The following is a 144179-nucleotide window of genomic DNA, read 5'->3' on the forward strand; positions in this document are numbered from 1 at the left end:
TGCCCCTCTCCAAGTCCACTGACAGGGGAGGTCCTCCTCCCTTTTCATCTGACCCTAGCTTATCAGGTCTCATCAGGACTGGCTGCATTGTCTTCATCTGTGGCCTGGTATGGCTGCTCCCCACTCAGGGGGAGGTGATCAAAGAGCCTGCCACTGAGTTCATGTCAGAGACAGCCCCTGTTTCCCTTACTAGGGTACCCACTTGGATACTGAGTTGCCATGGGCTACATCTGTGCAGGGGTTCTAGGTTATCTCCATGCATGGTCCTTGGTTGGAGTATCAGTCTCAGAAATGACCCCTGTGCCCAGATTTTTTGGTTCTGTTGTTCTCTTTATGGAGCTCCTGTCCCCTCCAGGTCTTACTATCTCCCCTTTCTTTCATAAGATTCCCTGCACTCTGCTCAAAGTGGTAGCTCAGTAACCAATTGGTTTTCCCTAGTAAGGGGAACAGGGACTATTTCTGACAGGAACTCAATGGCAGGCTCTTTGACCTCCCCGCCCCCCAAGGAAGGAGCAGTCCTGCTAGGCCACAGAGGAGGACTTTGCAGCCAGTCCTGAAGATACCTGATAAAACAGGGTCAGATGAAAGGGGAGAAGGTCCTCCCCAATCAGTGGACTTGGAAAGGGGCATTGAGGAGATGAGGGAGGGAGGGAGGATTTGGGAGGGAATGAGGGAGCAGGATACAGCTGGGATACAGAGTTAATAAAATGTAACTAATAAAAAATAAATATATATTAAAAAAGAAATACTTCATTCTAACTTCCTAAAAATTAAAAGTAATATAATAGACCAAGAAAACAACAAAGCAATCAAACGAATGAGGAGCATTTTTTACAAATCATCTAAATTCATTTTAATTTAGAGTAAGTATCTATTTACTATTTAGCATAGTCTCTATTTACTGTCCGCCAATAAATAGATGAGAGATGAAGAGACAAAGCCTTTATTCATCTTTTATTCTCCGCTATGCAGGTAAGTCTTGAGGGCACTTCTTTGCCCACTGACATAGTATTATGCTTTATTATTGTTTGGTAATGGTGAGAAACTTTGAAGAGGATTAGTTTTAATCCTTTAAACGTTTGATAGAGCTGACCTGAACCTAGTTTTTAATTGTTTTATTGTTTGTGTACTAGAGTCTTGTATGAGTGTGTTTTGCACTACCTGTGTTTTTTGTGCCCATGGGGGCCAGAAGAGGGCATCAGAGTTCCTAGAATTGAAGTTGGGGCTGACTATGAGCCACTATGTGGGTGCTACTGATCAAACCCAGGTCCTCTGGAAGAGCAGCCATTTTTAACTACTGAGCCATCACCCAGGGCTTCCTTTTGGAAGGTTTCTGATGTGAAATTTCATCAATTTAGTTGTGGTGAGTCTATTTTGCTTCTTAAGTCAGTTTTGATTCCTTAAGTGTTTCTAAAAAGCTGTCTACTTCATTCACTAAATTGCTGGCAGCATTCTTTTATGACTCTTACTTCTTGTAAGGTCAGTATTAACATAATTCTTTCTTCATCTCAGCTATGTTCACTTTCTTTTGTTTAATGAGTCTAGATAAAACTTTGTCAAATTTCTTACCCATTTCTTTTTTTAATTTTATTTTTTAAATATTAGTTACAGTTTATTAACTTTGTATCCCAGCTGTAGCCTGCTCCCTCATTCCCTTCCAATCCCACCCACCCTCCCTCATCTCCTCTCTGTCCCTTTCCAAGTTCCCTGATAGGGGAGGACCTCCTCCCCTTCCATCTGACCCTAGCTTATCAGGTTTCTTTGGGACTGGCTGCAATGTCCTCCTCTGTGGCCTAGCAAGGCTGCTCCTCCCTCGGGGATGGGAGGGTCTTACCAATTTCTAAAAACTGATTTTTTTTTCTTTATTGATTTTACTGTTTTTCTAGTTTCTTTTTATCAGCATTTTAATAGTTCTTCTGTTAAATTCTGGCTTACTAATGTCATCTGATTCCTATAGCATCAAGATGAGTTATTTTGCATGTTAGTTTTAACTACTGAGACAATATAGACTCAGCTGGAAGAAGATCTTAATGGAGAATTATCTACATCAGGTTTGCCTATAGAAATATCGATTTCTCTCTTCCTGGCCATTACATTGATTTTCTTATAGTGTGATTTTTTTTTCTATCAATAAAATTCGTCCTTAAGCACTTTCATACATGTACATAACAATGCATGCTGACCATTTTTTCCCTACCCTCTCTTGTCTACTTTCCAACCCTTGCCAGCATGTCATTTAAACTAATAAATGTTCTACCATGGATAATGTTATGTACAAGCCAGAAAAGGGGTATTATTCTGCTGCTGTTGTTATGCACAATTTTCTCTATGTATATTAGGTTTTATCATCTTATAGTGTCATTCAAGTCTTCAGCATCCTCATTGATTGTGTGGTCTTGTGTTCCATTTTTATTAAAAGTAGGCTAAGTGTAAATGTTGGATTCTGATATGTTATAGCTCTGCTGTTTAACTAGTATTTTCTCTAAATTTTATTTTCATGTTTTCATATTAATTAACTCCTTTGTCAATATACAACATCTTTCCTTGTCTTCTATGCTAATTTCAAACTTAAAAAAATATATTTCTGATTTAAGTATAATTAACTTTGGTTTTATTTTGCATCTTTATCTATTCTTTGACCTATTTGTATATTTAAAGCTTAGTGTTTTTGGACTGCAGTGACAAAAATGTTTAGCCTTGGAAATTAATAAATTATATAAAGTTATAATACATAATAATAATATAAAGTTAGAGTTCTAGAAGCTTGGAAGTTCAAAATCAAGATGTCAGAGTATTCAGTGTTTGGTAAAGGCAGTGACCAGCCTTTGCTTCCAAAACAACAGTGCCTTCAATAGGAGAAGAGACAGACATGTCTACAAATGACAGAAGAGACAGAAAGAATGAACCATCTTCCTCAAGCCATACCAAAAGTAGTAATACCATTCATTCACCTCCTAGAAGCCTAACTTATTAATGCCATCAGAGTGATGATCATGCTTATGTATTTACTTATTTATTTATTTTCTCACAGGCTATATATGCTGATTCAGTGCCCCCCCCAACATCTCCCAGCTCCTCCTCACATCTCCTCCTACCCAGATCCACCCCCTTCTGTCTCTCATTAGAAAGCAAACAGGCTCCTAAGGAATAATAAGAAATAACATAAAATAATATAAAATATAATAAAGGAAAACAAAAACTAACACATTGAAATAGGGCAATACAAACAAACAGGAGAAAAATAGCCTAAAAAGATGCAGAGACCGACTCATTCATATACTCAGGAAGCACAAAAAAAAAATAATAATGCTAAACTAGAAGCCATCATATATATGCAATAACCTGTGGGGTTATTTTAACCTGTGGGGTTAAAAAAATACTTATTTCCTGTTTTCATGGCTGTAGTCCTTTTTAGGTTGGAGTTTTCTGTGTAGTAACTTCTGTTGGGCTGTATTTGTAAATAAATACTGTTTAAATTTGGCTTTATCATGGAATATCCTTTCTTTTCATCTATGGTGAGTGAAAGTTTTGCTACGTATAGTAGTTTGGACTGGCATCTGTGGCCTCTTAGAGTCTGTAGAACATCTGTCCAGGCCCTTCTAGCTTTTAGAGTGTCCAACGAAAAGCTGGGTGCTATTCTAATAAGTCTGCATTTATATGGTACATGCTCTTTTTTCTTGAAACTTCTAATATTCTTTCTTTGTTCCATACTTTTAGTGTTTTGATTATTATGTGCTAAGAGGACTTTCTTTCCTGGCACAGTCTGTTTGTGTTCAGATTCTTAAACAGTTTGATTCATTTCCTTCTACTGTTTGTTTGTGTTTCATAGACTTTTTTTTAAGGGGTTCATTCATGTCCTATTTAAAGATCTCTATTATAATGAAAAGAGTCATTTTAAGGTCCGTGTCTTCTGCTTCAGCTATGTTTTAATACTCAAGACCTACTGTGGAAGGATTGCTAGCCCCTACTGGTGACAAAGTGTCCTGGCTGTTATTGTGTTTTTACACTGGCATCCAGAAAATAAATATTGATGTTTTTAAAGAGAGGCACGGCTCGGTTTATTTGCATATTTTGCTGACATAACTGGACTGTAAATGTCTATTAACATGCGAGGCCCTCCCGTCATCAGGCAGCATGGGCACCACTATGATCGGCAAGTTTGTGGTGGAGAGATGGGATAGTAAGAAAATGGAAATGGTTTGTATACTATGAAAAGAAGCAGAACTGAATACTCCAGGGTAGTTAGGAATAGCCTGATGTGAGTAGCCACCTGAGGCCATGGTGATGTCCAGGCCCATGTTGCTACATGGACCATGTCCTGCCCCATGGTCCTACAGCAGCTGGGGTGAGGGGGTTGTCAGTTGTCCATGTTACCCAAAGGCCATACGGATGTCCCATGTCTAGGCCCCCCGGGAAGTTGGGGGTGGGGCACGTTAATGTTCAGAGGCTGAGCAGAGCTGACCTCACCCCTTGCGTGGGCAGTACTGGCTAGCTGGCCCTGGTAGCATGGGCAGACTCAGCTATGACACAGGCCCAGATCCCGGGCCTTGAGTTGGTCCACCCTAACATCTACCCCATTTATGGACTGATAGAGCATGTGAAGGGGCCAGTTCTGTAGAACCAAAAGCTCAGGATCTCCATAACAGAGGACAACAACAGGATATCCAATAGGAGTCCTGGTGAGAATCCAGTATTGATGGTGCAGCAGAAGCCAGAGGCTTCGAACCAGATCAATGACTCATTGCAATGAACATTTGCAAGTACAGATGTGTGGACAAAGGGTATATTGTGTGACACACCACAGCTTCCATAACAACATTTTTCTTCGTTTCTTTGTTGTTTGTTTCTTTGTTTGTTTTCTTTTAGGGAAGGTTGCAAGGGCAGAGGGCAGATATCGGGGAATGGGAAGGTGAGTGAGATTGGGGTGCATGATGTAAAATTCACAAAAAAATCAACAAAAAAATTTTTAATGTATTTATATGTTCTTAAATGGAGAACCAACAATCAGGACACCCCTCACAGACCCACTAACATAAAGGACAACACTTAAAAACAAGGAACAGAGAGACTTTCTTAGAGGAAAAAGACAAAAAGCCGAAAGATGGTGTGGGGAGCTAAACATACATTATTAAAGTCTCTAGAAATATAGCCTGGTGGTACAGTGCTTGATTAACATGTGTGAGTCTCTGGCTTGAGCCTCTCTAACACCTCAGGAGAACAAGAAACATAATTGATATACAAGATGACTCTGTGTAGGTAATAAGAGAAAGTGTCCATGGAGAAAACTGCAAGCTCCTCAGATACGTTGCTGTGAAAGCAGAGGACGGGGTTAGGAGAAAGATTAAAGACTTAAAATAGCAGAGTCTAAAGCACTGAGGAAGATGAATGGGAGGGCTCGTAGCTAGGGATAAGATAATCAAACTAAACACACAAGAAGAAGGACAAGGCTCTAGGCCAGTGAAGGCAGGCTGGCTGCCATCAGCCCCTGGAGCACTTCCATAAGGCACAATTGTCCTTTCATCCTTGTTCCAATACAGTTAGGTACAACAAACAAATTTCGAGCAGATATGATTTTTAGCAAGAAGCTTTCATCTGTTTCAGTAAAGAACCCCCAACCAACCTGCAGACAAGAAGTTAACCAGGAGAGACTGCAGCTATAGAATGATAGCTTTGAGAACAGCAACTACAAAAGAAGCTTTGTTTCCCAAGACCATTGACTAAGTGCTAATAGACAATCTAGTTCAACAACCAACAAAGGACAAGTCAGAGATGGATACAGATTGTGCTCAACAAGTCCTAGATGGTGAGCGGGGCATGAACAGCACATGATCCTCTTGTTGTCTGGACCAAGCAAACACATACAGGGCATCTGCAGCATTTTTAAACTAACGATGTTGAGTATGGCACTTGTCCTTGCAAAGAGTGCAATGTCTGTCAGTCTAAACAAGTGGCTACTTCAGGATTTCCTTCACTGCATATGTGGATCAGGACATGAAGGCACATCTGTACCACTTAGTTCACTTTTTAAGTTAAAATAATTGCCAAATAATAACAATAATGACTACAAGTTTAAACTCTTGTCATCCTAGCCTTTAACACTGGGCGGAAAAAAAGCAACCTTGAATGTAGTGCTTTCACCAAACTCTTACAGAGCTGTTTTCAAACAGCGGAAATATTGTTTTGATTCATTTGTTAGTAAGTGAAATGCGGAAAGGACAAAACAACCAAGAGAAAAGACGGAACCTTATGGCATTCGTTTTAGATGAAAAAGAAGAAGAAGAACTACAAACAAATGGATGTTCGTCTGAAGAAGAGGTTCCCAACCTGCGGGTTCCCACCCTTTGGGAGGATCGAACAACCCTTTCCCAGGGGTGGCCCAAGACCATCGGAAAACACAGATGTTCACGTTACAATTCATAATAGTAGCGAAGTTACAGTTATGAAGTAGCAACAAAACTAGTTTTGTGGTGGGGGAACTGTCCTAAAGGGTTGCAGCATTAGGAAGGCTGAGAACCACTGAAAGGGGTACCTAGATGACAAAAACACCAATGAGAATAGCAGTGGGCCAGGACACCGTAAACAAAGGCCAGGAAAGTTACTCTCGGAATGTGCCTACTTAATGCTAAAGCAGCAAGCAAACATAAGAGGATTATTAGAGGGATCTGCATGGCTCTGCTTACGAAAGTGGAGTCTGTAAGTGGTATAAAAGATAAATTACTCAGTTGTTCTTCCACACAGCATTTTGCTCACCCAGTGCTTTCAAAAGCACAGGCTGCACTGCACACTGTCCTGCCCAGACTGTAGAGAGATGGAAGGCAAGAGCAAGTGGAAAGGGCTCTATTAAAATACGTTACTTAACTTCCAGCATAAAGAAGATAGTCAATATTTTTAAACTAACAGTTAAAATTATTTTTTATTCTGATCTAAAAATCATCACTCATTATGCCATAAAGGAAAAAAAAATCAAAGGAAGCCTGCAGATTTCAATGTTTCCTAATCCATGGTAAAAATAGTCTCAGACCACCCGATTTTCCTATGAATCAGGTAAAAATGATTCAACTAATGAATGCTTACTCACAGAGCTGCTGCTCCTAATACTTAAAGTAAGCTTTACAAGATTGTCCATCCAACAGACATGAACCATAGACTGACTAGAAATTTAAAACATATTTTACCAGAACGGGCAAACAAACATGTTCAGAATGTTCCTTTTCAGAAATTATGTCTCTCCTGCCTAATAATAGATAGTCAAATCCTCAGGTTATGATATGGGAACAAACCACTTATTTTTTTCTCTACTATCCTTTTATTGATTTTTTATTCATAGAATATATTCTGATTATGGTTTTACCTCTTCCAAATTCTCCCCAGATTCTCCCCAATTCCTTTCCCACCCAAACCGACACTATTTCTGTCTCTTTCTTGTCCGAAAACAAGCAGGCATCTTAAAAACTAAAACTAAAATAGGATTTAAAAGATTTAGAAAAACAGAACATAGCAAAACAAATAGAAGAAAAAGACCCAATGACAAAGCAAGAAGCACACATTTAGACGTAGAGACACACACATCTGCACACACATAAATCCCATAAACACAAAACCATAAACCACAACACGTACACAAAGGAACTGTAGGATTTAAAGAAAAAGCCTTGAGACAAAGAAGCTTCCAAAAATGCCATCGACTTAGTTTGTATTGACCATCTCCTGCTTCCATGCATGGTGCGTGGCCTGGCCTTAAGCGTGGTGTGTATAGCCAGAGAGACTCTGCTGGAATAAACTCATTTTTCATTTGCAAGCGGTTACTTCCTGAAGGTAATCTTCTGGGTAAGGGATGGGGTTTGTGTCTACTTCTCTTTGCACTAGGGCTCCCAATATGGCCCAGACCTGTGCAGCCCCCCTCCGTGCCACCACCCTTTCTGTGAATTCGTATGTGTGTCGGTCGGTCCTGCTAGATTTAGAGGACCTTGTTTCTTTGGTGTCTTCAAGCCACACTGGCTCTTACAGTCTCTCTGCCTGCTCTTCTGCAGGGTTACCTAGGCCGCGAAAAGAGGGGTTTGACGGAAACATCCCATTAATGACTGAATGTTCCAAAGCCTTTCTCTATGCACACTGTCTAGCTGTGGATCTTTGTGTTTAATTCCCATCTGCGACAGGGGGAATCTTCTCTGATGACGGCTGAGCAGGGAGGCATTGATCTATGAGTAGAGCAGAATGGCCCTGGTCTGTCTAGCCTCAGGTTCTTGGCCACCCAAACACCATTTGGGTATGAGTTCCATCTCCTAGAGTAGGACTTATACTCAATCAGATATTCGTTGGTTATTTCTATAAGCTTTGTGCCACTACTGCCACAACTGTGGATGGAAGGGTTTGTAGCTGGCTTAGTGTTTATTTTTCTCCTTCGGAAGCATGTAAAGTACCTTCCAACACCATCAACGCTAGTCCCTGGGGTGACGGTCCTAGGCAGGCAATAGTTTGACTTCTCCATGTTCAATACGTTCTGTCGGTGTTATTTTAATCCATAGAGCTTTGCTGTCGGCTGGTGGAGAGCCGCCAAAAGCCTTGGCAACAGCTTGGGTTGTTTGGGGGTTTTCGTGAGGCCCCTGTAAACAACAACTCTGTTAGATGTAACCTATTCCTGGACTTGGAGGCTTCATTTAGTGGTGAGGGGTAGCCAGGTGGGGCGCTGCTTCCTCCATTATTTGGCAATTTCAGTTAGATCGCCTTCATATATGTATATATTTCAGAAGCTTCTACTGTAGTAAGTTACCATCTAAGTTTTAGTTCTCCCTCCTTGTATCCTTTCTCTTGCCCCCCTCAATTCTCCTCCTCCTTGTTTGATTGTCCATTTCAGTACACCTCCCCTGTAGTGGCTTGAATGAAAATGCCCCCCCACTCCCCAAGGCTCATAGATTTGAATAAGTGGTCACCAGGGGTGACTCTATTCGAAAGGATTAAGAGGTTGCCTGGTCAGGAGTGCTTCTGAGGCCCTGTCAGGTGTAGCCACTGGAGTTTCTGGGGTAGAAAGTGTTTCTAGGTATTAGGGGAGCTGACCCAAGAAGCTAGATGGGAGTGGTGGGTCTGCAGGCAGGATTTAAGTAGCCCCCTGGGAATTGAGGTAGAGAGCAAAGAGAGACCCCAGGAGGTGGCCTGCTGCAGGCCTGGGGGTGAGTCTGGGTAATTAGAAATGGAGCACAGGAAGAAAATGGAAGGTTGAGTTGCCTCCCTAATTCCCAAACTGGTATGGCCCCAAAGGTTTCCAGGGCGTGCCTCAGGGGGTTAGAGGCTGAGCCAAAGCGGTGAGCTGATGGTCAAAGCTGCGGGAGAAGCTTTTATACCCTGGCCCTGGGGACAAAGAAGAAGTCGAGGCACTGTCAGGCTGTCTACTACAAAGCTTGGGTGAGCCTGGGGAACTGGAAACGGGTAACAGGAGGGAGAATGAAGACCTCCTACCGAATTCAAGGACTAGGCAGCTATCATATCCTGTGGCAACTGTATTCTAATTTTGTTTTGTATATTCAGCTTCTTGGTGATTTACAAACACTTGAATTAGAGAAGTTCAGACACGGGGGGATTCATTATTCCAGGATTAAAGCCCTTTGTTCTAAACCCACTGAGGAAAGAAAAAAAAAACTTCAAAACAATTTCTTTACAATTAAGCGCGTGCCGGCAGCAGATTGCGCTGAGCCTAACCAACACACACACACACACACACACACACACACACACACGCTCAGGCTTTGACGCAGAAGTCTTCGCAGTGTGTTGAAGCCGCCAGCAGAGGAGAAACAAGGATCAAGCCGCTCCTCTCAGTCACGAGTTATGATTTTAATAAATAAAACCCCGGTGGATGGCTGTTATCTACCTAGGAGGGATAAATGCAATGAATTCAAAATTTCCTGTTCAGTGTCAGGTAAACCTCACGGCTGGTGATAAAGTGCTCTCACCTAGCGGGTCCCCAATTCCCAAACCATCTTTGTTCCAAGTCGTTTGAAAACAAATTGTATAAAGGTGTCACTCTGTTTTGGATGAGCCTGTCTTCTGGTTACTTTTATTAAAAAAAAAATAAAAATCAACAGGTCTAGCATGGGCTATGGCTTTCTCTTTCTTTCTTTTTGAAACGCTGCGGAATCTGGGAAAAGACCAGGGAGTAGGAAAGTTGGATTGAAAAGGGGGCAGAAGAGGTGTGCCGGGGGCTCAGGGAGGTGCGTGGGAACCGCGGGAGGGCCGGGGGGGGGGGGCGTGCCACCGCTGCCCGCGCCCCCCTGCCATTGGCCGCGCCGCCGGGCGACGGGAAGGCGACGCTCCCTCCGCGCGCCGCCGCCCCAGCTCCGCGCCCGGCTGAGCCCCGCGCGCCTCCCAGCGCTCCGGGGACCGGCGCAGAGCGGGCAGCAGCGCCGCTCCCGCGCGCAGCCCTCCCGCGCCCTCGCCCGCCACCATGGGGCCAACTCGCAACTCCTAGGGCTCAGCCTCCGGCCGGCCGAGAAGCTGCGAGCAGAAGCCAAGATGAGTTTCCGCAAGGAGGACGGCGTGAGCAGCCTGTGCCAGAAGGCGCTGCACATCATCACCGAGCTGTGCTTCGCGGGCCAGGTGGAGTGGGACAAGTGCTCCGGCATCTTTCCCGCCGACAGGGCCGGCCAGGGCGGAGGTGGCACAGGTAAGGGCTTCGGGGCAGCCTTCCTGGCTGGCTGCCAGGCTTGCCCGGGTCTCGGCTCCCACGAGGCTCTCGCGCTCTTCGACCTGCTGCCCCGGCGCCCCAGGGACTCGGTGCCCTGGCTTGTCCTGCTGGGCGCAGCTGGACCACCCAGCCTGGCGGGAGAATCCGCGCTTGGCCTCAAGGAACCACGCTGCGTGCGTGCGTCTGGCTCTAAACGCAGGAAGGACCCCTCAGCTGTAACTTTCGGATGCAACCTGTCCAGCTCTTCAGAGCTTCCAAGCCCTTTCATAACGCATAAATGGTTTTCTAGTGTTTCTTGGCAGCAATGGCTAAAGCGTGGGGGTTACTGACACCTGACGCTCAGGAAAAGAGATTCTAAATCCCTTCCACACTACTTACTCACTTGGGTCCAGAACCTTGGAAGCAAATGACGAGGGAGAGGGCTCGGGGAGGGACCCTGGGGTCAGTTGATCACCGTAAGAGATGCAGTGGCTCCTGATGAGAGTCTTGTAGCATTCGCTTTATTTTCTCGGGTCAGTTTGGTCTCCCGGCAAGGGTTTCTGGCTTCAGGGTAGCCAGGGCAACAGGTAAGTACAAACCCAAAGTCAGGAGAGAGGTGCAGGAGAGGAAGGAAAGGTGGTTCCTCCACTGGTCACCCTGAGCGCTAGACAAAGGAAGGGAGAGTGTGGTGGGACAGGACTGGGCTCGGTTTAGCTTCGAATTGTTTACATGGACTGCCTCCAAGGTTCTCAAATGCTCTGCGATGGCAGCAGAAGCGGAGAGGGGGGGTGTCGGAGCTTGTCAGAACCAGGCAGAATGATACATTATTGCTGCTGTCAGTGTGGTTCAATTCAATTCGTTCAATGTGTGAACAACAACCAGAAGTAGGTTCTGTTGTTTAGTGGGTGCTAGATTCTTACTAGTAAGTGAAGCTGAGGAAGTGGAAGGGGGCATTGAAACAGTGTGCCTGTGTTTGTGTGCTTGTGTGCGATATGCTAAACATGTAATAGGAATCAAAGTGCTGGGACTGTAGAGACCTCTGTAAAGAGAGTAAGCCCTTCTTGAAATGTCTTTAAGTGACCATTAAGCCTAGGCTCAGAGTGGAGGAAGTGCATATACTTAACTCTAAGGGCATGCATTTTGGTCGCTAAGAGTTGATGCCTCCAGGCCATCACTCCTAATTCTGATTCTTTCTTGGCCCTTGTGATCACACACCAAGAGGTGGTTGCCTGGCTCTCCTTGGCTAGCAGTGTGGAAATTGCATGACTACTGGAAAGTGTAACAGTACTAGGATCTAAACCGTCCAAAACTTGAGATTGTGAAATTCAAGGTAAATCATGGTATGGAATGTGGAGAAAGAGTTCTGAGGTTTCCCTAATCACTGTATCGCATAACGATAGCGCTAATTCTCATAAGACATTCATTTGGGGGTGGGAGATGAAGAAAAAAGACTCTAAAACAATCGTGAGTGCATTTTTCTCTCTTGAAGGAATATGGGTGCTACTATAAAAGTGAGATATCCTGTCCGATATGTGAACATAGAAAGTAGCTCTCGCTAGAGAAGCACAGTCCACAAATTACACATGATGTATGAAGATAAACAAGAGTCCTCTGCTTTTCTTCATTTGTAAATTGTGAAAAGCAGTTAAAAGCAAACTGCTCTACTTTTAAAGGAGTGTGCCAATATCAATGAGTCGATGGTTATCTGCTAAATGTTTAATTGTGTCAGTTAGCCACTCAGATTCTTGTTGTTCCGTAGAATTTAGTACAGTGTGTGCCCTTTCCAATAACTGATTTTGACTGCGTGGTAGGCAGGAGAATGTCAGTAACTTTTCCTGAAATAGTAGTGGTTCACCTTTAACGGAACCAGTTTGTGGTGTTATATTTGCAGTACAGTCACAATCTTGAGATGTGAAATTGCATCACTCTTCATTTTTTCACACAGTAATAGCAAGAGAAAGAAAGGTTCGTGTAATCCCACAGAAAGCCATTACCACAGTAAGGAAGTTAGGAATTGCATGTATCACTAAGACAGAGATGCAGCCTCTGAGGCTCCGCAGTCCAGCCAATCAAACTCAGGTACTTAGACTGTAGTGACTAATGCTAACTCAGCTGCCCTTTTTACAAGCTTTCTGAAAGTCATTCTATGAATCAACATCACACAACACGATGCAGTACAACAAGAGTACTACAGAGTGCATCGGGTGTAAGTTTTAGGAAATTAGATGTGGGAGAAGTTTAAAAACAAAACAACAGCAACAGCAAAACCGCGGATGGACTATCTTCTTCCCCCAAATGGATATGATACCCTACAAATTCATTTAGTGCACAACATGACATAATCAAGAAAGCTTAAAGGAAATGCAAAGACAGGTTCATTTTGGTGTTATTTCTAAGATATACTATAATGTATACATAATCATTTTATAGTACATAATTGTAATAGTGTACATAATAACATGTCATATTATAATTATAATATATAAACATTATAAGAGTGTGTATAATAATTTTATAGTATATAATTATAATAGTATTCATAATAATGTTTTATATTATAATTAACATATAATCATTACAATAGTAAACATAATCATTTTTAACTGGTTTTAGGCTCATTTCTGCCCAGTCATTGATTGCTGCTTAGAAGTTTATTAAGTTCAAGAAATTTGTATTGCTTAAAGTCAGAACTCCAAATCCACCTCTAATCAAGACCATTCCAGTTCACAGTCACACCAACACCACTGTGGACAGTTAACCTTAACATAAAAATTTTAATAAGCATTTAACTCATCAGTGTTTCAATTTTGTTTTTTATAATTTTAATATGGGAATACAGGTTCTAAAAAATTAAACAAATTATTTCAAGTTCATTCTGTTATTTAGAAGTGTATTGTTGAGCATATACTTAACAAAAATCTTTCTTATCGGCATTGATACAATTAATGTTCACGTTAAGTCCATAAGTGTATGCTTAAGAAAATCTGGGATGTATTCTAAAGACTCAAAAAATATTTACTTAGTAAGTGTCATATGGTATGTGTACTTAGTTTATTGAAATTCCAGGAAACTAGAAATCTCTGTATAAAAGAGATGTCCTTTGAGTTATGATGAAGTTGTGGCCCAATCAGAGATTGCCAATAAAAGTCTAAAGTGGACTTAATAAACCCAGCCCACTGAACTGAAAGTCTGACCCCTTTCTCAAATCATTACTTCAACCTACAGACACATATCACAAGAAGACTGTACCAATATTGCTAACTTGAGAAAAAGTCAACATTCTGAATTCAAAATATGATTTCTAACTTATCTCTTGTACCATTATTAAAAAAAAAAAGTCATGAATCAGAGCCACTCAATGGCTATTGTCTGAAAGCATATACTGAGAGCATAGCAGGACTCTCTGGATTTACTTTGATAGGATTAATGTGCACTTTAAATCTCTAGAGTATTGTGTCTTTGAAGAGAGAGGTTAGTTTACTGTTTCAGCCCCAGTGTCGGAAGCATTTGGGACGCATACTAGAGACTTGATAGATAATTTGCTCAATGAACAAAATGGCTTCCTTAATGTTCCCCAGAAATAAAGGAAGCCATGTGACTTTCCTTAAGTAGAGAGTACTTGATGGAACAAAAACCCATCATTAAAACTTTTGTTAGTTATTCCAGCTTAACCAGGAGTCACGATTTTGCAGATATGAAAACAAAAGCCAAAAGGGAAAAGAAAAAAAAAGAGTTTACACTTTAATCACAAATTACAAGTAGTTACTGATGAATACATTTAAAAGCCCCAGGCTTCTTAAATCTCAGCTGTTACAGGAAACATTGGTAAACATGGAATTTTAACCATTTATATACTGTTGGCTGTAGCATATGAGAAGGTACCAATACAACTATTTAGCCACATTCTGGTCTAAGGAGAATTGATTCATATTAACGAGATCATGTAAAAGATTCTCATTTTATTTTATTTGTAAGGCTGGTTTGTTTTTTTTTTTCTGCATGTTATATCATCTATATACCATGTGTAGGCAGTGCCCACAAAGGCTAGAAGAGGATTCATATCTCCTGCGATTGAAATTACAAATGGCTGTCAGCTGCCAGGGGGTGCTGAGAACCAAAGCTAAGTCCTTTAGAAGGGCAATCTGTGCTCTTATGTCCTGAACAATCTCTCCAACCTAATGTAAAGGATTTTTGTGTTTTTAGTGTATTTCGTGTTGAATTCATATGATTTCACACATGACTCTTTTTGTATGCTCATAGATAACTGTGTAATGGAGAAAGTTAAACAAAATAAATTCTTTTTTCTAATTTTTAGTTACTCTTAAAAATCAGTAAAACTCAGATTTGTATATTTTCTTGACAAATTAAGAAAGCAATAGTCTATATTATTACTAAGATTTATTATTGTGAGACAGTGAAAATAGTGTGACAATGCAAAGAAGCTAAATTCCTCTGCTCGGAGATTCTGAAATTGGTTCATGCTCCTGATAATGAGTGTTTTGATAAAGGTCAGTAAATTATACTTTCTCACTTCCAACTTGTACAGTGTCAGTTGCTCTGACCAAGTTTAGAAATTTAATCCCTCTGTGAAGATATAGTTTCTTATTACTAACAATAGATTTTTCTTTGCTTTATAGTATCAGATGTACCCTAAGTACACCCCCCCCCAGCTGTAAGAACCGAGAGGACTGTAGGTCCAGTAGACTATTATGAAAAACTACGCATTCTCCTATCTGTGTGCTCAGTGCAGAGTCAGCCCCATAAAGCCACGGACTCCGCACCAGTGGCTGGTGGAAAACCCTTAGGGAACACGGGTGCATCTCTAGTTTGTGCAGATTTCTCTTCTTGTCGTTACTCTTCGAACAACCAGTGTGGCAGCTATCGGCAGAGCGTTTACAAAAATGTCAGGTATTGCCGGAAACCTAAGGATGATTGAAAGTACTTTGAAGAAGGTGTGCTGGGCTCTGATGGTGTTACCTCATTTTATATAAGGGAGCAGAGCAGCTGCAGGAGCGCTTCCACTCAGCTCTGCGGGATAGCTAATTCTCATTGGCCTCTCCCCAGCCCCTCCTTCTTCTCCTCTGTGAAGTTCTGCCATGATAATGTTGGCATCAACTTCTGGGATAGAAGGATGAAAGGAAAGATTTTTTATATTATCAATAAATAAGAAATACTACTACCAGTTTGTTAGTTAGTTTGTCTGTTTAGCTATTGTCTTCTCTTTAGTCTTCCCTTAGAATTATAGCAACAATAGGCTAAATATTCTCAATTTTATTGTGATTTCTAATTTATTTCAGGAGGAGTTGTTAATACATCTGAATGATCCACAGGCTGAGAATCATTGCTCTGCTCTAAACCTTCCCACAGACCTTTCCTTACTTTCTTCCAAATTCATGGCCTCTTTTTTCTTTGTTATTATATGGATATATGTACACATATATACATATGTATAATCCTAAACAGAACCTGTTCAGTCTATATAATGTTATTGTATGCATGTTTTCAGGCTGATGATTTGGTATTAGATAAACAATTGGTGTGCTATTCCCTGGAGAAGATTACTTCTTCTGCTCCCAGAATTCCTGTTACTTGTAGTTCTTTCTGTAGGGATAAGGCCTCCTGGACTCTTCTCTGTCCCCTTTAGCATGTCCATTGTTGTCTGTGTTCAGCTCATGTTTTAGGCACCCGTGTTGGTGAGACTTTAAGGGTGTAGCTCCTGACATTCTGAGGTAACACAGTCTCACAGCAAACTCCCTGATATTCTGGTTCTCACCATCTGGCTGCCCTCTCTTCTGCAGTGTTTCCTTGAGCCTTAGGTGTGGCGGGCCAATGTTTCTTATTACATGAAAATTTTATATCATATATAGAGAAAAATGTCTTTTAAATTTAAACAGATTTTTAAATCATGTATCGCTTTCCTAAACATTCAAGAGGGGGAAATCCAAAAAGAAATAAGTAGATTTGAATTAATGTTAAAGCTTTATATTCTCCTTCACAATATTGAGAACTGAATCCAGGGTCTTGTGTATACTGGGCAAACACTCCTAACCACTGAGCTACACCTTGGCCCTGAAAGCCAGAATTCTGAGTCTGATTCTTATAAGTAGGTTTTTAATTCAGAATCCATGATGCCCTTGTTCTTTAGCCATTTTTCAGACAGTGTCACAGAGAGAATTGGTGCTTCATTTCTTTCTAAAAGGAATTCAACTTAATACAAAATCCATTAGCCATTGTTCTGTGTAGCTTTCTGTTCAAAATGTTGAATGTTAGCAATGTTGGCAAATACATTTTACCCATCACCTTTACTACCAATTTCCACTAAGAACTTAGTGGAGATGGCATGACCATTTGTTGAAGTACATTTTTTTCACACTGAAATCTTACATGGATTTTTATGTAGACGCTTTCGTTTTGGCATGGGCAAACTACACCCACAGTAGCTTCCTGGGTGTTAAAAACCTTAATAAGCCATAACTGCTAATATATATTGTATCAGTTCTCAATCTTTCTAACTTTTAATATAGTTCCTCATGTTGTGGTGACCCCCACAACCATAAAATTATTTCACTGCTACTTCATAACTGTGATTTTGTTACTGGGATGAATCGTAATGTAAATATCTTATATGTAGGATTCTGATATGTGACCTCCTCCAAAAGGGTTGTAACCCACTGGCTGAGAATCACTGACATACTGTGACCTCAGCAACAGGAAATATTTTAAAGTACACATTTTATCATCAGTTAAGTATGGTATTAATGCAAACTTTTTTTCATTTATTGTAACTCAAAGGAAGGGCAAGGGGAAATGAAATTAAAATGGAACTCCTCAGAGGCTCGGTGCAAGGGCATGCTGATTGTATTACATATCTAATGCAGAAATGAGGAACAGTTATTGCTTGCCAGTCTTCACATCCCCTTTCCTTCGTGGGTATGGAATTCTCTGTGCTCAGTTGAGCCTGAGGGGTGGCCTTCTGACTAAATTGTGAAGATGGGAACATTAGAAAGTGAGCAGAAGTCTGATGTGCCAAATACTAAGCGGTATCCTCCAAAACCATGGTAAGGTAGCCTGTTATCCTCCCTCTCCCTGGATATTTTCATTAAGACACCTGGGATGTGGGCATGGTAGCTTTCCATGAAAAACTGGGAACAAGAAACAGGCCAGTGAGCAAAAACTCCTCGGTGTCGCTGAGTCTGTCCTTGTTTGCAGTTTAAGTATGCAGTTGCTCTCCCTAACAAAATAAAGGGAAAAAAAGAAACTAAAATAAGTCAGAAAGACACCTGTAGAAATAGTATTAACCAAGCAGCAGCTGTTGAGTTGAGGGCATGACACTCGGTGTATGCCCTTCCAGGTGCGTGTGTCGAAGGCAGTCAGACCTGATGCATTCACAAGCCGTAATGAATGCCAAACTTTGAAATGCGGAGACCAAGTATCAGTTGGTCTTCATCAAGATTCCGCTTATCTGAAGTTTTCTGAAGACACATGCCTTCCTAGAGCATTTCTTTTCTTCAGAATGCTAATGCTTTACTTTGCTGTATTACAACATGATAATAAGTTAGAACATGCGCAGTCACACAGAGGTGTCTACATAGTGATAGAACAGTAGTTACTCAAATGTACGTGCCCAAACCACAGCTTGCACGGTTTTAATCGGATTGTCTAGAAACCTAATCTAATTTCTGCAAGCTTCACTTACCTCCAATCTTATCAAGACACAATACGATGACAGTTATATAATGAAATCTCTTCAATTGTTTGGAGACTAAAAACTTCAGATCCAGAAGGTCTACTCTTAAAACTTTCCCATTGCAGTGAGTGACTTGATTCAAAGGCACTTGATTGTTCAGGCTGTTGCCCTGGGCACAGTCGCCCCTTCTCCTCCTCACCTCGCTTCTTTAGTGATCTTACCCAAACTTGAGCCACTGGGATGAACAGCACTGACTGACAAATTTAAATATTCCAACTCTCAATCCCACCCATTAGCCTATGTCTTCACACGAGTCCCCTACTACTGAGGACAGAAGCACACTTAGGCCTGAGTCATTTCATAAATATAAGCACCTATGCCCTTAGGATTTATCACATTCTCCTGGGAAGTCATGCAGCAAACAACCAAAAGCCCCACTCACAGAGAGCTCCAACTGACCCTTACACAGAAGCAGCCATGGCTTCCAGATTTCTGAAGCAGGCAGATTCTTGCCCAAGAACACCGTGCTTTTTCTATGTATCCTTCTCCTCCTTTCTCTACAGTCTCTTGTTTCTATTTCTCCATTCTCTTAATCATCAATATACCAACAGTTCTCAATCTGTGGGTTGCGACTGTCTGAAAACACATTATTTCCAATGATCTTAGGAACTGAGACATTGTTCTTCTATAAAACTGCAGTTACAAGGTAGCAATGGAAATAATTTTATGTCTGGGGATCACCACATGAGGAAATGTACTAAAAGGGTCACAGCATTAAGAAGGTTGAAAACCACTGCCAAAGACCATCCCAAATTAATTGACGATTGAATGGAAAAAACAATAGTTCTAAACAAGAACTTTTTACTTTTCCTGCCCTAAGATATATTATCACACCAGCATTCAGGACCATCTTGTCTTTCCTCCTGTCCTCTCCAGATCTTACTAACTCCCCCTTCTTTCATATGATTCCCTGCATTCTTCAGGAAATTAGGGAAACAACACCCTTCACAATAGCCACTACTAACATAAAGTACCTTGGTGTGATTCTAACCAAGCAAGCGAAAAACCTACTTAAAAAAAAAGTCAAGTGTCTGAAGAAAGAAATTGAAGAAGATATCAGAAGATGGAAAGCTCTCCTGTGCTCATGGATCAGTAGGATTAACATAGTGAAAATGACCATTCTGCCAAAAGCAATCTACAAATTCAATGCAATTCCCATCAAAATGCTAACACAATTCTTTACAGACCTTGAAAGAAAAATTCTCAACTTCATATGGAAAAACAAAAATCCCAGAATTTCCAAAACCATCCTGTACAACAACAGATCATCTGAAGGTATCTCCATCCCTGATCTCAAGCTGTACTACAGAGCAATAGTAATAAAAACTGCATGGAGTTGTCTTTCTTGAAAACCAAAGTAAAAGATTCTTTTGCCTTTGCCCCAGACTCTTCATGGGACTTCAGCATTATTACTGTGCTCTATTTGGTATTATTTAACAATTCCCTTCATCGAGGGAGTTAGTATGACCTGGAGAGGACAGGAGCTCCACAAGGACCAAATATATCTGGGCACAGGGGTCTTTTATGAGACTGTATCTCCAACCAAGGACCATGTATGGATATAACCTAGAACCCCTGCTCAGATGTAGCCCATGGTAGCTCAGTAGCCTAGTAAGGGGAACAGGGACTATTTCTGACATGAATTCAATGGCTGGCTCTTTGACCACACCCCGAGGGAGGAGCAGCCCTGCTAGGCCACAGGGGAGGACTTTTCAGCCAGTCCTAAACATACCTGATAAACAAGGGTCAGATGAAAGGGGAGGAGGTCCTCCCCTATCAGTGGACTTGGAAAGGGACAGGGAGAAGATGAGGAAGGGAGGGTGAGATTCGTAGGGAATGAGGGAGCAGGATACAGCTTGGATACAAAGTTAATAAACTGGAACTAATATTAAAAAATAAAAAACAAAATAAAATAAATAATAAACAATTCCCGTCGTCAGTACTTAAGCATGCTGAAATATTGCATTTGAATTTTTTAAAAAGCCTGCGTCAGCTCACAATTATAATCACAATTATAAAAACAGAGGAGAGGAACTCCACATGGAGAGGAACAGAATCAAAAAAGCTGAGCATAGGGGTCTTTCCTGAGACTGATACTCCAACCAAGTACCATGCATGGAGATAACCTAAAACCCCTACACAGATGTAGGCCATGGCAGTTCAGTGTCCAAGTGGGTCCCATAGTAATGGGAACAGGGACTGTCTCTGACATGAACTGATTGGCCTGCTCTTTGATCACCTCCCTCTGAGGGGGAAGCAGCCTTATCAGGTCACAGAAGATGACAATGCAGCCACTCCTGATGAGACCTGATAGACTAGGATCAGAAGGAAGGAGAGGAGGACCTCCCCTATCAGTGGACTTGGGGAGGGGCATGTGTGGAGAAGGGGGAAGAAGGGAAGGATTGGGAGGGGAGGAGGGAGAGAACTACAGGGGGGAAACAAAGTGAATAAAGTGTAATTAATAAAAAATTTAAAAAAGAGAAAAAAATCATTAAAAATTTTTCTAGATCTTCATTTATCCCTTCAATGACAGTACTTCTCTGAATTAATTTTGTTGTAAAGTATTAAGTCATAATGACCTTAGCAATAAGCATTTACTCTGACTTTTAATACTTGTACATAAGTAATGTCCGCAAAGTTTCACTGTGGTAAAATAGCTAGCTATGCCAGTGTGTCCATGGTGCCGCAAGACACGTGTAGGGTTCTGTCTTCCTCGAAAAGGCTTTCTGCATAATCCTTCCAAATAACCCCTTAGCCATCTAGCCAGCTTGAAAGCAGCAGACTCTGGAGGAGCTCTTTAAATGTAAAGGTTTGAATCTAAAATGTCCCCCACGGACTTGCGTTATATACCGAATCTCCCGTTGGTGATACCATTTTAGAATGTGGTAGAAACTGCTGTAGATATGGTGCAGCTGGAGAAAGAAGGCCACTCAGCCTGTGTTATTGGGAAACGTGTGTGTACGTGTGTGTGTGTGTGTGTGTGTGTGTGTGTGCAGTTTTTGAGTCAGCATCTCACTGTCTAGCTCAGGCTTCCTTGAACTCCTGTGTCATTCCTTCCTCACTTCCTGAATGCTGAGATGATACACCTGAGCTACCACTCCTGGCTTTTGGAGGGTTTCTGTATCTGAGCCCCAGCCCCTTTTCCTTTTCTACTTCCCGTGTACCGTGAAGGACTCACATGCTTTCCCCTGTATAGTGTTTTACTCAAGCACATGGGGCTGAACAGCCATGGGCTGACCCTTCTGAGACTGTGAGACAAAAGAACCCTCCCTTCATTTGAAGGTGTTTTGTCATGATGGAAGACCTGGCAGTCACATAACTGCCAATGCATGTTTTCAATAACTTCACATTTTTTTTTTGGCACTGAACCTAGAAGAATGAATAAGTGTGTCTCCAGTCTGAAGGACTGAAAGTCACTGATAGGAGTGTTGGTAAGACAAGACTGCCTGGAGAAGGGAAACAGGAGTGAACTCAACAGTCCTATCTCCATAAAACTGAAAAGGAGTTTGTGAATTGTAGCAATCAGACACTAGTAACTTACCTGACTTGCCATTAGCTAATTAACCCTGTATATTATTAGGGCCTACAGTGATCCCAGTTATGTATGTGCTCACAGATAATAGTACTATGTTTTGTAGTGTGCGTTTTTTTCTTTCTTTTCTTTTTTATTAGTATCATTTATTACAATTTATTCAATTTGTATCCCAGCTGTGGCCCCCTCCCTCGTCTCCTCCCAGTCCCACCCTCCCTCCCTCTTCTCTTCCTATGCCCTTCCCCTAGTCCACTGATAGGGGAGGTCCTCCTCCCCTTCCATCTGACCCTACCCCATCAGGTCTCATCAGGTCTGGCTGCATTGTCCTCCTCTGTGGCCTGGCAAAGCTGCACCCCCCCAGGGGAAGGTGATCAGAGAGCCTCTACTTTATTTGGGGTATTTATGCCTCTATCTCCCTTTAACCCTAGCTGGGAGAGAAAAGGTTAGTGGGGAGACGGAGCATGGACCCCTTTACTTCTCCCGGCTGTTTGGGGTCGATGGGTTATTCTAGGACTATACCAATCTCCTTCAACAGCAAATGCAGCTAGCAGTCCTGAAGTGTTTCTCTCTGTCTGTCTGCTCCAAACTGCCACACTGTCCATCTCTTGGGTCTCTCCAGACTGCTACACACCACACACCAACACTGCACCCACCAATATTTTCTGGGCTCTCAATTTATATCCTCAGAGCCCTGGACCACACTCTTCTCCATGCTGCTGGACCATGTCCCTCTCCATGCCGCACACAGCAGACGAAAGCCGTGCCTCCAATGAGACAGTTAACAGCTGTGGAACTAAAATCCCACACTTGGGATTCAAACAAACACACATTTATTTACACGACATAACTGAGTTTACGAAGAAAGCAAAACTTCCATTACAATGTTTGCTTTCTGGATAATATCGTAGGTAGCACATGCCATATTGACAGCTGACGTCCAAATGAAAATATTTTCAAATACATTATATTTTAGGAATTTGTGATAAAAGAATGATATGATGGGCCAATTCATAATTACAACGTTAGTGCCCGGTGGGTGTGCATGAAGCAGAAGCTGTAGGACGCCTCTAAAGTAAAGACCATGATAAAGGAACCTTGGTTGGAATAAGGAACAGATAGTGAGGCTGGACCCATAGCCAGAAGCAGAAGCACAGAAACACCATTGGATGTCCTAAGAAATTTGGATTTATCTAGAGGGATGAGAGAGTGAAAGATGTGGCATGAGTATACACCTCAGCGACGAGAACAAGACCTGTTAGCTTCTGCTGTCCTGTTTGTGCTGACAGCACAACTTATCATTATTAGAAATGTCCTGGTGGTTCACAGAAGTATTTGATGATTTCCAAAATGACGTGATATTTGGGAAAGAAAAATAATAGAAGAAAAATGGAAACTGTACTCGGGTTTCCACAGGGCTCTTAACTGAAGTGAATATGGGTGAATACCAAGGCTACCTCTGTGGGACAGCCTTTTTTTCATAGTTCTAAGGATCAGAAGTCTGATATCAAGGGCCTTTGTGCTGGGCTGGAGCTCATGAGCTTTACAGTTATCCTTCAGTAACTAACCACTCTTGGGAAAGCATCAGTCCAGTATTAAACCTGGTCCCTCATGACTACAGCACCTCTTACTTGGTCCCATTTTGCAACCCTGCTGCTTTGGCAATAATGTTTCCAAACAATGAAGTATTTTAGAACCATAGCGCACATGTCATTAACTTTACTCTCTTTTAAAATATAGTCAATAGACAGAAAGCACATTAATCTCATGTTTTCCTTTTCCTCATAATAATAATAATAATGAGTAATTCAACAGTAAAAAAATAAACTCTAGAATGTTAAATAAAGCCCTCCTTATCAACAGGATACAAATAGGAAGCACTCAGCAGTTGCTCCAGTAAGCATAAAGAAAATTAAGGAAAATATTAATGCCCATATGGCACAGCATTTCAAATACATTTTATTTTCATAACTAGGTAGTAGTAAAAAAAAAGAAAAGAAAAGAAAAAAGCTTCAATTTTAGAATGACCTCTCATTTCAGTCAGGAGAAAACAAAGCTTTAGGAGATTAGTGAAAAGTAAGAGACAATTTTTTCTCTAAAATTGTAGAAACTTATAAACCCATATGGTGCCCCTTTTACAAGTTTGGGGCTCATTTTGGAACTTCGAAAATATCATGTAGAACGAAATATGTCTACGATTGACCGAGCGGTTCTATTTTGAGACTTTTGCTTTAGAAAAATCAGTCACAAATATTCACACAAGAAGAAAGATGCAAAGATGCTCTATCTAGCTGTGTTACATTCCTAAACACTGGGCTTAAGATATATATGTGTGTGTGTTCCGATGGATGGATTATTATAAAAAATTACATCAACAAGAAATTAGAACTCATTTCCGGATAAAAAGGCAAACTGAAGGAAGAATTATGCAGTAAATGATTTATATTAAAACAATGTTATGTAATTATAAATATTTAGGCTTTTATAAGACATATTTTTGTCTATAAATGCCAGACTTGGACATACATATCCAGTTAGCATCAGTGGTCAATTCTAAGGCATATGACCATGACACCATGTATTCACAACAGTGTTTAAAGGAATTTGGAGATATTTGGTACTAGTGTACTAGGACTGTCAAAAAAAGATACTCCAGGATGAAAGGCTTAAACAACAGGAGCTTACTTCCCCATCTAGGAAGCTGCAATGTGAGATCAAGCTGTTGGCAGGGCTGAGTTCTTCTGAGGCTTCTGTAGTTGGTAAATGTGAGGGCTAGGTTTATGTCAGTGTGACACAAACTATAGTCATCTGAGAGAAGGATCTTCAACTGAGAAAATGACGCCATAAGATCAGGCTGCAGGCAAGTCTGTGGAGACTTTTCATAATGAGTGATTGGTGGGGGAGGTCTCAGGGGGTTTTGGTGGTGGTCCCTGGGCTGGTGGTCCTGGGTTCCATAAGAAAGCAAGATGAGCAAGCCAGTAAACACCTCCTGCCTCTGGGGTTCCTACCCTGTCTGAGTTACTGACCTGACTTCCTTCGATGATAAACAGTGATACGGAAGTATAAGCTGAATAAACCCTTTCCTGTCCAGCTTGTACTTTGGTTGGTCATGGAGTTTTATCTCAGCACTAGAAACCCTGAGTGATGGCCATCACTGTCCCTATGCCTTCATGAGATTTTCTGTCTGTGTATATCTGTGTACTCACTCTTCTCTTTACACAGAAGAGTCAATGAAGGAAGACTGGTTCATATGACTTGATTTTATCATAATTACCAAAAGTCCCCTTTCTCAAACATAGTCATATTTTGAAGCATTAACTCTTATTACATAAAGATATAAATTTAGAAAGGGATAAGAGAGAGGCACAATCAGTCTACGATATATTCTAACATTTTTACTTAAAACAAACAGAAGAAATTGGATTTATATTTGATATTGAGCATAAATAAATTTGGTAATAAAAAAGTATAAGGTTAATCAAATCTAGAAAAATTGTCCTTTATTGAGAATCTATTTGACATTCAAAATTTTAATAATGCTATAATGCCATGTGGCAGATTTGGGTCACTTTAGAAAGATAAAAATGGGAAATGGGAAGATTAATTTTTTTTTGTTTAGACTTCATGTTTTCAAACAGTTTAAGACTTACAGAAAAATAACATAGAAAAGGCTCCCCTCATATCCATGCCCAACTTCTCCTAATACTTGTGCCTTACACTAAAATGACACATTGTTATTCACAGACTGGTATTGGGAGACTAACTAAAGTCCATACCTTTCTCTTTGAGATTTTCTTCACCTTTGGCTAATGGTCTTTTTCTATTCCAGGACCCTATCCACGATGATTTACTCCATTTTTGTGGCTAATTTAAGACCTGCTTAGATACCCCTTGGCTGGAACATTTTTTCCAGAACTTTTGTGGTTGTCCTTGATGGTCTGTAGAAGGGATGTTTGCATTTTCTCAGACTGTCTGTTTCTTGAAACCTGTCTGATTCTTTTTTTTGTCATGATTAAACTTGAGCTGTTGGTATGAGGCATGATGACTACGTAAGCAAAGAACCACTTACATTATTCCATGTCAAGGCTGCTTACTGTGACCACAGCTCATCACTGTCAACTTCCATCACCATCTCTGTCAGTAGTACTCTTGGAGAGAATATCACCATGAGGGTGTGCAACCCACACCAAAGAAGTGAGGAGTTATACTCTCTCCTGGAATATAAACTATATACATAAATTTCTTAGAATTCTTCTAAAGGAAAATTTGTTGTTGTTTTTTCCTTCACTTATTTATTTATTCAGCCTGAACTTTTTACATTGTATTTCAATCATGTTCACATGATACACATATATTCATGGTAGAGTTATTTAATAGGGATATTTCAAAATTCCTGAATAATAGTTTTTCTTAGCCTATTCAGATTGCTTTTGCAAAATAATATTAATTGGGCAGCATATAAAAAAAACAGAAATTTGTTTCTCATCGTCTGTGGGCTGGGAAATTCAAGGTTAAGTTACTGGCAGATTCAGTAGCTTATGAGATTCTGTCTTTGTTTTTTTTTACCACTGGAGAATACCTAAGATTGGATAATTTATGAAGGTAAGAGGTTCATCTTGACTCATCCTCCTGGAAGCTGATAAGTCTGCCTCCACTAAGTGAGGGCCTCTTGCTGCTTCAGCTCATGATAGACATTTGAAGATGCAAGGCTCAGAGCAGTCTTATTTAACAGTCCACCCTCAGACCCGTTAGTCTAGTCCCCAAAGAGGTAAAACTCCAGAGTTATAGTGGAACCATTCCTGAAGGCCCCACCCTTATCTCCTGCCCACCGCCCACAAGGTCCTGTCTCCCAATGCTGGCATCGAAGAATTAAAGCTCTAACCCGTGCATTTTGAAGGAAACGTATTGCAGCTGAGCCCTATTCTTGCTTGGTTCATAGGTAGCAACTACTTCCTGAATCTTCGTGTGTTAGAAAGACAAAAGAGCTCCCTTGGACCTATCTTAAAGGGCACAGTAATCTCATTCATGAAGGCTCTCCCCTCATGACCCAGTCTCCTCCTCAGGGGCTGTATCTTCTATGCATTAGCAACCATTTTGTTGTGGTGAATATAGTATCTGCGAGAACAGCTTGAGGAATGGAATGCTTTACTCTGTTTCTTCAGTCCATCATGACAGGGCAAGAAGCAGACAATGCGAATGTTAGACGTCACCTGACTTTTCCTTTCTTTCCCATTTGTTTATTTGCATCTCCAGACTGTAAGGCGGTGTCATTCGGAGTCTAGGTCAGTTGTTCTTAACCTGTGGGTCACGACCCCCTTGGTGGGGGGGTCAAACAACCCTTTCACAGGGGTTGCATATCAGATATCCCGCATATCATATATTTACATTATGATTCCTAACAGTAGCAAAATTCCAGTTATAGAGTAGCAACAAAATAATTTTATAATTGGGCTCACCATAATGTGAGTCACTATATTAAAGGATGGCAGTATTCGAAGTTTTAGCCTTGTCTGGAAATGCCCATAGGCATGCCGAGGAGAAGTGTGCCTTATAATCTCTTAGGCAGTTCCAAAATCACGCAAGGTAATTGAAGTTAACTGTTATATCCTGATGCCATTGCCTTGGGAGTTAGAATTAAAAAAAAAATAGCTTTAGGAAGGCACATTCAGATGATAGACCAATTCATTTATTAAAATCACCTGCATAGTAACTTAGAAGTACATGTATACAAATTTATTAGAAAACACAGAGTTTGAAAGTCTACTCATAGCATGGTGTCATCACTTATTGTACAGAAAGATAGACTAGTACTTAATGCTATTCTCTAAACAGACAGGGAAAAGAGATCATTGAATCAAAGAGGAAACAAATAGTTTCTTTTCTATCATAAACAGCTTCAGAGTTTAACTTCCTGACTTTGTAGCAGGAGGCCAGTTGGTAACCTTGACTTACAGACTCTTGAATCCCTTGTGGTCTGCTTGGATATGACTTGTGTTTCCTGAGTTCAGCTGATAATTTTACATCTGATGAAACTTTTCAATTCCCCACATTATCTTAATCACTTTTGTCACCATTTCTGCTTTTTATTTATAATGTCTATTGATGGTGCTTTCTGTTGTGATTTTTTTTTCCAGATATTTCAGTCAGCCTGTTAGCAGTTGTTGTAAGCTTCTGTGGCCTGGCCTTGTTGGTTGTCTCCCTTTTCGTCTTCTGGAAGTTATGCTGGCCATGCTGGAAAAGCAAACTTGTGGCCCCCACCGTCAGTGCCCTTCCTCAAAGCATGTCACGTGCTCCAACTGAAGTTTTTGAGACTGAAGAGAAAAAGGAGGTTGAAGAAAATGAAAAACCAGCACCAAAAGCTATTGAGCCTGCAATAAAAATCAGCCACACTTCCCCTGACATCCCAGCAGAAGTGCAGACTGCTTTAAAGGAACATTTAATTAAACATGCTCGAGTGCAAAGACAAACCACTGAGCCTACGTCTTCATCCCGGTAAGGAATGGCCAGAGATGTGATCCCATGTGTGGGTGTGGTTTCAGAAGAGCAAACACTCCAGTAGGGAGAGGGAAAAATCAACAGCGAGAATGGGAGGAGAAAAGAGAAAAGAGAAACAGGAAGTAAGGGGATGCATGAACACAGAAGGCAATCAGAGTCAAAGGGTAGGACACAGAAGGGGATGCAGGGAGAGAAATCAGGCAAAGAAGCAGACAGGGAGTGGCATGAGGAAAGGATTTGGTAATAATTGGGGTCTCAGTGAAATCATATCACACTAGTGATTTAACTCTTGCCCTCGGAATGTCATCTGCTCACAGCTGCCACTTACAAGTTTTCAATTTAATTTTGTTAACTAATTAATGGTAAATAAAAAGTCATTGAAAACATGTATCACAGAAGCAGGAGTACACACACACACACACACACACACAGACAGACACACACACACACACAAGCACACTCGCCAGAACTGCCTAGCTGCTCACAATAAAAATAGAGGATAGCTTTTAGTCTACAGTTAGTTAGCTCCTAAACTGTAAGCGTAAATATGCACTTTTTAAATTTTATTTATTTTTTTATTAATTACAGTTTATCCACTTTGTATCCCAGCTGTAGGCCCCTCGTTCGTCCCCTCCCAATCCCACCCTCCCTCTTCTCCTCCCATTCCCCTCTCCAAGTCCACTGATAGGGGAGGTCCTCCTCCCCTTCCATCTGATCCTAGTCTATCAGGTCACATCAGGACTGGCTGCATTGTCTCTGAGCCCACATAGATGAAATTTTCATGCTAGGCAATTCTATAGGAGCAGAAATGTCAGCGATATACCGTGCAGCACACACTTCTTTCTGAAACGTGTTCCAGAGAGATGCGCGAGAGACTGTAACCACGGACGTAAGGAACTTCAGGGCAAGGAACGCAGGTATTGCTCTCACTCGGGCTAGCCTGCTGTGCTGGTTAAAATGTACAAGCAAGCAACAGCTGCTAGCTAGTTATTTTGAGAGCATTTTTAAGCAGTGGCATTTATGGTCATTTGAAACTGTGTGCATATGTGTGAAGTGATCCCATATGCCTCCTTGATAATTATGCTGTTACCGCTGAAAGTCACAAAGCAGTTTTAATTTTTTTTTCAAATTTTTGCTCAATTTATATATTTACTTTAATCCCGATTATAGTCCCCTTCCTCCTCTCTTCTGGGTCCCTCCCTCCCACCTTCTTCCATGTATCCTCCCTCCCCTTCTCCTCAGAAAAATGGAGCCATGCCACCACCAGCCCACCCCAGCACATCAAGTCACATAAGGACTGAGCTCATCCTCATCCGCTGAGGCCAGGCAGCCCTGTTAGGGGGAAGTGAGAAAATGCAGACAACAGAGTCCATGTCATAGTCAGCACCACTCATCTTACTAGGGGACCAGCATCAAGATCAAACTACCTGTTGGTTACATATGTGTGGGGGGACCTAGGTCCAGTTCATGCATGCTCTTTGGTTGGTGCTTCTGTCTCTCTAAGCCCCCATGGGTGTGGGTTAGTTGACTCTGTGGGTCTTCTTGTGGCGTTTTTGCCCCCTCTGACTCTGACAAAGCAGTTTTTAAAAGGAGTGCATTCCCCTGTCTGCCAGATGTGTGTTCTGAGACCCCAAGTATTTCTGAAAGCGCCAAGTTCTATAAATGCTCTATTTTTCTATGTGTACACAACTATAGTGAAGTGACAGCAACAACAGCGATAGGTAGTGAGGCAGAACAGACGGTACCTGAGGCTGTATGCATCTGGACCCTTTGTCTCCAAATATTGTATTTTATTATATAGGATAGTGAGATGCAGTGATGTTCCCTCATGATACAATAAAGGGAAATGAATGATGCAGGCCTTGTGGCCTTGTGTTGGGCTTCTACATCAGGGTAACTTGAATGCACACATGGCTACCACGGCAGTGTATCTGATAACCAAGATGATATGTTAGTGAGCGGGAACCAGATGACATGAACTGCATGGATGTGAAGGGCAGTAGAGTGAGTCACAACCCCTGGAGACGGAGCCAAGTGATCATAAGTCACCACCATCAGAACAATGTTCATTTTAAAATTTATGAATTGTTTGCTTCTGAAATTTTCCACTCAATATTTCCAGCCCTCAGTTTGCTATAGGTAACCAAGACAACAGTTGACAAAGACCAGAGAATGTAAAACAGGATGAGAGGAGCTACCGTCCTAACAGTTAGGACTAAATGACAGCATGGTGTTCAGAACTATCCAACCTTAATTGATAAGCATACACCTCACTTAAACAAATCCAGGTGATGAAGATGATGTAGGTATTCTGTTTTGGAAAACACTGTAAGAGTGAAAATGTATCTCCAAAAATACTGTCATTTGAGTATAAAGAATCTATCTGATTCTCCCTAGATAAGGGAGAATGAAAGACTTATGTACTGAAAACACACATGAAGGCTGGGCTCTGGAGACAGAATAGTCTCTGGCAGTCAAGAGAAATAATTCTATTATTGGATTTTTCAGTGGTTTTATAAAAAAAAAACACAACTATTAAATGAGAAAACTTTTTCTCTGTGTCTTAGAAAACATAAAAATAGGTTGCACACATCTGGTATTGTCTAAGTCAAACAGTACTACACAGCTCAGTGATTTGGCCAGAATGCCCCTTTACCACCTGCCTCCTGAAGTGCCCTTGTCTATATGGGAGGTTGTGGAAGATGAAAGGAGACCTTAGATAACTTATCCCCTTCCTTGCTGTGCCTTCACCATGCTGCACTAAGGATCTGTAATTGTCTCTATTGTTTGCGAATTAGCCACAGCCCAGGAAGAGTAAATATTTTGCCTGATGTAATGAAAGCTACGAAGAATGAGAATTCAAATTTATCCAGATGGATGAAATATTTCAATTTTTAAACATAATGTGGGTTTTATACAAATAAAACTGAGTTGCAAAGACGGCTGAGGAAAAGTAGTTTGGAGTTAAAAGTTAATTTCCTGCTTAAGTTATCTTCCACTTACTTAAAGATCTGAAAGTGAGTGTGGCCACTGTGAATTATTAGAGACAGGATTCCAAATATGCTTGGCATGGAGATGAATGCCTTGTAGAACATTTCATCACTTCCATTTCTCACGAATCCTCATCTACATCAACCATTCTTCATGTTGTGTATTTATATGAAAAGAGGAGGTAGCAGAGTCCACTGTGTAGTCACATTGGACATGAAATGGAGATTACTTCATGATAAATTTAATCATCCAGCTCAGATGCCAATTTTGCCTGACATACAGCAAAATCAAAGCTACATACATATACATGCACACATGTACAAAATAAACTTAACTTTAATTTTCCATTTCCTCGTCTTATTTGTTCAAATGAGAGATGACATCATGCTCTTTTAAGTTTCAATTATTCTTTCCTCTGTTGAATAGAGGGATAATCTTATTCTCTTCAAATAACATTCTGACAAGTCTAGAAATTAGCAGCATTTCTGGACGATGGAAAAAAATTGATTTATCATCCCCGTTTTCAAATCCCTGGACATTTGACCCCTTCAGCTATTGAACAAACTTCTCAGTTTCACTTGTGTGTTTCTTCATTACTGAAAGTCTCATATCTTCATCTTGATTGACCCTTCATTTACTAAGAACATGTGTATGCTTACTGCTGGGTGTAAGCAATGTGTTCTGTACTGGCTCTACTTGAAGACTCCAGGGATCTGTAAAGAAATATACGTCATGGGATACTGACTTAAACATAACTAATTCTAAATGTCACCGTGTCGCTGGGATGGTAAACTTCAGAGCACAGAGAGATTATTTTCAGCTGAGTCATGAAAAAGTGTCACGGCGCTGAAGAGAGACAAATAGGAGCCCATAAATTTTCCATGGAGACTTAAGAGTGTTTCGCTGATAAAGACACTTCCATGAAGTCATAGAACACAATGTACCGCTGACAGAAGAGTGATTTGGTGGCAATAGAGGCAGAGTCAGCTGGAATCAAAGTATAGGAGGCCTGAACATCATGGCTGAGATATACAAAAGCTTTCAAAAACGTGTTCAGTACAAGTCACTTGTTTCCAAATGTTAACCTCTCAAACTGTAAGGGCATATAACCTTCCTCTAAACCCTCCTATCTGCCAGCACTGTGTAGGTACACAGTAATTGTCAAGAGTATGTTTTTGATTGATTGACAATTGCTCCATTTCAGTTGAGGTGGTGGGGAACACAGTGCTCAAATTATAAAGAGGTTAATGGTGATGTACTCACAGAATGAGTGTGAAAACCAGTTTTCTGTTTGTTCATTAATCCAGTAAGGATGAAATGAATAGTCACTGGCAAAATAATTTGTTGAAGATGCAGAATGAACATAGGTTCATTACAGTTCAGGGATTCTAAGGACCCATGAAATTATTAGAACACATGAGAGATCTAATTGAACATGAACAAAAGCAAGGAAATGTATATAAGATAAATCTAGAACTGACTAAATGTTCTGATGGAATTAGCTATGACTGATTAAAAAACAATTCATGAAATGACCATGCACAAAGAATAATTCAATGTACCTTGTTATAAGGAAAATGAAAAATTATGTAAAACTCTGAGTCCTGTGTAATTTTATTTACTTTAGGGTTTTTTTTTATAAATTAAATTTCTTTCAAAGGACAACAAAACACTGAACTTACTCATTCCAGGCCACTGTAAGGAATAGAAAACAAGGTATAATAGTAATAAAGGGAGCATTTGAAAAAATATGTAGCTAGCTAGGATGTCAAGGAGCAATGTTTGTCCAGGACAATAGACAAAGCTGAAGTCAGTCTTGATGTGAAAGTTCATAAGGCACGTGGTCATGAAGTCAATGCACAAGCCCCCAGGTAAAGGGTTGTATTGAATGTGTGGAGATGCTGTTGTTCTTAAATGGGACACCCGCTCTAATCAAGGCTGTACCTAACACAACCATCAAAGAACAAGTTTGAAACTGCCTTAGTTTTATGGCAGTAATAAGTAGTTTTGGTTTTTGGTTTTGGTTTTTTTTTTTTTTTTTTAATATATAGGCACTAATCTTAGGTTGACTGGATGCTTCTTCTATATGTAAATAAATAAGTCCTGGAAAGTTCCATGGTATTTCTCACAAGGACCCTATCACAAAACACTTATATGAACAGATATTTGTATGGTCCTAAAATGTTTGTAATTAAAAGTATAAGGAGATGAATAGTAATTTTTGATATTACAAACATCACAGTCTAATAAAATACTGAAGAATAGTAGACAAGAGAGAAAGAAGGAATTCCAATAGGCCAGGTACATTGCGCTAAAGCACAACGAGGGAAGGGGCGGCAGATAGACGAATGAGCTCAGCTCAGGATTCCAGCTGTTCTTCAGAACCTAGTGCAGCCCCCCACAAGATGGGCTCACGATGGGCAAAAGAGTCTTTCTGTGTAAGAAAAAGCTAAACTGGCACACTGAGTATAGAAATTTCCAACAAAATACTTTTTAAGGTTCTAGATATAATATAAAATTAGTCTAAGATTTGTTATATTAATCATGTTATTGATGATTTTTAAAAATGCTTTTACTTTTGAGTGTTTAATACAATTACCCCTTCCTCTTCTTCCACCCAGACCCTCCTATATACCCTACTTGTTCTCTTTCAAATTCATAGACTCTTTTTTCATTAATTACTATTATTTACATATATATATATATATATATATATATATATATATATATATATTTGTGTTCCAAATATATAAATACAACCTACTCAGTTTATGTAATGTTACATGTTTTCAGGTAACCATTTGGCATGCTTTTCCCTGGCAAAGACTATTTCTCTTGCTCTCAGCAACTCTTAATTGCCTATAGTTCTTTGTGTAGGACTGAGGCCCTCTGGGATTCCCCCATCCACTTGGGCACATCTGTTGTTGTTCTTATTCAGCACATGTTTAGGCACTTATGTTGGTGAGACTTTATGGGTGCAGCCTCTGACATTTCTAGGAGACACAGTACAGCAAACTTTACCATCTTTTTGGCCTCTCTTCCTCGGTGTTCCCTAAACCTTGAGTGCACAAGTATTTTGTAGAGAGAATATCTTGTGTATTGTATAGATGCAACACCTGTCAATAAAAACCTTATGGCCTATAGGAAAGGGTAGAGTAGAAGGAGGGACATCTGATAGGCAGAAAGAGTTCTTGGATAGAGCCAGGCACAGGGTTTCTCTTGGGAAGATGTGAGGGGGACAGACACATAGTACCTGAGCAGAGGTAACCAGCCATATGGCAGAATTTAGAAGAGAATAAATGGGTATAAGTTATGAGCTAGTCAGAGAATAGCCTAGCTATATGGCCAAGGTTCTTACAATATAGTTTTAGTCTCATGAGTCATTATTCCAAGAGCTTGGAGCCAGAAGGAAAACCACTACAACAATGTTTTATAGATGTATCATTTGGAAATGGACCCCACATCGTGCATTTTGGTTGGTTATGGTTTTCTGTAGTGGTCTCCTTCTGTTGTAAGAGAAGCTTCCTTGATGAGGGATGAGGACAACTGTGGGTATAAGGACAAATATTTAGAAATTAGTGATTTTGCTGGTTTACTAATGTAGTTGTAGGACCTCTAAAAGTTATGACTTCACTAGTCCTGAGTAGTTGGCTAGGTTTCCAGTACCAGGCATGGTTTCCAACTTGCGGAGTGAGTCTTGAATCTTGGAGAACCGTTGATTGCCTCCAGGATACAGCTAGTCATTGTTGTGGTTCATAAGTGCCATAGCTTGGTAGGTCTATTGGTTGCTTCCTTACTTTGGAAGCTTGCATGGCAACTAACCATACAAGCTAGTCCTCAGGAGGTAGGCTTTTAGGTCATAACCATCTCAAGATTCTGGAGCCCATGTCTGAAGTGCATGGTGCCTTCAGCAATAATGACTTACCCTCTACTGTGGGGGGTCGGGGGAACAGCCAAAGGCAATCACAGTACTCTATAATGCTTGGGGAGTCTTTTAGACTACCCTGACTCAAAAGGTTTCTCATGACTAGTGTTAAAGTTTTTGTTAGATAATCTTTTGTTCTTGGCAGGAACATTGTCAGCCAAGAAACAAAAATTTAATTTAAAGTACGGTGCGCTGACTTATTTACATTTATTATAAGTATTATTAGGTAGGTAATAACTGCATTATTTTATGACTTTTTCAAACATCCTTACGCTCTGTTTTTCCCTCCTTCATCTTCTTTATCTCCCTCCTACTCCCTAATTAGGGCCCTGCCTATTTTTCCCATTTCTCCTTCAGATCACTTGTATTTTAGTATCCCCATCTCTATTGCTCCTCCACCCTGGAAATGGTCTCTTTGTACTTCCCTGGGTTCTGTAGTTACTTCAGGATATATTCTCACATCTGAAGATTTGCAGTTAGAAGCCTCAGATGAGCTAGAATATGCAGTGTTTGTCTTTCTGGGACTGAATCAACTCACTCAACCCAATTTTCCTAGTTCTATCCATTTACTAGAAAATGTCACGGTCTCATCTTCTGTGTAGCTGAACAGTATTCCATAATGAACGTGTACCACATTTTCACTATCCATTTGTCTGCTGAAAGACACTTAGACTGTTCCCATATCCTAGCTATTATGAATAGAGAGAGCATCAGTGAACACGGCTGAACAAGTATCTGTGGGGTAGAATGTCGGATCCTTTACACACGTGCCAGTGAGTGGTAAAGCTGAGTCATAGGGTAGATTTATTTTTGTCTTTTTTGAGAATTCTCCACACTACATTCCAGAGCGGCTGGACCAGTTTGCAATGCCCCCCAAAGAGGAGGAGGGTCATTTTCCTCACCCTTTGTCCCACCACTGCATCTCCTCTAGTATTTGCTGCCAGTTGTTTTGTTAATTTTTGCCCTTCTGACTGGGGTGTAATAAAATCTCAGAGTTGTTTTGATTTTCATTTCCCTAATTGGTAGGGAATATAAATCTTTATATATATTTCTTAAGGGTTTTTTTCCCCTCTTCTTTTGAGAACTCTCTGTTCAGGTTCCAGGCCCATTTTATGAGTGACTCTTCTGTTTTGTTTGGTTTTTTGTTTTGTTTTTACTTTTCTTTTTGTCTTAGTTCTTTGTATATTCTAGATGTTAGTACTCTGTCAGACGTGTGGTTGTCAATGTTTTTCTCTCATTTGGTGTACTTTATCTTCACCTGATTTTTTTTTAAGCTGTGCAGAAGCTTTTTAGCTTTACGAAATCCCACTTACTGATTTTTGGCCTTACTTATTGGGAAAATGGGGTTCTATTCATAATGTCCATTCCTGCTCCTATATAATATAGGATACAAACTGTGTTTTCTTCTAGCATTTTCAGGTTTGACATTTACAGCTAGTTTTTGTGCAAATTGATAGATATGGTTCTAATTTTATTCTTCTGCATGTGGACATCCAGTTTTCTAAAAACCATTTGTTAAAGATGCATTCTTCTCTTTGCCTTATGTTTTTTGGATTTTTGTCAAATATTAACTGGCTGAGGCTATCTGTACTCATGTTTGGTCTTCAATTTCATTCTATTTGTCTGTGTCTGTTTTTGTGCCAGTAACATATTGTTTTATTACTATAGCTCTGTAATTTAATGTTTGTAGCTTTTGATAGGAGAATTGAGACCATTAATATTTAAAGTTAATGTTGAAGTGTGTTTGTTAATTGCAATCATATTGTTGGTTTTTGGTGTGGTTTGTGTTTTCAATGGCATTTTGTATTTTAATAATTATAACTTTGTAATTTCTTTCTATAATCTCTGTTATTTTCATTCCTCTTTTCAGCCTGAAATATTGCTTCCTGTATTACCTTTAGCTTTGGCTTGTTGCATATAAATAGTTTTTAGGCTGTTTATATCATAGAAAGCTTTTCTTTCTCCTTCAACTATGAGGGATAATTTTGCAGGTTATATTAATCAAGCTTGGCCATCATGGTCTTTCATCTCTTGAAATGCATTGCTCCAGACCCTTCCTGCTTTCAAAGTTTCCATGAGGAAATCCTCTGTTATTCTGATGAGTGTTCCTTTATATGTGACTTGCATTTGTTTTCTTGCAGCTTTCAATTTTTTTTTCTGTGTACCTAGTACCTTAACTATGATAGGCCATGAGGGTTTTCTTTTCTGGTCTTGCCTATTCGGTGTTTTGGGTGCTTCTTCTACCTGTCTGTATATGGTTTTCCTTAGTTTTGAGAAGTTTTCTTCTATGATTCTGTTGATGGTATGTTCTGTGAAGTAGGCTTGAGTTTCTTCTCATCACCTATGCCTATAATTCAACGGTTTGGTCCTTTTATTAAGTCCCACATTTCCTGTATGTTTCTTTCATGTATTTTAATATTTTTCATATTCTTTGCTTATTCAGCATATCTTTGAGTCCTGATAGTCTATCTTCTAGTTGATTCAAATTCTACTTGTAAGGCTTTCCTTTAAGTTTTGTACTTCTATTTATACCTATGAACTTAAATTTTGGTTTATTTGATTGTGATTATCCCCTGGATCTTCATTCTTGGAATAAGAAAATATGTAACTTATTTTTTTTTTATTTTATAGGAGCCTGCAATTGAGAGATTTTTGGGTGTTTTATAGAGACTGAACTTTTAAAATGTTTGAATTTTTAAATACTGAGGGACTTCTAGTGTTATTTATTCTTTATGTTGTGATATTAGTATTAATATGAGACCTTAAGGTTGAACAAGAAAGGGATGTTTACCATTGAATACTAATGTATTTGTGTGCCGAGTTGACAAGTTGTCAAATGTCATGGGTTTGTTGTGCTTTTGTTTGTTTGTTTTTGTCCTCTTGACACAAATTAGAGTTATCTGAGATGAACTTCAGTCTCTATGTCTCTATGTCTCTATCATAGACTACCTGTAGCAAGTCTATAAGAAATTTTCATGATTAGTGATTGATTTGGGAGGGTTCAGGCCTTTTGGGTGATAAAAATCCTGGGAATACGATCCTGGATTGTATAAAAAAGCAAACTGAGCAAGCCATAAGAAGCAAGCCAGTAAGCAGCATTCCTCCATGGCTTCTGCTTCCATTCCCACCTCTAGGTTCCAGCCTTGAATTTTTGCCCAGGATTCTCTCAGCAATGGAGTGTTCCTGAGAAGTGTAAGACAAAACAAACCCTTCTCTCCCCAGGTTGCTTTTGGTCATGGTGTTCTATCACAGTAGTGGGAATCCTACCTAAGACAGCAACCAATGCCTTTATCTCATACCAGATCATCATTTGTTGCTAAGTCTTGTTTTCCTGCATAACAAATGTTCTTTTCTGACTCTGCATCACTAATTCTCTTTACTTGATGACAAGTGTTCACTCTATCTCAAAAGATTATAGAAAGGCAACACCACTATAGAACAGTAGTTCACTGAACTTAGAGGTCAAATTTTGGGAAGAATATGTATACAGTATCAATAAGAATAGAAGTGTCCGAAGTGTTATGGAACCAGGAGACTAAAACAGTATAGAGTTTCAAGGGAATGATTTGTATATCAATACAGGGCTAATAACACATTATTATTAGCCATGAAGAAGCTTTTAGCTGACAAAGCAGTAAAGTGGCATTTATTTCTGAACTGTGTAATGAGGTATTGGAGGACAAGAACAATGGAATATTCCAGGCCAAGACACAGTGGAATAAGGGATGTAGAGAAAATATCAGCCACCATATGAGAAGTCTAGGGCAGGCTTCTATGAAGCAATAATGTAAAAAGAACAATCCGTACACTTGGTGACTTGTGCGGTCAGCCTCTCTGTGTAAGACTTCCGAGGCCAGTTTTAGTCCTTATGGTCCAGCACTTCTCCCAGGGTGTTTGCATAGGTCTCTCGAAGTTTGAAGGCCAAGAGGTGTAGTGGTTCACATTTTCACCGCTTAAACATTGGCTAATCGCTGTCATTCCAAAAGATAAAAGGGAGAGGAGGGGGAAGCTGTGTGTTGTCATGGTGATAGTTCAACACTGCAGCAGTGAATGCTTTTGTTAACCAGCTCGCTGAACTGAGTTAGAATGCGCACCACTCACCCTGTAATTAGGACACCGTTCCTTGAACAAAAGTGACACTACAGTTTTTATCCCATTAGGAGCTCTGTAAAAGTGAGTTGTGTTAGAAGCTTTACAACCATGTGCGTCACATTCGGAGGCATAAAGAAGAGGTTTCTAAGTCTTGAGAGAAGGAAAAAGGGATTAAATTATTATATTCGAAAGTCTCTGAAACTATGAAATAAGCTTGTGACATTCAGTAATTAGCTTCTTTTGGGTTCTATTCATATGAATCAAAATTGTTGGATAAGTAAATGATTTTTATAATAATATTGTTGTTTAATGAAGCTTCTCAAGAAGCTAAGGGTTGCCCATCATATAGTTATTTGTACCCTGGACTTTTTTCGTAAATTGGATTATAGTGGGCCACTTTAATACTTCTTAACAACAATGGAGCCTATGAAAATTTTTTTCTCCTGTTTCATAATTTTCTCTGACCTTACTCTGAATATAATTCAGGCTTCTGAGTTTTTATCTGGGGATAGGTTTAGGGTCAATATTTATTGCACAGATGTTTAATGAATTATAATGGCATAGGTCTAAGAAGACGGATTGCTTCAAGATTTATAGTTTGCAAGTTTTAGAAAAGGCTTTTATAAGTATGTTTAGTTACAGAAACTGAAATGTTGACTTTTAAATTGACTGTGGTTTAATTAAAAGCTATTGTTATCTGACCTAAGATTTCTAGCATATTTCTTTCTGTAAAAATAATTTTTCAATTATGGTCAAATTTTGACTTAGTCATTATTATTATACAATATAAACATTGTTGTAATATTTATGTTACTGTTTTCAATATACATATTGAATATATATTACAAAATATTCTTTAATAATAGACTTAATGGGATATATTTGAACCACGAAATAGTTATAATTTGGCTTACAAATTCAGAATCCTTATTCCATTTCAGTTATATGTAGCTATATAAAGAAGTGAAAGGGAGAGACCTCCAAAAATACACCTTAAAATATTCCAACCAAGTAAGCTTTGAAGTTTAGATACATAAGTGGGTTTTATATATCATGTTTAAGTGAAAATGTTATATAAAGCATATATAAATTCTCAATATTTCATGGTTACTTTTTTAATTTTAATTTTTATTAATTACAACTTATTCACTTTGTATCCCCCTGTAGCTCCCTCCCTCCTCCCCTCCCAGTCTCACCCTCCCTTCCCCTTCTCCACTCATGCCCCTCCCCCAGTCCACTGATAGAGGAGGTCCTCCTCCCCTTTCTTCTGATCCTAGTCTATCAGGAGGCATGGGGAGGCATGGGGTAGAATATTATAGCCGGGACATATCTGAGGAACTGCCTAACTCAACCAGGAATTACAGTTCAAAACTATAGATTTTTTAAGAGAGGAGAGAACAAAAGACAATAAAGGAATCCTGCAAGAGGCTCATGAGGCAGCATAGCTCATGCTAGACAGAAATCCTGGAGGACATTGAAAAGAAGTGGATCTCAGTTCAAGTTATACTTACATGACACCAACAGGATTTGCATATTTAATATTTGAAGAATGTGAATGAATAATAATGAGTGTGAGATATTTGGTCTGAAACTTTTAAGACTGTTTGGGGGTGGGGGCACCACGTATTAAATTTGTGCACTCCTGTTTTGTCCTTAAAGCTTTGAGGCCCACTCCAAGTTAAACACGGGGGAGGGGGGATACCTTCAGTTGGTTTGTCACAACTCTGTTAATCTTTGAAGTAAATATTCATCTAGTTATCTTAAATATGACGAGTAATTGACATGTAAGGATATGTGTCTACAGGGTTTTGTTTTAGTAGTGGAGTTACTAAAACATGAAAATTAAATATCCAGATCTAAAGCAAAAGACCAAGCAAATAGCTTTCTCTGGTCTAGATGTGAACAGATGGATGAAGATGTGCATGATGTTTGTGGACTAGAACTTTGTTAAGAATCCTGTTTTTTCACAGTGGAATTTAATGATATATGTATGGGTGGGGATAAAAAGCAAAACCTCTATAAAATTTACATCTTTATGCTTCAAATATTTATCACATTTTAGACTTTTTCTTTGACTACTGTCATTCTGATTTTTCAATGTCATCATTTGAGTGTGAGACAGTGTTGACACAGACATAGTTGTGATAATGCTACACATAGACAATAACTTCTTTTCCTGGTCCTGGTTGGTGGGGAGGGTGTGTATGCCACTTCCTACCTACCTCAGAGATGACTAACCTAAAGGATTTTGTGTATGTGTGTATGTGTGTACAGCCACAACTCCTTCAGGAGACACCTGCCGAGGCAAATGAACGTCTCCAGTGTTGACTTTAGCATGGGCACTGAAACTGTTTTACAAAGAGGAGAAACAAGAACCAGCATCGGGAGGATCAAACCAGAGCTCTACAAGCAAAAATCCGTTGACTCCGAGGGCAACAGAGAAGAGGAGGCCAAAACCTGTGGGAAACTTAACTTCACGCTCCAGTATGACTACGAAAATGAACTCCTGGTTGTTAAAATTATCAAAGCGTTAGATCTCCCAGCGAAAGATTTCACAGGAACTTCTGACCCTTACGTGAAGATCTATCTTCTTCCAGACAGGAAAAAGAAGTTTCAGACACGTGTGCACAGGAAGACTTTAAACCCCCTGTTTGATGAAGCATTTCAGTTTCCAGTGGCCTACGATCAGCTAAGCAACCGGAAACTACACTTTAGTATATACGATTTTGACAGGTTTTCCAGACACGACATGATTGGGGAAGTGATTCTTGATAATTTATTTGAAGCCTCTGATCTCTCCAGGGAAGCCACAGTGTGGAAAGATATCCTCTGTGCTACCACAGTAAGTAAGAAAGCCTGCAGCTTCCCTCTGGCCACTGGTGACCAAACGTTGCCCACCTTGCTAGAGTAAACTCCCGTAGACCCGTAGAACTTAAGCTCCAGGCCTCTGCGGTGGTGCTATTCGATTGCATAGCAATATTTCTTGGGCATCTAGTATGGCGTAAGGAACGGTAGCAGGTGCACAGACAGAAAAGTAACTCTTAGGTGTTAATCTAGATGGCAAGACTTTTACAAAAGACATGTAACCTGTTCCCAGCGCCAGTTTCCCCCGCAGGTGATGCTGAATTTCATTATTTAAAGGGGTTTTGTTTCAGAGATGTACGCTGACCCAACATGGTTTGATCAGAAACAGCCCATGACATTAGAAGCTTCCATGGAAGGTACATGGTTACGGTACATGGGATGCTAGAGATAGGTCTCCATATTAGAATTACTTTTCCATGATGTGTGTTTTTCAGTTGCAAATGATATACTATTGAAAGCTTTGAAAGCAGTAAAAATCACAATCGGAATAAAGTAATCAACAATGCTACCAATTATGTAAAATTTTTGGGATATTGTTTTTCCGGTTTCTGCTCTGAATGCATTAAAATAATTATGATTACGCTGAATTTTTATTTTCACACTGATTTTGTTCCATGCTAAGTTGTTTCAATGCATGATTTTATTGTTTTAAAATTTTAAGCTGTGTGTGTCTGTGTCTGTGTCTGTGTCTGTGTCTGTGTCTGTGTCTGTGTCTGTGTCTGTGTCTGTGTCTGTGTGTGTGTCTGTGTCTGTGTCTGTGTCTGTGTCTGTGTCTGTGTCTGTGTCTGTGTCTGTGTCTGTGTCTGTGTCTGTGTGTGTGTCTGTGTCTGTGTGTGTGTCTGTGTGTGTGTGTGTGTGTGTGTGTGTGTCTGTGTCTGTGTCTGTGTCTGTGTCTGTTTCTGTGTCTGTGTCTGTGTCTGTGTGTGTGTGTGTGTGTCTGTGTGTGTGTCTGTGTCTGTGTCTGTGTCTGTGTCTGTGTCTGTGTGTGTGTGTGTGTGTCTGTGTCTGTGTCTGTGTCTGTGTCTGTGTCTGTGTCTGTTTCTGTGTCTGTGTCTGTGTCTGTGTGTGTGTGTGTGTGTCTGTGTGTGTGTCTGTTTCTGTGTCTGTGTCTGTGTCTGTGTCTGTGTGTGTGTGTGTGTGTCTGTGTGTGTGTCTGTGTCTGTGTCTGTGTCTGTCTGTGTCTGTGTCTGTGTCTCTGTCTGTGTCTGTGTGTGTGTCTCTGTCTGTGTCTGTGTCTGTGTCTGTGTCTGTGTCTGTGTCTGTGTGTGTGTGTGTGTCTGTGTCTGTGTCTGTCTGTGTCTGTGTCTGTGTCTGTGTCTGTGTGTGTGTCTGTGTGTACCTGCACATACAGAGCTCAGGAGACAAGTGTGTGGAATGAGTTTTTTCCCACCCTTACACAGGGTCCATGGATCTAATTCAGGTTCCCAGGTTTGCGCTGCAAGTGCCCTTCCCTGCTGGAGCATATTCTTGACCACATGATGCACAGTCTCTAAATATGTTATCCACTTACTTAACCATTTTCTTGTCACACACTTCAATGAAGCATAAATTTTGTTTTTAAAATGTGAGGTGTTTTTTGTTTTGTTTTGTTTTGTTTTTCAATTCACATTATCAGGCTGCCTGTCTGCCACAGAATTACAGAAAAGGAATTAGAGAATTGCTCTCAGGTTAGATTACAACTTGTTTTGGTTTATTAACTTTAAAGCAGGACCATTTTACTTTTACCATCAGATTGTCTTCATATATTTTTCACTTCCTCTTAACATTTTTACCAAAATTGATGTTGAATAGAAACTAGAGTTTATTCTTAAAAAAAAAATTTTACAATTTCAAAATAACTTCTTTTGTGGCTTTCTTTTTATTAATACTTTTCTGAGGCGGCGTTTGAAATGATTGCTATTATTACAGATTAGGTGGAAACTGCATTGTCACAGCATTTTCAGTCTTGGAGTTTGTTGTTTCACAGTCTTTTTTTACTGTTCACTAAGAAGCAAAGTGGAATTTGAAGCAGGACTGTGATTCCCAAGCAGGCACACTGGGGTCTTTATATTTAAGAGTTTTACTGATACTATTCCTACACGGGAACGTAGCCGTAATGCTCACGTCTTTTAGCGCTCTGAAGAATTTCACGAAATGTAGATGGTGATTGTAGAGCGTTAGTTGCAAAGCTATTTCCTCTTAGGCTTAACTGCTCCATCATGATTAGCTGTTTGGTCAGCAAGTGTTTGCAGAGTGCCAATGTTTGGTCAGCACTACACATTTCCAAAATATTGTTGGGAGCGTGTTATGTCCATATGTCAGGTTCAGCAGTAAGCAACCAATAAGTGAAACAGAAATTTAATACCTTTTCCAAGAGCCTCATAGAGAACTTTTTGTTATAATTAATTATAAGCTTTTACATATGAACACGTCCTTTAAAAATTGCTTATTAAATCTTTAAATTTTTGACACGAACAATATAGTTATCTTGATAACTATAATAAATTCTTGTAATTGTTATATTATTTATGTATTTATATATTATATTGCTATATTATTCTTATAATCTGTTCTAGTAAACTCACTACCACACACAGGCTGGCTTTGCAGACATGATCTCCTGCCTCTGCCTTCCAAGTTCTGACAGTACATGTGTGTATCATCATACCTGTTCACAAAACAATTCCATAGTTTTATTTATACCTCCTTTTAATAAAAAGAAAATATTAATGCAGATCAAAATTTGCTTCAGCAGTTCCACTCCTAACCATATATAGAGAGAGAGAATATTCAAATTGTAATTGTAGAGTTTTCCAGAAAGGAGAAAGGAAAAGGGGGAAAATGGAGGTGCAGCAGAGTTTCTCATTACCCACATCCTGTAGAAGCTTGGAGAAGTGAGATAATGTGCAAGTTGAATATAAAGGAGTTAACAAAATGAACAAACATTGTGTTAGGGGACAGGGATGGCACACTCATCAGTGTCCTTGGGGTATTTTTTCTTCGTGTATCTAAAGCCCTTTCCAAGATCTTTCCTAAAAATCCCGAGACCGTCCATTCCAGGGAATCATTTTTCCCCGGAAGCCTGAGATCCATATAACTTTATTCTTATTATATGATCACCGAAAACTTTCTCTGTGCAAGTTCTGTTTAACTTTAAAGTAGAGAACAATAATAGTAAACATCACTTTTAGTCAAGGAAGAAATCTAAAATAAATAAATTAAGCAATGAAGCAATTCTTTGCATGCACACAAAGTATCTATTTTATTTAAAATTATTGTGAATGGCAACAGAATTCTGAAGAGTTCATTGATACTTGAATAGAAAGTGACATAAGGAAAAGAAAATAAATCAAGACTGATGAGTATCTTCAGAGAGAAACCATGGAGTAATATCTCGGATTATCTCTTTTTTTTTCTCTTAAAGTTTGATATTAAATAGCAAAAAAAAAAGTAGGGCTATATTTTGTTATGTATGAAAATCTGTTTTTATCTTACAGATCATCATATCAACTACATATCATACATAAAGCAACCTGGTCATCTTTTTGTCTTAATATTTATTTATTTATTAGTGCTCTATCTGCATGTACACTTGCATGCCAGAAGAAAACATCATATCATATTGTAGATGGTTGTGAGGCACCATGTGGTTGCTGGGAATTGAACTCAAGACACCAGAAGAGCGGACATTGGTCTTAACCGCTGAGCCATCTCTCCAGCCCCTGGTCATCTCTTTTTAGCTAACACAGAAAAATTGCTGATAGAGAGGGTCACATTGCAGAGCACTGTATACCCTAGGTGACCATTTTTTGTGACAGGAGAGGAAAAACTACAAGTTTATATTCAGCTGTATAGAATTTAATAAATATCACTACTTATTGGCAAAAGTGTTAGAAAATAGATCAACAGGTATAAACAATAATCTGTGATGTTTTCATATTAAAACCGTGAGTCTATTATTCAATGTTTAATTGTTGCATTTAATTGAAATTTTAAATTGCTATGAAGACAAGCATTTTGTATATTTAATATGTAAATTTCCCATTCATAGCCAGAAGCCATTGGAAATATAATTGAGGAAAATAATTCCTTAAATTTTATTTATTTATTTATTTATTTATTTTATATGTATGTGTACCATGCATATTTGTGTCTGAATATACAGATGTATGAGTGGCAGAAAAAAAAAAAAAAACCTGTAGGAATTGTTTCTCTCCTTCTGCAACGTGGGTCCTAGAGATTGTACTCAGGCTGTCAGGCTTGCTAGCAAGTCCCTCAACGTGCTGAGCAATCTCACTGGCCTAAGAATTCCCCTTTTTACATAAAATTACACTTTGCACATTACTTATTTGACCTTCTATTAAATAAAAATAGCAACAACCATCTTCTAAATCACTTAAAAATTCCTACAAAAAGACAAGAAAAAGAGATGCATGTTGAGATGACATATTGAGCTGGTTTGTGGATATGAAATATTTTAATAGATTGTTTTCTAGCCCAGGATTTACAAAGTATTATGTACAAGTGTAGACCTTGACTTGATAAGCAAAAGGAATGTCTGCTCCTTGGTGCCAGCCTTTCAGAGTACCCAGTGTTCTGGCTGAGCTTCCAATTGAATGTAAATAAATAATTTATCATTAAATTTCTATAAGTACATAAACTTTCAAGTGAATTTTCTTATTTCTGGTGCTATGTTCTTCATTTCTCCTCCAGTTGCACTAAATCTATCACAGGGTCAAAATAACACTATTTTTAAGTTTTACTATTGCTGAATTTTCTCCTAAACTTTAACTATAAGATGATATATTCACTGATAAATTTTTTTAAATTACCAAATTCTAATTTCCTCTTAAGTAAAAATATGTGGTAAAAGCTGGATGACTGGGCTGTTGTCTGACTGAATAACCAGGAGAGCAGTAAAGCAGTAGACAGAACTACAGGCAGAGGCTACAGGTGAGCACAAAATCCTCATTTATTACAATTTATTCAATTTGTATCCTGGTGAGAGGGAGGGGGCCACAGCCAGTATACGAATTGAATAAATTGTAATAAATGATAATAATAAAAAGGTATATTTCTATTTTTAAAATATTTTGAATATCTTAAGATTATATTAGAGATATTTTAATATCTCTAAAAAGACATTTTTAATATCTTAAAATGATAGTTTTAATATCTTTCAATATGCCTTTGTTCTGCATAATCATCTTACATAAGTTCTGTGAGATACATAATTCTTCTTTGGCTTATAAACATTCATATTTTCTGGTACGTGAATCAACTATTTAACAAATTTGTAAAAACTTATAAAAGTTATTGATGCAAATTACTAGGTTAGATTTACCTCATTAATAAGCATATCAGTTCTTAAAAAATATTATATTGTTTTTATTTGGCAAGCTAATTTTTTCCTTTTTTCTTTTTATTTTTATTATTATACTTTATTCACTTTGTATCCCCCCGTAAGCCCCTCCCCCTTCCCTCCCCTCCCCATCCCATCCTTCCTCCCCCTTCTTCGAGAATGCCCCTCCCCAAGTCCACTGATAAGGGAGGTCCTCCTTCCTTCTGATCTTAGTCTATCAGATCTCATCAGGAGTGGCTGCATTGCCATCTTCTGTGGCCTGGTAAGGCTGCTCCCCCCTCAGGGGAAGGTGATCAAAGAGCAGGCCAAACAGTTTATGTCAGAGGCAGTCGCTGGAACTTCCCATTACTATGGAACCAACCCACTTGGACACTAAACTGCCATGGGCTAAATTTGTGCAGGGGTTCTAGGTTATCTCCATTCATGATACTTGGTTGGAGTATGAGTCTCTGGGAAGACCCCTGTGTTCAAATTTCTGGTTCTGTTGCTCTCCTTGTGGAGTTCCTGTCCTCTCCAGATCTTACTATTTCCCACTTCTTACATAAGATTCCATGCACATTGCCCAACAGTTGGCCATAAGTCTCGGCATCTGCTTTGATAGCCTGCAGGGCCGCACCTTTCAGAGGCCCTCCTCGGTGGGTTTCTAGCTTGTTTCCTTTTTTTCTTCTTCTTCTGATGTCCATCCTCTTTGCCATTAGGGATGGGGATTGAGCATTTTAGTCAGGGCCCCTCTCTCTTGATTAGTTTCTTTAGATGTACAGATTTTAGTAGGTTTATCCTATATTGCATGTCTACATGAGTGAGTATATACCTTGTGTGTCTTTCTGCTTCTGGGACAGCTCACTCAGGATGATCCTTTCCAGTTCCCACCATTTACCTGTAAATTTCTTGATTTCCTTATTTTTCATTGCTGAGTAATATTCCATTGTGTAGATGTACCACAATTTCTGCATCCATTCTTCAGTTGAGGGGCATCTGGGCTGTTTCCAGCTTCTGGTTATTACAAATAAAGCTGCTACAAACATGGTTGAGCAAATGTCCTTATTGTGTACTTGAGCCTCTTTTGGATATATGCCTAGGAGTGGTATGGCTGGATCTTGAGGAAACGCTATTCCTAGTTGTCTGAGAAAGCGCCAGATTGATTTCCAGAGTGGTTGTACAAGTTTACATTCCCACCAGCAGTGGAGGAGGGTTCCTCTTTCTCCACAGCCTCTCCAGCATGTGTTGTCACTCGAGTTTTGCATCTTGGCCATTCTGATGGGTATAAGGTGAAATCTCAGGGTCGTTTTGATTTGCATTTCCCTGATGGCTAATGACATTGAGTATTTCTTTAAGTGTTTCTCTGCCATTCGATATTCCTCTACAGAGAATTCTCTGTTTAGCTCTGTTCCCCATTTTTTAATTGGATTACTTGGTTTGCTGCTTTTCAGCTTCTTTAGTCAAGCTAATATTTTTATAGCTACAATTATTATTTTGTTTTAAGATGCCACTTTTATTAAGATACAATTATTCTATTCAGTCCTTTGTTTGAAAAGGACTTCATCTGAATATTCATCTTTGTTTTGTATATAATTTTCTTTTTCAATTTATTAAAAGTAAATTAAATTGTCTTCTAAGACAAAGAAAAAAAAACTCCTCCTCTCTTCCTAATTTTTATCAGACATGAAATTGGAACTCATCCTGACAGCAGGGAAAATTAAACTTGAGATACGAAGTTCAGCTGGCCGAATGTTTGTTTTGTGTACACAAAGCCCAAAATTTAATTTCCAACCTCCTATGACCAAGCATGGTGGCATACACTGGTAATCCCAGCATTAAGAAATAAGGCAGAAGGATCAGAAGTTCAAGGTCATCCTTAGCTACACACAGAGTCTGAGAACAGACAAGACCCTGTCTCACAAAACCAAAAATCAAGCAAATGGCAACAAAACCAGAAGATCCAAGTTTATTGGGTACATCAGCAGACAGGTCATTTAGAATGCGGCCAGTGTTATCATTCGGATGGTATTGAGTGACATTGCCCTGGAAGTGCTTCCTCCATGGCTTGGATGTAGGAAGCATCCTCTGTGGATGCTTTCCCTGCGGCAATCTCCTTTACTTTTCCTCAGATTACCTGTCACCCTTCTTTGAAAATTATACATTGGGAAGAATTAGGTAGTTGTTTGAAAAACAAAAACAAACAACAAAATATAAACAAGATAAACAGTGTCCTATTATTTAAGACCCCCCAAATGCCTATGATGCTTTAAGATGATAAAGACCTGTGTTTTTATTCTGTGTTGTCCTCTAATTAATTGTGTGACATTTGGAAAGGTCAAGGTACTTGTTCAGAATCAGCTGTAAGAGCCTTGGGAGAGAACATTTATCATGATCACTAGTGTCCCCGTAACTAGCCAAGTCCCTGGTGTTTGGGGAGGCTCTCAGTAAATTGGAGCACAGTAAGGGATGAACAAATCTTTAAAGATTGATAAGGTATTTGATACAGCTGGGATCAGAGTTTGGGAACTGTGAGAGCCAAATAAGAAATTAGTACTAGTACAAGAACTAGTAGTAGCAGCAGTAGGAGGAGCAGAGGTAATAAGCCAAACTTGGGATTGGGAGGAAGCTTATGTGTGCCGTGATATGAAATTTGAATTTTATGTTGGAAGATCCCTATAAGACACACACCAGATCCTCTTGAGGATTTTAGCAAAGCCATCTGTTTCTGGAGTTGCTGAAGGTCGGAGCCTGGGACTGGGTAGCCCCAATAAGCCATGTTCAGCCAGCTACACTTAATAAGCCAGCTAAGCCAAAAAGCAATAATGAAAAGCATATTCAAGGTCCCCACTCTGGGAAAAGGGATAAAAAGACGCAATGCCACCCCCTCCTTCCCTCCCTTTGCCAAGTCCATCTTCAGGGTTCTGACATGAGGGTAAATTTCAAATTGAAGGAAAAGAGATATGCTTAACTAAAGCCACCTTGGTCCTGCCCAGCATTGACCCAGGCTGTCTCACCTACAATCCCAGAAGTTGTTGCTAATGTGTGAAATCTCCTTCCCAGAGACAAGCTCCCTCTCTCTGGAAGACACCAGGATTTAGCCTTTCCCTTCTCCCAGTGTGAGATTTCCTTGAGAGAAATTCCAAGTCCCTGGGTGGCTTGTTTCAATAGTCCAGACTGTTACTATGAGGGACATCAGGTCTCTTTAGAATGTCCTATTCCTTCCAGGCATCCTGATTACACAAGCACAGTATAAATAGCATTGTACATCCATTAACCTTTATGCTTTCCTCATTTGTCTCCAGTTAAATGAACCTGGACGCTGACTGATTTGAGGAGCACCACCTCCCTCATCTGGAGGATGAATTCATAGCTATGTTTTGCGTCCACTCTTTCCTGTCTCGAATTTGAACTGTTAATGCCAATTGATCCTGTATGGTCTTTTCTGAGTCTCCACTAGCTATAGCAAACAAGCCTAAAACTGTTATTCTGACATTGTTTGTTAATGTATTTATTTTATGTGTATGGGTGTTTTGCCTGCATGTATGTCAGTGCTCCATGTCTGCGTGCCTAGTATCTTTGGGGGTCAGAATAGGGTGTAAGATCATTCGGGACTAGAATTACAGATGGTTGTGAGCTACCACGTGGGTGCTAGGATTTGAACCCTGGCCCTCTGGAAGAGTAGCCAGTGCTCTTACCAGCTGTGCCATCTCTCTAGCCCCTGGTTCTGACATTCTTGACCATGCTTCAACTGTATGTTCTTGTTAGGCCTCATTTTCATGAGCCCTTACATTTCTAAACATTTAGAGCTGGAAAGGAATTTATTTCATCTTACTGAACACCGTATCATACCAAGAACACTGAGGCAAGAAAGGGCAGGTGGATTGCTCAAGATTAAATTCCATGAGATGTGCCATGAAGAAGTAATGAGAATTTTATAGTCATTTGAACCCAGTGCATCATTCTGAATTTCACTATAAATTCATTTCCCCAGAGGTGGACAGAGGACTAGTAATGTGATGAAGGAGCTCACTGCATCTGCTTGGTTGCACATCCTTCTTTTAGCAGTATACTACAGAAAACCATCTGTTTTCTTACCCTCAAGGAAATGTGGAAGGCAGGCTACATTTAGGGTGCTAAGTAAATGTGATGACTGCTGTAACCATGACAACCAATGGGGCTTTTTTTTTTCAATAAGTCTTCATTAGTCTACTTCCCAATATATCCCCGAACTCAAACTTTTCCTCAGCCAACACCTCCCATCCCTATTTCACTTAATTTCTTCTTCTCTCTCTTCTCTTCCTAACCTAGGAAACAAAAGACAAAGAAGTATTACAAATGGTATTGCTATCATTATTGTGTTCTGTATATCTGTTTACATAAAGCACTTGCTTGATCTTGTAAGGTAAAAGTTGTTCTCATTTTACTTGCAATTAAATCCAACTTTAAGGAGGTCAAGTTTTTTGTTTTCTTTGGGGGGGTGTCTGTCTGTTTGTTTGTTTGTTTGTTTTCTTCCATCTCGCTAGAAGAACCTTTGGGTCCTTGCTTCTTTAGAAGCCCTCAGCTGCCTATCCTAAGACCCATTAAATGCCACTTCATCTTTTTTTTTCCCATGTGAACTATTCATTCTGATTTTTGAATACTTACCACAGTACTCAGATATACTAAACTTTTTTACTCTTTGTAAAATCTCATCACTTTCATTTGTTAAACCCTTACATAATGATGTTTCAGCCAAGACAGTGAAAGCAAGTGCACAAAACCCCGGATCAGCCTCTTTGTTACCTTCCTCCCTGTTCCTCATTTTCCAACTATGCAATTAGAACATTGTCACAGTGAACAGGTAACAAGTTAGTGCATACAAGTGTCTAAAGAGCTAAGAAAGGGAATTCTTCAATAATACCAAAGACGGTATTGTAACAATTCATGAATTTTCAGGAGCCCCTCAGAATCCAGCCTTATTTTAAGAGCATAGAGAAAAATAAATGCAACAAATGAGCACGATTCTCTACTTAAGTACAAATATACTTAAGAATATACAAAATATATTTCTTTTCTTGGTGGCATAGGTCCTCATTTTGTGTTAATTTTTGTTTACACTTTTTACATTGCAGTTTCTTATTAGTTACATTTTAGTAACTTTGTATCCCCCCGTGGTCCCCTCCCTCTTTCCCTCCCAATCTCACCCTCCCTCTCTCCCTCTTCTTCCATGCCCCTCCCCCAATCCATTGATAGGGGAGGTCCTCCACCCCTTCCCTCTGACCCTAGCCTATCAGGTCTCATCAGAAATGGCTGTATTCTCTTCCTCTGTGGCCTGGTAAGGCCGTGCCACCCTGAGGGGAAGGTGATCAAAGAGCAGGCAATCAGTTCATGTCAGAGACATTCCCTGTTCTCATTACTAGGGAACCCACTTGGACACTGAGCTGCTCTGGGCTACATCTGTGCAGGGGTTCTAGGTTATCTCTGTGAATGGTCTTTGGTTGGAGTATCAGTCTCAGAAAAGACCCCTGTGCCCAGATTTTTTTTTTTTTTTTTTGGTTCTGTTGCTCTCCTTGTGGAGCTCCTGTCCTCTCCAGGTCTTACTATCTCCCACTTCTTTCATAAAATTCCTTGCACTCTGCCCAAAATCTGGCTATAAGTGTCAGCATCTGCTTTGATACCCTGCAGAGTAGAGTCTTCCAGAGGCCCTCTGTGGTAGGCTTCTGTCCTATTCTGTTTTCTCCCTCTTCTGATGTCCATCCTCTTTGCCTTTCTGAATGAGGGTTGGGCATCTTAGCCAGAGTCCTCCTTCTTGATTAGCTTCTTTAGGTGTACATATTTTAGTATGTTTATCCTGTATTATATGTCTAATATCTACTTATGAGTGAGTATATACCCTGTGTGTCTTCGTCGCTTTTGGGATACCTCACTCAGGATGATCTTTTCTAGTTCCCACCATTTGCCTGCAAATTTCATGATTTCCTTATTTTTAATTGCTGAGTAGTCCATTGTGTATATGAACCACACTTTCTGTACCCATTCCTTAACTTTCACTAAAATCCTAAGAATATATATTTCTATGTGTTTATGACAATGTCCCCTTATAGCTGTATTTAAAATGGCTCTAGGTTGTTACTGTTTTTAGAATCTTTGCTTCTTTTTATCTAAATTGTGTCTTTATAGGTACTTTTTAAAATAGCTACGTTTGTCTATACTATTGTCTCTTTAGATTTCAATCTATTTTAGATTAATATGGCAGATATCAATTCTAACTCTTGTTAGAATCTTTCTCTAACATGATAAAAAAAATTAGTAGTTAACAATAAGTTGTGATCTCCTCGAAGAGAAGAACTGTAGAGTCCGTTTCCCTGCACTCATGCTGAATGTTTAACATCCTTTCAACTTGACTTGGGGTTGTATACTGTGTAGCACATTGTATGGGTTACATCGGGCCTTGTAAGCCACAATGATGCTGGGTGGACTGAGAGACTGTAATTGGAATTCTGCCTGCTTATTGCATGGTAGGAGTGCCAGGGTCATGGTGCCTAGTTGGAGCACAGCACAGCTCAGATCACTGCAGCTGCATACATACAGGAATCTGCTTTATATCAGCTGTACTGTGGGACCGTGATTAAGGCCATATGGCCGCTCACCTTCATTGGATTCACCTCTCACAACTGTGGCCATGATTGCCTCTTAGATAACTATGCCGTTTTCTTTGTTTATTCATTCCTGTCTGTGCTTCCTAAACAAGAATCATCCTTCCTTGAGGGATTCAGCTTCTGTGACGTTTTTATGCGTGTGCACCACGGAGTTTTTACCACTGCATTCGTTCATTTCCCCTTCCATCTCTTCACCACGTGGAGTTTAAGCCCTGAAGTAGAACACTGTGACGTAAGGCATGAGGGTCACTAGGTGGTGACTCAGAGCCGCTAGGAAATGCACATTCGTTCATTGTGTGTTTCACTTTCTACCCTCCCCCACTTGGTGCTTTGGCCAGTTCACCAGTTTCATGTCTGTGTTTGCCTGTCAATAATGGTTAGCCAAATTAAATTGTTTTTGAAATCATGAAAAGAATCTTTGAATGATGAGATTCCACAACTAGAAAAATAATAGAATGTGTGATGTAACCAGATCGGTTAGACATGCAAGTGTTTATTCATTGAGCCATTTAGCCGATTCTGTTTTGACTTTTTTTATCATTTTTTTCAAATATTTTCGTATTAGTTGGGGCTGTCTAGAGCAACAGAACTGAGACAATGATATAAATATATATTCATATATAATATATAAATCCCATATATACATATGCATGAGATTTATTGGAGTGGTTTACTGGTTATGGTATTCCAACAATGGCTGCCTGGATTAGTCATTGTAGCTCTAGATTGACCTTAATCACAAGACATGGTAGCACTAAGAGATGCTCAAAGGCTCTCCAGCACTCCATATGTAATCCTTTTTTACCTCCGTTGTGGAGAAGCAATCCAATTTCTCCTGGTAATCTGGATCAATCAGCCCTCCCAACACAGTTATTCCTTTATGAGCCTGTTGGTTTAAGGGCATCAGAAGCCTAAAGTAGTCAGGAAGGAGTCCGAGCTTCCAGTTCAATGGAATGTCCGTGTCTCCTGGCAGGAGTACGCCCCGATCTGGAACCAAAACTTCTAGGCCAGATGAACTTGGACAAAAGTTTTTCTAGTGGTTTACAATGGGTGATAGTGGATCCATTTCCTTTTTCACCCCTTAATTTCTGTATCCAGATCCTGGCTATGGAAGAAACCATACCATATATCAGATGCTGATTCAAAGTACCTAAGCACCTTCTGGAGAAACTTGCCTCAGCCCACCCCACCCTAGGCTGCTGCCACCCTATTGACCCTCTAACTATGTATTCAATAGGCCATTCCATTGTTCTGTCAGGCCACGTACTTCAGGATGATGGAGAAGATGGTAAGATCAGTGGATTCTGTGATCATGGGCCCACTGTCACACTTTGGCTATGGAGTTCTTTGGTCAGAAATAATATTGTGTGGAATGCCATGACAGTAATTCCACAGATGGTAGTTTTGGCAGAATCATTATATGACAGAAAGGCAAATCCATAACCATGATCCGTAACTACTCCAATATGGGCATGGTGCTGTTTTCTCCACAGAGGAAGTGGTAGTCAGCCTGCCACCAAGTCACTAGATGGAAGAATGCCATGTCAGGATCTCGGTGTTGGTCTCTACTGCTGGCCTACCTGACACTCAGCTGTAGCCAGGTCAGGTTGGTGAGTGGAAGCCCATGTTCTCAAGTCCATGCACAACCTCCATCTCTGCCAACAAGGTCACTTTGTTCATGGACCAATTGAGCAATGACATGGATGGCTTGGGAAAGAGGCTGACTGTCCACAGAATGGGTCATCCTATCTACCTGATTGTTGAACTCCTCCTCTGACAAACTCACCATTTGATGAGCATTTACAGGGGACACAAGTATCTTCACATCCTTTTCCCATCTGGAGATATATAGCCACATATTTTTCCCCAGATACCTTGTCAACAATTTTCCAATCATGACCTTTCCAAGTCCCTGACTAACCAGCGAATCCATTGGGTACAAGCCATAAGTAAGTGAGCAATCACATCTGGCCATTTCTTCTTTCAAAAAATATAAAAGTAAGACCATGTGTTCTGCTTGAAGTTCTGCCCACTATCCCTTTGATAGTGTCTTTCAGGGTTGTCTCAGAAAGGGATTATAATGATACAGTGGTCCATTTCTGGGTAGTGCCTGTATAATGTGCAGAACCATCAGTAAACCAAGCTACTTTTATTTTTCTTCTGCCATTATCCCACTACTTGAGATCTATTTCCATTCTTCAGACTCTTCAGTGAATGAATTAGCAAACTCATTAAGCTCTTTAGTGGTATAAAAGACCTTCTAATGAACTAGATTTTCTGTATCCTCTCAGCCTTAAGTCTGATTATAGGTCTAATGGTTATTATAGGTGGACCTTGAGAGACATCAGTATTATCAAATCTGTCCTCTCCTTCATGGAAAGTCGTCAATGATTTAGCAGACGATGAAGGATTAATTACCTCAGACAAGGGTGAGAAAGGCACTATCTCAGGGGGTAGGGGTAGAGACGAATCCTCTGCTAAGAATGGAGAAACTTTCTCCTCTATTCCAACAATGGCTGTCTCCCAATAGAAAGGCCAAGAATCCAGTAGCTGTTCAGTCCATGAAGATGGATGTCTCAGCTGGTCTTCAGAATTGCAAGGAAGGACCTAATACCAGTGAAGAAATTAACTTGCCAGAGAGGGCAAGAAAGCAAAGAACAGGAGCTTCCGTCTTCAGTGTTCTTTAAATAGGTTACTACCAGAACCAGGTTTAAGGTACATTTACATCTTCCTACCTCAAAAGATCCAGATTTAGGATAGATCTTCCTTCTTCAAGTAATTAAGAAATGTCCCTCACAGGTACTCAGCTGCTTGAAACTTAATAAATTCCAGATGTAGTCAAGTTGATAACAAATAATAGCCATCATATTACTTATTCTTTGACAATTTAATATATATACTGTATTTTAACCATATCTTTCCCTAATTACTGCCTTCTACTCCTCACTGCCCCACCAACTTTGTGTGTGTGTGTGTGTGTGTGTGTGTGTGTGTGTGTGTGTGTGTGTATGTTTCTGAGTCCGATTGATACCCCTCTGTGCATTATGTATGACAATCCTGTCAGGGGGCACACTCTCTAGAGAAAACTGACTGTTCCTCAGTAGCCATCAGCTGCCAATAATTTTTCAGCTAGGGATATAGCCTCACAATCACCTCCCCCTTCCCTTATGGGACACTGACTGGCTTGATCTAGTGCAAGTATCCACAGATGATGGTAATGGGGGTATAACCATCCCATCATGTCCAAGAAGATACTATCTTACAACAGTTCTCTCCATCTCTCATCTCTTTTTTTCATCTTTACCTTTTAATGAAAACAGATTTTTTTCTCACATAATATATTTTAATTACAGTTCCCTTAAAGACTTTTTACCACTCCCTCCAAGATGGTCCCTGGAGGATTTGGAGCAAGGCTAATGAAATGATGCAGATGTTCCATTTAGAATTGGCCGCTCCACGGTCAATTCTTCTCTGTGCTTTGACCAGTTGTGGGTCTTTGTAGTAGCCTTTGTCAACTACAATAAGAAGTTTCTCTGATGAGAGACAAGAATTTCATTATTCTATGAGCAGAAGGATAAATGTGGTGCCTTTAGAAGACACTCTTATTTTACATTCATTCAACAAAATGTCATAGTAGGCTCTTCCCTTGGGAGTATGGCCTCCCAGCCACGCATTGCAGGACCAGCATGGATTGCCTCTTGTGGAACAGGCTGCAAATTTAATTTGAAATTATGCTGATTATCCGCATGACTTCATGCCACTATGTCACCAAAGTGCATGTCTTGTAATTGTGGCTGACAGGGTTCACAGCTGGAAAAGACTGCTCATGACTTTCTCCCTGAACAGCTTTCACAGCGTCTTCCTGCCATACCATGCGAACGGACCTGATCATGTCTATTCATCTTTACACTCATTTCAATTACTCCTTTCCCCATTACCCTACATCCTGTTCTTCCCAGCCCTCTTCCTGTTTGAACCTTTTCATATCCAGTTTACCATCTCCTCTCCTTCATTTTATCCATGTGCCACTACCCACTTCCTCTAAGGCAAGGTGCCTCAAATCTTTCCTCTCTATTCTAGTGTCCTGGCTTTGAGAGGAACTCCAAGTTAAACACCCACAACTAAAGGGTCAAGTCTAAGAACTAAGTAGAAGTAAGAACATAAAATTTTTTGTTTCTGATGCTAGTTTACCTCATTCAGTATAATTTTTTTTCAGTTTCATTTTTCATTATAGCTAAATAAAATTCCACTGTGTTTATTTGCCACATTCCCAATCTCCATTCATCTGAACATCTGGACTGATTCCATTTCCTGTCTATTGTGAATGCAATGGCAATGAATATGGGTGTGCTAATATAATATCTCCGTATTAAAAGAGAGAGCCATTTTGGTATTATTCCAAGGTCTGGTACAGATGAGTAATGTGGTAGATTCACTTATAATCTTTATAAAATTTCCAGATTAATTTCCAAAGTGACAGTAGTAATTTGCATCTGCCTTAACAATGTACAAAGTTCTCCTTCCCCCATACCCATGCCAAGACTTGTTATCGTTGGTACCCTTCAATGAGATAGAATCTTAGACAGTTTCCTCTGATAGCTAAGAATGTGAAATATTTTCTGGATGTTCCCCAGCCATTTGTTAATTCTTCCTTTTGAGAACTTCCTCCTGCTTAGTCCAAAATCCCATTTTTCAGTTGGGTTGTTTTCGCTGAGATTAGGTTTGTGAATTTCTTGTATATTGTAGTTACTAATCTTGTATCAGACATATAAAACTGGAAAATATTTTCTCTCATTCTGTTCACTCCCCCAACAGTTTCCTTTACTGTCGCAAAGCTTTTTAGTTCCATGAGGTCCCATGAGCCACATGTTGGACTTATTTCCCATGTTGCTGGAATCCTGTTTAGAAAGGCATTACCTCCATTTATATTGCAGTCAAGGGTGCAGTGAAATCACTGCAGTAGGCCACTCCATAGAAAAGTTTATTCAAACTGCCAAAGCTATCTCTTGGGGTTCAGAGAGAATAGCCAAAGTGACAGAGAGATTCTTCCCTGTTATAAGGAGTCATGGTGCGGTGGGAGGTAGACAAGTTGGCTGGAAGAGCGTGGGAAGTTGCATGGGGCTTTTATCTGCAAACTGCTCGTCTGAGTTAATATCTTCGTTGTTGGACACCTAGGTTAGCTCTGTATGTTAGTTATTGTGAACAGTGCTGAAGTACCAATTGATGCGCAGTGTCTCTGTGATGCATTGACTTAGAGTTTAGAGTAAATTACCCAAGAGTAGTACTTCTGGGTCGCTGGTAGAGCCATATTTAATTATAAACCACCATATTGATTGCCATAGTGACTGGACTAGTTTACATCCCTACCAGCGTTATGTAAGGGTTCTCATTTTTCTATGTCCTTGACAACACTAGTTATTTGGTTTCTTCTTGACTACCATCCTGACTGGAAGGAGACAGAGAATCAAGGTAGTTTTAGCGTGTGTGTGTGTGTGTGTGTGTGTGTGTGTGTGTGCTTGCATGTTCACGCACATGCGTCAATGCTGGTGTCCATGTGCTATGGTGCACTTGTGGAGATCAGAGAACAACCTTGGATGTTGGTCCTTGTCTCCTATCTTGAGAAGGGGGCCCTTGTTTGTAGCTGTGCATAGAATAGCTGACCTGTAAATTTCCAGGTATTATTCTGTCTACACCTCCTGTCACTGTCAGAGCACTGGGATGACAGATGCCACCATTATGTCCAGCTTTCCATGGTTCTGCGGATCTGAACCCAGAATCCTATGCTTGTCAGGCAAGTGCTTTATCCGATGAACCATCTATTCAACCCTTAATTTGCATTTCTTTGATAGCTTGTGAGATTGAGCATATTTTAATGTGTATATTAGATATTTGTAGTCATCTTTTGGGATCTAAATATTTGTTTTAGTAGGCTAATTACTGATTATTGTTTGCTTTACTTATTAGTTTTTGCATTCTTTGTGTATTCTAAATATTAATCTTTGGGTAGTAGGTAGCATAAATTTCTCCTTCTTATGTGCTGCCTCTCCAGTCATTAACTGTTTCTTCTGCTGTGCGGAAGGTTTTTAATTTGATTAGGTCTCATTTGTCTACTTTTAGCCTTATTGGATTTGTATTTAGAAAATCTTCCCAACGCTAATATCTTTTCCGACTGTGTTCTCTAACAGTTTCAGAGTTTGCAGTCTTTGATCTGTTTGGATTTGATCGTGTACAGGATAAGGAATAGAGACTTAGTTTCCTTCTTCTACATGTGCATAGCCAGTTTTTCTCAGCACCATTAGCTAACGAGGCTGTCTTCTTTTCCACTGTGGATCATTGCCGTCATGTGGCCGCTGCTGTGGGTTTTTATCTGGTTCCTTTATTCTACTCATTGGCCCTACTCTGTGTTTGTGCCAGTGCTGTGCTGGTTTTTGTTGATGTGGTTTGTGCCAAAACTTAAAATCTGTATCCATTTAACCTCATGCATTATTCTTTTTGCTCCAAATTGTTTTCACTACCAAATCTTCTGTGTTTTCTCAAACCTGTAGCTACTATTATACTAAATAGAAAACAATCTCAAGCATTTCCACTAAAATAAAAAACAAAACTTCTCCACTCCTATTCTACACTGTGCTTGGAAGTCTTAGGTTTTAGTTAAATCAGGAAAACAGGAGAAAGAAAGAAATAGGAAAAGAAGAATTACAAGTCTTCCTGTTTGTGGAGCTGAGAAACACTTTTGGGAAAGTGGAAGGATTAAAAAAAAAACTGACAGACAAAAGTCAATAACCTTCCTATATTCCAGTAAGAAAAATGCTGAGAAAAAGATCAAGGAAACACTCCCATTAAAGGAGGGTTGAATAAGCACATTCAGGAGAGGAAAGACCTTTGCAATCTTTACCACATCAGAAAAAGAAAAAAAAAAACACAAAAATATAGGAATCTCTCCAAAGCTCATGGACTAGAGGAATCAATTCCATGAAGGTTGCTATACTACCAAATGCAAGCCACAGTCTGATTGCGATGCCAATCAAAATTCTGACTACATTCTTCAGAGAAATAAAACTTTTCAAATATTTTCTATTTTTTATTTATTTTGTGTGGGGTGTGGCTACATGTGTGCCAGGGTACACTGTGGAAGTCAGATGTCAGACTACAGTGTGGAGGCATCTAGAGTCAAGACTTCCCCTCTGGCATGTGGTGCCCTGTTCAAAGGTTGACCTTAGGTCATCAGGCTTAGAGGAATGTTTTCAGCCCTGAGAAACAAGGGACCTTTAAGAAGCTAGTGCTGTGATCCTAGGCAGTGAGTGCAGAATGCATTTTTCTCAAGGTTAAATCAACTTCATTTTTTTTTCTTTATGAATGATTTCATGAAATCCTTTAATCCCCCCTTAAGGAGAAATCCTTAATTCTCATTGTATGTCTCAGTTTTCACTTGTTTACCATCTGTGCAGCAACAGTGTATAAATCTACATCAAAATACTTAGAACATTTCTAATACCTACGTGAAATTTAATACAAGTCAGTTTTTATCTAGAGTAATTGCCATTTGTTCATGTCTTTAAAGACTACGGTGCTAAATGGTTGAGGATGTGGTATGTGGTAGAATGACTGCCTAGCGTGCTTGGAACCCTGGGGCCAGTCCTCAGAACCATAATATTTTCCAAGTACTGACAGTCACGACTACACCATGCCTTTCTAGGATACTGAAAATAAGACAGATGCCCTGCTTTCTTAGACATTGTATATGAGCAAAGGGAAAGAAACCAAAAGGGAATCTTGGAAGGTGTTTCCAGTCTATGCTGTGGCTGTTATGAAAATCTGTGAAGGAGCTGTGAGAGGCAAAGGAGGGGCGTGTGCAGCAGACATGGAAGGGGCTGGCTTGGGATGTCTCACTGAAGAGTGTCTAAGCAGCCACCTCCCAGATAGGAAGTCATCCAGCTGAGAACTGAGGATATAGCTCATTGGTGCACTTGCAAGTGTGAGGACCTGAATTCAGATTCCCAGAGTGTACATAAACAGCAGGTGGGTGTGGTTGCTTACTAGTAATTCCCGGCCTTTGAAGGTAGACACAGGATTCCCAGGGAAAGATGGCTTGAAAACAAGCCATATCATGCCAGTAAGCTCTAGGTTTGATTGAGGGATACTGCCTTGAAGAAAAGTGTGGAAAATCAATAAATGATGATTCCTAACATCAATCTCTGGTTTCTATATGCTTGTACACATAAGTACACATATAAGATATATACTTTATAGATATATACAATAGATAGATAGGGATAGATAGATAGATAGACAGATAGATGATAGACTGAGAGAGAAACAGACAGAGACCAAGAGACACACAGAAAGAGACACAGAGAGGAAAACAGAGACAGACTCAGAGACCAAGAGACACACAGAGAGATAGAGACAGAGAAGGACAAACAGAGACAGAGAAAAAAAAAACAAAAGAAGTCAAGAAATTGACATGTGAGAAGGATAAGTTCCAACAAGGAGCACCTTCAAAAGCAGAGGCAAGCTCATTTGTAGAAAAGAGGCTACTCTGCTTGTAACTGGGCTGGGTTGGTATGTTGGAGATGAAGCAGAGAGATAGCATCCAGTCAATGTGTTTGTGCGCAGGGGTTTTCAGTGTGTTGTCTAAATGAGGAGATGTGGAAAGGCAGCTCTTCCCAGGCATATCTGGGCTTAGAGTAACTCCAAGCCAATTTGAGGAGTTTGAATTATGTTAAGTACAGCATGAGCCCTCAAGTGATTTTAAGCATGAGGGTCGTGTGTGTGTGTGAGAGAGAGAGAGAGAGAGAGAGAGAGTTTTAGAGGTCATTCAGTCCTGGTGGGAGATAGTGGCCTGAGCAGTCACAGTAGATCCCAAAAGAGTCAATAACATATGAAAATATATGACGTATTTTGTCAATAGTGGCTTGGTTGGATGCAGAGAAGAGAGGAAATGAAGAATCATTTCCTACTAGGTGCCTGCTAGGTTTGGCTTCAGCCTCTGAGTAAGTTGTGCTGTCATTTGTTCAATATGACAAGCAAAATGAAGCCGGTCAGTGGTTGAGAGCAGCAGTCTGGTTCTCTGCTGAGTTATGGACTGTAAGTGAGTACCTGGGATATACTCTTCTTACTAACTCCCTGCATAAAGACTTTCCTATGGTTTTTCTGAACCCTCAATGAAACTTTAAATTTTCCCAACACTTGATTAATGTGAATTTTTTTTTTCGCTTATCTTCCACTTCATTTTGCTTTCACTGCTTGGTGTTTGAAATTGCTAACATTAACAATTGCCTTTCTAGGAAAGCATAGACCTGGGGGAAATCATGTTTTCCCTTTGCTATTTGCCAACTGCTGGCAGGATGACCTTGACAGTGATCAAGTGCAGGAATCTGAAGGCAATGGACATTACTGGATCATCAGGTGTGTACCAGCACAATCAATGGCACATTTCTGTATAAATAATTTCACATATATAAAATTGTGGGGCTTTTAATAATTTCTCTAGGTTGGGATAAAATTAAAACAGAAATATTAAAAATTAAAATGTTACAAATCACCTTTTTAAAGATAACATTCAAGTTATGAAATCTTTGAAAACTATTCATAGATTGACTTTCCACTTTGCTTTTGCATTTCTTTCTTTACTGATCTAAGTCTATCTAGAAATGCTTGATATAATTTGCTTTGTTCTCCCAAGCTTTCAGCTAGTCTGTTTGTAAGGGAAAATCCTGAGGCTTTCAGTTGTGAATCAAGACCATACATTGATATGTTTACATTGAATACATTCCCTTTACTTGTCTGCAAAGAAGCTGATAAAATGTAAGCTCACCATTTGCCTTTGCCTTCTTGATATTTTTTCAGTAAAAAATTGAAATATCTAAAGAAACTACAGGAAATAAACAAGACAATATGTCATGAAACTCTTGAGGGAGATTTGTCTTGCGGGAAATTTGACAAAGGGGTGAAAGGCGCGGTGCTTCCTTCTCCCTTCCTTTCACGGTTTTGAACATAAACTTACTTGCAGTCTTTGCCTAGAGAATTATAAAGTGATACAAGCCACAGGTGGCAAAGGAAGGGACCAGTTATTGTAGAGGCTTTTTATGTCTACTCTGCTAACATCTCAATTTCATGACTCTATCATGAGGTACCTGTTCCTTTGTAAACTACAGAATGAAGAAAGAGGTAGATGGACAATTAAATTTATCTTGCTGAAAAACCTTGAGTAAATATATTTTGTTGAACTTTAACAAGGCACCCTAGTTATTGTTTATCCCATGCTTTGATTGTGTGTTTTGAGCCAAACAGAACTGTGGCAGAATTATTACGAAATTTGAAGTTATTCCTCAGTTATGTGAAACTCCTTTCAAGTATCTGTTTGAGAGTATTACCTAATTCCACCTCATAGCAGGCAAATATCAACAAAGGGAGAAGCAAAGAATGTCATCAGACGTGATGGGGGAGGGCAACTGGGCCTCATTCTCTTGTTAAGAGGCTCACACACAGGATGTCTTCCTTAGAATAGTCTGCTGAGTATTTTAAAAACCAGGGATTCTGAGCAGGTTAGACATTCACATTGCCCTCTTACACACACCAGTATGTACATAACTCCCATCTGTTGTTCCTCAAAATATAGATATTTTCTAGAGTTTAAAATGTACATACTTGCTCAATAAATTAAAATCTGATCCCAAAGAAGTAAAGGTTATGATAATAAAAATAGTCAAAGTAAGACCAAGAATAGGTAGCTCCCAAAGTATTCAATTTCAGAACTACCAATACTAAAGGTCTCATGAACACATTCTTATTTAGTAAAAATGAAATATGGTATTTAATGCATAGCATGAAATGTTTACACAATCTTAATAAAATTATCTCCCTTCTCATAGATCCTTATGTCAAGGTGTCTTTGATGTGTGAGGGCCGAAGACTTAAAAAACGGAAAACAACTACAAAGAAAAATACTCTGAACCCTGTGTACAATGAAGCCATTATTTTTGACATCCCTCCAGAGAATGTGGACCAGGTCAGCCTGTGCATTGCAGTCATGGATTATGACAGGTGGGTGGAGGCTGCTTGTCCCTGATGCAGATCTAGTAGCCAGCTGGGTCGCATCTGCTTTCCAGGTTACCTGCTGTTACAGCAGATCTAACTAAAAATGAACAACAGGGGAGAGAGTCATCAGAGCCTATAGTTAGAGCTTTGGTTTGGTTTCACCTCTAAAGCAGGCTTTCTTAGCACTCACCTGAGGCTGAAGGAAGAGCAAGCCTGGGCGTGGTATGACGTTCACAAGGCATGAAAGAACTCTTCAGAAGTCTTTCTTCAGAAGCACAAACACTACAATCCAGATTTGGCTTTACTAGAGGGACTAATACTTTTATACATTACTTTGTCGGTAACTCTACCACTTCTGTAGGCCATGAATATGAAAAGACTAAGAATACTCACCGAAAACAGTGGGGAATGGTAGGGATGTGCCATTCAGTGTCTCAGACCCAGCCCCTGAAAAAGAGGAAGAAGGAAGGGAGGGAGGGAGGGAGGGAGGGAGGGAGGGAGGGAGGGAGGGAGGGAGGGAGGGAAGGAAGAAAGGAAGGAAGGAAGGAATGGAAGGAAGAAAGTTTTTGTGATCTGCTTAAGTTTATATTAAAGAAAAAAACACCGTGATGACTTTTCAGAGGTAAGTTTTTTAAATCTTGAATTATACCATACTTCAAAACTTAAAAATGTTGTAAATGTTTTCATGAACAGCTCTATTTTGCTTTAGCTACTCTCCCTCAAAGAGTGAGTTTGGGTAGATACAGCTGAGCATGTCATCGAGCCAAAGTTAAGGAAATAGATCCTAATATCAGATAAATCAGGAAGACAAAAATCATATCTACAAATATTCTATCAGATAAATCAGGAAGACAAAAATCATTTCTACAAATATTCTTACTGGGAAACTTCATATTGAGAGACATTTACATAGAAGAAGACCAGAAAAGCATACTGGAGCATCCTAAAATCACTCCCAAAGCCTCATCAGAGGTGCCTAGCAAAGTGACTCTGTAAGCAGTCTTTCCAATTCTTTTAAGTTACATTGTTTCAGGAAAGAGCTTATCAATAAAGTTGTGGAGGCACAGAACTGTAATCTTAGAACTCAAAAGTCACAGACAACAACTACGTGATGGGTCTGAGAGAAGCCTCGTTACTTCAGACCCCATCTTTAAAGGAATAAAAGGCAGCCTAGCTTGTCAGGTGCTGTCTTGACTACGGAGAGAATTCAGCTTCTGCTGTTGATTCTCAGGAACTCTTCTGGGCATCCAGTTTGTTTGTTTATGAAATGATAATAATGTTATCCAGAGTCAGAGACAGGGCTCTGGGGCTCAGGATTAATTACACCATTAAACTCAAAGTACTTGGAAAACTATCTTTACATATCACAGTCTCAAAAGTATTAGTTACCCAAGTCCCAATGGATACATCTACAAAATACTTCCACACCCTAACAAGGCTCGTGAAACACTGCAGAAGAAGGGGCGGAAAGAGTGTACAAGCCAGAGAGAGGCAAGGGAGTTTGCTGTAAGATTGTGTCTCCTAGTAATGTCAGAGGCTACGCCCATAAAATATGGCAAACATGACTGCCTAAATATGGGACCAACAAGGACTAACCCAATTGTCATGCCAAAGCCAATAGAGAAAAGCCCAAAACGCCCCAACCCTACACAGAGAAGTACAAGCACCTGAGGAAAACTGGGTGAGCAAGAGATGGTCTTCCCCAGGGAAAACCAGACCAATAGGTTGCTCAGTGCCTAATGGTCAGCCCTGCATACATATGTACAAGCAGCCTTATACAGACTAAACAGCTTATATTTAGGAATATGTATGTCTAAGCATATCATGGGTGCATACAATAGCAATTAATCAAAGAAGAGGCCATGAATATGAAGGAAAGCAGAAAGCAGTATCTGAGAGGGTTTGGAGGGAGGAATGAAAATATGGTGCAATTATGTTTTAATATCTAAAATAAAAAGGGAAAAATAAATATTGCCTATCGTTTTTATTGGTTGCAATGAAAATAGGACATAAATAAAAAATAGTAATGTCAAACAAATGCCTTGTTATGCAATGATAAATCACAATGGTGTGACTAAACATAAGCCTGCCCTACTTAATTATATTGCCAGCAATAGCATACTCACCCATATAATTTAGAGTCGGCAGAATAGAGACTTCTCTGCAAGAAAGTGAGTACTGTCCTCTTGGCATACAGTCGAAACACCATTTCAGAACAAGCCTTGTGGAAAGAGTGGGATTTTCTCTGTAGTGTGCGAGTTAAGTGGGACCTCTTCCCAGAAAAGCAGCGTTGTAAAAGTGGGGGTCCGCTGGCGTTTCCCACGCATGTGCCTTCATTGTCAACATGGCAGAGAGTCGAAAGATTTGTGAGGTGGTTTTTTTTTTTTCTTTTAAATACAAATTCACATTGTATGTTGATATCATTTAGTTAATCATCTTTAGGTCTTTTAGGTTGGTTTATTTGTTTATTTGTTTGTTTAGGGACAAGATTCGTGTGTGACGGGCTGGGCTCAAAACTTTCTCCATAATCTGATGATGAACTTGAAATTCTGATTCTCCTGCCTCCACCTCTCAGCCACGCCCCACACCTATCCTGGTTAATTTTTATTTAGGAATTTTCATTTAATCAAAAATGGTATACAACAATTCCTTCTCTGTAGGGAATGTTCCAGCGCGTTCTATGCACAGTGGAAACCAAAAACAGTATTGAGTTCTCTATGTTCTGTTCTCCCTACATGTGTAGCTCTTCGTGAAGCCTGATTTATAAATTGTGCACAAAAAGAGGTTAACAATAATGAGTAATAAAATTGAGTAATTACAGCAATATGCTGCAAAACCTCTAGTACTATTGATGAGTTATTTGTCTCTAGGACTTTTTATTTGATATTTTCAGGCAGTGATTGACCAGTGATTGATCACTGAAAGTACAAAAAGTGAAATCTGGGTCTGGAGACGACCTTGCAGAATGTATTGCTTTGATGATGGCTTCTAAATTCTTCTGAAATGTGGGACATTTTACTTACCTTTGAACTCTGACAGTAAAAGCATGATATTCCTCAACTCCTAGGGTGGGACACAATGAGGTCATAGGCGTGTGTCGAACTGGACTAGACGCCGAGGGTCTTGGGAGAGACCACTGGAATGAAATGCTGGCCTATCACCGAAAGCCAATCACACATTGGCACCCCTTGCTGGAGGTAAGGGCGTTGGCTATACTGGGAATGATAAAATATTTTTTCCTATGAACTTTCATTTGACATTTCACTTATTTGCCTTTTTAAAAAGAAATGTTCTTGCTTTTATTTCAGAGTCTCTAACATTGTCTATTTAGAGCTGTGTGTGCCTTGAGGGATTAAAACAAACAAAAACAACTCTAGATCTCTGGGGTTCCTTGTTCAGTAGGCCAGTGAGAGGAGTGTGTCTTTTCTCTGGCGTAGCCTCAGGCTTGTGTCAATGACCAGGGGCCATTGTCTTAAGTTCATTATTCAGTGGGAACCAAGCTTGGGCACTACTTCTTAGTGAAAACAGTCTCTTTAACCTAAAGCCCCTTTCCATTTATAAATCCTTGATGCAACACAGTCTGAAACCACTATGTAAGGGACACATATGTCCCATACAACTCTGGTCAGAAAGAACATACAGAGATTTAAAATATTAAGAAGCCAGCTTAGCTGCGTTCAAAGCCTAGCCAAGCCATGCGAGTGAGTGATTGACCTTCTCCGAGTCCGTGCCTGCATTGGAGGCACTGTCCGAGTTCTGCAATGGGAGTGACTGAACAGTCTCAATGACAAAACTGCATTGCACAGACTGACTCAATATGAGGTCTTAACGGCTGTGCCCATGCCTGAGTTATGTTGGGAAAGAGGAGGACTAGTTTTCTCTTAGAACTTTTAGTCAAAGTTAATCTACTGAATGGACATAGTATTGCTCTGTCTGATGCCTTTCTTTCCAAGAAAGTCAGTTTCCGGATCCTCCTCAAGGGCCACAGTGTAAACTGAGATTTAATGAGTATTCACAGAAGGATGAAAAACCTTGTGAATTTTTATAAGATGAATACTGTAACAGCCACAGACTAAATAATAACTTAAAATTTTTAAGGGGTAAGTTGCTGCTTTGTGCAACTTTGGTTCAATTTTAAAATGGGAGAGACTGAGCACTGCACCTGACCGAATATATGAGCAGAACCAGGTTTCAGTCTTAGCTTAGTTATGAGAACGAGACTTTGGCTATGTTATTCGAGACATTTTGTGGAAACTTGGTGAACATTTCATGCTCACGCAATATAAGTGAAACTGCCAATCACAGGTCCCCATTCATATATAAATGCCACAAAACTTTAATTGACTTTATAATTTAATGTAAATCATAATGCAGAGATACGCACATATATAAACAACACATATAAAGACACATATGCAGACATACACGTACACAGAACATACATGCACACACACACATATACAGATACACACAGACATACATATCCACAGACACACAGAGATACAAACATGCACACACAGACACACCTAGACATAGATACACAGACATACACATGTGCATGCATTATTTTAGTTACTGTTCTATAGAGACACCATGATCAACACATCTTGTAAAAGAAAAGCACTTAATTGGGGCTTGCACACTGGATCAGAGGGCTAGTCCATGACCACCTTTGCAGGAAGCATACAGGCAGGCAAGGTGCTGGAGCAGTAGCTGAGAGCTTACATCTGGCCCAGAAGCACGCAGCAGAGAGAAGGAAACACGCTGTGTGGGGTTTTGAAGCCTCAGAACTGTGGCATACCTGCCCCAACAAGGCCACACCTCCTAATACTTCCTAAATGGTTTAGTCATTTGTGCGTTCAAAAATGTGCACCTGCGGGGGCCAGTCTCATCCAAACCATCATATACATATACACAGACATACATGTGCACATATATGAATGCCCACAGATACAAACACATATGCACAAAGGCACACACATACACAGACACACACATATATACAGACATACGCACATATATATGCACAGAATAAACTGCAGGCATACACGCAGAGACAGATACACACCGACACAAACAGACACACATACAATACACAGACACATGCACACATCCTCTGAATAGAATTCTCAGAAGTAGAGAATACAGAAGAGAAGGAAAGCTCTGCTGCAGAGGCAGCCACACAGAACGGAGATGCGGACTCCGGTTCTTCTTCCTCTGACATCTGATTTCGGGGCAGCTACGGGCCCTTCCATGCTAACGAGGACGGTGCGAGTAGAAACGAGAGCATATGAGCAAGCATTTTAACAAGTGTGAAGAAAAGCATATAGAGAAGTGTGTTAACTGTAATATATGTTTACATATATGAAACTGTCTGCTTCAGAACAGTAGGCGTATGTTTGGATCAAGCACAAAAGAGCCCTTTCAGTCCCCTTTCAACACAGGACATGATATGGCAGGAGATCACGGATAGCTTTTCAGTATCTCCATCAGGAACAACTGGTATTAAAAGGCGAATGTACTGACTGCGTGGTGGTGCACACCTTTAATCTCAGCACTCAGGAAGCAGAGGCAGGGTGGATCTCTGTGAGTTCTAGGCCAGCCTGATACATGAATCAAGTCCAGGACAGACAGCCAAAGCTACACAGAGAAACCCTGTCTCGGGGAGTCAGGGGAGGTGAATGTACTTTTCTCTACAAATATCTTTTTCTCACCCCCTATGTCTCTATTCAGTGGACAAACATTATATGGACCATAGACTTATACACAGCCTGAATTTAGCATGACAGGAAAATTAGAGTGAAATTGTACTTTCTAATAGAGAAGAAATAAGTGAGAAAGTACTATTTATTGCAGAGCAGAGTAGGTTGGTGGGCAGAGATGAAAGAAAGCCTTCGTTTGAAAAATCTGCTTCTACTTCATTAACCAAATATATATTCTATTAATTAAACTCTTAAAATATAGGCATGTGAGGATCATAAGAGTCATTCTTGTCACTGGCGGTTCCTACCTGACAAGACGGCCTTTTCTGTTTATTAGTTCCCCAGATGATTAGTTCCCCAGATGAAAAGGCCTTCCTGCTTCAAAGCAAAGGGATACAGCGTTGGATTAATTACAGGGTGTTTGTTTGTTTGTTTGTTTGTTTGTTTGTTTTGCTGTAATAAAATACCAAGACCAAAAGTGACCTCTGGAAGGAAGACCTTTTTTTTTTTTTTTTCCTTTTGGTTCCAGAGGAATATCCATATAGTGGAGAACTATGGGGGCAGGAGGCCAGAGCAGGAAGTAGAGAAGGCACACACAGGAAACAGCACAAACTTGAAGATGGGCACTGAGAGTGTAAACCCTCAAAGCTCACCCAAGAAGGCCATACCTACCAAAGGTTCTGTAACCTTCCCAAACTGTCTTCAAATGTGTGAGCCTATGGGAGACATTTCTCACCCAAACTATCATAAGTCTCTTACATCAACACTTATGGAAGTACGGCAAATACTGCTATAGAACACACTAAACATTTCCCATACAGCGCAGGACTCTTCTGAAGCCGTAAAGGTTGCCATACGACATTATTCTGTATACCTTTTACCTTCCAAGAAATAATTGTGTTTTCTCACTGCCTTGGCAGGCAGGTTTTGTAGAGCGTGGTGCTTACATAAACCTTCTCTTCAGAGATTTCCAAGTTGTGCATGAATATTCACTGTTAATAGAGAGCTGCAATTGCCATTATATGCATTTTTTGTCTTTACGGGATCATAGAGTATGAAATTCCTCTCTTTCAGTTACCTGGCCGGGCAACCAGCTTTGACAGTCAAGGATCCTGTTCTTCTCCCAGGCCACCTTCCACACCATAAAGCCTCCAAATGAGACTGTGTCACAGAAGGACCTAGAATCATGTGCTCATTGAATCAGAAACACACACACACACAAACGGAACATTTGACTTCATCATTTCAAATAGACCTGTGGTAATTAATAACTTGACGCATACTTTCTCTTTGGTTTATCTGGCTTATCTTTGTTTTTAACTTTGAGCACATTAATACATTATACTTAAGCACTGATAGTCCTTAGTTACAGAAGGTGTTTTATTTTTCATGTTTCCTCTCTACTAGCACAGTATCCTAACGTGTTGTAATTCTTTGCTTAAGCAAAGAGATAAGTTTTTTGAGACGAGAATCCACATGTATGTAAAAATTAAATCTAGTTTATGCCTGTGTTGTGTGAAATAGTGAAATGTGTCACTTCCAACCATATACATGGTTCTCTGTGAACTTTAACGTGCATATTTAAATTAATTCAACAGGATCAACTTCTCCAAGTTCTAATTAATGTCACTTGTCTGATGATAGTTTTTCTTTCGTGATCAGCAGTTTTGTCACTGAGCTTTGACTCTCAAGCTTCTTCCTTGGGACAATCAGCTAGGCTTCAAAATGGAGAGTCGTTTTTTAGTGTAAATGTACAAAGCGATGTTGAGTAGCTGGTAATCTAGCAGCTTACAGCATGTCGCCGCTGCATCAGTTCAGACCTGTTGTACAGCTGAGCTGATAGTAAGCTCTAGCAACCTTCGTCTCAAGGATAGCATCGGTTTTCGTAAGTGGCTACAGTCGTAAGTTTGTCTTTCACGGTTCTCCAGCACTGTGGTGTGTTTATTCTGTGACTCGGAGCTGTCATGTGGCTCCTCGTGTTTCTGATGGATCACACTTAACAGAAACCAAAGGCCCCAGCGAAGCTCTCTGTGCCCGCTGTCTTTAGATAGACAGGTGACGACTCCTCCCACTCAGGAACACATCGCTGGAGCTGGATAGCCTCTCCAAGAAAGCACCAAAATATAGACACATGGTATGAACAGGACAACTTTCACACTTAATAAGAATAAATACATTCCAAAGGATCAGATATCCAGTCCTTTAATGAAAGGCATTTACCTTACAAAGAATTCATGATCAGACAATTCAGAGGTTCAAAAAAGAAAAACTATGCAAATGCTTCTTGTTCTTTTTACAAGAGAGAAACTTTCTTTGCAATCAGGTCAGCTTTTTATTGTCGCATTTTAAGACCGGATTGGAAGGAAGCTATGTGGAATTACTCTAACCTTACTTTTGAGGTGTGTATATTTAAAGCTTATTCCACAATAAGGATTTTAAAGGAAAAAATTTATATTTGGAATTCTAAACAAGTTCATTAGGATGAGAAAGTTTTATGGAAAATTATGAATTTTTTATATTTGTAAAATCCCTTATTTCAAATATTAGGAAATGTATTTTAAAAGTCTTAAATTTTCTCCCATAGAGATTCAATTACTATTAAGCAAGATGCAAGCATGTCTCGCATTCATATTTTTAGTGTAAACTCAGTCCTGCCTAAAACTTTTCAAAAACGCATGTGTCCGGCTAATGATAAAACATACCACCACACCTTTCCTCAAAAACATACGAGAAACCTGTCTGGAAACACGTGACTACCCTGTCGAGCTAAGACAAACAAACAAAATAACCCTTCTCGTTACAGAGGGAATCAAGAAGACAACTCCCCCAGAAGTTTGTGTTTTACTGTGAGACGCAAACTGCTAAATGGGAAGAAAAACCTTAAAATCTTAGTGTGATAACACTTGGGGAGATGTTTTATCAGCAGAGACAGCTGTGACATTTCTTAAGTCCGTAAAGTATGCATTCTCACTCAAAGTGATATTTTACAGACTTACTCCTTGCAAAATTACAGCTAATTTACTAAGGAGAACAGACTACACCTTCTCGTGAAAAAAAAAAAGAAAACTGCCAGGGAATGAGGATATTTTAGACATGAGGCGAGTAGATTAAAATGAGATTGGAAAAAAAAAATTAAACCCAAAACTGCATGAGAATTAAGTTGGAATGTCAAAGCATTTGCTAAACCTATGAAAGAGACTAAAGAGAAAAAAAGAAAATTCGCAATTGTCTCTCAGTTGATGTGTGAGAGACGTTTTCTCTCAGAGCAAGGCACAAACACAGTCTCGATGGGTCTTACGCAGCACACCCTCACCTCACCCTTCCACACACAGAAACTTCTCTCTCTCTGTTGAAAACGCGGTTCAGTGTTCCAGATGCCCTCCGCTGACTCGCGGGATGGCATGTACGGACGCAGGAAGAAGCAGCATGACGCTATGACTTAGGTGTACAATAAACTCCTGATTTCAGGGACTTCTTCAGGGACTTTCCAATATATGCATCTAGGAAAACAAAAGATTCAGTGTTGCCTTGCGGGCGTGACAGCACGGTTGCTAAGTACAGTGACTATGACAGACACCGGCGTGTGTCTAGGGCACAATCTTCTCACAAAGCCGGCAGCTGACTGGTTTGGGGTTTAGGGTTTCCTCACATACGTTTGATTTTAGTCCAAGGGTCTGGGCGTGACCACCGGCTTCCTCATACACTTTTCTCAACAGTTACTCTCCTTCCTCAGGCCACCCTGTGTTGCTGGTACTTTAACATGTAAAACTCCCCATCCTCACGCACACTCACTCAGTTCAGTAGCAAATGGCAGGGCAAATGCCGGGGAAGAGGAGGGAGGGAGCGGATCCACTCACGTACCTTCATGTGGTTTTGTGGCGTGCACAAACGCTAGTTGCGGCAGGGGGCTCACAAACGACCAGTACTGACTCAGGGTTTACAGTAAAGCAAACATGTCTGAGCTATTTGGTTGTGGTATTTAACCGACATTCACAACTTTGCTTGTTTTTCCTATAGTGTTTATTCTTTTAAAAGTTTGCAGGCTCGGTAAAGAACTATCAGTCTCTTGGAGTTTTCACTTAATAGTTATTTCAGAAAAAGTGAAAGAGTCAAAATTCTATTCCCATGCCAATTCTACTAATCTATAAAACAAAATATAATTTATTCCAGGGTAAGATGTCAAAGCAGCCAGGGATTATTACAATAAAGGAACATAAAATGATAACCTTGAACACAAATCAATTTCTTTCTACCTCTTCGAAAAGACTACTTGATATTATTCTTAGGCAGAATTTGTCTGATTTTTGTCATAATAGCTGTGATATTACCAACCAGTTTAATTGCAAATAGTTAGAAAACTGGGTTGATACAGCCTTGAGAAACCATTAGGTCCCTTTGTTCAATGTAAAGAAAATGAGACCTGTGTCACAACTTGGTCTTACAAAGATTAATAGATGTTCTGAGCTGACCTGGTTGGTTTCAGTGCTTGTAAGTTTTAGACTAAAAGCATCCTGCTATCAACAAGTAGATTTTAAAAAAACTAAAAATAAGATAATTTAAGTAACTATATAGTTACTGAAAAAGGTATTAAAGCATAGGAAACAACAATATTGAGATGAAGAGGAAAAGAATTTCTTTGTTTTTTTTTTAACTCTGAGTCGACAGTAAAATCTTGAATATTGTTTCAAAACTCCATGATTCACCATTTAATCATTATTCAATGACACAGCTTAGGATATTATTTATCTGAAACTGCTGTGAGGACCTAATATTTAAGATAAGTATTGCCTGGATATTCTCTCAACTAAGAATTTTCTTTCATTAAAAGATCAATATTTATCCAATAATGTCAGTTAAGAATAAGGTAACTATTTATCATCTCCTCTTAACAGTTAACCAAAAAGATATGTATTTGAACAGTGGCATTGCATATTGATTTAAAATGCATTTTTGTCATGGTTAAATTTTCCTTTCATCGTGTCTATTATGTAACTGAATAGAAGTTTGATTTGGTAGCATACTAGTATTGTGCTACAGAGTTAGAGAAAAATCACTCAGTTAAGGACCAAGGTAAGCCTTAATGATTTACTTAATGAAAACATTTGAATACTAAAAACAGTGACTGAAAAATATAAGTAAAGGATGTTTAAGAAAAATGATAGTATTTTGTATGTCTGACATGATTAAATACACTCCTCCCAGGGAGAACTATTTATACAAATCCTATTTTTACCTCTATTATGATAAGAAATATGAGTTGTTCTTGATATATTTGTAAGGAAATATTTTAATCTCCAGCCTATGAAAATTTTTGATGCAGCCCATGAGACCCTTTTCAAATAGTGAAACTATGTCTGATTGTATCACAGAGGGTGAAAGTAAACCATTGTCTTTTGACATTTTGTTGAATGGCATCTACTATGCACAGAATTCCCTACTTACTAAGCATGGGATTGAATTTTAGTTATTCAACCTCATGAGGTCTTTGTTTCCAGAAAATAATGTATCGACTATTGATGCAATTTACAGAGATGAATCAAAACTTATTAAGGATAAGTTAGTTTTGATATTGCATGAGGTGGTTAGACCCTGAGGCTTTCCAAATAGCTTCTTGTGTGCCTCACCTCATCTAAACATAATATATAGAAAGAAAGACTATATTTTGGTGATTTGCTAAAAACTTTGTGCACCCCAAACAACTGTTATGCCCAAGATTATGTAAAACAACAAAATAATCATTCTCTATAAATATTTGTGTAAAACATTTCGTAGGTAGATTTCATTAAGATTTGCTGTTTTTCTTGTAAAGTCCTTTAAGCTCTGCATTTAAGAATGTAGTAGCATCAATGTGAAGAGTTCTCTGTATAAAGGAGAAGCAGGTAAAACTCCAATATGTAAAATATTACAGCTTGTTCCTTAAACAAAGATGACAACACCCAGGTTGTCAACTATAGTTATTGACCCAACAGAGCAATGACTGGGTTCACATTCAGTCACAGTGCTACAGAGCACTGCGAATTCAGAATTAAGACAAGTCAAGCTAGAAAAGAACTGCCTCCCATCATAAGTATATTTCCTCTAACACCCTTACAAGTAGATAGTCACCATCTCCACTGGTAGGAACTGCTAATGTTCTTCTTCACCCAGAGCCTCAGGCAATCTGAATCCATCATAGTTCATCTTTATTGGGTACCTTTAAGTCATTGTTCTTAATGTAACTTTTTAAGTGAAGTTTGTGATGTAATGCTTAGCCATTGTTTAAATCAGCATCTTTGACTTCTGCATTATAGAACAGAAAGTGAAGTCTTGAAATTTGTGTCTCTGTCTTTTGTAAGGTAACCAGTCATTTGTGAACTTTGGCATCTTATAATCATATTACTTAGAACAGATGTTTCTGTAAACCCTCTGAAAGATGTTATACATTGTATTTTGGTATTTTTACTATGTCTTCTTTAGAGTGTATGAAAATATTTGTCAGGATCAGATGAACTATGTAACAATGAAACCTCAAAGCTGTTGTTGAAGGATAGTTCATAATTACTTTTGTAAAAGAAATGGAAAAGCACTTGAAATATAATTTTACTGTTTCATATGTATTTTAAAAAAGAAATAAAGTGATTATAAATGATCTTATCTGTTACTAAAAGAAAAATCCCTTTTCCCATCTTAATTTTAAAGATAAATGTGAAGCATGTCTTGAATGTGAATTAAGCAGTTTTCCAGTTGCCTTTACTGCTCACTGAAGTGGGAACAGAAAAAAACACAACACTCTTCTGCACCATCTTTGTGACAAAGCATAGCTTACTACAAGAACATAACAAGTTTCCTTGGTGGTTCTCAGGGTTGGAATATAGCTTGCTCATAGAGCCTTGTCTAGAAAGCTTAAAGCCCTGGGTTCCAACCCCAGCAATACAACCAAGAAAACTAAAACCTGGCACAAAAACCTTCAGCTGTGAACATTTCCAGCATGTTTGCGGAAACACAGAAAAGCAACTTCAGTGGTTAGCTCTGATGAATGGGCAGCTGTAGAAATGTGGCAGACTGGAAAGACATGGCTCAATAGAGCAACAAAAACAAAGAAAAAAAATTAAAAGTCTGGCCAAAACCACAAATGGTGCAGGCAAGTTTCCCTTGCTGTCATTGCAGTTAACAGCAGTTTAAAATATCCTTTTACTGATATTAAAAAAATCATCCAATTCTAAAATGAGCATAAATTTTGGTAGCAAAAATCAGTTATTATTATTATATTTAGTGAGTCTGATTAATTGGGGGCAAGGCTTTGGTGTACTCAGTTGGTTCTTTGGGTGAGTGCCTTTTTAAAATAAATACATTTCCACAAAAATGCTAATAAAATATTTACCTTGAAGAGGAAACCATGCCTGAGTTGGTGACAAGTACTCAGACACACCTGTGAAAGGGCCGATAGATCGGAAGTATATGAAGACACAAAAGGGCCACCAAACTGCAAAGCCTCTAGCAAGTGTCACTGACAATGTATGCAGTATGTATGAACAGTGCCGCCAGGAAACACACCACCACCACTGCCTAGTAATTAGCCAGGAAGAGGCCCAACTAAAACCCATAGAGATGTATTGTAGGCAGTGACTAATATTTACTAATAATTATCTTTTAGTAATGCTGCTGTTAATCCTAAGCAGCTGTATAACCAAATCACCACACAGACACTGGGTTTATTTAGTTAACCTAGAACACAATGCTGGGCAATAGCTACTCCATCCTAAACCTCCAAGCCCTCATAGTTTCCTAACATTTAGATTTCCCACATTATACTTGCTTTTTGTGATATCTTAGGTCCAATCCATCTCTCCACATAGTTCCAAGCTCTCCTCTTGCCCCTTCTCCTCCCACTCATTTCCTGCCCTCTGGCTCCTCCCCTCTTTCCTGTCCTCTGGCTCCTCCCTGCTCAACATTGTGTCTAGTTGCTTTATTTTGGTCTGTTTACAAAAGAGTTGAGACAGGATGCTTAGAATGAGTATCACAATGCAATATCCAGATTGAAACCAGAGAGTGGGGGGTAGAAATCAGCATTTGAATGAACAAGGGTAAGGTGTATACATTTTAAAAGAACATTATACCAACAGAGATGACTTACCTAGAGGCTACAACCAGAAGCTAGAGTCAGCAAGAATTTAAACCCAAATTATTGGAATTGATTACCTTGCCTAAAACAGACAGAACACATGTATGAAAGAAATTTGATTATATAACTTACTCCTAATCTGTACAAAACTTTAGATATGATATTATGACAATTTTTAAAAATGGGAGAGGGTTGAGTTGTTACACAGTAATTAATGGTAGAGAACAGCATTGCTCTGAACTTTGAACTCTATTCAAATCTGAGCTTTTATTCTGCACAAGTCATGAATTTGTGGAAGTAAATACTTCAAAATAGTTTCATATACACCTTTCTTTCTTTTTTCTTTTACTCTTTCTTCTTTCTTTCTTTGGGAGAAGAAGAGAGGGTTTCTCTGCGCAGCCTTGGCTGTCCTGGACTCACTTTGTAGACCAGACTGGCCTCGAACTCACAGAGATCCACCTGCCTCCCCGAGTGCTGGTATTACAGACGTGCACCAATTCCCAGCCTCACATACACATTTTCTAAGCCCTAAACAGTTCCTCACCTTCCTTTGACAAAGATGGTAATTGCGGTTGAGAAGTTAAATGGAACCCCAAGGTCATATACTTGGGGCTGGGTTTCAAACCTAGGTCTTTCACCAGCAAGTGCACCTATGTGTCATGACTTTAAACTGAAATAAAAGATGATTTCCTCTTGGATAAGTCAACAAGATGAAAACCATGCAAACCTCCTTGATGCTCATTTGCAAATGAAAACCAACTGTGCCTGGCTGACCTAGCACTTACTTAATGCACGTACCAACTGTGAAGCCTGCATCGTTCCCATCAGCAACAGCTGAAGCCCATAGATGTCATAAACGGTTGAAAGCCATAAAAACAATGTGTGTGTGTGTATAGCAAATGGCGAAGGACTGGAAAACCCTGATCTGATGAAAGGGGAGGGGGAGAAAAGAGGAGGAGGGAGGAAGGAATGAAGGAAGGAAAATAATTTTTAATTAATTAATTAATTTAGTTAATTAGTTAGTTCAATTTACTCACTTTCTATCCCGGCTACAGCCCCCTCCCTTGTCTTCTCCCAATCCTGATAGGCTAGGGTCAGATAGAAGGGGAGGAGGTCCTCCCCTATCAGGGGACTAGGGAAAGGACATAGGGTGGGAGTGGGAAGAAAAAAATTTAATTTTAAAAAACTGTGAATTTGTTCCCAATGAAATCAAATCCAGATACCCATATTTCATTTTGATTTAACTTTTACTGCCACTGTCTAATTCAGTCTTTCCAATCCCTTTTCTGTATTTTTTCTATATGTCTTGGTAAGTATTGCAAAAATTTCTGGATTCCCGTAGTAATATTCTGGAACGTACAGTTCTACCTCTTGAAATGTGTCTATGGATGCTCTATAAGCTCACTCACACACTTTTAAATGGAATTTAAATGAAGAAAGTGGTAGCCGAATACCTGAAACTCTCTGAAAAGTAAAATAGTTTGTAAAACTTTGACCCTTCTCTAACAGACACACAAAGTTAATTCTATGTGTACACCCTCTGCCCTGCTCCTCCAAGATGACCCTGCAGCTTTCCCATTGCAGGGGTATTGGAAAGCCCGTTTCCTCCAATCTCCCAACTCTCTCCTTTCACCTCCTGCCACTTTCTCAAAAGCTCAAATCCGACAGGACAGTCTCTTCTAAATGTTAAAAACAGAAGGGTCTGTGAGGAGTTAGGAGGAGTGTGTGTGGATATGATCAAGATATATTGTATAATATTTTCAAAGAATTAATAAAATACATTATTTTTTAAGCACTCAATTCTCGGGTTTCTACAGACCTTCTTGTTTAAACAGGAAGTTATCCTTAAGACAGGTGTAACAATCATGGATACCCTTCATGCTCACATGCTTTTCTCCCTTTCTGACCCTTTCTAGGTTGTAAAATGATTTTAGGGTGATACTAAGGCAATTCACCAGGGCACTGCAGCACACTTTACACTCCTGCAATCTATCTTTCCAGAACGTTGATGTCATTTGTTCCTCTATCATGCTAGACTGAAAACCCCATATACATACAGGCTTTGGCATTGACCTCGGCAGACTCTCTCCACATCCTGGATCTCCACTACAGACTGCTAAAAAGAAAGCAGCCTCTTCCACCAAACCTAAGTACAATTGCCTTGATGAGCCCCTGACCTGCTGCTGTGCCACACTTCTTTGCCTTTCTGAGCCAGGCTCATATCCAAGATATTGCCCAGGGGGTGGATGAAACCCAGAATCCATTATGAAGTGCCTTACAGATGATATCCTTAAAAATACTGATCTAGAAATACTCGCCTCTGAGGCAAGAAGGTTGTACTTGTGTTCCCTCATAATTTCCCAGTCCTCCCTAGACGTTATTAAAAATATAAAAACATAAAAGGCCTTTAAGAACTAGAGGATGTTAGGTTGGGTTTGATGGAGGCAGCGTGAAAATAAAACAAAGCAGACAGACATCTCCAGAAGTGGAAATGTCTTTCAGTTAAAAACAACTAAAGAGCCATGATCTCTCTGTGGACTGGAGACTGCCAAGCACACGCAGTCACAAGCACAAGCTTGGCAGTCTGGGGATTTATGGGATGGAAAAGGGGGAAATGTGGGGATGGAAGAGTCCATCTGTGGGTCAGTCTCCTGCAATCTGGAAGTGTTTATGTCAGCAGGTGGATCTCCTGATGGGAAGTTTTTACAGGTGGTGTCAGTCAAGTCAAATTTCTTATCTGGAGTTTCTCAACCTGTGGTTTTCAGGTAATTAACACTTTATTACTGACCCTGGGGGAATATAAAAAAAAAAAAGTGGGATGATGTATTCTCTCACTGGCTACCTCCTGAGGAAAGGCAATAATGGAGGAAGAGAGTAGGCTGGTCTCCAAACTCTAAGGGAGCATAGGTTGGACTGATTTCATACAGTGGGAGGAGAGTTTTAACTTGGTCAACTGCAGTAGGCCATGCTATTGCCATTTTGCTCACATAGATACACCTCTAAAATAATCATTAGTGGGCCAAAAATGGTGATTTAGTCCCAGAGTAAAACTGGGAGATTGACCAGAAAGGTAGAGGAGTAGAAGCAGGAGACAAAGAGTCTGTCAAAGGGGAAGAGTGTCCATAGATAAGGGCCCCCATATAGGGGACAAGGTGTCTCAAAAGGCTGTGGGTATTTGGCAGGGGTGAGCAAGGTCAAATGCCAACAGAGTTAATAAACTGAGGAGAGCAATAGCTCAACATTCGGGATTGTGGGAACATTAGGGAATGATAAGAGGCTGGGAAAAACAGAGCATCTTGGGAGACCCAGAAGGGGTCTGCCACTATTTAAAGATATAGCTTGAGGAAAGTGTGGGTGCATGGGGATGGGGGCGCAACAGAGGCAGCTCAGAAGCACTGGGCCTTGATGAGTAAGTGCAAATGACCAGTTTTAAGAGCTGGTGAGTTCTGTTTAAAAGGAATGCCAGGCTCTCTTGTGCAGAGATTAAAGGAACATGAATGAGTAGAGTCCATAAAAGGATCCTGGGGGGAAGGAGAAAATAAGGAGGTTGTGGACAGAAAAAAACATTTCACTTTGCAAAGAAAGGGAGGGGCACCATTTCAGGGGTGAAGTAAGGGGGGTAGTGTATGAAACCAAGCACTGTAATACTCATAAGTTTAAAAAAAATAATAAATCCTTCCAGGTGCAGTCATTTGGGGGTAATAGTCCCTCTACCAGGAGTGCTTTAGAAGCAACACAAAAATACAGAGCATTGAAGACCAGGGATAGAAGAAAATAAAGAATTAATATAAAGAATCGTGTCTCATTTTGGGTGAAAGAAATCAAGGTTCCATGAAGCCTGAGCTCCCACAGTGTCTGAAAGGTCTTCTTGCAGATGTATCATAAACAAATGGAGCTGTTGTAGGGGGAAAATACTAGAAGACCTATTGTTGAATATTAATATTTACTAACACTTTATCCTTTAGTTAAGCAGCAGTTATTCCTAAACCAGTTGTATACCCAAATCACCACACAGAAGACTAGGATGTATTTAGTTAACCTAGAGCACAATGCTAGGCAATGATTACTCCATCCTAAACCTCCAAGCCCACATAGCTTCTTCCCATTCAGATTTTCCATGTTATACTTGCTTTTAGTCATATCTTTGGTCCAATTCATCTCTCCTCATGGTTCCAAGTCTTCTCATGCTGCTCTCTCCTCTCAGAACCTTCCACTGGCTTCCTTCTCCTTCCCTCCAGACCAGGATGTCCCACCCTATTCTCTCCATTGCACAGCATGGGCTAGTTGTTTTATTGAAAGTACAGAGAACAAATGGTGGCATGTTTATACAAACTTGAGACAGATGATGCTTAGAATAAACATCACAATGCAATGTCCTGATTGAAACCAGATAGTGAGGTAGATAAATCAGCATTTGAATGAACAAGGGTAAACTGTATACATTCCAAAAGAACATCAGACCAACAAAGATCTTATGTGGAATATTCCTGGTCAGAGTATAGAGTATAGGAGAAAGTCTGAATATTTTAAGGGATGTTGGTCCAGAAAGTAAAACATTTAAAAGACAGGGTAAAAGTATAAGTGTGAGGATAATGAGAAAAGAAGTGATTAAGGGGAGGAGCCAAAAGGACTTCCATTTATAAGAGGAAGAACGCCATTGAAATTATCTGTTGAGAAATCTCTGTTTAGCTCTGTACCCCATTTTAAATTGGGTTATTTGGTTTGTTGGTGTCTAATTTCTTGAGTTCTTTATGTATTTTGAACATTAGTCCTCTGTCAGATGTATGGTTGCTGAAGATCCTTGCCTATTCTATTGGCTGCCATTTTGTTCTATTGACAGTGTCGTTTGCCCTACTGAAGCTTTTCATTTCCACGAGGTCCCATTTATTAACTATTGATCTTAGAGCCTGGGCTGTCAGTGTTCTGTCCAGAAAGTTGTCTCCTGTGACGACGAATTCAAGAGTCTTTCCCGGTTTCCCTTCTGTTAGATTTAGTGTGTCTGGTTTTATGTTGAGGTCTTTGATCCTCTTCAACATCCTTAGTCATCAGGAAAATGCAAATAAAGACAACCCTAAGATTCCATCTTACACCCATCAGGATGGCTATGATCAAAAACTCAAGTGACAGCACATGCTGACAAGGTTGTATCGAAAGGGAAACATTCCCCCATTGCTGGTGAAATGCAAGTTGGTGGTTGCATTGCTGGTGGGTACAAGTGAAAACTTGTACAGCACTTTGGAAATAAATCTGGCACTCTTTTGGAAAATTGGGAATAGTTCTATTTCAACCAGCTATACTACTCCTGGGCATCTACCCAAAATATGTTCCACCATACCACAACTATGTTCATGGCAGCTTTATTCATTTTGAAAACAACGTAGATGTTCCTCAACCGAAGAATGGATAAAGAAATTGTGGCACATTTACACAATGGAATACTACTCAGCTATTAAAACAAGGACATCTTGAAATTAGCAGGAAAATGGATGGAATGAGAAAATATCATTTTGCATTACGTAACCCAAAACCAAAAAGACAGGCATAAAGCATAGTATGTACTCACTTATAAGTAGATATTAGCCATAAAGTGAAGGATAACCATGCTACAATTCACAGATCCAAAGAAGCTAACTTACAAAACGGGCTCTAGGAAGGACCCTTGAATCTCACTTAGAAGGGGAAATAAAATAGGTATTGGAGGTGGAGAGCATTTACTTGACTGAGAATGTAACTCAACACCACAAACAGATGTTGTCAATCTACATTCACGTGTGGCTTGTAACACTTACAGGTTATTTGTGGTATAAGGTTGCTTTCAATATACTGGCTGCTTTCTACAAGTGATTGTCAGAACACACATGTATGCATATACATTATCCTGGGTCAGGGACATAGAGGAACACACAGCTTAAAATTAGAGCTGTGGATTTAGCTTGGGTTGTAGAAGCTGATTGCACGGGAAATATGAGACATAATAATGTTGGTTACACTGAATGGTTCCCATAGGCTCACTGAATGGTTGGTCATTAGAGAGTGGCAATATTTGAGAGGGATTAAAAGGTGTAGCCTTGTTGGAGTAGGTGTGGCCTTGTTGGAAGAAGTATGTCATAGAGGGTAGGTTTTAGGGTTCTAAAAGCTCAAGGTAGGCCAGTGTCTTTCTCTTCCTGCTGCCTGTGGATCCAAATACAGAACTCTCAGTTACTTCTCCAGCTTCTGTGTGTCTGCGTGCTGTCATGCGCCCCATCATGACAATGGACTAAACCTCTGAACTGCAAGCAAGCCCCAATTAAATTGTTTTTCTTTTTAGACTTGCTGTGGTCATGGTGTTTGTTTACAGCAATAAAACACTAAGACATACTGTTATCTTAAATTCAAGTTAAGCTTAAACCTGAATACTCAGTAGGTTATTGGGTTAAGTACAAACATTAAATTATCTCAGGGCATATTATTCACTTGGCTGCAAGGAAGGCCCAGAAAATTTCATTCTCTTTGGCGTCAAGAGATAGTTTCAGAAGAAAGGTACTTCCACATGCCACAATTCATGAGAGCCAAAGACCATCTTTCTGTCCCAGCATTAAGCCACCAGGATGTTACTTCTTTTATTCTTTTTTTTTTAATTTTTAATGATTTTAATCTAGAAAATAAACTGATAATAGAAGTGGAACACAGAACTATTCTTTTTTTTAATATATATATTTATTTATTTATTATTCGTATAGCATTCTGCCTGCACACAAGAGGGCACCAGATCTCATTATAGATGGTTTTGGGCCACCATGTGGTGGCTGGGAATTGAACTCAGAACCTTTGGTACAGCCAGTGTTCTTAAATCTCTGAGCCATCTTTCCAGCCCCACAGAACTATTCTAAGAAGAGTAAAATATCTGAAACATATGCAGAACTAAGTAAAGTGTCAGGGGGCTGGCAGAAAGGGAAATGGTGCATGTTTTGGTTAACTGGAACAAGATGCTGCACATTGTAAAAGAGCTGCTCATTCTGCACTTCAAGCTTCCCAAGTAACGGTTCCTATCATCGCTTCTGCCTTGGCCGTGTACAGTATTCTCCTTCTTATATTCTATTACAAACATTCTTCTCTAGGCAGAAGAGTAGAAGGAGGAAGGATAAAATAAAAAGTTCCAGCCTCTACCCACCATTTACTAATAGATATAAGTACAACTTATTTTTAGGAAAAGATAGCTATTTTTCTGTGTCTTCAAAAGTCTTCAGTTTTTTCTGAATAATTAATGCATCCACTAAATATACTTACACTTACGCTGAATATTTTATATTCATATTCCAACAGCAGCCATTCATCCAAATATAAATATATTTGTCAGAAACTACCAAAGAAATATACAACAGCATCTAATTCAATGTCATGAAGAATTCAAATTCTTTTTTAATTATTTTTTATTATAATTTATTTACTTTGTATTCCCACTGTAGCCCCCTCCTTCATCCCCTCCCAATCCAGAACTCCCTCCCTCTTCTCCTTCCATGCATCTCTCCCAGTCCACTAATATGAGAGGTCCTTCTCCCCTTCCATCTGACCCTAGCCTATCAGGTCTCATCAGGACTGTCTACATTGTCTTCCTGTATGGCCTGGTAAGGCTGTTCCCCCACCCAAGGAAGGTGCTCAAACAGCCAGTCACTGAGTTCATGTCAGAGATAGCCCCTGTTCCCCTTACTAGGGAACCCACTTGGACACTGAGCTGCCATGGGCTACATCTGTGCAAGCATTCTAGATTATCTCCAGGAATGATCTTTGGTTGGAGTATCAGTTTCAGAAAAGACCCCTTTGCCAAGATTTTTTTGGTTCTATTGTCCTCCTTGTGGAGCTCCTGTTCCCTTCAGATCTTTCTATCTCCCCCTTCTTTCATAAGATTCCCTGCAATGTGCCCAAAGTTGGGCTATGAGTCTCCACATCTGCTTTAATACACTGCAGGGTAGAGTCTTTCAGAGGCACTCTGTGGAAGGCTCCTGTTCCCTATTTTCTCCCTCTTCCAATGTCTGTCTGTCCCATTTGCCTTTCTGAATGAGGATTGAGCATCTTATCCAGGGTACTTCTTGATAAGCTTCATTAGGTGTACAGATTTTAATATGACTATCCTATATTATATTTCTAAAATCCACTTATAAGTGAGTGTCTTTCTTGTGTGTCTTTCTGCTTCTGGGATACCTCACTCAGGATGATCTTTTCTAGTTCCTGCCATTTGCCTGCAAATTTCATAATTTCCTTGTTTTTAATTGTTGAGTAGTATTCCATTGTGTAAATGTACCACAATTTCTGTACCCATTCCTCAGCTGAGGGACATCTGGGTTGTTTCCAGATTCTGGCTACTACAAATAAAGCTGCTATGAACATGATTGAGCAAATGTCCTTGTTGTATACTTGAACATATTTTGGATCTATGCCTAGGAGTGGTATAGCTGGATCTTGAGGTAGCACTGTTCCTAATTGTCTGAGAAAGCACCAGATTGATTTCCAAAGTGGTTGTACAAGTTTACATTTCATACAATGGAAAAAAGATAGCATTTTCAACAAATGGTGCTGGATCTAACTGGATGTCTACATGTAGAAAAATGCAAATAAGTCCATATTTGTCACCCTGCACAAAACTAAAGTCCAAGTGGATCAGAGACCTCAACACTAAATCTGCTAGAAGAAAAAGTGGGGAAGAGCCTTGACCTCATTGGCACAGGAGACAACTTCCTAAACAGAACACAAATAGCACAGGCTCTAAGATCAACAATCAATAAATGGAACCTCATGAAATTGAAAAGATTTTATAAAGCAAAGGACACTGTCATCAGAACAAAACTACAACCTACAGACTGGGAAAGGATCTTCACCAAACTTGTACCTGGCAGAGGGCTAATATCCAGAATATATAAAGAAGTTAAACAGCAACAAATCAAGTAATCCAATTTAAAAAATGGGATACAGAGCCAAATAGAGAATTCTCAATAGAGGAATATAGAATGGCAGAGAAACACTTAAAGAAAACACCCTTAGTCATCAGGGAAATGCAAATGAAAACAACTCTGAGATTTTACCTTACACCCATCAGAATGGCTAATATCAAAAACTCAAGTGACAACACATGCTGGAAAGGATGTAGAGAGAGAGGAGCTCGCCTTCATTGCTGTTGAGAATTCAAATTCTTAAGCTTCTACTTTGAATTTTGATGCTGGGGTTGTGCCTCAGAGGCAGAGTGCCTGCCTAAAACATCCTTAAAATTCTGAGTTTAATATAAGTACTGTGGGGGTGGGAAGGAATTTTTTTTACCAGAATACCCATGTGGGTACAAAATTTCACCCACATTAAGAAAAATGACACAATCCATATATAATTTAAAAGCTCAATTTGTTTACAATCTATAAAAAAACAGGGGAGGGAGATTCTCTCAACCTGTATCTGTTTTCTCCATTTCAGAGAAAAGATAAAACATTAAGTAAAGCAATATACATATGTAGATTTAACTGTGATTCCCCATTACCTGAACCAGAAAAGAAGGCTTTCCCCTGGCACCAGAAAAAATAAATAAATAAAATAAAATAAGAAAGAAAGAATAAAAGGCTCTTGTTTTGGACCATTTTCACTGTCATGATAGAATTTCTTCAAGTTATTATAATTTCATAGCTCTAATGTATTGTGAACTAGTAATAATAATATTCATTATAATTTATTTTATCTTAGGTATATGCATGATTGTCCAGAAAAAAAAATGGTTCTTTATAAATCTCAAGAGCATTTTATTTCTTCAATGTATTGAGATTAGATATTTCATTTTTCTTGCGATCCAGGGGAGCTAGAGTTCTTTCTCAAGCACAAACTCGGTTCCAGATGTGGCCCCTGACTGTGGAAAACTTCAGACATGAGATAAAGCCTAGGAGAAATATCCCCCAGTGTAACATAAGGCCACAAAGTCAGGGAGTTCAAAAGAAAGAACTCAGAGAAGGTAGTCAAAGATACTGTTTGATCTCTGCTTGACACACTACCTCTAGTATCCAGCTAAACGATACATAGGTGGCAGTGGGAAAAAAATAAGAGTTGTTCATTCTTGACATGAAGCCAGAGTCTTTTGTCTCTGCCTACCCTTCCCCTCCTTTCCTGGAGGTCCCTGTGATGCCCTTGGCTGAAATGGCCATGAGAAATGGTGCCCAACATAGGGCTTGAAGGATGCTCATCTACTCAAATTGCAAAGCTGTTTAGATTTGGATGAAGAGTATGTAGGTTTGGGGAACACACTGATTCATGACCCGTAAGAACCCAAGAACATGAAGAATTCTGAAAGTGTTTGGAAACATCATGTCTCTTTACTTAATCATATGTTATAGAGGAGTTAAAGTAAATAAGGATTGTTGCAGGATATTTTGTTCCACTGTGAATCCTGATGCTGTGAACTATAAAAACCTGTTTCTGATTGTGATATGGCTCAGTCTTTGATCCTAGAGTATTTGTGTGGTGTGGCTCAGCCCTACCACATACCTTTTATCCAAGAGCTTTCTGTAAAAAGGATTAAATAAAGTTAACTCTGAGTCAAGAGGAGGAGAAAGCAACCAGCCAATGGGGTGTGAGCATAAGTAAACAAATAGGAGGGATGTTGAGAAGGAAGGTACTTAAAACAGTGTGGAGAAGGGGAAGGAGCTTCTTCCTTCTGGGACATGAGCTGAGTAGGAAGGTCAGCTGGGTGGTTTCTCTGCCTTCCTGGATTTTCACCCCTGCATCTGACTCCTGAATCTTTATTGGTAAAATCGAATGTTTGGGGTTTGGGTGGGGGTTTTTTGTTTGTTTGTTTGTTTGTTTGTTTTGTTTTGTTTTTCCTTAAAAACTAAGGATGATTTTGATCAAAGTTCAGCCACTATTATTGAGCATAGTATATGGTTTCTAGAAAACGGAAAGTTAGATCCTGAGATTTAGCAGGAAAAAAAAAGAACCACAAAACAAAAGCATGAGCGAGGTGAGCTAGGTCCTGTGAAATCATTTAGTATTTGGCATGCTGTTACGGTAGCTTTGCAGTCACTGAGAAACACATTTAAGTTGCCTTGCAGGAGCCGGATAATAAACAGATTGCTGCCACCTTATGTGTTTTGTTGACTTATGAAAAGACAAATTCTGGTGAGGCCTCTAAGTGTTCCAACTGTAAAAATAAGACCTTGCCTTTTCCTAGAGCTAACAGGCTTCCTACTGTGATAAGTAAAGCTTATAAACAAATTTCAAGAAAAGAACACTCAAATTACCACGCTGTTATTACTGACTTAAAAATTGCTTTTACTATTCTTTTATGTTCCATTGGTGGTTAAAAAAAAAAAAAAAAGAAAAAGACTTACTTTTTCAATGATTAATCTCAATAATCAAACACCTATGTCTCATGATATTAAGAAAAAAATCAGTAAGTAAAAAGGCTAAATGACATAAAATATAAAGGATTTTTAACAAAAACGAATTTATATGTGAAGGCTTAAATCAGTGGTTCTCAATATGTGGGTCAAAACCCCTTTGGGGAATTGCATATTAAGTATTCTGAATATCAGATATTTATATTATGATCTATAACAGTAGTAATATTACAGTTGTGAAGTATCAATGAAATAATTTTATAGAGATTCTGTCCCCGCTAGGTCCTTTTCTCTTTCCTCCCACTTTTCCACAAGACTCCCTATGCATCGCCCAATGTTTGGCTGTGACTCTCAGCATCTGCTTTGAGGCGCTGCTGGGTAGAGTCTCTCAGAGGACAACTCTGTCAGGCTCCTGTCTGCAAGCTTAGCAGAGTATCTTTTATAGTATCATGGTTGGCTCTGACAAGACAGAGCCAACTAACCAGGGCCCAGAGGGGTTTGCTGAGACTGAAGAATCTACCAAGGACCATGCGTGGACTGGACCTAGGCCCCCTACAAAGATGTAGCAGATGGGAAGCTTAGGCTTCATGTGGGTCCTCTAGTAAAGGAAGAAGGGACTGCATTAGACACAGACTCACTTGCTAGCTTTTTGATAACTTCCCCTGGCGGGCTGCCTTACAGAGGAAGAGGACATGCTCAGTCCTGATGCAAGTTTTATATTTTATGTCATTTAACCTTTTTACTGACTGATTTTTTTTTATTACTAACACAATATACAAACATGATCTTGTCTTAACTTCTTTTTCTTTTTCACTGCTACTATGTCCTCATTAGGGAAGGGCCATGAGGGCCATTCAAAGCATGCAGGAAAAAAAGAAAACATACAGAATTTTGTGGGATATGAGATCTAGGAATGAATATTAAGTGGGAGTGTATGTGGGATGGGGCGTGTTTGTGTGTGTGTGTGTATGTGTGTGTGTGTGTGTGTGTGTGTGTGTGCATGTATGTGTGCATGTGTGTGTTTCGGCGGGACAGTAGAAGGGAAAGCAGAAAAATTGGAGCCCAGCACTGGCCCCACTCTGGCCAAATCAAGCTTCCTCAGGAAGAGCAATAGAAAGCTCAAGGAAAAGCCTTCAGGAAAAGAGGTGAAGTGGACACCAAGCATCAGAAAGACTACCAGGAAAAGATTGCAACTTTCCTTTTATCATAGGCCACAAGCACAGGAAACACGGTATAGAGACCAATGGCTCCCACTTAGCCCTCCTGCCGCCTAGCCAGTTCTCAGAGCTTCTGAGAATTATGCCGTTCAATTCAGGACAGAAACTAACCCCTGTTCATTTCATCTCTCGCATTCTCTGACTTAATCCTCACTCTTGCATACGTGTCTCATGATGGTTTTGCTCTTATTTGTATAATTTGAAGTTAGATCTTGGAATTGTTGCTTCTCTGCCCAGTCTGCCTAAGGCCTTCTTTTTAAAACTCTTTTTAAATTTTTGATATTGCAGTATTTATATGACAATCCTTCCCTTTCCTCCCTCCAAGCACGACCATATACCACTCCTTCCAAATTCATGGTCTCTGTTTTCATTACATGTTATTGCATACATAAATGTATATGTATATACATACACATCCCTAAATATAACTTATTCTGTACATATATTGTTACTCATATGTATTTTTTCAGGGCTGACCATTTGGTATCGGATAAGCTATTGGTGTGCTCCTCCCTGAGGAAGACTGTGTTTCTCACTCCCAGCATTCCTCAGTTGCCTATAGTCCTTTGTGTAGGGTTGATGCTTTTCTCCTTCACTCTGGCATGTCCAACGCTGTCATCCGTGTTCAACTCACATGTGGGCAGTCGTGTTGGAGAAACTTTACAGGTGTAGCATCTGACATTATTGACATACACAATCTCACAGCAAACTCATCCCTATATGCTCTTCTTTTTAATTCTTAAATCCATTCTTCCATAGACGTAATAAAATCGAGCACACCTTAGGACACAAAGAAAGTCTCAACAAATTTATGTTAATTAAAATAACATCTTGTGTTCTGTCTGACCACCATGGATTAAAACTGGTGATCAACAACAAAAGAAAATAAAGTACACAAATTCAAAGAGGATAAACAATAAACTACTAACCAAAATTGAGTAAAGAAAACAAAAACAAAGTTTAACATTTCCTAAAACTTAATGAAAATGAAAACACAACATATCAAAATGAAAACAGTCATAGATAGATAGTTTTTAGCACCATGTGTCTACCTACATAAAAATATGAGAAATTTCAAATTAATAGTTTAATGATGCTCATTGCAGGCCTTGGAGAAATGAGAAAAATCAACTCCTCAAAACATAGGTGGAAAGAGAAAATCAAAATCTTGGATGAAACGAATGAAATAAAAATTGATAAAGGACATGAAGTTGAGAAGGAAGTGAGGAGAATCTAAGAGGAGTTGGAGGAGGGGAAAACATGATCAAAATATTTGTATGAAAAGAAAAATTTGAAAAAATTATTAGTCAAGTTACTTTGAAAAGATTGACATGCTTGACAAACTGTAGCTAAACTAATCAAAAGAAAGAGAACACAAAATTAAAATTAGAGATGAAAATAGAGACATTACAATAGATTCTGAAGAAATTCAGAGAATCATAAGGACATACTTTGAAAATCTGTATTCCATAAAACTACAAAACTTAAAAAAAAATGGGTGAAAAAAATGGGTGAATTTCTTGACATAGACGAACTTCTAAAATTAAAGCAAGATAAAGTAAATAATTTAAATAGACCTATAATACCCAGTCAGATGAAGAAGTAATTAAAAATCTCCCAATAAAACATGACAACTGAATTCCATGCAGAATTCTATTGGACTTTCGAAGATCTACAATTAATGTCACTCAAACTGTTCTGCAAAATTAAAAAAAGGGTGGAACCTTTACAATTTCTTTTTATGAAATCAGTATTACTCATACTAAGACAAAATAATGAACCAACAAAAAATAAAATCATACACCATTATCTCTGATGAACATGGACACAAAAATTCTACATATTCTCAAACTGTATTCAAAAACACATCAAAATGATTACCTGAAATGATCAATTCAGCTCCATCCCAGAGATGAAGGGATAGTTCAACACACATAAATCAATAACTGAGATTCACCACACTTACAGACTAAAGGACAGAAATCACATGATTTTCCTCATTAGATGCAGAAAAGACCTCCATTAAAATCTAACATGCATTCATGGTAACCGTCCTGGAGGAACTAAAGATACAGAAGGCATAGCTCAGTACAATGAAAGCACTATGCAGGAAGCACATAGCCACGATCATCTTAAATGGAGAAAAGCTCAAAGTATTTCCACAGACACACATTCCTTCAAAACAAGACGCTGTCCGCTCTTCCCATTACTGTTCAAGATAGTACTTAAATTATCCAGGGCAGTAAGACAAATAAAAGAATGAATAAAAGGGACACAAACAAGAAAATAAGAAATCAAACCAGTTTTATTTGCAGGGGATATAATTTTTTATATGAAAGAGCCTAAAAACCTCAGCCAGAAAACTACGACATCTGATAAGTACTTCAGCAATGTATCGGGATACAAAATGAACCCTCAAAACCAATAGCTTTCATGTATACAAGTAAGAGCCCACTGAAAAAGAAGTTAAGAAAGAGTACCATCACGGTCACTTAAAGAACTAAATCTAGGAATGTGCTTTACCAAAGAAGCGAAACACTTATCAGAGAAAACCTTTTTTTTTTCATTTAGTTATTCACTTTACATCACAACTGTAGTTCCCTCCCAGTATCTCCCTTCTGTCCCTTCCTCATCCCCCTATCTGCTTTCCCCTGCCCCTCAGAAAAAGGGAGACACCCCTCCCCCACAAACCCTCCCCAGAACATCCAGTTTCATCATGACTGTTTACTTCCTCTTTCCCAGTATCCTGGCAAGGCAGCCCCGCCAGGGGGAAGTGATGGAAAGGCATGCAACAGAGACTATGTCAGAGACAGCCCCCAATCCTTTTTCTGGGAGACCCGCATGGAGGCTAAGCTGCCCATTGGGCATATGTGTAGAGAGCCTAGGTCCAGTCCATGCACGGTCCTTGGTTGGTGTTTCAGTCTCCCGAAGTCCTTCTGGACCCAGGTTAGTTGAGACTGTTGGTCTTCTTGTGGGGCTCCTGTCTCTTCTGGGTCCTTTTTTCCTTGCCCTCAGTCTTCCACAAGACTCCCTATGTTCCACCCAATGTTTGGCTGTGAGTCTTGGTTTCAGTTTCAATTCATTGTTGTCAGAGCCTCTCAAAGGACAGCAATTCAGGGTTCCTGTCTGCAAACAGAGTAGAGCCTCATCAATAGTGTCTGCCATAGAGTGGGTCTCAGGTTGGGTCAGGCATCGCTTGCACATTCCCTTGATCTCTGCTCTGTCTTAATCCCTCTATGTCCGACGGCAGGGTAAATTCTCGATGGAAGTTTTCCCTCTCTCCACCAGAAGACCTGTCTGGTTAGAGGGTGGCATCTCCAATCTCCATGACCACCCCACCTCCCCCCTCCGAAACCTGGGGTTTCAGCTAGAGTCACACGGAAAGAACTACCATGCTCACAGATGGGCAGGTTTACTGTTGTGAAAATATCCATCTTACCAAACCCAGACTACATTTACAAAGCACTCTACATCAAAATCCTGTTGCAATTATTCTCGGAAACTGAAAAAGATTAATACTAAATGTTATATGGGATTACAAAATATATGGGATATCCAAAATAATACTGAACAACAACAAAATCACTGGAGGCCTCAACATTCCAGCTTTTGATACAGAGCTATAGGAAGGAAAACAGCATTGTACTGGAATAAAAAAACAGGCTTATTGAATTGAGGACTCACTTATAAATTCAGGTAACTCTTACACTTGTCCCTGAACAAAATTCTTTGATGACACTGTTGATTAACCATATTGGTGGTTGGTTCAGAAATACAGTTTTTGAGAGTAAATAATACAATGTAGAAGGAAATACTCCATCCTTTAAAAGAGCCTTCACTTCCTTTAGAAGAACCTGGTTAGCCGCATCTGCGTGAGTGGAGGAATTTTAATATGCCCAGTAATCCACAATCTTATGAATTGTTTCTTCCTCAACCGAGATGCTAGCATGGTTCTTTTTTTTAATTGTTTGATCTCAGTGGAGTTAAATAGGCTTTTCAATCTGGCCCAAGACAAGGAGGAACAGGACTATATGTTCTAGTCCAATGTGCCCATTGCTCAGGCAAGCTGGCTGCAGCCCTATTAATTGTCTCTCCTTCAGTCATACCTGGCTACTGAAAAGACATTGTGTTGAGCAACATTAATGTTCATTATTTTTATAAGCCTCACATGCATTTAACTCTGTAAAATTTGTATTATACCAGCTATCAACATTTTAGTCACAGATACATTGAACATTAAATGCAATAAAAATCACTTTAAAATAATTACTTGCAGAGAAGTTATTTAAAAGACTTTAACAAAGATCGATACTTAAATAATTACTTAAATGAACCTTGGCTTTGGAAAGATAATTTTCTAAGTAGCCAAAGTCTAAAACACAAACATCAGAAAACATAAAACAGTTTAATTAGCAAAGCATAAAGTCTTGTCTTAAGATAATCATGAAATGTCACTACTAGCAGATGTTCTGTAAGAATGTCTATTGCTGTAGACAGAGAAATTTGCTTCTGGTTTAATGTCAGTGTCTTTATACTGGAACTTTCTAAAAAAGGTGAAGTTATTTTATTAGGGTCCCAAACTTTATGCTTTTATAATTGAGGTGAGAAATTAAATTATATTATGTGCTTATCATCTTTGGGCTAAGTATGTGTTAAAGACAGTGTAAGTTCTCAAAATAGATACAGAACAATCCAAGGGTGTCAGTTAAATGATTCAGTGTTTAAATGGTCAGAAGAACATTTCTATTCATAAAACAAATAGAGATCACCCACATTATTTCTTAGACAACCATCCATCACCCACTACATATTTTAAGAGACAAACAACTGCATGATTCTAAACTCTTTTTTGCATTTTTATTGATTATTATTATTATTTATTCACTTTGTATCCCAGCTGTGGCCCCCTCTATCATCTCCTCACAATCCCACTTTCCCTCCCTCTTCTTCCCCTGTACCCCTCCCCAAGTCTACTAATAGGGGAGGTCCTCCTTCCCTTCTATCTGACTCTAGCCTATCAGATCTCATCAGGACTGGTTGCATTATCTTCCTCTGTGGCCTGGCAGGGCTGCAACCCCTAGAGGGAAGTGATCAGAGAGCCTGCCACTGAGTTCATGCCAGAGACAACCCCTTCTTAGGGAACTCACTTGGAAAATGAGTCCATGGGCTACATCTGAGCAGGGGTTTTAGGTCCTCTCCTTGGTTGGGGTATTAGACCCTGCAGAAGTCTCAGGGCCCAGTTTGGTTTTTTGTTGTTTGTTTGTTTGTTTTGTTTTGTTTTGTTTACTCTGTTGGTCTCCTTTTGGAGCTCCTGTCTTTCAGCTCCTCAAGTTCTTCCATCTCCCTCTTCTTTCACAAAATTCCATGCATTCTGCCCAAAGTTTGACTATGAGTCTCAGCCTCTGCTTTGATACCTCGATCACCGGAGTCTTTCAGAGGCCATCTGTGGTAGGCGCCTGTCCTGTTCCCTGTCTTCTGCTTCCGATGTCTATCGTGTTCGCCCTACTGAATGAGGATTAAGCATCTTCCCTAGGGTCTACCTTGTTGTTTAGCTTCTTTACGAGTATAGATTTTTGTATGTTTATCCTATATTATATGTCTAATAACCACTTATGAGTGAGTATATACCATGTGTGTCTTTATGTTTCTGGGATACCTCACTCAGGATGATCTTTTCTAGTTCCCACCAGTTGCCTGCCAATTTCATAATTTTCTTGCTTTTAATTGCTAAGTAGTATTCCATTGTGTAAATATACCACAATTTCTGTATTCATTCCTCAGTTGAGGGGCATCTAGGTTGTTTCCAGCTTCTGGCTATTATGAATAGAGCTGCTACAAACATGATTGAGCAAATGTCCTTGTTGTGTACTTCAGCATCTTTTGGATCTATTCCGGGGAGTGGTATAGCTGGATCTTCAGGTAGCACTATTCCTAATTGTCTGAGAAAGCACCAGATTGATTTCCAAAGTGGTTGTACAAGTTTATATTCCCACCAGCAATGGAGGAGGGTTCCCCTTCCTCCACATCCTCTCCAGCATGTGTTGTCACTTGAGTTTTTGATCTTAGCCATTCTGACGGGTGTAAGGTGAAATCTCAGGGTCATTTTAATTTGCATTTCCCTGATGACTAAAAACATTGAAATTTCTTTAAATGTTTCTCTGCCATTCTATATTCTATGTTTAGAATTCAGAATTCTCTGTTTAGCTCTGTACCCCATTTTTTAATTGGATTACTTGATTTGTTGCTGTTTAACTCCTTGAGTTCTTTATATATTCTGGTTATTAAGCCTCTTTCAGATATAGGGTTGGTGAAGATCCTTTCCCAATCTGTAGGCTGTAGTTTTGTTCTGTTGACGATGTCCTTTGCTTTACAGAAGCTTTTCAGTTTCATGAGGTCCCATTTATTGATTGTTGATCTTAGAGCCTGTGCTGTTGGTGTTCTGTTTAGGAAGTTGTCTCCTGTGCCAATGAGTTCAAGGCTCTTCCCCACTTTTTCTTCTAACAGGATTAGTGTGTCTGGTTTTATGTTGCGGTCTTTGATCCATTTGGACTTTAGTTTCTGCATGGTGACAAATATGGATCTATTTACATTTTTCTACGTGTAGAAATCCAATTAGACCAACATCATTTGTTGAAGATGCTGTCTTTTTTCCATTGAATGGTTTTGGCTTCTTTGTCAAAAATCAAGTATTCATATCCGTGTGGGTTTATTTCTGGATCTTCTATCCAGTTTGCATTGATCCTGTTTCTCTGCCATTATCATGCAGTTTTTATTACATTGCTCTATAGTACACCCTGAGATCAGGTGTGGAGATAACCTCCAGAAGCTCTATTATTATACGGGATTGTTTTAGCAATTCTGAGGTTTTTGTTTTTCCATGTGAAATTGAGAAATTGTTCTTTCAAGTTCTATAAAGAATTATGTTGGTATTTTCATGGGAATTGCATTGAATCTGTAGATTGCTTTTGGTAGGATGGTCATTTATGTTAATCCTACCAATCCATGAGCATGGGAGATCTTTCCATCTTCTGATATCTTCTTCAGTTTCTTTCTTCAGAGACTTGAAGGTTTTTTCATACAGGTCTTTCTCTTCTTGGTTAGAGTCACACCAAGGTACTTTATGTTATTTGTGGCTATCGTGAAGGATGTTGTTTCCCTAATTTCTTTCTCAGCCCTTGTCTTTGTATATAGAAGAGCTACTAATTTTTTTTTTTTAGGTAATTTTGTATCCAGCCAGGTTGGTGATGGCATTAATCAGCTGAAGGAGTTCTCTGTTGGAATTTTGGGGGCCAATCATGTATTACTATTATATCATCTGTGAATGATGATACTTTGACTTCTTCCTTTCTGACTTGTTCTCCTTCAGCTGTCTTGTTGTTCTAGCCAGGACTTCAAGTACTATGTTGAAGAGAAATGGCCTTGCCTTGTCCCTGATCACAGTGGGATTGATTTAAGTTTTTCTCCATTTAGTTTGATGTTGGCTTTAGGCTTGCTGTATATTGTCTTTACTATGTTTAGGCATGTGCCTTGTGTCCCTGATCTCTGCAAGACTTTAAACATGAATGGGTGTTGGATTTTGTCAAACGCTTTTTTGGTATCTAAGGAGATGATCATGTGGGGTTTTTTTTTCCTTCTGTTTGTTTATGTGGTGGATTACAATGATGGATTTCCATGTATTGGACCACGCCTGCATGCCTGGGATGAAGCCTACTTGGTCATGGTGAATGATATCTTTGATGTGTTCTTGGATTCAGTTTGTGAGTACGTGATTGAGTGTTTTTGCATCAATGTTCATCACAGAGATGGGTCTGAAATTCTCTTTTCTTGTGTCTTTGTGTGGTTTAGGTATCAAGGTTATGGTGGCCTCATAGAATGAGTTTGGTAATGTTCCTTCTGTTTTTATTTTGTGGAAAAGTTTGAAAAGTATTGGTGTTAGTTCTTCTTTGAAGGTCTGGTAGAAGTCTGCATTGAAACTGTCAGGCCATGGGTTGCCCCCTCCCAGGGAGATTTTGATGCCTGCTTCTATTTCCTTGGGGGATATGGCTCTGTTTAATATATTTACCTGATCTTGGTTTAGCTTTGGTAAATGGAATCTATCAAGAAAATTGTCCATTTCATTTAGATTTTCAAAATCTGTGGCATATAGGCTTTTAAAGTATAAACTAATGATTCTTTTCATTTCCTCAGTGTCTGTCACTAGGTCCCACTTTTTGTTTCATTTTGCTGATTTGGATAGTTTCTCTCTGCCTTTTATTTAGTTTGGCTAAGGGTTTGTCTATCTTGTTGATTTTCTCAAAGAACCAGCTCTTGATTCTTTGAATTGTTTTATTTCTAATTTTAATTTATTGATTTTAGCCCTGAGTTTGATTATTTCCAACCATCTACTTCTCTTGAGTATTTCTGGTTCTTTATTTTTTTCTCCTAGGGCTTTCAGGTGTGCCATTAAGTTGCTTGTATGAGATGTCTCAAACTTCTTTCTGAAGGCACTTAGTGCTATGAACTTTCCTCTTAGCACTGCTTTCATTTTGTCCCATAAATTTAGGTAAGTTGTACTTTCATTTTCATTGAATTTTAGGAAGTCTCTAATTTTTTTTTTAATTTCTTCCCTGATTCAGCTGTCATTGAGTAGAGAGTTGTGTAGTTTCCAAAGCATGTATAGGCTTTTTTTTTCTGTTGCTGTTGAGGTCTAGTTTTAGACCATGCTGATCTGATAGGAAACAAGGGATTATTTCAATCTTTATTGGTTGAGGCTTGCTTTGTGTCCCACTATATGGTTAATTTTAGAGAAGGTTCCGTGGGGTGCTGAGAAAAAGGTATATTCTTTTGAGTTTGGGTGAAAAGTTCTGTAGACATCTATTAGGTTTAGATCCATTTGATTTAGGACCTCTGTAACTGTCATTATTTCCCTATTTAGCTTCTGTCTAAATGATCTGTCCCTTGAGAATGAAGTGTTGAAGTCTCCCATTATTAAGGTGTTGGGATCAATGTGTGGTTTGAGCTTTAATAATGTTTCATTTACAAATGCAGATGCTCTTGTATTTGGGGCATAGATGTTCAGGATTGTGCTTTCTTCAGGGTGGATTTTTCCTTTGATGAGAATAAAGTGTCCCTCTTCATCTTTTTTTATTAATTTTGGTTGAAAGTCTGTTGTATTAGATATTAGGATAGCTACCCAAGCTTGTTTTCAAAAGCTGGGTCCATTTGCTTGAAAAACCTTTTTCCAGCCATTTACTCTGAGATAGTGCCTGTATTTGTTACAGAGGTGTGTTTCTTGGAGAAGCAGAATGTTGGATCTTGTTTCACAACCATTCTGTTAGGCTGTGTCTTTTTATTGGAGAGTTGAGTCCATTGATGTTGATAGATAATAGTGACCAATGAATGTTAGTTCCTTCTATTGTGGAGTTGGTGGTGATAGTGTGTTTGTGTGCTTGTTTTCTATCGATTTTTTGTTGTGAAGTTATCTATGTCCTCTGTTTTCTTGGGTGTAGTTAGATTGGAGTTTTCCTTCTAGTATCTTCTGTAGGGCTGGGTTGCTGTGTAGATATTGTTTAAGTTTAGTTTTGTCATGGAATACTTTGTTTTCTCCATCTATGTTGATTGAAAGTTTTGCTGGGTATAGTAGTCTGGTTCTCTTAGAATCTGCATGACATCTGCCCAGGCCATTCTGGCTTTCATACTTTCTGTTGAGAAATCTGGTGTGATTCTGATAGGTCTACCTTTTTATGTTACTTGACCTTTTTCCCTTGCTGCTTTTAATATTTTTTTCTTTGTTCTGTAGGTTTAGCATTTTGACTATTATGTGATGTGAGGAGTTTTTTGGTTTTTTTTGTTTGTTTGTTTGTTTGTTTTTTTGTTTTTTCTGGTCTCGTCTAATGGCTGGGCTATTTTGGTGTTCTGTAGGCCTTTTGTATGTTTAAGGGCAGCTCTTTCTTTAAGTTGGGAAAATTTTCTTCTATGGTTTTCTTGAAAATATTTTCTGGACCTTGGAGCTTTCTGGACCTTCTCCAAAATTAACTATATAGTCGGACACAAAGCAAGCCTCAACAGATACAAGAAGATTGAAGTAATCCCTTGTTTTCTATCAGACCAGCATGGTCTAAAACTAGACCTCAACTGGACCTTGGAGCCTGGAATCTTCTTTTTCATCTATTCCTATTATTCTTAGATTTTTGTCTTTTTGTGGCATCCTTGATTTCTTGGATATTTTATGTTTGTAACTTTTTCTATTTTATTTTTCTTTGAGAAATGTATCAATTTCTGCAATTGTATCTTCAGTGCCTGAGATTCTGTCTTCCATCTCTTGTATTCTGTTGGTGATGCTTACCTTTGTGGTTCCTGATCTCTTCTCTAAGTTCCCCAGCTCCAGGGTTTTCTCTGTTTGTGTTTTCTTTATTGATTCTAATTCTGTTTTCATGTATTGCACCATTTCCTTTATCTCTTTTAATGTGGATTCCTGTCTTTCCATGATGGCATCTATTTTTATGTTCGTTTCTTCTTTATGTTCCTCTAATACCTGGATAAGCATGGATTTTAAATCATTTCCTGTGTTTCTGATGAGTTAAAATACCCATTGATTTTTGGGGTTGCTGGTGAAGCCATGATGTCCTGATTTTTGTTGGATGTGTTCATACATCAGCCTCTAGCCTTCGGATGGTCCATAGCCTATGCTGTTTGTTCCTGGAGCCTGTACTGCAGACTGGGTCCTGAGGGTCTCTTGTAGCTGGAGTATTCTTCAGAAAGATAAGAGAGGTTCACAGGTTTGAGAGCGGGTGTTGGTGTTTCAGATGCTCTAAGGGAAGAAGGACCCAGGTGCATGTGCACAAGCACAGGAGAATGCACGTGAGCGTGCCTGCCTGAAAGAGTGGAGTGTAAGAGTGGAGTATAAGAGTGGAGTGAAGCACAGGTTGTGGTGCAGGCACAGGTGTGGCTCACAGGAGGAGTGCAATTGTGCAGATGCCCTGAATGGCTCAGTGGCCCACAAGCCTGTCTTAGTATTGTGCTCCAAGGGCTCAGATCTGTCTGGGCTGTACCATCTTGGCCCCAGAAATTGTTTCCAGGAATTGTTTGGCTGGACTCCAATGGGAGACCCACAGAGAAGGGGCTTCGGCATTGAGAATGCTGTCCCAGGGATCCCTATGTTGCCCACAGTGGAGGTGTGGGTGGCAGGGATCTGATGTCTGGTGGCTAGCATAGAAGGACCCCAGATCTGAGGCTCTGTACACACCCTCTTCAGAGGCAATCACTAGCAGGAGTATGTGGTAAGCTCAGGGAGCCCACAGTTTTCTACTCTCAGATTTGGGTCAAGTGCCTTGTCATGAAAGCAACACACAGCAGCGAATGCTGATTGGGCAGAGTTCATGAGAACTGTGAAATTGTTACTGTGAGTGGAACATAAAGACTGGCGGTATGGGGAGCAACAAAATCCCAGAAAAGAATATAAGTAATCACCACCCAACACAGGGGACAAACTATGAAGAACTTGGACTGCCTTCTTTTTTGTGTATGGCCATGTACACATATGTAGACATTAGAAAAGGGTTACATATATGAGTACACTGGGGTATGCAGGTGTGTGTGCCTGTGAGCACACATGTAGAGGCCAGAATAGGAAGCAGAGTGTCTTCCCTTATCACTCTCTGACTTAATTCTCTTAAAATAGAGTCTCTCTATGAACCAGAATTTTGCTCTTTTGGCTAAACTGACTGGGCAACAAGCTTATGGGATCCACCCATTTTCATCCCTACTGCTGAGGTTATTGGCATGGACAGATATGCCTGACATTTATTTATTTATTTATTTATTTATTTATTTACTTACTTACTTACTTACTTACTTATTTTAATGTGAATAAGAGGGATTTGTACTTGGCTTCTTATGGTTGTTAATGGCAGAGGGTTTTACCTACTGAGTCATCTCCGCAAGTCCAGCGCTTATACTTTCTAATAGTAAAGTGTGAGCTGTCTCTAGACAGAACTCTTGGTTACAACTGTAAATACTTGGTGTGACTTAATGAGAAGAAGAGGATGCAAAAGGAAGAACATTATTGACTTAGGAAGACAATTCAGAAGACCTTGTTCCACATATTATAATCTAATTAACTGAGAATGTAAATAGTTAGGTCAAGAAGATACATATCAAATTCAAATCATTTCTTTAAAGTAGTGCAGAATAAAAAGGTTGGGTCATTGGAGCTTGAAAGGAAGGTTCTGAAATAGTTATGCGAATGGTACATGAGCTAAGGTTGATCTTGAAGAGCCAAATCATAAAAATAAAAGTTATTGCTCATCAGTTATATGTGACAGCATGAAATATACATTTCAATAAATGTATGTCCTGGGGCTTTAAGGTAGAATTATGCAAAGTGACAAAAGGCATAAGCTGCCTTCATGAATCGTGACACTCTTGGATGAAGAAGAGAATACTTTCCAAAGCCCAGAAACTTACAACCCCAATGTCCCCTTGATCTGACCTATAGATGAGGGTAATGTAAACAGATGAGAAATTCCTGATAACTGTGAGGTGCTACAGGAGGCTAAACAAATATTTGGAAACAGCTGAGGCACTTTGAGACTTCTGACCATCTGTCTAGAATACAAATGTCACAGTGAAAAGGTTTAGGAAAATAGATAAAGAATGATAGATTTAATCAGAGAAGGGTACCCCAGAGTGGGGTTTATTGATAAGGTTTAAGCATAGCAAGAAAACATGGTAGATTCTGATTTCCATCAGGCAAGTGGTGGACCCTCAGTTTCAGGGCTGCCGCAGACTGGGCAAGATGCCTCATGCATAATGATGACGGTGAGGCAAGTTTCCAGATCTCAAGATGACAGCAACAGGATGCTCCCAATGAGTTATCCTCTTATTCAATTGCGTTATCCAACATGCATAATTATGCTGAATTTCTTTGACAATGTTAACCTCTTTCTGAAAATGGAAGACTAATAGCTCTTAGTCAGACTATGAGCATGAGTCAGTTCATCTCTAAAGCGTCACTTCCATCTTCTGTGGGCCCATAATCAAAGCAAGCTCTTTAATATAAACTATGTGTTTTCATTTTCCTCTGCTCAATGGCATTTAACTTTAGGGAAAACCAGTATGTACTCCTACCATATAAGGAGACTTCAGATGAGATAGCCACCCTTCAATTGATCGACTCTCTTAAATAGTTTCTGACAAAAGTCAATTTATGCCACCCATTTGGACTCTGAATCATTGCTATACCCTTAAAATTTACTTTTATCAGGAAGGCAGGGATTGACAGGTTTGACAGTTCAACATCACTTTACATAATAGCGTTGGTTCACCTCAGATAAGTTTTGTAATGTCAGAAAATAAAGACACTGAGTTGTGGAGAATATCAGAAGAAAGCTATCATAGGAGATTTTCAAGGTAAGCAGCATTAAAACAAACTTTGTCTCAGGGCTCAGTGGATTGACTGATGCCAGGAATCTATCTCATTTGAATAATAATAACAACAACATAAGAAAGGAAGAGTTATTTTAGATCACAATTTAGAGTATAGTTTCATCATGGCAGGGAAGTCAAGGTACCAGGTGGTTGACGTACCTGATCAAACTGCATCTACAGTCAGAAGAAAAGAATTCACCTAGTGGACAACTTCTTCAGCTTCTACAGTCCAGGATCCTCATTCCTAAGGAATGTTGCCACCCACAGCAGGCAGGTCTTTCAACCTCAACAAATATAATCAAGATGATTCCCAAAAGAAATGCCAAGGAGCCCATCTTCCAGTTGATTCTAGCTTCTGCCAAGTTGACACTTGGTGGCCACAGAAGTTCATACCAACTTCAATTCATCCAGGACTTCTGCTGCTTCACTGAACCAAGGAGAGTCAACCTAGTTGTACACAAACTTCTCGCAATACCCAATACACAAAACATACATGGTCCCAGAAATTTGTAAATTAATCATTTTTCTTGAAGACTTCAGCAAGCACAATAAAGAAGGAGAAAAGAAGTTGGATGAGACAAATTTAGAAATAAAGGAAGATAAAGAAGTATAACATGTAGAACAAGATCCAGGGAAACACATAACTAGGAACTAAAAATGTGATGACAAGCAGGAGACTTGTAGAAGGAGAAACACTCAGTCTCTTAGTGACCTGTGTGAAAGAGGAGAGGGACGGAGTGAAGTATGTAACTCAAGATCACTGAGCTGCTACTTGAACATTTTATAAAGTAGGCCTAAAAAGTGCAGTAGGAGTACTGGTGGGAGAGAGTAGCAAGCATGAGAACCTGAATACAGCAGGTAATTCTAGCATTACTAGATTAAAATATGGTTTTGTTAGAAGTTGAGAGTTGAAAATAACAGCTGTTATGATTGATGTAGTATGAAAAATCAAACTAATTTCATGGTCTGCTCTTAGAGCTAACACATTTGTAAAACATGAGGGCTTGAGTTCCTACAAACTTTACCTTTTAGGGGAGATATTGAAGGGAGACCAGTGTGTATTCAACACATTGTTTCTGAAGTCAAAATCAGGGGTCACAGCTTAGTGAGGAAATATATTTCTAATCTTCAGGTAAGCAGTAGTAACCACATGACTGAAAATGTTCCTGTGCCCTAGAAACATAAATTACTGAATGACAATAGTAAATCACCGGAACATTTGCTTTCACAAAATGCAATTAAAAGTCATTATGCATTTCACTTGTCCTCATCTTGTTCGGAGTGGAACATTTTTCTGAACTTTAAGCACGATCATTTACAAATCATATAATTGATTGACAAGAAGTATCCATAAGCTCAAAAATAATCAAGTACAAGGGCTGGAGAGATTGCTCAGTGGTTAAGAGTACTGGATGCTCTTCCAGTGGACCAGGGTTCAACTCCCAGCACCCACATGGCATCCCACAATTGTATGTAATTCCAGTTCCGGGGATCCAAAACTCTCATACAGACATTCATGCAGGCAAAACACTGATCCACATTAGATAGATAGATAGATAGATAGATAGATAGATAGATAGATAGATAGATAGATGATAGAGAGATAGAAAGATAGAGAGCTGATAGATAGAGAGATAGAGAGATAGATAATAAGCTCTTTTTTTAAAGAATCAAGTATAAATGTTTGCTAAAAGTCATTCTATAACTCCCACAGCTGCTTATACAACATCAACCTCCCAATAGAAAAAGCAGTGTGTCTAGTATATGTAATACATGCAAAAAGGGGATGATTTATTTTCACCCAAAACAAATAGATACCCAGCTTCATCCCCTTATTACAGTTCACACGACCACTGAAATTGTTTTGGATGTTATGAAATAAAACCTTTCAAATCCCCTCAAAGCCTCATTTTAAATAGCAGCTACTCACATTCATCCATAGTTTTTGCTACCTGCACAACAGAAGAGGCTAGCCTGTCTTCATGCATGCCTTCCCTTCTTGGCGTTAGAGCAAGATTTTCCAACACCTTCTCTAACCTTGATTTGGCCATTTGCTGTATCAATTATCAGCATACGGCTTCTCATAGTTTCTGTTCTACAATCCCCAGACAACAGGGCTCTTATAGGTCCAAATGAGACAGCTTACTAAGCTCAAGGCCCACTTCTTTGTTAGAAGTGGCCAGAAAAATTATTTTAGAAAGGAAATAGAAATGAAAAAGTACAACATAAATAATAATTTCCCTTAATTTCTACAATATAATTATATGCACAATAAAAAGGCCCTTGAGGAGAGGAGGAAATAGGATAGCGAGATAATGTCATATTTATATTTACTCACTCATAAGAATAATATTCATATTTCCAAGAATGATGTAATAATTTCTGTGGACTTTGGGTTTGGTTCATTGGTATTTTCTGACCCAGGTTTTGATCCTTTGCACCACACAACTTGTTTTCTATTGGTGTGGTCGCCGTATATGCCCTATTACCGTACTGGTTGGTAAACTATGTTTGCATCAAAATTATTTTGATATGGTCAACAGCAGAGTGGAGTGAAATATAATAGATGTTATTTGTCCAAGACAAAGTCGATTATAACCATGGAACTTGTTCATAGAGTTACCCTAGAAGAATTCTCCAGGCGGATAGCTTGTGACCCGGGGTTCCTGCTATTTAAGGAGAATGCTTCATACTGTGACTCAGGTTATGAGTCTTGAGAAACTTCCTCTGCTTAGACCTGTCGCTACAGCTTTTAATTATTCGAGCTTGGAGAAACTGGCTACAGGGGCCGATCTATGCTGGGACTTTTCTGACCCTCAGGAAACTGGCACATCTTTGAATGAGAGAGTCTGACTGAGATTCGATCCTGATCATTTCCAACTTCGTCTTAGTTACTTTTATTAAGGGAGGAAGGTTTATTTGGTGAAATGGTTTCAGGGGGTTGTTGTCCATCATTCTGGGGAAGGTAGAGGGTGGCTCATATGCCAGTAGCAGCTGGTGAAAGAGACTTCATATTGTCTACACTGGAAAGAAGGCCGTGGCAATCATCACCTTCAAAGAATCTTGGCTCGTCATTACACTCAGGGACCTGCTTCCACCAGCCAGTCTCCACCTCCTGAAGACCCCACAGTCTTCGAACAAGCACCACCAACTAGGGCCCAAGCACTCAAAATATGACCTCTAGGGAGCATTTCAAATTCAAACCATAATAAACTTCAAGTGCTAATTTTGATAGTTCATTGATAGCAAATCGTTGTTAATAGAATGGACAAGCAAACCAATCATCAATCGTAGAGTTAAATTTTAAAATCTTAAAGTGAAATTTTAAATTTTAAAAGGTTTCACTAGCACCTAGACATTTACTGATAGAGTCACTTAAAAGTAAAAGTTCTGAAAACAGTTTTTTAAAATAGTCCTCTCTCTGCTTTCTGAACCTCTCTTGTGTAGAAGGTTATATTCACAGGTAATCTTCGTGGACATAACAAACCAATGCTACTCTGAATTTCTTTCACTATCCTTCCAGCCTTGTCTCCTGCTGTAGACAATTGCTACCAAACCCCAGTTAAATGGATAAACACTTCTTTCTGAAAATTTGCAAAGTGTAGTTATTCTTGCTGGGAACCCTTAATTTGTTACTTGCTTTTGGCTTTGCCTGGGAAAGCTCTGTGCACAAACAATTTGTAGCATTTTAAACACATATTCTCTTTGTGGACTCAGCTCTTACAAGCAGTCAAGGGAAGGAGACATGGAATTGCCAATAAATAGTCTTACGTTTTTATCTTACGCTTTGTACCTGTACTCAGCAAAATGCTTTGTAGCCTTCCTTTGGCAAGAGGGTTCAATTTGTGTTCGTATTCTATAATCGTGGGTTTAGGATGCACCCATAAAGTGGAAATCTCATGTCCTGGTGGCAAAAATGATCCAATAGTGGCAAAAGCACCTGTGCATTCTGCTGTGCCATGCTAAGCCAGTTAAGCCCCAAAAAAGTGTGATGCAAAGGCCTAGTTTTTCATTCCTCCTCCTTACTTCACATTCATCTTCAGGACAATTCTTTTGATAAAATAAGTACCATTCAGGTGTGAATGTTTTGAAAATAAAATTACTCAGAATTACAGAAATCAAACCCACAGTTTTTGAGCATTTTTTATATACCAAAATTGTGCTGTGTGCTCTCAACGTTTTCTTCCAAGAACTCAGAATCTAGTATAGAGGAGGAATATAAGTAAGCGATGCAAGATAAACTTAATGAAAGGCATAATAAGGCAAAATGAAGGAGTTCTGGGAAAGCACAATGGGGTCCTGTCCCAAGAGTTTACAAAATGGCTTGACCAAGAGCGTCTCCTGGAACCAGCTCTAGGCAGAATGACTAAGAGGTCCATTATGAGTACAGGTTCAAGAACACACATTCAATAAGCTTTTATTGTTGACAGCATCTATGCACAATGCTGGGATATTTGTTAACTAATTAAATGCAAGGTAATATTAATTCTGAGAAAAAAAATGAAATGTCAGGTGGATGTAGAGAAGGACTAGAACAAATGAAACAAATATTCATCATTTTGGTCACCTGGCCTGTTTTTCAGAACTTCTGTTTTTCCATGGAAATTGTCCAGGACCCATGGGCATCAAGCCATTAACACGAACACTATTTCAACCCATCAACTGAAAAATATGAGAATCATATACTAATGAGAATGGCTGAACAAAAATTTAACCAATTCAAAAGTTTTTCCAGTCTTAAAACTTTAATTAGGCTACATTTTGTTTTTTATAAAAGAACAATTTCATGGCAAATGACATTTTTATTGAAAGTAGATTTTTTTCATACAATGCATTCTGATTACAGTTTATTCTTCCCCCATCTCAGTTCCTCTCCTCCCATTTGGATACATACCATTTATCACTATCCTTAGAAAACAAATCGGCATCTAAGGAATGATAATAATATAAAATAAGATAAATCAAAACAAACTCATTAGAATATGACACAACAAAAAGAAAGGAGGCAAAGGAAAAGGACAAGAAATGCATATAGAAGCAGAGACACACACTTCTCACACACGAGAATCCCATGAAAACACCAAACTGTCCTCAGCAATAGGGCCATCAGTATAAGGAGAGCCACCAATAGCCTTGGAAATAGCCTGGGTTGCTTGGGGGTTCTTATGGGACCCTTATGGCCAAGAACATGATTAGACGTAAATGATTCCTGGTTTTAGAAACCTCATTGGTGATGAGAGATGGCCACCTCATTGAGAGATGGCCAGTTGGGGTTTCATCTCCCCCATTATCAGTTGATTTCATTTAGATCATCTTCATATATATTATTACATATGTATATTGCTATGTGTACATATTATCCATTAGAGGAAGCTTCTACTGTATTAGGTTTCCATTCAACTCCTTAAATGGCCATTAGTTTAAGCTGTCCTACCTGTATCCCCCCCCCACCCACTGCTCCTTTTTACTCTCTCCCTCCTTGTTTGATCATCCAATTCCAGTCCTCCCGCCCCTGACCGTCCATACCTACCTATTCTATTTCCCTTTTCTAGGGTGATCTGCCCTTCACCCTGGTCTCTTGCTCTCAACCTAGCCTCTGCAGTTACGCACATCACCTTGTCAACGACTTAACGGATAACATCCACATAGGAATAAAGACATGCTCTACCTGTCGTTCTGTGTCTGGGTTATCTCGCTCAGGACGAGTTAGATTCTAACTTTGTTCGTTTCCTGTCCACGTCATAATTTCATTGTTTTAACTGATGAGTAATATTCATTGTGTGAATGAAGCACATTTTTTATCTATTCATCTGTTGACAGACAGTTTGTTTCCAATTTGTGACTATTATGAATAGAGCAGCAATGAACATGGTTTAATAAGTGTCTCTGTCGTAGGATGAGGCATCCTTTGTGAATATGCCCGCAGTGCTATAGCTTAATCATGAAGTAGGTCATTTTCCATATTTGTGAGAAACCGCTTCACTACATTTCCATGGTGGCTGTACAAATTTGCACTCCCACCAGCAGCCGCTGAATAACCCCCTTCCGCCACATCCACACCGACAGGACCTGTCATTTGTTTTATTGCTATTCTGTTTTATATTCTGTTTTATATTGTTTTATAGCTATTCTGTACGGTGTAAGGTGAAATCTCAAAGTAGTGTTGATTTGCATTTCCCTGATGGATAAAAATGTGGAACATTTTTCCAGTGCTTCTCAGCCATTTGAGCTTCCTCTTTTGAGAATTCAGTTTAGATCTGTACCCCAATTGGAGGTAATTGGGATATTGTTTTACGTCCAGTTTTTATTTCTTTATATAATTTGCATATATGCCTTTATCAATGTGTAGTTCATAAAGATATTTTTTCCATCCAAATGATGCTGTTCTTTTCCATACAGAAGCTTTTCAATTATATGTGGTCTCATCTATTAATTGTTCATATTAGTGCCTGTGCTATTGAAGTTCTGTTCAGAAAGTCTTTTCCTGTGCCACTGAGTTCCAGACTAATTCCTACTTTCTCTTCTATCAGGTTCAGGCTATCCAATTTTATACTAAGGTCTTTGATCCATCTGGAGTTGGAATATGAGCATGGTAATAAGTATAGATCTATTTGCCTGTAAAAAACCAACCATCCAATTTGGCCAGCACCATTTGTTGAAAAAACTGTCTTTGTTCTATTGTGTATTTCTGGTTTCTTAATCAAAATTCAGGTGTCCATAGGTGTGTGGATATGTATTGGGTCCTCGATTCTATTTCATGGATCGTCGTGCATGTTCTGTGCAAATACTATGCTGTTTTTGTTACTGTAGCTCTATAGTACAATATGAGGTCACAGTTGTTAATACCTACACTAGTTCCTTTATCATTCAAAAACATTTTTGCAATCGTGGATTTTCTTGTTTCCATATGAAGCTGAAAGTTGTCCTTTCAAGTTTTATGAAGAATTGTGCTGGAATTTTAGCAGGGATTGCATTGAATCTATAGATTGTTGTTGGTAAGGGTTCTCATTTTACTGCATTAATCTTACCAATTCATGAGCGTGAGAGATATTTCCATCTTCTCATATATTCTTCATTTTTTTTTCCTTCAACGTCTTCAAGATTTTAACTTGCTTGACTAGAGTTATCCCCAAGATATTTCGTACATTTGGAAGTTATTATGAAAAGCACTGTTACCCTGACTTTTTTTCAGTCCATTTGTCTTTTGTATTTACAAAGGCTACTGGGTTTTGTGTGTTAATTGTGTATCCTGAAACTTTGTTGAAAGTGTTGATCACCTGTAAGAGTTTTCCGGTAGAATTTTTATGGTCATTAATGCATAATATCAGATCATCTGCAAATAAATATACTTTGATTTCTTCCCTTTCTACTGTATCCCCTTGATCTCTTCAGTCATCCAACTGCTCCAGCTAAGACTTCAAGTACTGTACTGAACACGCATGGAGAGTAGACAACCGTATCTTAGTCCTGATTTTAATGATAATGTTTTGAGTTTACCTCCACACAAGTTTATGTTGGCTATGGGCATGCTATAAGCTGCCTTTATTGTGTTGAACTATAACCCTGAATCCCTAAATTTTCTAGGACTTTTCTCATGAAGAGGTGTTGGACTTTATCAAAGGCCTTTTTCTGCATCTAATGAGATGATCATGTTGTTTTGTCGTTTAGTCCATTCATATGGTAGATTACATTAATCAATTTACATATGTTGAACCATACAGGAATCACTGGGATGAAGCCTGCTTGATCATGGTGATAATCTTTTTCATGTGTTCTTGGGTTAGGTTTGCAAATATTTTATAGAATTTTTTTAATCTATGTTCATAATAGAAATTGGTCTGTAGTGTTCTATTTATTGGGTCTTTACATTGTTTAGGTGACAGGGTGACTTTGACCTCATAAAATGAATTAGCCAGTGTTGCTTGTGTTTGTATGTTATAGAATAATTTTAGAAGAATTGAGGTTCAGTCTTTTTGAAAGTCTGGTAGAATTCTGCACTTCAACCATCTGGCCCTGAACTTCTTTTAGTTGAAAGATTTTTTTTTTTTTTACTTCAAGCTTATTTTATTCTAAATAGATAAAATTCCATGTAAAAAAGTCATCTTCTATTTTGTTTTTTAATTTATATATTACAATTTATTCATTTTGTATCCCCAGTGTAACCCCCCCTTCCCTCATCTCTTCCTAGTCCCACCCTCCCCTCTCTCTTCTCTCCCTATACCCTTTCCCTAGTACCCTGATAGGGGAGGACCTCCTCCCCTTCTATCTAACCCTAGCCTATCAGGTCTCATCAAGGCTGGCTGCATCATGTTTCTCTATGGCCTGGCAAGGGTGCACCCTGCCAGGGGGAGGTGATCAAAGACCCAGCCACAGAGTTCATGTCAGAGACAGCCCCTGCTCCCCTTACTAGGGAACCCACTTGTAAACTGAGCTGCCTATGGGCTTCCTCTGAGCAGGAGATCTAGGTCCTCTCCATTCATGGTCCTTGACTGGAGTATCATCAGTCTCTGCAAGCCCTCCCCCTGGGCCCAGTTTTTTTTTTCCTGTCCCCTCCAGATCTTTCTATCTCTCTCTTCTTTTCTTCCATAAAGTTTCTGGCACTCTGCCCAAAGTTTGGCTATAAATATTAGTATCTCCTTCAATACCCTGGTTTGTAGAGTCTTTCAGAGATCCCTGTGGAAGGCTCCTGTCCTGTTTTTTGTCTTCTCCTACTTCTGATGTCTATCCTGTTTGCCCTTCTGAATGAGGTTTCAGCCTCTTCCCTAGGGTCCTCCTTGTTGTTTAGCTTATTTAGGACTATAGATTTTAGTATGATTATCCTATATTATAGCAGCTTTATTTGTAATAGCCAGAATCTGGAAACAATCTAGATGTCCCTCAGTGAAGGAATGAATACAGAAAGTGTGATACATTTACACAATGGAATACTACTCAGCAATTAAAAATAAGGAAATCATGAAATTTGCAGGCAAATGGTGGGAACTAGAAAAGATCATACTGAGTGAGGTAACCTAGAAGTAGAAAGACACATATGGTATATAGTACTTATAAGTTGGAAGATTTTTAATGATTGCTTCTATTTTACTGAGAGTGATGGGTCTGTTTAAATTGCTTATCTGATGTTGATTTAACTTTTGTAAGTGATATATATTGAGAAAATAATCCATTTCTTTTAGGTTTTCCAATTCGGTGAAGTACAAGTTTTTAAAGTACATCCTTCTGATTCTCTAGATTTCCTTCATGTCATTTTTGTGTCTCCCTAGTCATCTCTAATTTTGTTAAATTGGATCTTCTCTCTCTACCTTTTAGTTAATTTGGATAAGTGTGTCAATCTTTTTGATCTTCTCAAGTAACCAACTCTATTTCATTGATTATTTGTATTGTTTTTCTTTGTTTTTACTTAATTGATTTCATCCCTTAGTAGGAAACAGGCCTTCATCAGATCTTCTTATTCTCCAAACCATTGGCTATTCTTTATAGATTATCCAATGTGAATTATTAAGCTCCAACACCATGGAAAAAGGAACTAAAACAGGATCTAGTTGTAGGTTCTTTCCCTCTCTCTCTTTCTCTCTCTCACTTTCACTCTCCCTCATCTGTCTTTCTTTCCTCATCTCTACATCCTCTGAAAAGCCATACTTCTGCTAGAGACCTCAACCATCATGGCATTCTGGCTATATTAGGCTTAGAATCAATGTCTCATTCCTTTTGAAGCAGGAGGTATGTTCTTTAGTGAAAGTATCAATTATGTGTTCCCTTTTGGGGCTGAGGCCTAAGTAACTATAGAGATCTATCAAAGATTTAATTTGTCTACATAATTTTTGGAGGCTATTGATAATATCATTATACATTCTCACATACAGATTGTGTGTGAATGTAAATTCTCACCTGTGGGGGAGAGAGATTAAATATTTCTTTTTCATTAATAGGTTTACAGAACTACATGAGATGTTCCATGATCTCCTGTACTATCCTAAGCCAATTGAAGAGCTATGTTGTGCTAGCTCACTGTTGTTCACTGGCATTTCCCTGATGGATGATGATAACAAACATCTGTTCATTTTATGTACCATATAGTGAAAAAAAACTAAAGCAATAAAGAGAGCTAAAGGCTTTCTGGGTGTTGGCCTAAATCACAGTGACATGACCAAACAGAAGAAGGTGGGGATGCTGAATAAATGCAGGGCATTCTATGATGTTTCTCTCTGAGAAAAGAAAAAAAATTACAATAGACAACAAGGAAATGCAGGGGATCATATGGCAAACTCTAAAAATATGATTTCCAAGACGCCATGCAGCATTGGCAGGCAGAGGAAAGAGACCCATCTACCATGTGGCCTGTTCAAGATAACGTCCGCCTCCTACATAGCAACTCCAACAGGACCCTGCTCCCTTAAGCTCTAGAGGATGACAAGACCAACCACCTTGTCTCCAGTTCCAGAGGAATGAGGCCTCACTCCAGCAGCCGTGTTGAACGCTACTGGATTATATATGTATTTTTTCCTCCCTCTTGTCTGTTTCTGTCCAAGGTAATCCCTACACATGGAGATTTGAGGCTCAAGAAACCCTCATTGATAACAATCTCTCTGAATAGAGTCAGGAAATTGCTCTATGGGAGGCTGTCAGAAGCTGAGTGAAATTGCCATCACCCCCACATCCATCCCTCCTCTCATGTTTGATAGAATTTTTGTTTGCTTCCTCTTTGACCAAACAAAAGAATATTGCAAGAAATGATTGGACAGATATGGAGGCTACTCATGTTGGTCTTGCCAGACCCCCCCCCACAGCACAAAAGAAGCTTCTTCCTTTATATAGAAAGATTCTCTTCTTCTACATCCAAGACCCTAGACATCCCAGATGGGACACAGGCATTGTTGGAAAACTCTACCATGTTACACAACCAATTTACAAATAAGTACAATTCATATCCAGAGAAAATACATACCAATTACCCAATCCCTATGGATGGGAGAAGTAGAGAAGGTAATTAAACACTCCTCTGAGGTCATTGTCTTTCTATTATCTCCCCTCCTAAATAATGCAAACCTTTCATTTTGTCTCCTACTTCAGACTCTGACCTTGGCCTACAGGCTCCTAAATGGCTGTTTTGGAGACTGTTGGCTATGTGTCCCGTCCCACCTGAGACCAACTCAGAACTACCACCAAAAGCTTCTCCAGCGACCCTGTCGAATAGCCTTACCCTGTCATTCACCAGATGCCCTGACTCTGATGTTACCACAACCCCTACCTTTTTCATATCACCCTCTTTGGCATGGCAAGCTGTTTCAAGGCATCTGGGACAAATTCTGTAGGAGCATTAAGTTTCTCAGACTGCAATGAAACTCTAATTCTTGGTACCTCATCTCAACCTCAATGCCCTATTGTACATAATACCTCAATTCTTTGTGGTCCTCAGGTCTACCATCATCTACCTGCTTGATTGCTCAGGAGTTTGTATGCTACTGCTTCTTTTCCCTGAGCTGAGGGTGATAAAAAAAAGAGCCCTTACCAATCCCAGTCCTGGACTCAATACCTGCCCAGCATGATAAGAGAGCAAGTCAAGCCTTGCCTCTTCTGGCTGTTGCAGGAATCACAACAGGTATCAGGACTAGGACAGCAGGACTGGCCACTTCACTAACCTTATATTATCAGCTTCCTTCCCAGTTCATCCAGGATCTCCAGCCAGTGGCCCAGACAATATTAACTCTTGAGAGACAGATCAACTCACTAGCAGCCACAGTACTTCAAAACCAACAAGGATTAGATATCAGGGCTGAAAAGGTGGCCTTTGCCTCTTCCTCCAATGCTACTTTTATGTCAACTAGTCAGGTATAGTGAAAAACAAAATCCAACAACTCCAGACAGATCTACAGAAGTGAAGGAAACAGTTTAAGGCCTCTAACCCTTGGGTCTTTGAGAACCCCATATGGAAGTGATTCTGCCCTTCCTCACACCTCTTCTGCTCATCTTTCTGCTTTTGTTTTTTGCACCCTGCTTTATAAACTTCTCTACATTCCCCCAACAACAAATCCAAAAATACACTAACCAGAACATTAATCAGATACTCTTGCAGGATTATCAACCTCTGCCCACAGAACCAGATAACAATGGCCTTGCAGTCAGCTCTGATGGTGGGGACCAGCTGTACCTCAAAAATGATAATGCTCCTAATCATCAGGAAGCAGCTTGAAGAGCACAAGTAACTCCTATTCCCTCTCCACCATCACCCCCACTTCCTAGTTCCTCATTTTTTAATTAAACAAAAAAAAAAAAGAGAGGAATGTTGGAGTTGGCAAACACACATCTCTACGGCCAGTCCCCAGGGGACCTGACAAGTAGGACATCAGGCATCTCTGTGGCCACCTCCAGAAACTCAGCAATTACAGGACTCCTCACTGCCATCTGGACATAGGCATGTACTCGTCCTTTGCATGTGTTGGGTCACCTTGTAAGAGGATCACCCCTTCTCTTTCTCTGTCTCTGTCTCTCTGTCTTTCTGTCTCTGTCTCTGTCTCTGTCTCTCTCTCTCTCTCTCCCACCTCACCCAGAGACTGTCTCTGTAACCCCTCTTTCTCCCCTAAAAAGACCTCCCACGCAGAACTATAACATAAATCCTAATGCTTTGAGTTGGCCCACCCCAACATCTGCCCCATTGATGAACTGCTAGAGTACCTAAAGAGGCTGGTCCTGCAGATCCAAAGTTGCAGGATCTCCAGGACACAGGGACACAGGACAACATGATATCTGAGAGGAGTCCCAATGAGGATCCAGTATTGATAGTGTAAAGCAGAAGCCAGAGGCCTTGAACCAGACCAATTACTCATTGCAATGAACATTTTCAAGTAAAGATATATGGATCAAAGGGTATACTGTATCACTGTGATGCTCTACAGCTTCCATGACAAGATGTTTTTTCTTTGTTTGTTTGGTTGGTTGTTTGGTTTTGTTTTATTTTTATTTTAGGAGGAAGGTTGCAAGGCAGGAGGGCACATATGAAGGGACAGGTATTAGGGTGTGTGGTCCTCTCTTCCCCTGGGGGTTGTTGGCCACTGGCCCACAAGGATAAAGGGAGCAGAAACAACAAATGGGGTTTAGACAATGAGTTTTATGGACAAGACTTCTGAGATCAACTTCAGAAAGACAGCTCATTCTGTTTCAGGAGTGAGGTATATAAAGGTTCTTACAGTGGGAAGGACTGCCTAGAGATGCTCTCCAGATAAGGTCAGGCAGGGAGGAGGAAGCTCCACAGAGAAATGTCCTCTATTTCACACCGAGCCCAGAGAGCTATCTGGACATGGTGGACTATGACCTTAATAATAAGGTCTTCCAACAAGGGTGTATGATGTGACATTCACAAAGAATAAACAGGTTTTTTTTAAGCGCCTTAGAGGAGAAAACAGCATATTTAGCTTATAGTTCTAGAGAGAGAGAGGTCATCATGATGTAAAAATATGTAATGTAAGGAAGGTATGATATCAAAATGGGGAGCTGGCTTCTCACATTCAATCCACATCCAACAAGCAGAGAAATGGAACAGAGAGTAGGGCAAAGATATAATCATATCTCACCTCCAGTGATAGACTTATTTTAGCAAGGCTCCATCTCCTAAACATTCACAACCTTTCAACACAGTCTCACACACTATGGAAGACGTGATCAGTATGTGCACCTCTAAGGGCCGCTTCTTATTCAGACCACCACAGAGTTCCCAGGTGCCTTTATCACTTCCTCTACCCAAGGTAGACACATTTAATAGATCTGATCTGCTTGCTTTACACCATTACTCAGTTATTGAATTGAGGTTGCCTAGACTAGCTTGTTGGAGCTGCCAGAGGCATAATTTTTGTCTTAAAACTGCTTACAAACATTCCAGGGGAAGGGGGACGCCCCTTCAGACATCATCTACTCACAGAACATTGATCCTGGATGAGTGATCAAACAGAGACAGTGGGACAAGCATTCACTATTTATGACAACTGATCAATAAACAAGCAAAGAAATGCATGTTCGGATTCTAGAGCCCCTGAAGTCTGACCCCTGAACATTTCTCATTAATGTACTGCAGACCTGGCCCTTCCTTTCCCTTGTCAGTGTAAACAGAAGTTCTTAGAAACAATTTCACCTTACACTAAACCTGCAAGGCTGATTAATCAGTTAGAATGTAATAATTTTTAAAAGATAAGAACATTTCAAACCCAGAGCATAATTTCAATTTACCCATTTCTTGCCCAGTTCTGGGTCTGACCGGACAACCTTGTGACCATGAAAGAGAGCCTCTGGAAAGAAGTTCATTCCTGTAAAGAATGATTAGAACTGAAGCACTGTGGAAGGATTAGAATGTTGCACGTCCAGAGCCTAATTACCTTATTTTAGCTCCATGAAGAGTCTTTTTTTTTAACCATCTCTGTGTCAGAACTAACATCCTGCTGCTAATGATTAAAATGTTTTGGAATTATTGACTTAGCAGACCAATAGCTTCCACCAACTCAAAAGCTAAGAATGTCAACAGACAGCATCTGAGCCCTGAGGAGAGGGTCCTCTCTCTCTCTCTCTCTCTCTCTCTCTCTCTCTCTCTCTCTGTGTGTGTGTGTGTGTGTGTGTGTGTGTGTGACTGCCTTTCCAATGTACCCGCCAATGTATTTTCAAATTGTTTGATTATGATTTTCTTTACTCTGTTGTATGAAACTTCTTTCATTTGAGAACATGGAAACTGGGGACACCTAACGCTTGTGTTTCCTGGGACATGATCATTCAACTCTGGCTCCAGAATAAACTCTTATTCCCTTTGGGGTGAAAAGTGTATTTTGTGTTGACATAAGTAACAGGTGAAATCTTTTGGATCTGCTAATTTAACATACTGAAGCAGGGTGAGACAGTGCAGAGGTCCCCCATCTTGTATTCTTGCTGAGGCCATTTCAGGTTTAACTAGAATTTGATCTCTTTGATGAAGAATCTCTTGGGAAAGTAACCAGCTCTGTTCTAGGAATCTAAGGTCAAGATGCCCCCTCTAGCTTATCTTGGCTTCTGTTAAATTGCTTGCTTACATGAAGCTTCCTCCACCCCATCCCACCTTCCATACCTGCTGAGCAGCTACCAGGGCACAGTTTCTGCTTTCAAAAATCCTGTGCTCTGGACACTCAGTGCTACCCTTGGGTCACAAATACCTGTGTGTAGTCCCAGCCAGATGGAATAGTTTCAACTGGCTATAAACTGTGTCTGAGTGGTCGTCTCCGGCGAGCTTCCCTTAACGATACCACAAGTTTCCATCAAGCGAAAGGAAAGAAGTGTGATGAAATAATAACTGAACGCTGTAACCGAGGCTTTTTCCTGCAAGTTCCACATAACTGATAGTTCTACCAATGAAAGTTCTACCATTTGAAAGGTAAATTGGTTTATAACTTTGTTTGTTCTGCTACTATAAAAAATTCCATCGAACTGTTACCACATCTGTGTTGTGGATGTCTGGGTTTATGATATGTAAGCATGTTTTTGCTGAAATTTGAAGTCGGGGATTTTAATTTGTTTACAACTGTTAAGCATCTCGTGTAGAGCGTGGTCTTCGCAGGTGGAATTAGTTGAATTCTGAGGACTTTGAGGGGTATAAACATGACAGCCCAGAGGAAGAAGGCGTGGCTGCTTGGAGGAGGACTGCTTGCCGCTGGTTCGTCCTGCTGCCGCATATACTGTTTGCTGATTTGCCGGTTACCTGGACTTCGGGATTTCCGGATGACTGATACTGGTACTGCCCACAGAAGAATCCTCCAACGCTACCCAGTGGGAAGTAGCAAAGAGAGAGCTCTGCCCACTGTCCCCACTAACCTTCTTTCCCTCCTACCCAGTGTTGGGGGATTGGAAGGAAGGTAGAAGTGTTTAATAACCCTAAATAAAGTAGGTTTGTTAAAAAATTCAAGGTCAGCAGGTGGTGTCCAACATGGCTTAGGCACAATGGGCAATTTTGCTTCTACTGTTGGGTAGAATCGTCAGGTTTTAATGGGTTGGCAATGTTGTTTAAGGAGGTTGGCAAAATAGCAGCAACTACCACTGGCTTGTCTCCTGTCTTGCTCCCAGAAAGAGTTTTCTGGGTTTTCTTCATAATCTTTATATATTCCATGTGGGAAAAGGCTGAGAAGAAAGCTGGAAGCTCAGAAGGTTCACTCAACTCTCTGGTATGAGAAAGGATTGCAGAGCTGGCTATGCACCTAGAGAGTTTGCAGCTAGAGGTTGAAATGCTTGGAAAGCAAAGGGCATCGTTGTTAAAGGGAGAACACCTGGCAACTAAGAACTGGAATTCTCCGCACTTGCTGCCCAGCTTTGCTCCACACATTTTCAGTGTCAAGTTCCCAGAGCCTCTGGGCAGGTTGGGGAACTGGGAGGAGCAGAAGGCTGTACAGGCAGAAAAGGTTAAAGGCAAAAAAAAAAAAAAAAAAAAAAAAAAAACCAAAACAAAACAGGTTAATCTTGAGCAAACTGAGCTGCCAGAGGAACAGCCTAAGTTTAAGAGTTAAGACCTTTAGCTGCCAGATAAACACTTAAAGAGATGCTCAACGTCCTTAGCCATCAGAGAGATGCAAACCAAAATGACCCTGAGATTTCACCTTACACCCATCAAAATGGCTAAAATCAAAAACTCAAATGACAACACATGCTGGAGAGGATGTGGAGAAAGGGAACCCTCCTCCATTGCTGGTGGGAATGTAAACTCTTACAACCACTTTGGAAATCAATCTGGTGCTTTCTCAGACAATTAGGAATAGTGCTTCCTCAAGACCCAGCTGTACTACTCCTAGGCATATACCCAAAATTTGCTGAAGTACACAACAAGGACATTTGCTCAACCATGTTTGTAGCAACTTTATTTGTAATAGCCAGAACCTGGAAACAACCCAGATGTCCATCAATGGAGGAATGGATACAGAAATTGTGGTATTTTTACACAATAGAATACTACTCAGAAATCAAAAACAAGGAAATCATGAAATTTGAAGGCAAATGGTGGGATCTAGAAAAGCTCATTCTGAGTGAGGCATCCCAGAAGTAGAAAGACATACATGGTATATACTCACTTATATAGACCTATAAGATATGATAAACATAATGAAATCTATACACCTAAAGAAGATAAACAAGAAAGAAGACCCCAGGTAAGATGATCAATCCTCACTTAGAAAGACAAATGGGAGGTGCATTGGATGTAGGGGAAAACAAGTAACAGGACAGGAGCCTACCACAGAGAGCCCCTGAAAGACTACCTAGCAGTGTATCAAAGCAGGTACTAAGACTCATAGCCAAAACCTTCGGCAAAGTGCAGGGAATCATATGAAAGAAGGGGGAGTTAGTATGATGTAGAAAGGATAGGAGCTCCACAAGGACCAAATGTATATGGGCACAGGGGCCTTATATGAGACTGATACTCCACCAAGGACCATGTATGGCTATAACCTAGAACCTCTGCTCGGATGTAGCCCATGGTAGCTCAGTAATCCCTAGTAAGGAGAACAGGGACTATTTCTGACATGACCTCAATGGCAGGCTCTTTGACCTCCCTACCCCCCAAGGGAGGAGCAGTCCTGCTAGGCCACAGAGGAGGACTTTGCAGCCAGTCCTGAAGATATCTGATAAAACAGGGTCAGATGAAAGGGGAGGGGGTCCTCCCCAATCAGTGGACTTGGAAAGAGGCAGGGAGGAGCTGAGGAAGGGAGGGTGGGATTGGGAGGGAATGAGGGAGCAGGATACAGCTGAGATACAGAGTTAATAAAATGTAACTAATAATAAAAATAATAAAAGACCATTAGCTTTCCAAGTAGCTGCCAAAAGTTTTAGATGTTGAAATGTTCAATGCAGCCTCAGAGCTTAAACTGGCCAGTTCGTTAACTCTGAGAAATACGGTAGGCACTGCCAGAGAAGTGAATGAGTCATTTCTGGCAACGCTGGGTTCTCTGCAAGGACTTCTGGGTAACTTTTGGCCATTAGGAACTTAGCTCGAGGCTCAACAGTAAAAAGTATGAGTCATCCAGACAAGAGCAGCCAAAAGTCATCAGGTTATACAAGAAATTATAGATCCAAGGGGGATTGGTTCCTTGATCATCTCCTTTTAAGAAAACAACAGCAAGTTTTGTTTATATTAAAAGAAAAGCCTTTTTTTTTAACAGAAAGGGGGGAAATGTGGATATAAACATGCTTTTGTTTTGGTCCCAGGTGTGGGATGTGGGGCTGATTCAGATGGTCCACATCAGCAGACCATTTGCTTGGTGCGGGATTTGGGAGGAGCTCCTTGCCAGCAGCAGATAGTTTAAATCTGAAGAGAGAGAATGAATGCCAGAGCCCAGAGAGTGTGGAGCTTGATGAGAGCACAATGCTTCTCCTGCTTCCCTCTTGGTGGTCCTGGTTGCTGTTGTGAGACAAGAAGTGGGAGATCTTAAACAAGGACTGGACTGGCTCCGAGGAACCTGACGACCCTAACCAGCAGGAAGCAGCTAAGGGCACTATGCCCCCTCTCTCACCGACCCTTTCTCTCCTACCTGGTGTAGCAATGTTGAAAGGGATTGGGGTGGAGCAGGGAGAAAAAGATATAAGAAACATACATAAAAGAGTTTCTTAAAAAGTATGCCAACACATCAGAACCTAGAATTTAGGGTAACCTCTATCATGCATATTTGGTTCCAAAAAAGAACTTTTATTTTCTTTGAAGGGAGAGTTATGTTATTCTGACAACATCAGTTCCAGGCTCTTTTGAGATATTTGGTCTCCATTGGGACCATTTGAATTTTTGCCTTTAGGGTTCTTTTTAATTTCTTGTGAATCTACTATTCTGATAAGAAAACTTACACTTTGTAATTTTGCATCAATAAATAGCAGTGTAATGACCTCTTTAGATGAGGAAATATTCTAAAAAGAAACACATATATTCTTTCCTTTTTCTATCAGAATACTGAACCAACAGTTCCCAGTGTACCAAATTTGCTCAGGAATCCCATGCTGGGGCAAGAGAAAGAATGACCCTCGGTAGCTTGCCCAAGTAAAAACTAAAATTAATAAATTTTTGTATAAACTAAAGTTTACATATTCTCTCTCTTTCGTGTGTGTGTGTGTGTGTGTGTGTGAGAGAGAGAGAGAGAGAGAGAGAGAGAGAGAGAGAGAGAAATTGTAACATAACTATGTAAAAGGTAGAGAGAGACCAGGAATCTTTTTCTCCCCAATTTCATCAAATTATCCCATTTTCCTTATCAATTTATTTTAAGATGTGATAGGTTTATGAATCTAAGTGATTTCTGTCACAGAGAAACAAGGAAATCAGGGTTGTCAGTTTTAATTGGTGTGACCTTGGGAAATACTGTCTGTGCCATATTGATGCCCCCTATAGAGAGTTCTAGCTGATAGGACTTTCCTAAATTTATGATGATTTCTATAATATACTCTGAATCAATATATTTGTATGTATCATTTCATGTCTGAAGCAAGATGAGGCAGACTCTTTTTACCTCCATAATTCCTGAATATAATTTAGTAGCCAAACCACTTGATTTCCTCATGTTTAAAAAATACGTTGCATGTTGAATTTGCTATTTACAACATGCCACATTTGAAATTCATCTACATGGTGTGTGTGTGTGTGTGTAATATTTTTCATGTATAAAGTATAGGTACTATTACCTCTGTCATTTCCTCTCCCTTTTTCTGCTGCAGCCTCTTTTCAAAAAATGTGTTATATGAGTTCCCTATCTTAACCATGCCTAGGTGAAATGCTGGAACTGGAGTTAATTAGAATTTAAAACTGAATAATTAGTCATTTTACAGGCAAGCTGTTTTCACCTTTTAAAGGCTCACATAATGCCTCCAAAAGACTAGCCACAGACACAGAAAATCTAATCTGTTTCATCCCATCATAATTTCCATAATTTGCATAAAATACGTGAGTTTGCATTCAATTCTCCTCTGCAATGTATTTGAAAATTGAAACTATTAACAAGTCAGTTCCTATAAGCTGTTACAGCTGAGCCTAGCCTGTTTGCACTGCTAGAGCAAGGGATTTTGCCTGCCCCAGCCACAGAGCCTCATGGAGACTTCAGATTTCCACTCTTAGGGTAACTCCTATCCTTTACTCCTTTATAGCTTCTGGTTTGTAAATAAGATACACTGAAAAATTATGATTGCCTTTCCTCCTCCCCACCACCAACACTCCTATCAGGTTATAGCAGATTTTTTTAATGCCTCTTCACATTGTACATCAACAGAAATGGACCTTTCTCTTGTTAATCATCTGTAAGTTCTTGACAATTATTGATTTGCACCCAAGTGATACAGTTCTTCCTGACATGTCAGTCAGCCACTTTGACATTCCCTCCTTTAAACAGTTCCGTGTTCTAATCTGAGAGACTTAGGCTGAGGGTTGGGTTTTTTATTTATTTAATTTCCTGGCATATGAAAGGCAATCTTCTATACACATTTAACTTTGCATTTCAATTTTGCATCACAATGAAATCTTTTCCCACAGCTTAAGCAAAAATTAGGATTCCAGAAATAACATTAAATTTGATTGCCTGTGGAATCATTACTGTTTCTCTATTCAGCTGACAATCAAAGAAACTGGAATCTTTAAAAAGCTGAGTTCCCATATGTAAATCAATAAAAAATATTTCTTGTCTTGGGGATCAACACATTTTTACATCCTGGATCATGCATGGGTTTTCATGGACAAGCCTCTTTAGTCATCATTTTTTTAAGATTTTATTTACATAGACACTTGAAAGGGAAATTTCCTGAAACCAGATTTGTCTCATATTTAATTTTACTTATATCAGTGTCTTTAATAGGACTATCATGGGTGTCATGTTAACCAGATGATCAACATATAATTACAAATGGACCAGTATAACAGAACAGACTTAAAATGACACAGAGAAAATTAAAGTCTATTTATAAGGAAAGTCCCACGCCTCAGCGGGAAGGAATAGCCTATACTCCGGGCTTTGATATGTAATAGAAACAAACCCTGCCAATATGTGTCTCATTATTAGTTGATAAACGAATGTCTTCCTATGACTTTTTCAAACATCCTTAGTGTTGACAATCGCTACTTCCTCCTTCTCTCTCTGTCTCTCTCTCTCTCTCTTTCTCTCTCTTCCTCTTCTCTTACCCCTTCTTTTATCTCCCTCCCATTTTCCTGTTACCTACCATAACACCCCTTTGTTTCCTACTATCTTCTTCTCTTGAATCCTTCTTTCCCCTCCAAACATCTCTTTCTACTCCCCTGGACTGTTTCCTTATTAAAAATTATGCTTGCAAATCAAAAGACATTAATATAGACTGTGAATACATTTCTTGTTACAGTAATTTTATACAAAGAAATATACACAGTAGAAACATGCTTCTATAACATTGCTTTCCCAGCCCCAACTTAATTTCCAACAAATTTTCTATCAATAGTTTCATGAGTGCTTGTCACCCCTGTCTTAGTTTACTGTTGTTGTGATAAAACATCATGACCAAAGCAAACCTGAAAAGGCAAAGGTTTATTTGGCTTTCATGTCAATCATGGAGGGAAGTCAGGGAAGGAAAGCAATAAGAAACCTGGAGGCAGAAACTGATACAGAGGCCATGGAGGAATGTTGCTTACTGGCTTGCTCTCCATGGCTTGCTCATTCTGCTTTTTCATTCTTTTATTTTAATTGTTATTTATTCATTTTATATCCCTTCCTGATCCCCCTATTTCCCTTTCCCTACTTCTCAGAGAAAGGGAGCCACACACACACATACATACATACATACACACACACACACACACACACACACACACACCACAACAAATCAAGTTGCATCAGGACTGAGCACATCCTCTTCCCCTGTGGCCAAGCATGGTAGCCCTGCCAGGGGAAACTGATCAAAAAGCAAGCAACAGAGTTCATATAAGGATCAGCTCCCATTCCCCTTACTAGGGAACCTGTATGAGGACCGAGCTGCCCATCAACTACATCTTTGTAGAGCCTAGGTCCAACCCATGCATGGTTCTTGGTTGGTGTTTAGTCTCCACAGGATCCCTTCGCCCTGACTAGTTAGCTCTGTTGGTCTTCTTGTGACACTTCTATCCTCTCTGAGTCCTTCTATCCTTACCCCCACTCTTCTGCAAGGCTCCCTGTGCTCCACCCAACAATTGGTTGTGGGTCTCTGCATCTGTTTCCATCAGCTTCTGGGTGGAGTCTCTCAGAGGACAGCTATGCTAGGCTCCCATCTGTAAGCATAGCAGAGTATCATTAAACATGTCAAGGGTTATCTGTCTCCCATGGGGTGAGTCTCAGGTTGGGTCAATCATTGGTTGGACATTCCCACAATCTCTGCTCTATTTTTGTCCCTGCATATGTTGTAAGCAGGGTAAACATTGGGTTGATGTTTTTGTGGGTAGGTTGGTGTTCCCCTCCCTCCATTAGGAATTGTGTCTAGTTAGACGGTGGCCTCTTCAGTCTCCATGACCCCTACTACTAGGAGTCTCAGCTAGAGTCACCGTCATATCCTCTCCCCCCCCCCAGGAGCCTACCCTGTCATAGGTCTCCAGCTTGTCACAGAGAAATACCCACCCAAGGTTTCTTTTCTCTCTGAAAGCCCTCTGTCCTTCCGTCTTCACTCTCCCCAGATCTGATATCGACCCTTATTTCTCTCCGTTCTCCCTCTCTTACTCTGCCTCCTCTCTTCAACCATATCTGCTGTCTATTCTATTTCTACTTCTGAGTAAGATTTAAGCATCCTCCCTTGAACCCTCTTTGCTACTTATCTTCTTTGGGTCTGTGAGTTGTAATATGATTGTCCTGCACTATATGACTTGAATCCACTTATAAGTGAGTATATACCATGTGTGTCTTTCTGGGTCTGGGTTACCTCACTCAGGATGATCTTTTCTAGTTCCCACCATTTGCCTGCAATTTTCATGATTTCCTTGTTTTTAACAGCTGAGTAGTATTCCATTGTGTAAGTGTGTAACAATTTCTTTATCCATTCCTCAGTTGAGGGACATATAGGTTGTTTCCAGTTTTTGGCTATTATGAATAAAGCTGCTATAAACATAGTTGAGCAAGTGTCCTTGTTGTATGGTACAGCATCTCTGGGGTATATACCCAGTAGTGATATAGCTGGGTCTTAAGGTAGAGCTATTCCCAGTTTTCTGAAAAAGTGCCAGGTTGATATCCAGAGTGGTTGTACAGGCCTGCACTCCCACCAACAATGGGGGAGGGTTCCCCTTTCTTCACATCTTTGCTAGCATGTACTGTCACTTGGGTTTTTGATCTTAACCATTCTGATGGGTGCAAGATGGAATCTCAACCTCATTTTAATTCGCATTTCCCTGATGACATTGAGCATTTCTTTAAGTGCTTCTCGATATTCCTCTGTTGAGAATTCTCTATGTAGCTCTGTAGCCCATACTTTTTTGTTTTGTTGGTTTTTAATTTCTTAAGTACTTTATATATTTTAGATATTAGCCCTTTGTCATATGTAGGATTGGTAAAGATCATTTCCCAATCTGAAGGCTGCCATTTTGTTCTATTGACAGTGTCATTTGCTTTACAGAAGCTTTTCGATTTCATGAGGTCCCATTTATTAATTGTTGATCTTACAGCCTGAGCTGTTGGTGTTCTGTTCAAGAAGTTGTCTCCTGTGCCAATGGGGTCAGGGATATTCCCCACTTTTTTAATGTTTCTGGTTTTATATTGAGGTCTTTGATCCACTTGGATTTGAGTTTTGTGCAGGATGATAGATATGGATCTATTTGCATTTTTCTACATGTTGACATCCAGTTAGACCAGCACCATTTGTTGAAGATGCTTTCTTTTTTCCATTGTGTGGTTTTGGCTTCTTTGTCAAAAATCAAGTGTCCATTGGTGTGTGGGTTTATTTCTAGGTCTTCAATTTGATTTATTGATCAACTAGTCTGTTTCTATACCAGTATCATGCAACTTCTATTACTATTGCTTTGTAATACAGCTTGAAATCAGGGATGGAGATACAGCTAAAGGTTCTCTTATTGTGTAGAATTGTTTTAGCTATTCTAGGTGTTTTGTTTTTTCAAGTTGAGAATGGTTCTTTCAAGGTCCCTAAAGTATTATGTTGGTATTTTAATGAGAATTGCATTTAATTTGTAGCTTGATATGATAGTATAGCTAAGTGACCCCAAAAATTCTACCAGAAAACTCTTACAGCTGATAAACACCTTCAGCAAAGTGGCTGAATACAAAATTAACTCAAAAAAATCAGTAGCCCTCCTGTATACAAACAACAAACAGGCTCAGAAAGAAATTAGGGAAACAACAGCCTTCACAATAGCTACAAATAATATAAAGTATCTTGGTGTAACTCTAAGCAAGTTAAAGACCTGTATGACAAGAACTTCAAGTCTCTGAAGTAAGAAATTGAAGAAATTCCATCAGAAGATGGAACGATCTCCCATGCTCGTGGATCAGTAGGATTAACATAGTAAAAATGACCAGCTGTTTGCCACGCTCACTTATAAGTGAATATTATACATCTAATATACGATAAACATATTAAAATCTGTACACTAAAGAAGCTAAGCAAGAGGAGGACCCTGGATAAGATGATCAATCCTCACTCAGAAAGGCAAATGGGATGGATATCAGAAGAGGGAGAAAACAGGGAACAGGACAGGAGCCTTCCACAGAGGGCCTCTGAAACTCTTCTCAATAGGGTATCAAAGCAGATGCTGAGACTCATAGCCAAATTTTGGACAGAGTGCAGGGAATCTTATGAAAGAAGGGGGAGGTAGAAAGACCTGAGGCGCGGGAGCTCCACGAGGAGAACAACAGAATCAAAAAAAAAAATCTGGGCCCAGGGGTCTTTTGTGAGACTGATACTCCAACCAAGGACCATGCATGGAGATAAGCTAGAACCCCTGCTTGGATGTAGCCCATGGCAGCTCAGTATCCAAGTGGGTTCCCTAGTAAGCGGAACAGGGGCTGTTTCTGACATGAACTCAGTGGCTGGCTCTTTGATCACCTCCCCCTGATGGGGGTGCAGCCCTGCCAGGCCACAGAGGAAGACAATGCAGCCAGTCCTGATGAGACCTGATAGGCTAGGGTCAGATGGAAAGGGAGGAGGACCTCCCCTATCAATGGACTTGTAGAGGGGCATGGGAGGAGATGAGGGAGGGAGGATGGGATGAGGAGGGAATGAGGGAGGGTGCTACAGCTGGGATACAAAGTAAATAAAATAATTACAATGTAATTAATATAAAGAAATTAAAATTAAAAAAAAAGAAAATGTCCTATGGGCTTTGCTATAGGCTGATCTGACTGGGATATCTTCTCAGTTGAGGTCCTCTCCTCCCAGATGGCTCTAGCTTATGTTAAGGTGACAAAAAAAAAATAAAAATTAAAAAAAAAATAAAAACTAACCAGTACAATCTGTGTAGGAATTTGTTTCTCGAGATTTGGGAGATTTTTTATTTATAATTTTATGGAAAATGTTTTCTATACCATGTGGAGAGTTGAACCAGGGTCCTACAGAAGAGCAGCGAGAGCGTTACTTCAAAGCCATCTTTTCCGGGAATGACTAAAGACTACCAAACAGCTTGAAAAATGATTAACCTCGAAATCAAAGGCATTGCCTCAGCCTTTGAGCCTCTACTCGTTACCAGCGCTGTTAAGTGGCAGAGATGAGGTCCTGGCAGCCCCAATACCCTAGGCTGGGCTACTTGTCCTCGGGTGGGCAACGGAAGCTGAGAAATAATGGCAGAAAGCAGAGAGAGAGAGACAGAGAGAGACAGAGATAAAGACAGACAGACAGACAAAGACTGACTTCTCTGCCACATCACAGGGAGGAACAGAGGCTAAATGGTCACTCCCCACCCAAGTAAGTCTTTAGGTCCCTGACACTAGGTTTAGGTTTAAATAGAAGGAAAGGCACACAGCTACTGTGGTCAAGGTGGTCCTACCTGTCTCAGCCTCAGCTTCTCCTGCAAGATGATCTAGCAAGATGTGAGAACTGTGTGAAATTTCTCTGAGGGAAACAAGCTTCCTCTGTGTGTAACAAGAAGCCCCAACTTTCTCCTTCTCACAGCGTGAGACCCCTGGAGAAGTTCCAGTTTCTTGAGATCCTTTGTTTCAGCAGTCTTACAGCCCCAGGGGGCGGAACGTTCGTGTCTCTTTAGATTATCATCCTTCCAGTGAGGACAGCTACAGACTTACTCTCTGTATGTTCATGCTGCTTTGTGAAGATAGTACAAACAAGTCTCTACAATCTCAAATCGCTGATGTGAAAACCAGATGTTACCAGTAAAAAGGGACGTGATGTCTTTAAAATAGCACACAGATACAAGGAGACCTTGCATGGCTTTTTGTGATGAAGATAACCCTAAATAAAACAGCCCATCATCTACTCCCCAATTACTAACTCCAATAAAACGGAAAAACTAAGGTTTTAATGCTATTTGTAAGTTAATAAATAGATCCTGGTTTACAGCTTTTTCAGGAGAGACCATATATCCATCCTTCAACTGCTCTGTCTCAGTAATTTCTTGTTATTTTCTTCAGGTTTAGTTTACTTGGCTAAAGTAATTTTAATGCCAGAATTAATTTCACTAAAGCTAGCCACTGTAGAAATAATTCTGTTTTTAATCTCGTAAAAATCACCTCAAATTGCAGAAGCTAATTATTGTTTTAGGTGACTCTCAGTGCAATTAAATGGCTAATAAGCTGCCACCAAAGCTACTACACTTGGCAAAAAAAAAAAAAAAAAAAAAAATGAAACTTATGTAATTTGAATATTTTCAACTTAATTATTTTACCTTTTCAAACAAATATGTGTAAATGAAACTCAACAATGAATGCTTGTGAGTTCAAGGCTTGTAATAGAGCATCCAGCATTTTGTTGAAGCCCAGACTGAAATTCCTTCTTGTATCCTATTTCTAGAGTTTCAAAGAAGCTGGAGACTTCTTTATAAATGTCAAAATAGATGCTGGAAGCTAAATGAGACAATATTCTGAAGAAGTTTTTAAATACAAATTTCTGTTTATAGTGGTAAATATCAAGTTCCCAAATACCTTAAATATACTCTGTTAATATTTTACTGGTAAACATGAAAATTTGAATCCTATTTTCTCTTTTTTCCAAGGTTCACTCATAGTGTTTTGTTTTGTTTTTTTTATTACTTTCACTTTTGAGGGGACTTAAGAAGCTGTCAGCAAGCTACATCTCTTGGCAATCTGCTTCAAGCGTTTTTCCTTGGCTTTCTTTATTCTCTTTGCCAAATGTGTATGTGTAGCATATACTGTAGCCTCCTTGTTTCCTTGTTTCTCTGTGTGTATGTGTGTGTGTGTGTGTGTGTGTGTTGTTTTGTTTTGTTTTGTTTTGTTTTGTTTTGTTTTGTTTTCAGGGCAAAGTGCTGGCATTCGTGCTGCAGGAGACGTGGACCAGCCACTGAATCCTGGGCACTTTGTTCTTGGCTTCTTTCTTTGTTTAAAGGGATTTTTTCTGAGACATTACCACCTTTGGAGAGACTGAAAAACCCTCATATTCTGCTAGCTCTAATCATCAAGGTATCTGTCAGAGCAGGAATATCCTTCCTTCCTTTTATTACAATAACGAAGCTGAGAACAGTAAGATACCTTCCCAAAAAGATGGGCTCTTCCTCTTTCCAGTTCTCCTTGGTCTGTAGACCAACAGCATAAGCACTCTGCCATGGGACAAGACACCTCACTTCATGGGAAAACCCTGTTTGTGGTTCCCTCCACTGATTCAGATCTCATCACCCTTTACTCGTCACCCAGAGCATCCGCAGCTACTTCTGTGGCCACGCGCTTCTCATAGAAAGCATAGACTTTGCATTCAGCATCTACGTTCATGAGATTCTGACAGCCAGGAACTGGAAAGGAGATAGTCAACTTCATCGTGAAGTTGCCAACCACCGACGCAGTGCCTCAAAAATGACCAAATGTTATATTTTAAATTGTAATTAGCCAAACCTGAATAATTTAAATGTTCCTATTTTCATTCTTGCAACACTAAAATGATTGACGAATTTGGAGCAATGTAAATATGAGATAAAAGGGTGTGTCACAGACTGAAAGAGTTGAAGAGCACAAAATCACCTATCTACAAGCAATATCAAGATTCTGCAAAATGCAAATCCAATGGCTCTATTATTAGAGACAATTTCTCAATTTTTTTTTAACCTTTAAGTTAAAATAAAGACATTTTGCTGGCTAGTTCTGTGTCAACTTGACTCAAACTAGGGTCACTGGAGCGGAGGAAGCCACAGGTGAAAACAATGATAATGCCTCCAGGAGATTCCGCTGCAGGAAAGCCTGTAGTGCATTTTCTTAATTAGTGATTGTGGGGGGCGGGGAGGTTCAGCTCATTGTGCGTGGGGTCACCCCTGGGCTGGTGGTCCTGGGTTCTATAAGAAAGCAGGCTGAGCAAGCCAGGATGAGCACGCCAGTAAATAGAACTGCCCTGTGTCCTCTGCATCAGCTCCTGCCCCAGACTCCTGTCCTGACTTCCTTCAATGATGAACAGTGACGTGACTATATAAGCCAAATAAGCCCTTCCCCATCCCACCCCACCAACTTGCTTTGGTCATGGTGTTTCATCACAGCAATGATAACTAACTAGGACAAACATTACTTAATGGGTTTTTTGGGTACATATTTGGTATTGTTTGCCCTTTGATAATCTCTGATCTTTGACCAAATTATTTTCTTCACATAATTCAGGCTAGTCTCTTTGATCATTAGCATTCCATTAAAGGGCACAGAATTCCCAACTTAAAGTTCATGATCTTCATGAGCTCATCTTCCATGATAGGTGCAAATGACAGGTCACTGCTGCTGGAATTCACTCTCCCTTCCTTTTGGGTAACCTGCATAGCAGAGCCAGATCTTCAGTGAAATGATGCTACTTTAAGCATATCTCAAAAAATTTTTTCCTCTTTCAAAATACCTATCTGTTTAATATAACAACATTCTGATTTTAAGTTGTTCTACATTTCCTGATTCTGGTTTCTTCAATTTTTTATTTAGCCAAAAATCAGAAGTATCATTATTGGAAATGCCAAAATGCTAAAACTAGCCCCAAGAGATAACAACCAGACCAGATACAAATAAATAGTGACTAGATTTTTTTTTTTATGTCACTGGTTATGACACAAAGTTACTAGTATTTAAAAAGAAACATTTCACATGAATTTTGAGCTTTTGGGTTCCCTTTAAATGGGCTACGTAGCCCCTTAGGATCATTATTAAGCAACAGTAATGATGGACTTCCATTCAGTAGTGCCAAGAACACTTTAAATTACATACTCTCTTCGACCTCCTGCCACAACATCATACAGCTTAAAAAGCTTAGATGAGGGTCTACTCATTTTGTTAGCTAGGGATGACTTCATGAAGAGATCTTTATTTTATGAAGAAGTCACCTGATGTATCAATATAAAACTCATATTTAAGCAATAAGAACACTTCATGGAAGCCGTACTTTCCATAATGATTTTTGGAAGCCAGTTTGTGCTCAGACAGATAGGTCCTTCTGGGACATAACGACCCAGAAGGTGGTATCTTCCAGAGTTTGGGCTGAATGTAGACGAGCTGAGGTTTCAGAACATAACATAAAGCAGTACAAAATTAGCGACAACAGTATCTGCACAAGATCTGCCACATCAGAACCAAGTAAGATCGCTCCAGTGGGGTTAAGCCAAGGGGAAGATTATCAGACACAATACACAATCCAGCTCAAACAAGAAACCATGAGGAAGCTCCCTATCCACCTTGCCACTTGTGTTACATGTGAAATATGTGTATAAAAATTAAAGGTGTGGAAACAAAAGGTGGTGATGGCATTAAGACTGTAATACTATCTTACGTTCTGTCGTGGTGTGTGTGTGCGCAACAGTAAAAGTTAAACTACGTCTTTATACTAATATTCTTTTATGATGATTGCAACCAAAACATCTGTCTAATGTTCTTTACGTAAAACAGGTGTTGGGCCTTCAGATGTAGTTAAGCTGGGAGAGTACTAAGCTAGCATACATCAAGCCCTGGGTTTGATCTGCAGCAAAGTATAAACTGGGTGTGGTGCCACACACGTGTAATCCCATCAGTCAAATTTCAGCACTCAGAGCCCAGGAGGACCGAGGCCAGCCTGGGATTCACAAGACCTTATCTATTTACTTAAAAAACTAAAATAAACTCACAAAAACAAATACAGGAAAAGATAGCCAAATTCTTTATCAATCCCAGCTTGAAGAGTTAGTTTAATAAAAACGTGTTTCTCTTAAGAGAAGGTATATTGAGATAGCGTGACTATGTTTACTATGGCTACTGTGTTCGTCTATATAACCTGGGGAAGGATGCTTTGATGTGCATAAAGAGATGACACATCCCTTGGGTGTGGGGAGGTTTTTTTTTCCTCCCAAAAATTTAAATTCCATGCTGTACAAGCTCTGTCTTCACAGCTGGATCCCCTTTACTCTGAAGACATTTAGTCCTGCAGTGCTGGAACTCTAAATGTTCCATTCTGACATCTGTCTCTTTTCTCCCTTTCTGAAACCTCCAAATTGGGTGCTGCATTCAAGTATAGGATTTGCTATTTCTGCTCTGGCTTGAATTTTGGACTGCACATCATTTGCCCACTTCCTCCTTGTCAGTTCTCTGATGTTGTAAAATCAAGGGACTGAACCTTGGTCAAAATAGAACAGAACTGAGCAGCCTTCTAGGGTTTCCTATCCACTGTCATGTTGAAAATTCCTGATACTGTTTCAAATCTGCGAACTCTTTTCTGTGCAGCATAAATCCTACCTGGGCACCCCTGGGCAGGTGGTCCTGGCTTGAATAAAAAGCAGAATGAGGCAGATGCTGCTGTTCCCTGCTGCCGCTTGCTGCAGCCATGGTCAACCCCCACCATCCAGGGTCAGTCAGCCCCACCATCCAGGGTCAACCCCACCATCCAGGATCAACCCCACCATCCAGGATCAACCCCACCATCCAGAGTCAGTCAGCCCCACCGTGTTCTTCAACACCTCCGCCTTTGGTGAGCCCTTAGGCCACTTCTCCTTCAAGCTGTTTGCAGACAGCTGTTCCAAAGACAGCTCTGAGCACTGGAGAGAGAGGATTTGGATGAAAGGTTCCTCCTTTCCTTTCACAGAATTATTCCAGGATTCATATGCCAGGGTGGTGACTTCACATGCCATAATGGTAGTGGTGGCAAGTCCCTCTACAGGGAGAAATGTGAGGATGAGAACTTCATCCTGCAGCATGCGGGTCCTGGCATCTTGTCCATGGCAAAGGCTGGACCAGACACAAACAGTTCCCAGTTTGCTTTAATCTGCACTGCCACGCCTGAGTGGCTGGAGGGCCAGCATGTGGTCTTTGGGAAGGTGAAAGAAGGCATGAACGTCTTGACAGCCATGGATCATTTTGGGTCCAAGAATGGCAAAACCAGCAAGAAGATCACCGTAGTCGACTGTGAACAACTCTAATTCTTTTGACTTTCGGGCATCTTAACCACTGGATCATTCCTTCTGTAGCTCAGGAGGGCGTTCCCATCCCAGCTGCTCACAGTAGCCTGTAATCTCTGCTCTCACTGACGTTCTTTGGGCTCCATATTCGCCTCATTCCCCTCCAAGTCTACCTGGGTTACAGAATTAAGTTTATGATCATGAACAAAAAGTAAATAAGGAAAAAAAGCTGAATGAGCAAGCCATGAAAATCAAGCCAGTAAACAGCATTTCTCCATGGTCTCTGCACCAACTGAAAGAAATCAGGACAGAAACTCAAGCAGGGTTAGAATCCGGAGGGAGGGGCTGATGCGGAGGCCATGGAGAAATGCTGCTTACTAGCTTGCTCCTCATGGCTTGCTTTCTTATAGAACCCAGAAACACCAGTCCAGGGATGGCACCATCCAAAATAGGCTGGGACCTCCCCCATCAAACCACTAATTAAGAAAATGCCCTACAGTAGGATCTTGTGGAGACATTTTCTCAATTAAGGTTCCTCCTTTCGAATGACTCTAGCTTGTATTAAGTTGACAAAAAAACTAGCCAGCACAGTCATGGTGTTTAGCACGGCAATAGAAAACAAAGACAGTATATTTATATCATGCCGTTATATGTTGGAAGTACATAGCTTGTTCTTTATTTTATAGGAGCTCACAGTTAAGATATTGGACTTATAAAGTATTAGAATTTTTTAAGTCAGTGGGGACATTAAAGTTGAACTGCATTTTGCATCATGAGATAAACCTGATCCTTTGGGAACAAAGGGTATAGGTGGTCTCAAAAGCGATTTGTTTGTCAGGTTGACAAGGGTTAGAGTTGTGATGCTTAGTTTTGATTGTCAACTTGACTTTCTAGAATATCCTAAAAGGGCCTCTGAGCATGTTTTTGAGGAACTCTCTTAATTACATTAACTGGTGTAAGAAGAAAAAAACCAGCACTGTGGCAACAGCGCTCGAAAAGGCCTAGGCCAACTGTGCACTAACACACGCATTCTTTTCTCTTTACTGTGCATTCCATGTGACAGACCACGCTAAGTCCCTCCCCACCTCGGCTTTCCCATGGTGCTGGGCTAACCGTGAGCTGACACAACCTGTTTCTTCTCTAAGTTGCTTTGTCAGAGTATTGTTTCACAGCAACAGAAAAGAAACTAATATAACTGTGAATTTTTTTCTCTTGGAATTTGGGAAATAAAAAGTATATTTCCACACAAAACCATATTTGAATTTTATGTCACAAAAATTATCATTCATTCTGTGTTGGTTTGGGAGAAAAGTAAAGGACATTTTAAAATATGAGGGTTTTGTTTTGTGACTATCTCTCTATAAATTCTATCACAAATATTTTTCCTAAATAATATCTCACCATGCCTATTATTCTGTGAAAGCCACTTGTTCTTTAAGGCATTCAAACACTGCAAACCATTAAAAACTCTTTTGAAGTGAAAAGTTGATTGCTCTAAATTGTTAAATCTTATTATAAATGTATGGACAGGCAGATGAATGACTGGATATGTAGATGATTCAGCAAATAAAAATGAACAGATTGATAGATATATCCGACTTTGAAAATATGTGTTTAAATATAGACAGTGTTCGCATTGTGCTAGAATTATAAACATGTGTGCATTAGTCAGGTTTATTTAGAGGAACAGAAATTATAGAATGAATATATATACATATATGTATATATACATATATTCTTATGTGTGTATATATATTCATGTATATACGTTTATATGTATATGAATATTCACATATTCATATATGTGAATGAATCCATATGTATATGAATGAATCCATATATATGTATGGTGTCTTAATTAAGCTTTTATTGCTGTGAAGAGACACCATGGCCATGACAGCTCTTACAAAGGCAAACAATTAGGGCCGACTTACAGTTTCAGAGGTAAGTCTATACCATATGTTATGGCAAGAAGCATGGTGGTGTGCAGGAAGACATGGTGCTAGAGAAGTTGTTGAGAGTGATACATTTTGATCTGCAGGCAGCATGGAGGAGACTGGATTTGTTTCACACTTGGGTATAGCTTGAGCATTTAAGACCTCAAAGTCCCACCTCCACAGTGACACACTTCCTCTAACAAGGCCACACTCTCCTAATAGTGCCACACATTCAAACACATATGGGAGCCATCCCTAGTCAAACCACCACCTATGGGATTTATTATGATGGTTTTCAGGCTGTGGCCGAACTAGTCCAATGATGCTGTCACCAAGGTCAAAGAATCCAAAAGCTGCTCAGTCCATGAGGCTAGATGTTTCAGGTAGTCTTCAATATATACCGGAATCTCCTGAAAGTAGGCTCTAAAGCCAGTGAAGGAATGGACTTGCCAGTGAGCACAGCAGGCAAAGAAGGCAAGCTTCCTTCTTCCGTGTCCTTTATCTAGGCTGCCACAAGAAGGTGTATCTTCCCACCACGGAAGATCTGGATTAAAAGTGAGTATTCCCCAACCTGTGGCTGGCAGCTGGCTCCAAGACAGGGAGAACAGGAGATCTGGCTCTGCTCCTCAACAGCTGCAGTATTCAGGAGAGCTGGCCCTGATGGTATGGGCTCTAGGGAGAGCTAAACTCAAGGGCAAGAGAGTGAGAGAGTCAACTCTTGCCTGGGCAAAGTGAGAGAGCTCGCACTGGTAGTGCAGAAACAGAAGAGCTGATGAGCTGACCAGCTCAGCTTCCACCCAGGCCCAGATCCAGGGCTCTGAGTTGGTGTACCCAAACATCCATCCCATCTATGAACTTCTGGAACCTGTGAAGACATCAGTCCTACAGACTTGGATCTGCAGGACCTCATGACACAGGGCAATAACAGGATATCTAAGAGGAGTCCCTGTGACGATCCAGTATTGACAGAGTAGCAAAATCCAGAGGCCTCAAACCAATCCAATGACTCATTGCAATTAACATTTGTGAGTAAAGCTGTTTGAGCAAAAGGGCAAAAGGATATACTTTGCGATACAATGTGACGCAGCCAAATTTCCACAGTGAGATTTTTGCTGTTGTTGTTTTGTTTATTTTTGTTCTTTTCTTTTGTGTGGGAGGAGGTTGCAAAGGCAAGAGGGTAAATATGAAGGGGCAGAGAGATGAATGAAATTGGGGTGCATGATGTGAAATTAACAAATCCATAAAAGTTTTTTTTTTAAATGGGTCTTTCCACTTCAAATAATTTTATTAAGAAAAAAAATCCCTCACAGGTGTACTCAGCTGCTTGGGTGCAGCCAAGTTGACAATCAATAATTGCCATCATAAATCTACCCCTTGTCAACTTGACACACAATAATATCTCCTTAAGTCATGCTTACTTTCCAAAGAAAAACAATAACCAGGTCATAAGGTGCTTAACATGATATTACTATCCCATGTACAATCACAAATGCATCATATATTTAACCCAGGTCATAATTTCACCTACCATGATATCACTGTCACTTGTACAACCATAAATGCATTATAAACTTAGAATGTGTGCCAGTGTCCCCTGAGGGACATTCTTTAAGTACCTCAAGCTTAAATATGATAACTACTGGTATTTTCTTAACTAATGTTACATTACATGATAAACGAATCGAGGAAAGAAGACACAAATACCTGAACAAACACATTCTTAACAATGTCTGACAGAAACATCCATGGTAAATTATAATCCTTCTCTCTGCAGCTGGTCTCATGGCCTTGGCTGGTATTTGTAACTTCTTTCCTCTACTACCGGTTCTGTATTTCCTCCACCAATACCAAGCACTTCAGCAGGTCTTGGGTCTCTCCCTGGAAGAGTGACCCACATGTTCATCCCCGAAGGGTGTGTACCCTTCACCTTTACATGGATTCTGCTGACTCATGTCACCGAGCTTGCAGATCACATGCCATTATCTGCTGAGACAGCTTGCTGTCCCTCTTCTGATTCTTATATGTCTATTAGGTGTAACCATCTATCCTGCTTTCCATAATAACAGCAAGAGAAGTGAAGCAGGCTGCTAAACATCACAAACTTTGTTGGAAAAACCAGATTGCAAGTTAAATTTCAAGATACAAAAAGCCCACTCTCTTAACTGTTCCAGCTTCCACTCCAGTGATTTAATTGATAGCATTGTTAAGTATATATACAGCACATAGGTTAAAAATTATTAACTCAAATTCAGAAGGAACATGGCAAAAACTAAATTAAAATAAATTTGAGTCCTGCATGGAAACACGTGCCTTTAATCTCAGCACCTAGGAATCAGAGTCAGGTAGACATCTCTAAGTTCAAGGGCAGGCAAGTCTGCATGGTGACTTCTAGGCCAGCATGGGCTACATATTAAGACCTTGTCTCAAATTTTTTAATAGGAATAGAAAGGTTTGACTAATTCCTAATTTCAAGCTTCAACAATCTATAATTTAAAGGCCAGTTGTTGTATGTATTTAATATCAAAGTCAATAAAGCATCACATAGTTAACAAAAAGAGGAACGTGGATACCATTGCTCACTAGTTCAACACTGATAACTGAACAACCATTTTGCGGCATAAAGCCATGATCCTACTGAGCTTCTTCTGCCTAGAAGACATCTGAAATTTTACATCTGACTCTGAATATCCCTTCTAAAAAGAAGTCTTCTCAAATGTGAAGGTGAAGTGACTGAAGACGGGACATAAAAATAAAAGAAAAAAAAAAAAAAACAAGAGTTACCTTTGGCTATTTGAATGGCTGACATAAAAGAGGGGAGTCCAAACAGCATTGTTTCAAATATAAAATGGACTAAAATAAATAAAATGTTTAAAGGGGGGACCACCTCTAGAAATAAACAATTCTAAATGACGACCAACATAAATATAAAAACACAAGCTGCATAACTAAAAAGATAAACAGATTTCTGTCCCTGGAAGATTACTGAAACAAAATCCCTACAGAGTTTCTTTCAACTTTGATATTATAACACTTAAAATCTAAGAACCAAGAAAAAAATCATAAAGATATTACAGTAACTACATCTAATTTCATTAGACACTTATTAGTTGCTTCCACTGAGAAATACTTTAATGACATTATGTTTATATAATTCTGATGTAAAAGCAAAATAAAGCTTTTAGCACAAGAGAAAAAAATCTGCCAAGTCTTACAATAACCTCACTTTTTTCAGAAACACATTAAGGAAAAAATCTACTACCCATGAAATATTGTAAAGTAACACTCAATAAAAAATGACCCAAAACTTAGCACAATAGAAGGAAAAGCCCAAGTTATAATATAACCAATCTTTCCTGAGAGGAAAACAGGGATCAAATGAATTTATGAGTAGCTTTATAATGTTTTAATGGAATTTTAATTAATATAATAAAATCATTTTAACAATTTTCATCATGTCTAAATTATACTATCTGTTATAATTAATATTGGAAATAACATTTCCTTTGTGAAACTTGTTTAAGGTTGGTCTGGCGCTATGTCTTCAAATGTAAATGCTGGCCCCAAAGATCTGGCTGCACCTCAGAGGAACACATTCTGACATACACCAGCAATGGTGTGTCAGCCTTGCTCGTCAGTATTCTCTGACTGGTTAAATAAAGTTGCTGACAGCCTATAGCTGAGCAGAAGAGAAGAAGAGAAGTAGGCAGAGTTTTGGTTCCCAGGCTTGGGGTCTCAGGAGGAACCAGGAGGCAGAGGAGGGAGGAGAAGAAGAAGCAGAAGATGGAGCAGGAGGAGAAGTCAGAGAGGAAGGAAGTCTCCGTGGGGCTGTGTGAACCATGAGCACATGATCATGAGGATGGAGCAGAAGCAGTACAGTCAGGAAGAATTACCGAAAGTAATTCTGGGAAATAGCAAACAGCTTAGAGGGTTGATATCTGCCCAGCTCTAGTGCTTTAAGACTTATCATAAATCTAATAGGTCTCTGTGTTTTCTATTCGGGAACTGAGAAGTCTTAACATAGATCTTAAGAAGCAAAAGTTAGGAGTAGTGAACCCCCTGGAAAAAATTATTGTTACAGAAACCAGCTTTTAATTGATGTTGTATCTTTATATCTTGTGAAATTATTTCCCTTAATAAATAATTTATTTGAGTGTTGCTGTCGATGGGAATTATTATTGTGGAAGTGCTCTTAAAAGCAACCAGGATTACTATATAAACAAAAGATTTGAAAATTCAAAAATATTTTACCTGGTAGGTTCTTCCTTCTTAAGAGCAATACACTAAAGCGCTTTATTATTAAATCACAATTTTATTAATCCTTACTAATAATGTTAAAAATTAACCCAAGCAATAAAATCGAACAAAAAACTGACATCACCTCTGTGCATTTTTTTTGACAAGTACTAGGTATGAGGTATATAGGATTCTCTAAACCAATTTCTATCTTGAAAAAGCTTATAATTATATGAAAAGTAAAAACACAGATAACTATGACAAGAAGACAATTCCCTGGAAATAAAGACGAGAAAGAGGTGGTACTCGGTTTTCAGCAGTACTTCAACCATTGGGAAAACAATAGGAATAATGCAGAAATGAAAAGATAGATGATAGATAGATAGATAGATAGATAGATAGATAGATAGATAGATAGATAAAGTGAAGTGTAGGCCAGGAGGACAGAGGACTCGCCACTCAGGCTGGAACACCACTGTGCCTACTGGAGAACTTTGGCATTGTTTTAACGATGAATTTTAACATAAAATTTATCCAACTACACTCTATCCTGAGACTAATGTATAGCGAGGTGTAGGGAAGTGTAGCGCCCTGCCCCCACCTCGGATTCAACCTAACTCCCTGCTGTAGGGTCCGGCCACAATTACCAGCGTAGTGAAGTGTATCCCACAGTTCATTTATACAATTAGGATTTAAAGCTATATCGACCTATCTGCTTATATTTCTTTAATCTATAAATGACACCATGAGTTTGTATGAATGTTATAAAATTTCAGCTTTGCTTTTATGCATGTTAATGATAAAATAGACTTTTATTGTCATATACTTAATAAACTCCTGACTTTTACTTAACTGTGAGCCTTAAACTTACTATTAATAATTTGCCACAGAGATTAGAGAAAATCGGCAGTAAGACAGTATTAGGTTTATCAAGAATTGAAAGCCAGGCAGTGGTGGTGCACACATTCAATCCCAGCTCTCAGGAGGCAGAGACAGGTGGATCTCTGTGAGTTCGAGGCCAGCCTGGTCTACAGAGTGAGTTCCCAGGACAGCCAGGGCTACACAAAGAAGCCTGTCTCAAAAAAAAAAAAAAAAAAAAAAAAAGGGAAAGAAAGAAAAGATCAAAAAAAAAAAAGAATTTACAATAAACAAAGTTTTAAAAAAAGTCACAGGAATTAGACAGCATGAAGCTTAATGAGCCCTTGGAAGGAGAAAGTTCAAAGCCCGCTGTCTGCTGTCCCAACCTCATGAAGGAACAAAGGGTGGCATTTTGCCATATTTATGGAGAAAACTTGGGACATAAGTGTAAGATACAATAAATAACACATTTGTTAGGTTTAGTTCCCCTTACTAATTTTTTTCATCCCAAATAGTGTAATAACATTTTAAAATCAAATGAGCTTTTCTGGGAGGCCAGAAACCTATATTAAATATGTCATTTATGCATCGTACGTTATTATTCCTGAGCTTTATGGGAGTATTTACATATTT

General features: G+C 39.5%; 1 protein-coding gene and 1 pseudogene across 1 annotated transcript; both read left to right on the plus strand.

Annotated features, from left to right (window-relative positions):
* The first annotated feature begins 10341 nt into the window (after positions 1 to 10341).
* On the plus strand, positions 10342 to 77629 carry Syt10 (synaptotagmin 10). Its single transcript, XM_021663112.2, has 7 exons — positions 10342 to 10657; positions 28068 to 28425; positions 41711 to 42278; positions 63547 to 63667; positions 65134 to 65305; positions 68367 to 68496; positions 72076 to 77629. Exons 1-7 carry the CDS (start codon positions 10507 to 10509, stop codon positions 72145 to 72147), a joined length of 1572 nt encoding a protein of 523 aa, XP_021518787.1. The 5' UTR covers positions 10342 to 10506; the 3' UTR covers positions 72148 to 77629.
* Positions 77630 to 135904: 58275 nt separating this feature from the next.
* Positions 135905 to 136539, plus strand: LOC110565425 (peptidyl-prolyl cis-trans isomerase A-like; annotated as a pseudogene).
* The last annotated feature ends 7640 nt before the right edge of the window (positions 136540 to 144179 follow it).

This window comes from Meriones unguiculatus, chromosome 8 (genome assembly GCF_030254825.1).
Source record: "Meriones unguiculatus strain TT.TT164.6M chromosome 8, Bangor_MerUng_6.1, whole genome shotgun sequence".
Taxonomy (NCBI): domain Eukaryota; kingdom Metazoa; phylum Chordata; class Mammalia; order Rodentia; family Muridae; genus Meriones; species Meriones unguiculatus.

Bases quoted from the DNA above. Each gene is read 5' to 3' on its own strand.
- Syt10 (XM_021663112.2), top strand. From the start codon at position 10,507: ATGAGTTTCCGCAAGGAGGACGGCGTGAGCAGCCTGTGCCAGAAGGCG. The intron at 42,279-63,546 runs GTAAGTAAGAAA...TTGCCTTTCTAG, and splicing joins ATATCCTCTGTGCTACCACA to GAAAGCATAGACCTGGGGGA. The intron at 63,668-65,133 runs GTGTGTACCAGC...CCCTTCTCATAG, and splicing joins GGACATTACTGGATCATCAG to ATCCTTATGTCAAGGTGTCT.